General features: G+C 31.9%; 10 protein-coding genes across 14 annotated transcripts; 4 read left to right on the forward strand and 6 right to left on the reverse strand.

Annotated features, from left to right (window-relative positions):
* The first annotated feature begins 625 nt into the window (after nt 1–625).
* LOC114170085 lies at nt 626–1,297 on the forward strand. The gene has a single exon (XM_028055567.1). It carries the CDS (start codon nt 691–693, stop codon nt 1,063–1,065), a length of 375 nt encoding a protein of 124 aa, XP_027911368.1. The 5' UTR covers nt 626–690; the 3' UTR covers nt 1,066–1,297.
* Nucleotides 1,298–11,838: 10,541 nt separating this feature from the next.
* LOC114169953 lies at nt 11,839–15,333 on the reverse strand. The gene is made up of 5 exons (XM_028055364.1): nt 15,021–15,333; nt 14,604–14,695; nt 12,832–12,921; nt 12,320–12,759; nt 11,839–12,153 (listed from the first exon to the last, which is right to left on the reverse strand). Exons 1-4 carry the CDS (start codon nt 15,193–15,195, stop codon nt 12,364–12,366), a joined length of 753 nt encoding a protein of 250 aa, XP_027911165.1. The 5' UTR covers nt 15,196–15,333; the 3' UTR covers nt 11,839–12,153; nt 12,320–12,363.
* A 3,416-nt stretch (nt 15,334–18,749) lies between these two features.
* LOC114170376 lies at nt 18,750–20,343 on the forward strand. Its single transcript, XM_028055855.1, has 5 exons — nt 18,750–19,425; nt 19,510–19,580; nt 19,663–19,727; nt 19,989–20,121; nt 20,320–20,343. The coding sequence occupies exons 1-5, from the start codon at nt 18,750–18,752 to the stop codon at nt 20,341–20,343; spliced, it is 969 nt and encodes a 322-aa protein (XP_027911656.1).
* Nucleotides 20,344–21,553: 1,210 nt separating this feature from the next.
* Nucleotides 21,554–22,094, reverse strand: LOC114170377. The gene is made up of 2 exons (XM_028055856.1): nt 21,894–22,094; nt 21,554–21,817 (listed from the first exon to the last, which is right to left on the reverse strand). Exons 1-2 carry the CDS (start codon nt 22,092–22,094, stop codon nt 21,554–21,556), a joined length of 465 nt encoding a protein of 154 aa, XP_027911657.1.
* A 1,813-nt stretch (nt 22,095–23,907) lies between these two features.
* LOC114169705 (amidophosphoribosyltransferase, chloroplastic-like) lies at nt 23,908–26,019 on the reverse strand. The gene has a single exon (XM_028054971.1). The coding sequence runs from the start codon at nt 25,895–25,897 to the stop codon at nt 24,218–24,220; it is 1,680 nt and encodes a 559-aa protein (XP_027910772.1). The 5' UTR covers nt 25,898–26,019; the 3' UTR covers nt 23,908–24,217.
* An 11,930-nt stretch (nt 26,020–37,949) lies between these two features.
* LOC114168209 lies at nt 37,950–43,754 on the reverse strand. Of its 2 annotated transcripts, none has more exons than XM_028052949.1 (5): nt 43,401–43,754; nt 42,986–43,077; nt 38,926–39,015; nt 38,400–38,839; nt 37,950–38,251 (listed from the first exon to the last, which is right to left on the reverse strand). In XM_028052949.1, exons 1-4 carry the CDS (start codon nt 43,573–43,575, stop codon nt 38,444–38,446), a joined length of 753 nt encoding a protein of 250 aa, XP_027908750.1. In that variant the 5' UTR covers nt 43,576–43,754; the 3' UTR covers nt 37,950–38,251; nt 38,400–38,443. The 2 variants fall into 2 exon arrangements, with proteins under 2 accessions (XP_027908750.1, XP_027908749.1); XM_028052948.1 differs by having other exon boundaries at nt 37,969–38,226.
* Nucleotides 43,755–47,288: 3,534 nt separating this feature from the next.
* LOC114169481 (aconitate hydratase, cytoplasmic-like) lies at nt 47,289–56,878 on the reverse strand. 2 transcript variants are annotated; one of them, XM_028054643.1, is made up of 20 exons: nt 56,403–56,878; nt 55,729–55,833; nt 55,393–55,553; nt 55,194–55,286; nt 54,533–54,718; nt 54,274–54,435; nt 53,949–54,093; nt 53,701–53,843; nt 53,561–53,617; nt 53,373–53,452; nt 53,187–53,262; nt 51,875–52,060; nt 51,628–51,695; nt 51,391–51,509; nt 51,049–51,170; nt 49,870–49,968; nt 48,973–49,452; nt 48,066–48,164; nt 47,709–47,951; nt 47,289–47,619 (listed from the first exon to the last, which is right to left on the reverse strand). In XM_028054643.1, exons 1-20 carry the CDS (start codon nt 56,656–56,658, stop codon nt 47,551–47,553), a joined length of 2,949 nt encoding a protein of 982 aa, XP_027910444.1. In that variant the 5' UTR covers nt 56,659–56,878; the 3' UTR covers nt 47,289–47,550. The 2 variants fall into 2 exon arrangements, with proteins under 2 accessions (XP_027910444.1, XP_027910445.1); XM_028054644.1 differs by lacking the exons at nt 55,729–55,833; nt 56,403–56,878 and adding an exon at nt 55,637–55,655.
* A 17,003-nt stretch (nt 56,879–73,881) lies between these two features.
* On the forward strand, nt 73,882–81,568 carry LOC114169956 (NEDD8-activating enzyme E1 regulatory subunit AXR1-like). 2 transcript variants are annotated; one of them, XM_028055367.1, is made up of 15 exons: nt 73,882–74,178; nt 74,973–75,145; nt 75,223–75,386; nt 75,581–75,691; nt 75,994–76,073; nt 76,446–76,596; nt 76,676–76,769; nt 77,285–77,373; nt 77,634–77,707; nt 78,008–78,170; nt 79,295–79,380; nt 79,487–79,570; nt 79,679–79,859; nt 81,196–81,293; nt 81,366–81,568. In XM_028055367.1, exons 1-14 carry the CDS (start codon nt 74,141–74,143, stop codon nt 81,277–81,279), a joined length of 1,572 nt encoding a protein of 523 aa, XP_027911168.1. In that variant the 5' UTR covers nt 73,882–74,140; the 3' UTR covers nt 81,280–81,293; nt 81,366–81,568. The 2 variants fall into 2 exon arrangements, with proteins under 2 accessions (XP_027911168.1, XP_027911169.1); XM_028055368.1 differs by having other exon boundaries at nt 81,369–81,568.
* Nucleotides 81,569–82,241: 673 nt separating this feature from the next.
* LOC114169719 (protein RRP6-like 3) lies at nt 82,242–89,670 on the reverse strand. Of its 2 annotated transcripts, none has more exons than XM_028054986.1 (12): nt 89,362–89,670; nt 88,712–88,953; nt 88,511–88,609; nt 87,939–88,022; nt 87,695–87,781; nt 86,412–86,532; nt 85,860–86,038; nt 85,734–85,772; nt 84,574–85,079; nt 84,019–84,493; nt 83,115–83,773; nt 82,242–82,568 (listed from the first exon to the last, which is right to left on the reverse strand). In XM_028054986.1, the coding sequence occupies exons 1-12, from the start codon at nt 89,570–89,572 to the stop codon at nt 82,496–82,498; spliced, it is 2,775 nt and encodes a 924-aa protein (XP_027910787.1). In that variant the 5' UTR covers nt 89,573–89,670; the 3' UTR covers nt 82,242–82,495. The 2 variants fall into 2 exon arrangements, with proteins under 2 accessions (XP_027910787.1, XP_027910788.1); XM_028054987.1 differs by having other exon boundaries at nt 82,242–82,597.
* Nucleotides 89,671–109,469: 19,799 nt separating this feature from the next.
* Nucleotides 109,470–114,314, forward strand: LOC114170076 (probable beta-1,3-galactosyltransferase 2). Its single transcript, XM_028055557.1, has 11 exons — nt 109,470–110,062; nt 110,981–111,080; nt 111,177–111,247; nt 111,340–111,551; nt 111,661–111,721; nt 111,931–112,003; nt 112,093–112,213; nt 112,444–112,531; nt 112,629–112,754; nt 113,079–113,188; nt 113,545–114,314. Exons 1-11 carry the CDS (start codon nt 109,953–109,955, stop codon nt 113,691–113,693), a joined length of 1,221 nt encoding a protein of 406 aa, XP_027911358.1. The 5' UTR covers nt 109,470–109,952; the 3' UTR covers nt 113,694–114,314.
* The last annotated feature ends 29,865 nt before the right edge of the window (nt 114,315–144,179 follow it).

Genomic DNA, 144,179 nt, shown 5'->3' on the forward strand with positions numbered 1-144,179 from the left:
AAATTAGGTGAATTTACTCCTTTTAACATAATTTTGTCAAGTGTATTTGATGTTTTAAACGCGTTTTTCAGCTAACATCGAAGAAAAAATGAGTTAAACGATCTAAACAACTTAAATACTATCATGATGTGTTTGAAATGTCAACTAAATTTTAAACAAAACGTGGTTAAAAGAACTAAACACACATATTTTTTAAGTTAGGAGAATAAATTAGTTCAAATTTGAAAGAGGGACTATTTCTAATTTTAACTGAAAGTTAGGGACAAAAAACATATTTAATTCGTAAAAAATATATATATTTAAATTTTTTTATATATTTCAAATTTCAACATGGAAATACCAATTTAATTAACCCACTTAATATGTAACTCAAATGATTTCCAAAGCTTTTATTTTTATTCAAACAAGAGTTATGCTTAATTAATATGATATATAGACGCGTCTCCGCCATTAAAATATTAATCTCTATATCATGAAAGAAATGAAAAAGCATGCACACATAATTCACAGTGATGATGACGAAAAGAAGCAAGAGAATCTCACTTTTTTTTATCTCCATCACACGGCGCAACAAACGGATACCCCATGTGCTTTTCTCTCTATTTATACCTCACTTTTCATACCCTATCTCCCATCTTTTCTTCTTCTCCAACTTCAATTTTTTTTTTCAACACTAAAAACATCATTGACATGGGAAACTGTTTGAGGAAAAGCAAGATATCAGCACAGGTTCATGAGAAGGTAAAGGTAGTTCCAACAATGTCCAAGTTGGAAGCAGCAGAGATGGAAGAAAGGATGAAGAAGAAGGTGAGGTTGATGGTGAAAAATGGTGGAAGTTGTAAAAGTGGGGGTTTGAGGATTAGGGTTGTGATGAGTCAGGAAGAGTTGAAGAAGATGCTGAGTCAGCAGCAGAGTACTTCAATGGAGCAATTGCTGCATGCTGTGAAGTTGAGAGGTGGAAGAATTTCAGAAGTTGGTGATGATTGTTTTGATGATGATGAGAGAATCGGTTCTTGGAAGCCATCTTTAGACAGTATTCCAGAAGATTCATATTCATCGGTTTGAAGTAGTGTTTTTGGTTAGAAATCTCAACAATCTGTAAACAATGACACTTCTTTTGTTATATTTTGATGTATTCAACATCAATGATGTGTAGTTTCAATGTTAGTGTTACTTAGAGATTAGAAATTCAGTTTATAATAGCTTGTGATTTTGATGGCTTTGTTCGTGAAAACGATAACTTTTGTTCATTAAGAAATATGAACTAACTATATTATAAAATTTTCTATTTTTAAGATTTTTTTTTTATTAAACATATTTATAACTATTATAATTTTTTGTTTGGAAATATATATAATTAAAACCTAAAGACTATAGATAAAGATATTCTGGTCATATTAATTACAAGTAAAATTGAGTAGTTGGTAATTTAATAATAATCAACCATAAGTACTCAACAGTAACTATTACAATAAATTTCATATTAAAATTTTGAATTCCAAAAACTATGAGCATATTCATATTTATACATTATTTATATTGGTCTTCCTCTTAGGCTCACTAATAGAAAAGTTATATTAATATTTAGATATTTGTTGAGTGATGATAAATTAAATAAGAATAATTAAAAAATAAACATATGATTAAGATCCCTGCTTTTAATGGTATGTTAATTTTCTAATTATTCTCATAATGGAATCCTTTTATTTACGGTACAATTTTTTAAAGTTGTTTTAATATAATTATATTTTTCACATATAAGTTTAAAGAATTTATTTTTTATAAATCTAGATTATTTTTTAAATTTTTTAAAAATGTTAACCCACATGTTTTTTTCCGCTATAAGGTTGTAATGTTTTTTATAAGATTTTGATGGAAACGAAAATCCTTTTATGATAAGATATTTCCAAAATGTTCAAAATAGCAATAAGTTCAAAATGAGAAAATTACAAAATAATCACTCTTAAATTATATTGGAAATAAATGAAATTCTTAAGCTTGTAAATAGAAATTGATAAAACCAATTTATTAGAAATGACTATTGAATAAACAAAACACCCAAACGTTCTTGAAAATTCATGATATAAGAAAATATAGAAGTTGATGGAAAATGTAAAGTTTAACAATAGAAAAGGACGAATTAAACATAACGACTTACCATTTCCAAAAGATAAAATAATATATATCTCAATTAATGTTTTATTAAGATATTGTAAAATGGAGAAAACTATGATACTAAATTACTATTTATTCTTAAAAATTTAGAATAAAAAAAGTATATTGTTTTGTTTTGTAACTTATTTTATGTAATTGACATTACATGAAAGAACTGAAAAATGCAAAAAAGTTTGTTATAAATTCAAAAAATCATCCACGTATTCAAAAGTAGATTTGATAGAATTATGAAGAAAATTATTAATAAAATAATTACAAGAGCAAATTATTAAAAAAATAAATATTGAAAAAATCCCAATAAATATAATTATAGTTAGTCAAGTATATTTTTAAAAATAGTTTTATTTTTCATGGGGACCGAATGAAAAAATGTATAAAAATTAATGAGATTTCTTTTAGTTTGATCGAAATGTTTGTCAAATTTAATTCGATAAATGCATTAACATGTTAAACCTATAAAGAAAATAATGACATTTGTGCTAATTACTTATACAATTAATGAACATATAGAACTGTTTGTCACCTAAATAAAATAATAATAATAATAATAATAATAATAATAAAAAGTATAAAAGTATAAAATAATTTTTTATTATTACTAATTATACCTTTCATGTAATTCATCCGGAATAAATTGCTGTTATTAAGAGATGTGCTGATACATTGAATTCTTCAAAACAGAGATAAACTTTTTAGAGTTGTGAAGATTCTAAATTAAAAAAGGAAAGTTTTTTGGACTTGAAAATTGTGCACTTTATTAGGAATACATATTTGATATGATATTTTGTTTGTTGTTATTTTATTAATATATTTTATTAGAACCGTTCAAGAATTAAGAAGGCGTGAAACAAATTTAAAAATGAGATTTTTTTATTTAATAAAAAAATAATTTATATTAAAATATATTATAATTTTATTTTAAAATTATGTTTTGAAATTTTTTTTTTATAAAATTATCTATTAAATCAATACTAAAAGAATTTTTTTAGAAATTTCTTTTAGATCTACAAGATTTCTACTGGCTAGGACCTTAAATCAACTTTGATTTATCGTGAAAAAGTATATGTATATAGATATTTTTAATAGACGATTTAAAACAATTATTAGTTATTTAACAAATTATAGGAAAAAATAAATTAACTTTGACTTTGCCTTATTAAAAGAAATATTTGTTGAATTGGAAAGAGATTTACATCTCATGAAAAAAAAATACATTTTGCTGGAACTCACGTCTTGATGAAAATTTTAAGGGTTAAATATATTTTTATCCCTTAACTTTTACGTAGTGTTTTTTTTTGTGATTAGTATAATGCAAGGTTATTTGAGAGAGTAGATTTTGTACTAGAGTGCGTTCCTTTTGAACGATTTACGCAGATGTGAAAGGATTTGGGAATGGATGAATTAATCCATCCCCGCAAAAGTGCGCTGATAGTCTTATTATGTGAGGCACATTACCAAAATAGCCTTGTGTTATAACGTTTCCCATGCAAAAACAATTTTAATATATTTTTTAATTTGTATGAATTAATTATAATTATTTTTATAACATCAAATTACAAAATCATTCTCTTTTTTCATCAAGGGTATTTTGGTAACTTCCTAATTCTATCTATGTTTACAATTAATTTTATCTATCACATCAATCAAATCTCTCACTAACTTTCGTAAAACTTATCTCCAAATTCACTCACTTTACTCTCTAAATCCAGTCAAAAACCACAAAAATCCATTCATCCAAATCTACACAAATTCATCTTCACACTCTCCCCCATATCCACCTTCCAAAGGAACACACCCTTAGTGAAAATTAAAATTAGTCTCTCTTCGAAACTTTGACCCAATTTAGTCTTTCAACTTCAAAATTGTGTGGATTTAGTCCTTTTAACCCAATTTTGTTAAGTTTATTTGACATTTCAAATGAGTTTCACAGTAGTTTCTTAGGTAATATTGAAGCAAAAATGTGTCAAATGGTATAAACATCTCAAATATTATCATAATATGCATTTCAAACTTTAAATAAACTTAACAAAATTTGCTTGAAAGGACTAAATTCACGTCGTTCTAACGTTGGGGGACTAAATTTGGCTAAAGTTTCGAGAAGGGACTAATTACAATTTTTAACCCAAATTATAAGGCTTAAATACCTTTTTGGTCCTCATTTTCGTAGTGTTTGTTGCAGATGGTCCTCATTTTGACAGAATGTTTAAAATGGTCATCATTTTCACAATTCGTGTTTTATTTGGTCCTTTTCTGTAACGTCGTTTAAATCATTAACGGAGCATTGTACAGCTGGCACGGTTTTGTATTAGGGTGTGTTACGTGTACTGTACATATGACTAATTAATGTTAATCTTTCAATTTAGGGGAAATTTTGCAATTTGGAAAATTTCTTCATCTTCATCTTTCTTGAGCTCGGATTTGCAAATGAAGCAGCTAATACTTGTCATTTCATCATTGGATTGTAGTTGCGCTCTTCATTTCAATTTTCTAGTTAATAATCATCAACGAGATAAGTGGGTTTAAGGTTCTCTGGGTTGTGTTTGCTCGTGGGTTAGGGTTTTCATAATTCTATTTTGGGGTTTGTTTGTCTTTCGATTGTTGTGATGTTTTGCATGGTTTCTAAATTACTTCCATGATTTTGTGTAGTTTGTGTCTATAGGTGGGGTTCAGTGGGGTATTATTTTAGTTGGTTTGTTTTGTCGGTTGTCAGTGTTGGTGTAATGGTCCTCATTATTTTATTTGTAATAGATTGTAGCAGTGGTCCCTCATTGCGTTAAAGTAGGCTTAATAATACATCAATGTCAATGTTGAGGACTTCATACCAATCTGCTTCAGGAGATCCACCTACGAAGAAATATATCAATTCATCATCTGTCCAGTCAATGGTGAAGTCTTATGGGAAAGAACTCCCTACCTTGACGCCCATCCACCACATAAGAGGATCTTATTAGGAAGACCCAAAAAAAAAAGGTTGAAAGAGTGGGAGTTGAGAAAATATAACACACAAATCAGGAAAGGAGGTCATAGAAAAAAATGTAGCATATGTCGTCAGATTGGACATAACAGGAACAATTGCCCAAATAAGCCTATGGATGAGCAGACTACAACACCTGTTGAGACTGCACCAGATTCCCAAACTGTTGAGAATGCATCAACTGCCTGAAACTGCTGAGAATGCACCAACTACTGAAACTCAAACAACTCAACCACCAAGGAAAGAAGTGGAGAGTCAAGCAACACCACTACCAACACCAGAAGAACCATCTCAGCAGTTTAGGATGAACTTACATATTAGGAGGAGGTCATGATAGCAGCTACAAACGTCTTAGTTATTTTTTGGAATTTCTGATGTAGAATTCATTATTGATGTACTGCATTTTGACTTTCCTTAAACTTCGTTCAATTTCACTTTTGCCAAACTTTGATGTAGTGCATTTTGATGAGGATGAATTAATGTTATGAATTTAACTTCTTCCAGACTTAGATCAATTTAATTTTTCCCAAGCTTAGACCAATATCACTTACTTCAATACTCAGATTAAGATCTCATTTTGAACATGTTGGGACTAATATCAACATAATCAAACTAATTCATTTCTTCATTTAACAATAGTACAAAACAGATTGGATTTTAAAAGATTACACACAATAACAACAGTATGAATAATACAATAACAACACAAGTGAACCCTATTACTAATTGCAACCTCTTCTCAGCAACCTTCAATGACTTCTTCAATGAAATCCTTTTCATCAACACCACCATTTGAAAAAGTTGCAGCCCACATTATTGGAACCACCACTCTGTAAATCAATAAACCAAAAATTAAAACCAATTTATTATTAACACAAAAATAAGAACAGATTGTACCCAAAATTTTCTACCAATATTCTTTGGAGTTCTTGTCATCCTCAAAGTTGTCATCTCTCCGCAGCTACAAATCGGGGTTAATCCATTTCTCGTTGAACCACTAACAGTACACGAAGTGATACAACACGGTTGCCTCCAACGATTACAACCAGAGGTAAAGGAAGAAGATTGAGATCGTAACATACCTATATAATGGGATTGCAGGAAGAAGATTGCAGCAACACCAATTGGGAATGGAGGAACAAAATTGCCAAAACTCACCAACTGTCCAAACATTCCTTACCAAAATCCTAGCTAACTTATTTATCCTCAAATATCTAATTACCATACTTGTACAGTACACGTAACACACCCTAATACAAACCGTGCCACCTGTACAATGCTCGGTTAATGATTTAAACGGCGTTACAGAAAAGGACCAAATAAAACACGAATTGCGAAAATGAGGATCATTTTAAACATTCGGTAAAAATGAGGACCATTTTAAACATTCTATCAAAATAATGATCATCCGCAACAAACACTATGAAAATGAGGACCAAAAATATATTTAAGCCCAAATTATAATTATGAAATCACACGTAAAGTTTATTTTTTTGCATAATAGATCTATCTATATCTTCCAATATATCAAACTGCTTTTTAATTTTAATTTATAAACATTTAAACTTTTAGAAAAAGATATTTGACAAATCTTGAAAGAAAAAAAATTGGTGAACATTAAAACATTCATGAAAATATTAAAAGATGAAGTTAACACTGCAACAGAAATTTTAAACTACATATAAAAGGATTATATTCGTTTTCAAATACATGTTATGAAATATTATTAACAATACTTATAATGTTTGTTATTCAAAGAATTGAATTGTTTATTTATTGAGAGTAAACTATTATAGTTACTAAATTATAAAATATTAAATAAATTATTTTTCAAATTAAAAAAAAATATCAATATAAAAATAAAAATCAATATTTTGTTAAATATTCCTCTATATTTGTTTTTTAAATTTTAGTATTTACTACTGTACAAAAGTTTTGTCTTAATGAAGATATAACTTTTTACTAAAAAATCTAATCAAATATTAGGATTCGAGATCATTACCCTTCCTACTTTTAATAATGAGAAAATTTATAAACTCTAGACCAATTTTACATATGCTCAGATTTATATAAATTGTCGGTATAATTTCTTATTTTAGGTCATTTATTTGTAATTTTTAGGGTTAATTTTGTATGAATATATGTTACACCTTTTGTAATATTTTATACACACTCAATAATACACAAATTTTTTTTTATATATTTTTTGATATTGTGTAAAACAAAAAAAGAAGAAGTTGATAATGTATTATTGAGTATATATATATATATATATATATATATATATATATATATATATATATATATATATATATATATATATATATATATATATATATAAAACCCTAAAAACTACATGTGTCTTTCCTAACATAAATAATGTCCTAACTACATCTTCCATTCCTATCAACAAACAGGCTTTGAATGATTATGCAAAAATGATAAAAACCAATTTTTTTAGAAGTTTAAAAAAAAGTGATAAACTTCAATTAATGTAGGTTTTAAAATTATGTTGTAATAGGTAGATGCTGGTGTTGAAAAACTCATCTACTAATAAAAAGATCACACCTTAGTTGGTAACATAAGAACACTACTAATAGGAGCAAACAAAAAAGAATGTCATTTTCCACCATATGAGGAAACCATTAACCTAATATCTGTTTTCTGTGTAGTGAAATTGGAAACAGACTTTGGTTACATTTAATAGTGCATTCAGAGTTCACATCAAACTTAATTATGTTCAATAAAACCAAGCATTGATGGAAAAGGTACTATCGTTTCCAGTTATGTCCATAGTTAATAGCATTTATGATTTTCTTTGAGTGAGTTTCTTTGTATAATAACATTTACAAAATAATAAAGGAAAATTTAAATATTTTTTCATCAGTTAAAATTAATTTATAATTTTCTATAAAATTATCTAATTTTTTATTTTGGTTTATACATAAATTAATTTCATTTTTTTTGTAAATTATTATAAAAAGTTCGTCCAAAATATATGGTTAGGAAATGATGGGTCTGAACGAGATGATGGAGAATGTTGGGACAGAGTTATATAGTTTTGGTTGATTTGCTACCACATCCTACTCATATCAACTTGCCAATTCTTATTATTACCTCCCATCTTAAATAATCTACCACCTTTTATTATAATTTTTTTCAAAAATACCCTTCTAAATAAATTTGTTTCCATGTATTATTAACAACCGAAAGACGATTTTAGGCATTGCCCTGCAATGTGCAATGTGGATGATGCTATTCCTAAAACAAATTATGAGAATAAAAAGAACCCAACGATCGAAGCAAGATAGATGTTATGTTGCACTGCTAGTAAATGTAATGTTTATCCACCACAGACCAAAGGCTGATTTGTTTAGTTTTTATCGGGGATAAACACAAATAGTCTGGTTACGCTAAAGGTTTTTTGGACAAAATTATGTATGAATGTGGTTTCTTGTTACGCATCTTAGAATATATTTTTTTTTTGGATTTTTTAGGTTATAAGAATTTTATGTAAAAGGGTGGGTTCTCTATTAATTTTATTTTTTGTTGATAAAAAAATGTATTACATGCGATGTCTATCATAATCACAAGAGATTCTAATTTTGTTTTCTGAATCAATTCAGGATTGATCTTAATTTTTGTATTTGTTGCCTCATGTCGTTACTTTAACTTTGTTTGAAAAAGTCATTTTAAAAGAATAATTTATTTTTTAAAGAATTTAAAATATTTTGCAATGAAATATGTTGTCTAGGTAAGAAATTTTAAAAGAAATTGAAATTTTAAAATTTAATTAGATAAAAAAAAGAATTTTAAATTCTACCTAATAAGTAAGAATTTAAAATTTTGTTATTCTTAAATTCATATTTCAGTCTTTGTAGTCAGGATCGATCTGGGTTAAGTTGATTCGGTTCGACCTACCTGGGTCAATTAGGCTTAACTTGAAGTGGGATTGATCCAACTTTGTGTTGCCATGTTCTTGACCCAATGTCTCAACGCAAACCAACTTGACCAAATATGACCTAATTCTTTTTTACCCGCATGGGCTTAGCCAGATCTAAACCTAATTGAACAAAACTCGACATAGGTCGTGATCCCACCTTGACTTGACTTAACTTGAAAGGGATAGGCTTGGCTAGACCGACCAAGGCCGACTCAACTCGATCAAGTCTGGACCAACTTTGTTCAACATGGACCTAGGCTGACAGGGCTTGACATAGGATGGGGCAGACTTGGCTCAACCTAGTTCAAGGCTGACTCAATTTGACCTAGGCTTAGCTTACCTAGTCTTGATAGAGTTAGGCTTGACCTGGTCTTTATAGTACTAGGACCACCTGAGCCTAAACTAATTTGGCTAAACATGGGCCTACCCTAACTCAAATGAAGGTTGACCCGCCCTAACTCAACTCGACTTGGGTCTAGGCTAGCTCAACTCGACTTAAACTAACTTGACTCAACTTAGCTTGTTTGGACCAACTCAATTTAATCGAGTCTAAACTGACTTGGTTCAACTTAGGTCTAACCAGACTTAGCTAAAACTAGCTTGACATGGTATTGATCGGGCTAGGACCAACCTTGTCTTGATCAATCAAGGATTGACCTGAGCCTAGCCCAATTCGATTGAAAGTGGGTTGATCTCGACTTAGATGAATGTGGACCCACTCCGACTCAACTAAGTGTTGCGTTGTCTTGATTTCGTTGGACCTTAATCAACTTAGTTTGACTTAGACCCTAACTAACTTAGTTTCACTTGAATTCGAGCCAACTCAGCTCGACCAACTTGCCTTAACGTAACATGAAATAACTCTACTTGACCTAGGTGCAATCAATTGAGCTCAATCAAGATTGGGCTTACTTGACTCAAGTTGCATGTAAACTAACTCGACTCGACTTGGCTTAATTTTGACCAAAGACTCGATCTTGGATTAACAAAACCTAGTACTATCTTACATGAGTTTGACCCAACCTAACATTTCATAATCTGAAAAATAATCTTATTTAACAAAAAATGAATTTTTTTTTGCAAAGATAAAAAAAAAAAACTCTTGAAGAATTTTGGAAAAAGATTAATATTGACTATAAAAGATAATTAATATTGATATTTTTAAATTTTGAACAATTGTTTAATATATAAATCATTTTTAAATGTAATGGTAATTAAAATATAATACTTTATCTAAAAGAAATTAAAATTTACTTGTATATATATCCCCAATCCTGCTATCAGTACTCTTTGTTGACACAGTACCATGACTTTTGGGCTTTTATTTTTTGCCGTTCGTCTCTCATAATTAAAATCAAGTGATCTTGGGTTAGTCCAAAATTATACCATTAATTAAGAAATCAATCGTTGATACTGTTATAAAAGTAATATTACCATTACGATACATTTTGTATATTTCGTACAGGTGGTGTTGATGATTTAGGCCACTTTGACAAGTATTTCCAATTTGTAATGCTTGCCACGAATAAATTATACATTCACATTACATTACCCCTTCGCCCACCTTTATTATTATTTTTTTAATTTACACACATCCGACTTTAACTTTTACATCTAGTTTAATTATGTATAGAAGGGTTTAAGGAAAGTTTAATGATATATAAAACGGGTTATAAGAGCTATCCGTCAGTGTAACTCATTCAGTGTGTGACAGAGAATAATTAAAGAATTTAGAAACAAGTCTATTTAGAAGACGGTATTACAAAAGGGAGGTATATATAACAAGTTACTTGATGTTCGAGAAAAAAAAATGGACCCGTAGCGATCCATTAGATTTATTACGAAAAGAGAAAAATGCAAATAGTAAATGGGATTCATTTTGACACGAATAATATAAAGATTTTACTTTAATATTTTTAAATTAAAAAGTTAATTATTTTTAAGTATACAACAATAACAGTTCGTCAATAGTATAAAAATACATATTTGAATAAACTTCATGGAAAAGAATTATTTCATAAATACAATGGTTGTGCAAAAATCCAGATCGTCCAACAGATGTGCCTATGTTACGGATGAACGAGTACATATTGCAAAATGTGCAACCAAATATTGTAGAAAATAATTACCTTTACTAGTTTTATTTCCGACCAACTCAAGTTGTAAATTCATTCTGAGTTTTATGCCGATTTATCTGTCAAACAATTCTTGCGGTTGAAAACCTGTGTCATCTCTCAGTAAAGTTTAGCAAGAATGATTTCAGTTAAACCTTTTTTGCGTTGTTAGTAAGAAAATTAAAGGAAGGGAATTCAATAACCAATAGATGCTAGTCCACCAACAATCTAAACACTGTTTAGTGTTAATGTATTGTGCAAAAACTATTACATAGGCAACCAATAAAAAATGTTACATTTGAGAAAAATACAAGATCATTGATATAATGTAGTTAATAGATCAATAAATAATTGATAAAAAATTATTCCAGGTTGACCAATAATATTGATTTAATTTTTAAGCATACAATTGCCCTAAATTATCAAAAGTGTGTTGCCACCGATAACTTAGCCTCTCTCATTAAGTGGTTTTGTTCCTTAACTAATCGTCATTGTTTTCAACAAGTTTGTTTAACTTTTTATTAGTGGTTTCTGTAAAGGACCTTAGTATTTTTATTTTTATTTTTTGTATAATTCTCTCCTAAATGACAATTGACTAGCAAAAGGCTCCTATTGAGCATGTTGGCGATCTCTTTCACAAATAGAGGGTGATATAATTCTTCGGGGCTACAACCCCTTATTTGCTCACAAATTTCAAGTCACCAGTGTGTCCATAACACGGCAGAGTAAAAAGTTGTGTAAAATAACTTTCATTCCTAAAAGCATTGCCTAACTAGCTACCTCGACTCCTAAGTTGAGAAACTAAGGTAGTAAAAATTGCGATCAATATTGCTACCTATTTTGCGAATCAGATGACGAGCTAGTAATGTTGTGGCCACATGATTTTGTGAGCTCCTTATGACTGACAAATGGAAGAATCCTCCAAGGTCGAATAAACAAAGTTCCACCTAAAAATACAACATGTTATACACTAACTCATGGTAAGAAAAAGAAAAGGAGTCTCCAAATATATATTTTTGAAAATCTAAATGACTAAACCCCGCAAACCCTGATAAGAGCGCCCGCTTGGGTCTTATAACTGAAACCATAAAAACCGAACATGAATCATATTACCTCAGGTTCAAAGGTACAGTTCAGGTGTCAGTTGTTGACTCGAATCATAAGCGTAAGTGACGAATTGCACTATACAGATGGTAGGTCACGGCTAAGGCAGAAATCTCCATGACAAGTAGGTTTAGTTTTGATGAATAAAATATGAACTGGTAGAAAGAGTCATAGGTGAGGCTAACCGAACCGATTTTTATATATATCATATAAAAAAGCAAAATGACACCAGCTAAGAAAGCTCCAGCAATTCTATTAAAAATTGAGAGAGTTGAAGAAAGTTGCGGCTGATAAAGAGGGAGATGAGGAGATAACGGACGAAAACCAGATGTGTTTGTCTCGCTCCTCTTACTTGGGACGTCACTCATGCAACGTTTATGACCAATCATTCCCAACGTGCCAGCTTCCATACTTCTCGCAAAACTTCTAGCAATCACAGTATTGGCTCCCTTATGAATGAAAATGTCATCAGCCAAATAGATTCAACTCAATGATAGATAACTTACAGTGTAGGAACTCACCGATAGTATTCGGTTGTGTGAAGCACAAACTCTGGTGCCATATCTAGCTCCAGACAGCACAGTGGTGTCCAGCCCCGAAGCTTTGTACATCTGACATAAAAGAACAATTCAACAGGAATGAGAAGCTAAATTAATGATTAATTTGCAAATCATATTGTCAGGCAAAATGGTATGCAACTGTTCAGCTTTTTTGTATTTGGGAAAAAACAAAGAAAATTATATTTAGGGCAAGATTAGACTCAGCATTTACATTGGCAAGTACGCCTTCCGCGTTCCTCAAAGTAAGAGGTACTAGTAACATTAAACCTAAAGACAACAAACAGTTCCCGGCTCCATTTGTCCTAGTCAAAGTATCAAGTTTTGCAATGCTAGCAATAGGAAATCATTGTAACTAATCCAAATAAGAAGACCCCGATAGTTGACACGTACATAGAAAAAAGGTTTGGAAATATCACGTATATCATATCACATGGGTTTCAGTCACTTAAATTCAAAGTAGAATGCTTAAGTTTAGATAGTCTAGAATGTCTAGCCCTGTTGAGGGGAAAAAATTTCTCCTTCCTTTTCTAGCTCTTAATTTCCTAAAAAATACAGCTTGATATTTAATGGCAACAATGTAATCTGAATACCACCACCAATAGAACAAAAAAAATACAATTTTTCCATAAAAATCAACATAAAAAGAAATCACAACCAAGTAGGTATCATGTACATGATTTAGCAAAAGATTATTTTGTCAATGACAGCAACAATCATAGTTATCAATCCACATAGCAGGGTATTGAGATAGTGGGTAGCAGGAAACTGCTACAACAAAGTTATCAATAATAGGCATAAAGAATCATATAATCATATTATACGTATAAAAATGCTCAAGAAATTTAAATGCTAAAAAATTTAAGATATAAGAAATTAGTTGAAAAGCAGAAGAGAACATTAACAACTAAAAACAATGAGGAAAGACATGTGAATTCCCACAGTCAAAATCTTGGAAATAGAATAAAGTGTCACTGAGCACTGTCACAAAGAACAACACATTGCTTCAGACGTCAGGGTTGGCAGAAAGCCAGCAAACAGTGTCAGTGGGTTGTTCACTCAGCCAAAGGGCTAATAAGATTCAAAGAGAACTAGGGTTTCACTTTGGACCGGTTGATTCAGTTAGTGGGATCGCTAAATGACACAGCTATGAATGACAAGAGGAGTTTTTCATCCCGTTTACAAGTTGCATCCACTATTAATGCCCTGAAAAGTTGAAAACATTATTTCAGCCATGATAGTAAGAGTCCAGTGATATTTCAGACACAGCAAGTTCGAATTAGTGCAAATTTCAGAAATAAAAAAACTAGTTATAACTACTCTCACAATATTTCAAAATTTGCCAAACCTCCCAAACAGTTTCATTGGTAACCAGGACTAGTTAGTTAACAACTAGCTCTATTCTAACTACAGCATACTACCATTTCACGGCCAGAACCAACTAGTCTTGTAAACAACTTCAGATCGTTTCAGCAACAAAGAACGAAGAAAAAAAGGGGGCAAAATTATCACACTTAATCAGATTAGTCAAATAAAAGTTGCATCAGCAACGACAGCTTCCCTCTTCCCTCGGCCTAGAGGGAGCAAAACCCAGATATACAAAACAAATGTAACTTAACGCAAGCAATGTCAAGTTAAAAGTACACAAAAAAAAAACATAATTCACTCCATCAAGAGTGGTCAGAATTCAAAATCTCAATAACAGTGACGGAAAAAAAACCGAGATATACGCATACCAACGAATTGATCGCATTAGAATCACAGCCAAGCTTATTTGCAAGAACATTGGGAAGACCAGTCAAGTTTCCGCCAGAAGCGTTTTCCTTCGCTGAAACGACATTAGCATCAAAGGAATGAAAAATCAGAAAAAGAAAACTAAACTCAGGCACCAGCGAGTACAAACAAAATTAAGGTCGCAGAGGAACAGGAATCACGAGATTCATCGAAATCAATGAAACGCGAGTTAAGAAAATGAAGCGGTGATGAGCTGCTTTCTATGTTTGCCGTTATTAATAAGAGAATAGACATGTTTGCGTTAATTGAAGGTGCGTGGTGATAGGAGCGGAAACAAAAAGGGAATGTGAAGGATGGATGAAAATAAGAGGCATTGAATAAGGAAATAGAAAGAGGAAAGTGAGAGAGAAGGTAGTTACCGAGAGGCGTGGAGGAGGTGTTGCGGTGGAAGAGATCGGTGAGGGGAGAGAGAGCTCCGATCTGATTGTGAGGGAGGCGATGGACGGCGCCGGAGAGGGAAGGGAAGGTTCTGGAAAGTGAAGAAGCGGAAGAAGAGAGAACCTTAGACTTCGTAGATCGGAGGACCCAAGACATCGTGCTCTGCTGATGAACTCTCGAAGATTGAAGGAACCAGGATTCGAGAGAAGAGAAATTGACTAGTGTGGAGTGGGAATTTGGGGGAGTGTGGAGACACAAAGCGTGAACTAGGGCTATGTGACACGTCACCGTTCTCCAGTACTTTAGATTGAAAATGCCATTGTTTGGTTGTCACTTTTGGTAATAAAGTTAGGGAAATGCTCATGTGACTAATTAAGTATAATTAACATATATAAAATTTGTAATTAGGTGTTATTAAATAAATTTAAACTTTGATAATAATTAAAATGTAGTTTTATTTTATTTAAAGAATTAATAATTAATAATTTATTTAATTTATAAAAGTAAAAATTAAAATAATTAAATGAAAAATAATGGTAATGTTATTGTAATATAATAAAATTATAATTCTGTTTTGGTTTAAAGAAATGTAATATAATAATATTTAAATTAAATTTAGAATTCTATGTAATAACTTTTGTAATAAAATTAAGGGTTAAATATGATTTTGGTCCTTCAATTTTCACAAAAAAATTCGAATTATAAAATTAATAATTAATAAAATTAATTAAAATTAAGGGTTAAAATGTAGTTTTATTTTATTTAAAGAATTAATAATTAATAATTTATTTAATTTATAAAAGTAAAAATTAAAATAATTAAATGAAAAATAATGGTAATGTTATTGTAATATAATAAAATTATAATTCTGTTTTGGTTTAAAGAAATGTAATATAATAATATTTAAATTAAATTTAGAATTCTATGTAATAACTTTTGTAATAAAATTAAGGGTTAAATATGTTTTTGGTCCTTCAATTTTCACAAAAAATTCGAATTAGTACATCTTCGAAACTTTAGTCCAATCTAGTCTCCCAACTTCATAACTGTGTGAATTTAGTCATTTCAAACAAATTTTGTTAAGTTGATTTAACGTTTCAAACGCATCTCATGATAGCATTTGAGATGCTTACACCATGTGACACATTTTTGCTTCAATATTAGCTAAGAAACTATCATAAAACACATTTGAAACGTCAAATAAATTTAACAAAATTTAGGTTCAAAAGACTAAATCCATGCAATTTTGAAGTTGAAGGACTAAATTTGGCCAAAGTTTCAAAGAGAAACTAGTTTCAATTTTCACTAAAAATTGAAGGATAAAAACATATTTAAACCTCAAATTAATTAATACAATATTATATTAAATAATAAAAAATCTTTAAAAAAATTTATTACTTATTTGAAAATAAAATATAGTTAATCTTTGGATGATATTAAATTTTATTATTTAATTATTTTAATGGTACAACTATGTTAAAATTATTTTATTATTTACTTTTTTTTGTTGTATATCAAATAAATTATAAATAAAAGTTGTATAACATTTATAGATATTTTTGTCATTCAAATAAAATAAAACTATGTTAATGATTATTAAAGTTAAAATTATTTTAATGTCACATTTAATTATCAATTTTTGTAAAATTAAATGCATATTAATTATTATTAACGAGTGTTCTAACATGACCCAAAAATTTATGAAGAAAGTAATTTATTTAATTATGGGAATATCAATTAAAAAATAATATTAAACTACCCAAAAGAAGAAAAAAAAATGTTTTGATAATGTAGTAATTGTGATTGATTTCTAAAATGTTATCATCATTAATTAGTATTAGTTTAAAGGTTAAATCATTCAAGAGTTTCTCATATTTGTAACGAATTGTCAAGTAGGTCCCCCTAGTTTCATTTGACTCAATTGGGTCTCCAATTTTGAAAAACAACAACAATTAAGTCATAACCGTTAACGGTCGTCAATGACTATTAAATGAACAGTGATTGGGCATGCTGAGGTGTTGTTTTTCACTGACGTGGCTCGATCAGAATTAATTAATAATTAAGTGTTAAAAATTATATTTGAAAAATGAATAATAGAAAAGGACGAGAATACGAGAGGACTTTGTGTTTTGAAATTGATTTGGGGGAAACCATCGAGCTAGGGTTCTTGCGCGAAGAGAAGCGAAGCGAAGTGAAGAGAATAGAAGGGGAAGAAGTTGTTGGAATGGAATTGCACTGGAGGTTTTCCATCATCTGAATCGCGATTTGCTTTAAATAGAAGGGCAGAAGGTGAGTTTCTCTTTATAGCATTTGGGGATTTGGGAATAAATTTTTCGGTGCATGTTCTGATGTTTGTTGTTTGGGGAACCAGAGTATTGATTGTGGTTTGTCGGTGTTTACATATGCTTTTTTTTGCCCACCATGTGTAAATGGTTTTGTGTTGTGGTCCCCCATGTTTAAAGTGCTATTGTAGTGTCTTTTTCAGTGTATTCTGTATTTAATATATGTTTCATATTTTTTTGTCGGTATATGATTAATATATAGGTTTATGTATCTATTTGTATACGTGTTTACATGATGGACGAGGAATTTGAGGTGATTTTTCACCATGGAGGTAAATTCATAAGTGATGGGAAGTTGCGGTACGAATATGGGGAAAGTACTAGGTTATCGTTTGACCCAGACATGTGGATCTACTTTGTTGTTTTAAGCATGATAAAAGGGCTCGGGTATGTTGGAGAAAATAAATTATGGTTCTCAGTTGGAGGTTCTTCAGTATTGGATGACAGACTACAGCTTCTGTGTGATGACAGTGGTGCGTTACATATGGTTAATATCGCAAGACTGAATGGTGAAGTTCATTTAGAACACTCATTGTCTAAACCCCAAGTCATTGAAATGTTGGAGTATTATCCAGATGAACCTGACACACAAGAGGAGGGTGAACCTCAAGCTGAGAATCAGTGTGTTCCTATTGTAGTAAATGGTATTGAATGTGAAGGTGAATGTGATGTTGAGATAAGGGAAGTGGGAACTAAGGCTGATATTGGTGTTGTTTTATGTGACGGTTTGCAGTGTGAAGCTGAAGGTGAGGGTGAGATTAGGGATGATGAAGTTCAATGTGAAGTTGAAGGTGATGGTGAGATGAGGGAGGATGGAGTTCATTGTGAAGTTGAAGGTGATGGTGAATTAAGGGATGTTGAAGGGAACTATGAAGCTGAAGCTGAGGGTGAGATGAGGGAGGATGGAGTTCAGTGTGAAGTTGAAGCTGAGGGTGAATTAAGGTATGTTGAAGTGAACTGTGAAGGTGAAGTTGGGGGTGAATTAAGGGATGTTGAAGTTACCTGTGAAGTTGAAGAAGATGTGGGGCAGACTGAGATAAAAGAAGATGGTGATGTTCATAGTTGGACTAAGTCTAGACCAAATGATAGCATGGATGAGAGTATTGACAACCTACTAGATGTTAGTGTTGATTGTGATATTGATGATGAACTACGTAATAAGGAGTGGTCTGGTAATGTAGAAGTTGAGGTTGAATCTGATTCCTGTGGACAATCAACTACCTTTGGGCCATAAGTGAACCAAGTCTATGACATTGACGTGGAGGATGATGTGGGGGGGTTGTCGGATAATGAATGGATATCTGATGAATATATGAGTGATGTAGTAGATAGTGATGAAGAGGGGTATGGAATTTTGGGACTTTTACAATGCCCAAGACAATGGTTGATTACAAATGGGATGTGGGGACCTATTTCACTAAAAAGGAGGAACTTTTAGAAGCTATCAAATGCTATGCACTTGAAAATGGGAGAAACATAAAGTTTGTTAAGAATGACAAAAGACGAGTGAGATTAAGATGTATAGGTGGGAAAGGAAAATGCCCATGGACAGCATATTGTGGTTACATGAAAGCTATTAAAATCTGGCAGTTGCAAAAAATTGTAGATAACCACACATGCAGTAGGGAATTCAACCTACGTGTACTTAGTTCAAAGTGGTTGAGTAAGAAACTGGAAAAAATAGTTAGGGAAAACCCAAGAGTAAAAGGAACTGAAATCCGTGAAAAAATTAGTAGAAAATGGAATGTTGGTATCTCAAGGTGTATGGCTTATAGGGCCAAAGCAATTGCAGCAAAAAATGTTGAAGGGTCCTTTAAAGAACAATACAAAAAGATATATGATTACGCGTATGAGCTTCTAGCAAGAAATCCAGGATCAACAGTGAAAGTTAATGTTGAGGAGAATGAAAGGGAACCAATATTCAAGAGGTTTTACGCATGTTTGAAAGCATACAGAGACAATTTCATTTCATGCAGACCTATAATTGGATTGGATGGGGCTTTCTTGAAAGGGAAATACAGAGGAGAGTTGTTAACAACCATTGGTTGAGATGCTAATGACCAAATGTTGCCTATTGCATATGCAGTAGTGGAGGTTGAGAATAAGGATTCCTAGTCCTGGTTTTTAGAGCTACTTATTGAGGACCTTGGTGGACCTGCAGTGTGTGCATCCTATACATCTATATCTGATCGACAAAAGGTACATTCAAATTCAAGCTCTTTTCCCATATTTATTTGATAAGAAAAATTTTAACCTATTTTTTTATTTATGATATTGTCAGGGCCTGCTACCAGCCATACAAGAACTTCTGCCTGGAGTTGATCAACGTTTCTGTGTAAGGCACTTGTATGTCAATTTCAGAAAGAAATTCCCAGCCAAAAGTCTAAGACGTCTTATGTGGAGAGCAGCTGCAGCCACACACCCACAAGCATGAGAAAGGGAGATGAGGAATATAAAAGATGTGAATGAAGATGCATTTAAGCATCTGATTGCAATCCCACCCAGGTAATACAATTTCCATTGCATTGTTTTCAATGGTCAGTAATTTTATTTCCAACCAAATAGGAGTGTATACTATCATAATTCGAATATTTATGTTGTACTTAGATATTGGTCCAGATCAAGATTTACCACAAAGGCTCAATCTGATACCTTGGTAAACAATATGTCTGAGGCCTTCAATAATGTATTGCTGCATACAAAGACTAAGCCTGTGATAAGCATGTTGGAGGATATTCGGGTATACTTGATGAGAAGGTGGGCAAAAAACAGAATGAATATACAATCAATATCAGGATCTATTTGTCCTAGAATTATGAGCATATTTGAGAAGGTGTCAGAATTAACAAAGTATTGGATTCCTAGGTAAGGATTTCATTTTGTTTAATTTGAAAAAATGAAACTTGTTTAATTGTTGGTGTTCTATGTGTCATTGCAGCTGGTCAGCAGAGAAATTATTTGAAGTTAGGCACATCTCGCAATTAGGGGAGAAGTTTGTTGTCAATATAGATGAACAATCGTGCACATGCAAGAAATGGAGTATAAGTGGTATTCCCTACTGCCATTCACTGTTTGCAATGAAGTTTCTAAACCTCAATGGAGAAGACTTCATCCCAGCAGTCTTTAGGAAGTCCACTTATGAAGAGATATACACTTCCATAATATTTCCTATCAATGGTCAGACTTTATGGGAGACAACTCCATACCCTGTTGTCTTACCCCCCCTCGAAGAGAATTTTACCAGGCAGACCGAAGAAACAAAGAAGATTAGAGCAATGGGAGATCAGAAGAGATGAAACAAGACTGAGAAAAGGTGGTTTACGTAAAACATGTCGTATCTGTAAGCAAATTGGGCACAATAGAAGGGCTTGTCCGAAAGCAATTGAAATTCATCTGGCTCAATTAAGGGAAGCCCATCAGCAACATCCAACTGAAGGATCCCAATAGCCAACACCCACTGATGCATCTGAACAGCAAACTCAACCATCTCAGCACCCACCTCCACCCCAACCATCTCAGCACACACCTCCACTCCAACCATCCCACCAGCCAATACCAACTCAACCATCCCACCAGCCACCTCCACCTCTATCATCCCACCAACCACCTCCACCCCAACCATCCCACCAGCCACCTCCACCTCAACCATCCCAACAGCCAACTCCAACTCGACCATCCCACCAGCCATCACGAGGTGCATTAAATGCCAGAGTGAAACTGAATGCTAGAAGGGGTCGAATGCCATGAAGCTGCATGTGTTGGTTTTTTTTTTGTGATCTCATTTTGTAACAGCTGTGAACCTTTAAGGTCACTTTGGAACTTTTTTAATTTCTTTCATTGCATGAAGACATCTTTTAATATTGCTAATGAGTGGCTGGACCATCACTTTTGTTTTGTATTTTAATATTGTTACTCAGTGGCTGGACCACTTTTGTGATGTACTTTTTGTGAATTCAAGACCTTTTGATATGTAATCTATTATGAATTACAAGTCTCATGCTTTTCATTAATTGTATGTAGAATCAGATTTAAAATTAGCATATGTGGATACACTTAAAACTGTAAATGGAAATAACTTCCAAATTCATTGATACTCAAATATAAATACAGTACATGGAAATAAACATTCTAAACAACTAATTATAACCACTAAAGGACACTGCAACAACTAATCATGCATTCTTTATCAGCATTGATAGCACAGTTACATTAACCACACAAACAAAGATAATCATCCCAATCAACACCTTCATCCATTTCTCAAATATGGCAACTGATTTCTCCAAGTTAGTAATCGTTTTCCTATCACCATCACTTTCTTCAGTCTTCACCAAAATTTCACCCCTTCCTTCACAATTCTCACTGTTACCAATCTCTTTAATGGCATCTTCAATCCACCATTTAAAGTAATTGCATCTACCATCTTCACTTCCACTCTGCGACAAAATTACAAAACCGGTTATCCTATATACCATTTAAAAACACAAAAAACATACCTTCAACCTCTCTCACCTTATATTTTGAACAACCCCAAAATTGTTTCCCCCTATTCTTTGTTGTTTTCGCAGTTCTTAAAACTGATTTCTCTCCATAGTAGCAAATGGGTAGTGAACCAAAACTCCTCGATCCTCCAGCACCACGTGAAGATAAACTAGGTTTCTTCTTCCCCCAACCATTACACGTGCAAGAGGAACAAGAATGGCAAAGCGACATTTGAAGATGAAGAAATAAATGTACCAATTGAAAGAAGATCACTACAAGGAAGATGAGTTCAGCGGAGAAGATGTTGAGGAGAAGATGAATCCATTTAGGGTTTCAATCAATTTATTTCACATTTGACATGTAGGCTACAAAGAATTTTTAATACCACTGACACGTATCCGTTTTACTTTTCCACTTCATCATCTGAAAACGCCGTTTACGCAACTTTAACGGTTATGGCTGAATTGTTGCTGTTTTCAAAATTGGAGACTCAATTGAGTAAAATGAAAATTGGGAAACCTACTTGAGAATTCTATGAGGACCTCTGGAATGATTTAACCTAGTTTAAAAGATGTATTGAATAGATGTACATTAAATAAACCATCATCCACAATTACAATAGAAGGCTTACACGATAAAATTATATATATATATATATATATATATATATATATATATATATATATATATATAAGAGATAAGAGAGAATATTAAATTCTTATTGTTAAATAAAATTCCATGTTCCGAGTAATTAAATTACTAACATATATTCTTAAAATTAAAATCTCTAAAAAATTCATATATGAACTTAATGTAAAGATATTTTTTATATACTTAAATTATACTATAGTTCGAGTAAAGTAATGGACAAAACATCACACCACTTTTGTATTACAAGGCCAGGGAAGTCAATTTATTTTTATGTAAAAACTTTAATCACTGCTTTTAGTAGTATACGAAGTTATTATTCGCATTAACAAAGTGTCCAAGAGAGATGATTTTTTTAGTAACAATAATTATATAATTATTAAGTTGTCAACTTGAATTGATTAAATATCATATATAAAACCCCCTCATACTAATGGTCATACTAATGTTCCTCTTCTTACGGCTACAAGACAGTAACAACTAAATAACATTCTTGATTTTGTAAAATGGAAAAAAACAAATCAAAGGAAGAAGTAATTATGTGCAACTCATGTTAATCGTTATCAAAAGAACACTTTTGTACCACCATATACCATTTTTAATTACCATTACATCAATCCAATTCTCATTCTCCTACCATACATCATCCACACTGGATTACACCTTTCATATTTCCTTCGAAGACCTTTCTCATACACCTTTGAGGGTATAAACTTTGCAGATGAAAAGATTTTGTGGAACAAATGTTGCATAGATTATGACATAGACATGCATAAGCACCATCTTGCATCAGCTTATCCATTAAATGATTTTTTGTGGTATTGCTGCCAATTTTGCATTTATGCAGTAAGTAGTTAAAGTACACTAAAAATTACTTTTGCTAAACCTGATCGTGACTACCACGCACCATAAAAACCTGATTGTGGTTGTTAGGAATGCACTATTGTACTTCAGTCGACAACCTTGGACATGAATCCCAAAATGTTGACCACAATGTCTTGTGAAATAAAAGAAATGAAGACAGCAAATAAACTGATTTAATTTTACAGAATTTGCTGTAATCTCTAAATTCCATCACAAATTAGAGTCATTTGCTAATAAGCCTATACAGGAAGATGATACAGTATTTTTTTTTTCAGAAATATATTTAACTTAACATTCATGTAAAAATGAAAACAGAAAACAAAGTTTAACATACTGCCACATGAAAACTTGGCCTTTCGTTTTAATGTTGTTCACAGAACAAAACATTGCCCCACTCTTAACTGAGTTCTACAATTTTAAGTTACCAAGTAAACAGAAAGTTGAGTTTCTTTTAAAATGGTTACTCCTCTGTTTCACGGACTCGAACAAATATATATATATATATATATACAGATAAAAAGAGATGGAAAACTACCATCCAAGAAAATCCAAGGTGCATTTGAAAAGACCCTGTGTTGAAAAATAAAAAAGAAGAGTATCAAAAGTTCTTATACCATGGTTTGTTCTAAATTCTAAATAACAAAAGCAGCTCCATATATCAGATCAGATGAGAAACGCATAATCGGTCTTCAGAATCCAAATGAACTAACGAAGCTCACCAGCATGGTTGAAAGAATGGTTTGACCGATATTATCTCTCACCACATCACATAAGTAGTATCAATTAGGCTTAACACTGTAACAAAACCAGAAACAGGAGATAACTGTGAAAAACTATTACCACTAACTACCAACCTCGATTTGGTTTCGGTTTGCTTGAACCCAACCACCACCAATAGATTCCAAATTCCCATTCAAGCCATCATCAACAAAGTCCCCAACTTTCTTCACCTTGAGCTCTGTAGGCTCAACAGGGTAATTCCCAGAGAAGCAAGCATAGCAGAAATTAGGGCTTTCACTCCCCAGCAACTTCTTCAAGCTATCAAAGGGCAAAAAGGCAAGAGAATCCGACCCAATGAAGTTCCTTATCTCTTCCACACTCATTCTATTGGAAATCAACTCTTCTGTACTGGGAGTATCAACCCCATAATAGCAAGACCCAATAATGGGAGGGCTTGCAATCCTCATGTGAACCTCCTTGGCACCAGCTTCCTTCAACAACCTAACAATCTTGGACGAGGTGGTTCCTCTCACAATGGAATCATCCACAACCACCACACGTTTACCCTCAAGCACAGCACGCACGGGTGAGAGTTTCAGCTTCACACCAAAGTCCCTAATCTTCTGAGAGGGCTCAATGAAAGTCCTCCCAACATAGTGCGACCTGATCAAACCCTGCTGAAAGGGAACCCCAGCTTTTGCAGCATACCCAAGCGCAGCCACAACACCAGAATCAGGAACAGCAATCACAACATCACAATCCACGGGACTCTCAGTGGCTAAAATCTCCCCGAATCTTCTGCGGGACTCGTACACAGACCTCCCGAAAACAACCGAATTCGGAAGCGCGAAGTAGATATGCTCGAAAATGCATTGCTTGGGTTGAGGATGGGACATCAGGCAGAGACTCTGAATACCGTTTTTATCCACCACGAGAACCTCGCCGGGGAAAACCTCTCTCTCGTACGTCGCTTCGATCAAATCAAGCGCGCACGTTTCGGAGGCGAACACGACGGCGCCGTTGCTCCTCCTCCCCATGACGAGGGGGCGAAAACCGAAGGGGTCACGAACGGCCACGAGTTTGTCCTCGGTGACAAAAACGAGGGAGTACGCGCCCTGGAGCTTCTCGCAGGCGTCGACGATGCGGAGGATGAAGGGGCGGTGCTTGGAGGTGGCGATGAGGTGGAGGACGACCTCGGTGTCGGAGGTGGTGTTGAAGATGGAGCCAGAGTCCTCGAGGTCGGACCGGAGAGCGCGGTAGTTGACGAGGTTACCGTTATGCGCGACACCGACGGAGCCGAATCTGTAACCGGCGACGAAGGGCTGGACGTTTTTGAGCATGGACTGTCCGGCGGTGGAGTAGCGGACGTGGCCGATGGCGAGGCTGCCGGGGAGCTGGTCCAGCTTGGACTCGTTGAAGACGTCGGAGACGAGGCCCACGCCGGTGATGGATTGGAGGACGTCGTTGTGAACGGTTACGATTCCGGCGCCTTCCTGGCCGCGGTGCTGGAGCGCGTGGAGGGCGAGGTAGCAGAGGCGGGAGGCCTCCGGGTCGCCGTAGATGCCGACGACGCCGCACTCCTCGCGCGGCTTCTCGTCATCATCCCACGCGCTGTCGTCCGCGGCTGGGGAAGAGATAACATCGGAAAGGGGGTTTTTGGAGGATACGAGGAGGAGAGATTTGACGGCGGAGCGAGGGGGCGTGGGAAGTATTGAGGGCGTTTTGGGAAAAGCGTGGGTGTGATTGAAAGGCAGAGAAGAAGGTTTTGAAAGAGTGAGTGATGCTGCTGTTGTTGCGGCCATCACTTTGACTCTGAGATTGGAGCGAGTGACGAAACTAAGGAACACCAATGCTTCTTCTAGGTTTGGTTTCGTGAGTTAACTTTCCTTTACTTTACTTTTTTTTTCTTCTTCTCCTTTATTTTTTTTTCCTTCTATTATACATACTTATATATGCATGGTGGAAGTCGTTTCCCTTGAAAAGGAAAATGCAAACATTCACGCCTTATCGAACAACCCTTCTCCTGGCCCAAACACCACAATTTTGGGCTTTCTCCTTCGTGCACCCAAAGAAAGTCCCTTTACACCCCCCTTTCCGGAAAGTAACTCTTAAAACGGATTTTTTTTTTAATTTTTTAATTTTAGGACTTTTTCAAATCAGCAAATGTTACCAAACATGTGTATTGGGAATGATTGTTCGCAGATACGAAAATAGGAAATTTTATGTATTTGGAAACGAGTGATATTTTTGTATACTTTTAAGAATGATGGTTCCGAAAACATATAGTGGCCCACATGCATATTTAATTGTGTGAAACGAATATCTATCTACATCTTACAAAAAGTCGTTTTTCTTTTACATTCATTTAATTTGAAAATTATGATTTCTTTTTGTTGTATTTGGATAACACTTGTATATTTTATCATGTAAAACCAATATCTACTTACAAAAAGTCGTTTTTTTTTTTTACGTTCATTTAATTTGAAAAGTATGATTTCTTTTTGTTGTATTCGGGACAAAAGGGAATGAAAAATAATACAAATAAAAGGAAAGAAAAAGAAAAAGAAGGAAAATGATTTTTTTTTATTGCTGTTTGATATAAATAAAAGGTTTTTTTTCTTTATGTTTATTCATTTGGATTCACAGCGAGAAAAATATACACTTTGTATTCGTAAAATGATATTAGTATTTTTAGATAAAATCGAATATACAGTATAATTTAGGATCTCGTTGCAAATCAAAGGAAATCCTTTCCTAATTTTACTCCAAAATAAAGGGGAAAAACCCGCGTAAAGCGATTTTCTTTTTTTTGGAATTATTTTCCAAATGTAAAAACATTTTGAAAATATATGAATCTGACTTTTTTTAAAACTAAATTGAAATAAAACACTCATGAAAATATTATTATTCTTATTAATAATATTAATAAAGTGACTAAATAATATTAACAGAACAAAATATTTGTTGTTGTCGTTTCACTGTCTTAAAGAAATATAAGATCAAATATCTGACAGTTTATTACATGACATATTGACATCATAATATCATTTCATATTATATACTAACAAAATAAATGGTTAATTTGATTAAATAATATATTATTATTATTATTATTATTAGGTAGATTTATCACATATCTAGTAAGTTTTTATAATCTTTTATTTTATAATATATCTTATGGGATCCATAAACCTATAAACATGCATGGTATTCTTTTAGGGAGTACAATCATATTCGTATATAGTATATATTTGCTTAAGTCTGCATATTGATATAGGAAGTTTGACGTGAATTTAAGTATACTCTCTCTCTAACAATTTAATTTATTAAAATATTTTTTATTTATTTATCATATCTATCAAATCATTTACAAACTTTTATAAACTTTATTTTCAAATCTCTTCCCTTTCACTTCTTCATCTCTTAAAACAAATAGTACTACAATTCCTCTTTATCCTCTCAAATCCATTTATTTAGTCTTCATAAAATCCATCATTTGAAGCACAAACACTTAAAGATTATAGTGTTGTTTGTTTTAAGAGATAATGAGGTGAAAATAAAGATATTTAAAAGTAAAATTTGTAAAAAATTATGAATGATTTGATTATATGACAGATAACAAAATTATGTTAATACAAGAAAAAATAAGATTACAATTTTACTCTTATAGTTAAAATTAATATAAAATAAAACGTAATAAATTAAATTAAATTAAATTCAAAATAAAAGATAAATTGTTATTTTTTAAATAAAAATAGTAATTAATGTAGTTAATTTGAAATAAAATGTAATTGGTTGAAAATATTTTTAATTAACTATTAAAGTATAATATAATTAATAATTTTAAATTAATTATTATTGTCATCAATATTTTTATTACTATTTTATTTAGATGTTATATTATCTTTTTCAGTTATTTTTAAATGCTTTTTATTTCATTATTATTAGTATTATTATTTCTATTTTTTTTATTATTATTATCATTGTCATGCAGAAGAAAATTTGAAAAAAAAGGTATTTTGGAAACTATACAATTAAATTAATGAGATGTATTTATCTTGAAATCTACTCCTTTTGAGGATCAATCTTTTTTCCTAACACCCAAATTAATTTTTTCTAATTAATGCAAATACCCTAAAATAAAGTAGGGGTGAGCGAAGTCAGGTTGAATCGGGTTCGGGTTCATTATGCTCAATCCAGCATAACCCAAATTTAATATTTTAAAATCCAATTCGACTATTTTAGTTGTCGAGTTATTTGAATATGGATAATATTGGTTACGGTTAAATACGGTCGGGTTGTTCGAACTTAACTTTAATTTGAATAAATAATAAAAAAATTATTGAATTTAAATAAATATATTCACTAAATTTATAAAATTAATAATTTTTGTAAGTATATCAACCATTGATGGAATAATGAATCTGCAGCTACAAAAGAAAGAACATACATGCTTGGATCTAACCGTACACCTCCTCGCTTGGTTATGGCACATATATACCCTTGCCTATTAACTGAGATGGAAACCACAAAGCTCATATGTGATTCCTCTTCTGATATTTGCAACCACAAATAGTGCCTCCCAATCTGAAAAACATAAATGATAATAAATTATCACATGCATAGTCAATAAGAGAAGATAGAACATACTACTTTAGTGATTCTAATTATGACAGGTACTCTAGATGTGTGATATACTTACTAATACTCTAAAAACATCAAACTTAAATACCAATTCTTAATAGCTTAATTTAATGCACTTTCATAATAGGTTTCCACTTGGTACATTGTAACAGAGAAACATTCAAATACAACTGATAATATTGAAATATATTTTGCGACTTGTTCTATAGAAGGCCAATGGACCTTCATTATCTAAATCGTTTCAATTTTTCTAAGACTAATATTAACATAAAAAAATATGAATAATAAGTCATTCAATTAAAGATAGACATGTTAGTTGTCAAGCTTTTCAAATGCAACTTGAAATTTGATTGCTGCATCTAACATCATATATGTGGAATTCCACCTTGTGGGAACATTAAGACACAACAATTTTTTGCATTCAATTTTTGAAAACTCTATGCACTCTCTAAACTTAGCCAATCTTTGTGGTGAAGACCTTGCAAATCTTACAGCATTCCTAATACTTGTGATTAAATTGTGCAACTCTTTTAAGCCATCACTCACAACTAAGTTTGGTATATGAGCACAACACCTCATATGGAAAAATTGTCCATCCATTACTAATCCACCTATATTCTTCATCTTTTTTTTAAAAATATGTAGCAGCCACATCATTAGATGATGCATTATCAACAGTGAGTGTTGACACATTCCTAATTCCCCATTCCCTTAAAATTTCTTCAAATTTCCTTCCAATGGTTTCCCCTTTATGCTTAGGTAGGACTGAAAAACTAATTATCCTTTTTTTATACCTCTAATCATTGTTTATGAAATGTGCAGTGAGTGTTAGGTAGCCTAAGTTCTGAATTGATGTCCAACAATCGGTAGTGAGTGCTACTCTAACAGAATTTGACTTAAAGAACTCCTTTAACCTAACTTTTTCATCCATATACAATTGAAAACAATCTCTAGCTATGGTGAATCTTGATGGGACAACAAACAAAGGTTGTATTTGTCTGCACAAGATCTTAAAACCCCCACCCTCCACCACCTTGAATGGTTTTTCATCCACAATAACAAACATAGCAATGGCCTTTCGACAAGCTTCAACATTATACTTTTGGGGTGTTGCAAGGAGACTGTTATTGTCACCACTTTTAAAGGTGAGAGTTGTTTGGTTGGGGTCATTAATGGCAGCAAATGGATATTTAGGACACAACCTTTTAAGATGATTAAGAAGGTTAGATGCTCCATGTATCTTTGGATCACATCTAAATTGCTTACCACAATGATTACATGTTGCAATTGAATCTGTGGATTCAAGAGATCTTGTGAAGTGGTCCCAAACAACAAAGGTTGTTTTCTTACCACTAGCATTTGGTTTTCCCTTCCTACAGCTCCTACAAGTTCAGTTGTAGGGTTTGACAGGTCAGATTGTTTTGAACTTGGAGGCAATTCTTGGCTATGTCTCTCCATCACAACTATAAAGAAAAAAATCATAATCAATAACTACCAATCATATATGTGTAATTTATTTTAGGGGACACATATCAATTAGCAAAATAGAAAACACCACAAAAGTAACATGCTCTTTTTATTCAGAAAAAAAAAATTATTCAATTAATCATAAGAAAGATAATAAAAAAATATTTGACACTATAAAGGAAACGAAAAAACCATTTAAAAACAGTAACGCATAATAACATTAAAACTTCTTAAAATACATAATAACATCACATTAATTCTTAAAAATATTATTATTAAATATATCTAAACTTTTTTTTTAAAATTGTATACTTTTCACAATAATATTATCATGCAAGCTATAATTTATTAAATAGAGATTTAAACTTTCTTAAATAAATAACTCTTAACATTATATTATCATTCAAGCTATAATTTATTAAATATATGATCTAAAGTTTCTTAAAACCATAAACTCTTCACGGTGATAGCTATAATTTTTTAAAATTTTACAAAAGATTTTAGCTTTAAAATAGAATTTTAGGATTAAAGTAATAATATAGTTGTTTAAATAGAATTTTAAGATTGAAGTAATAATATAGTTAAAGAAAAGGGTGAGATTGATACCGTGAAAAAGTTGAAATGATGGACACAATTGAGGAACTGGAGAGTACATACTAACAGTTGAGATTAAAACAGACAAAATATGTTTAAGGGCTTAATTAGACCCCTCTACTGTTCTTGATATTTATTTATATAATGAAGGAGATACAAAGAAGTTGAAACATTAAAGGCTGCAACTAGGTGCTAGGTTAGAGGTTATCCAACACTCAACCTCCTAGCTTACACATCATGATTGCCTAGATATATTAATTACTTCTACACTCCCCTTCAAGCTGGAGCATACAAATTGTATGTACCCAGCTTGGAACAAATAAACTCAATTCGAGGTCCCTTTAATGACTTGGTCAACATGTCTGCGAGTTGGTCATTCGATCCCACAAACTCAATACATATTTCCTTTGCCAACAACTTTTTACGAACAAAATGACAGTCTATTTCTATATGTTTTGTTCTCTCGTGAAACACTGGATTTGAAGCAATGTGGAGAGTAGCTTGATTATCGCAATACATCTTCATAGTCTTGATGTCACAAAACTTAAGTTCTTGAAGAAATTGCTTCACCCATATAAGTTCACATGTTAGTGATGCCATGGCTCTATATTCAGCTTCAGCTGTCGATCTAGCTACTACACTATGCTTCTTACTTTTCCATGAAATAATATTACCTCCAAGGAATACACAGTATCCAATAGTAGATTGTCTGTCCATAGGAGATCCTGCCAAATCCGCATTACAATATCCAGAGACATGAAAGCTTCCTCGATCTTCATATAACAACCCTTGCCCGGGAGCCTTTTTTAGGTACCTTAGAATGCGAATGATAGAATTCCAATGGCCAACACATGGAGACTGCATAAACTGACTAACCACTCCAACTGCAAAGGATAGATCTGGCCTTGTAATGGTGAGGTAAATTAGTTTTCCAACCAGCCTCCTGTATCTTTCAGGGTCAAAGAATAATTCACCTTCTTCAATTGTTAACTTTTGATTTGGGTCCATAGGACTCTCTACTGGTTTACAATCAATCATACCAGTTTCTTGTAGGATATCAAGAGCATACTTCCTTTGAGAGATTACAATGCCATGTTTAGACTGTGCCACTTCAATGCCCAAGAAGTATTTGAGGCTTCCCAAATCCTTGGTTTGAAAATGCCTACACAAGTGCTCCTTTAATTGAGATATGCCAACAATATCATTTCCTGTAATGACTATATCATCAACATATACTATTAGGTAGATACATTTCCCAGGAGAAGTATGCGAGTAAAAGACCGAGTAATCTGCCTCACTGCGTCTTAACCCAAAACTTTGAACAATGGAGCTGAATTTTTCAAACCAGGCACGTGGTGATTGTTTGAGGGCGTATAAAGAGCGATGCAATTTGCACACCATACTAGACTCCCCCTAAGCAACAAATCCAGGAGGTTGCTCCATGTAGACTTCTTCCTCAAGATTACCATGAAGGAAAGCATTCTTGATGTCCAATTGATGAAGTGGCCAATGATGAATGGCGGCCATTGCAAAGAAGAGTCGAATAGCAGTCATTTTCGCCACAAGAGAGAAAGTGTCACAATAGTCAAGGCCATAAATTTGAGTGTACCCTTTGGCAACTAATCGGGCTTTGAGCCTATCAACCTGACCGTCAGAGCCAACCTTAACTGCATATACCCATCGACAACCAACCGCCTTCTTGCCCGGTAGGAGGGGCATGAGCTCCCAAGTATGGTTGTGTTCAAGAGCTTGGATTTCTGCAATCATGGCTTGTCGCCATCCAGGATGATCAAGTGCTTCCTTCACATTTTTGGGAATAGGAATAGAAGACACTGAAGATAAAAGAGAACAATAGGAAAGCGACAATTTGTGATAACTAAGAAAATTATAAATGGGATGGGGGTTCCAAGTGGAACGAATACCTTTTCTGAGAGCAATGGGCCAACCAGAATTGCCTTCATCAGGAGGCATGGGAGCAAGAGACGAAGGAGAAGGATCTGAAGTCGAGGATTCACCATATTCTTGGATAATTGGACTATCCGTCAGAGTCATGTGTTGGAGGTCGGGACTCGGGAAGGTATCAGTAGGTGGGGATGGGGGCTCGAGAGGAGGTGGAGTAGGACTCGGATTGACAGAGACATCTGAGATAGGGGACTCAACCACAGGAAGAGGGAGGACTTGTTGTATGACATGAGTGTCTTGAACAGAGGAAGAGAAATAAGGGGTTTGTTCAAAGAATGTGACATTGGTAGACATGTAGTATTTCTTGGTTTCAGGAGAGTAACACCGATACCATTTTTGAAGACGAGAATAGCCCAAGAAGACACATTTGAGAGCATGAGCAGAAAGTTTATCTAAACCTGGAGACAAGTTGTGAACAAAACATACACAACCAAAAACCCGAGAAGGAATGTGAAAAAGAGGGTTTATCTGGAAACAAGATGGAGACAAGGACTTTATGATTGAGAGAGGAGGAGGGCATCTGGTTAATAAGAAAACATGCAGTTAAGAGGGCATCTCCCCAATGATGGACAGGGATATGAGCACCAAGCAAAAGTGTACGAGCAGTTTCAACCAAGTGTCGATTTTTTCATTCTGCTATACTGTTTTGCTATGGTGTGTGTGGACAAGTGGACTGATACAAGATACCATGTGAACTTAAAACTGCAGACAAAGCAGATGAGAAGTACTCTTTGGCATTGTCACTTCTTAAGATTTTGATTACTCGACTGAATTGATTCTTGATTTCGTGTAAAAAAGATGTGAATATGGATAACAATTCAGAACGATCTTTCATAAGATAAACCCAAGTACATCGTGAAAATTCATCAATGAAAGTAACAAAATACCTAAAACCAAAAGACGAAATACGACTAGGTCCCCAAATATCGGAATGAATGATGGAGAAACTAGAATTACATTGTGATAAAGACTTTTTAGGAAAAGCAGATCTAACATGTTTTCCTAGTTAACATGATTCACATTCTAAGGTTTTGAGACCACTAAGTTCAGGACACATTTTTTTTAACTTGGACAGATGAGGGTGACCAAGTCGATCATGTAACACTTTAGGACTAGGAGCTGCAACACATGACACTCGTGGACGATATCCAAAATGATATAAACCGCCGGCTTCATATCCTTCTCCAATCTGTCTCCCCGAACCACGCTCCTGTATAACAAAAGATTTGTGATCAAAGGTTACTGAACAGTTGAACAATTTGGTTAACTGGCTTAAGGAAATTAAATTAAAGGGACAATTAGGGACAAAAAGGACAGATTTTAGAGTTAGGGAGAGAGACATGATGACTCGACCGACTCCCTTTGAGGAAGTTTTAGAGCCATTGGCAAGGGTTATAAAATGAGGTTTATCTTGAAATGAAATGGTTGAGAACAAAGAGGTATTACCAGAGATGTGGTCAGAAGCACCGAAATCAATTACCCATGAATTGTGACTTTCAATGGATTGAGAAATGCAAGTTGTTGAAGTACTCGGGGCTTAAGATGATTGTGTCAGGCTACTGGACTTGAGACGTAGGTACTCTTGATACTCGTCCTCAGTGAACTTGGACTCAGTAGTGTCAGCCTGAGAGACATTGGCAGTCTTAGAAGGAAAGCCATGTAAGGAGTAACAGTTTTCCTGAGTGTGACCCATCCTCTTGCAATACGTGCATTGAGAACGTCCACGGCCTCCATGTCCACCTCCTCTAGGTCCACGTCCTCCTCTTCCTCGAGTTGCGGCCATAACAGATGATTCTACTCGAGCATGAAATTCTTGAATTTCAAGTGTTGGGACTTTCGGGACACGAATCATACGCTGGATCAGGGTGTCCATGGAAGGGACTTCATGAGAGGTCAAAAGTTTATCTCTAATGTGATTGAAGTCTAGATGAATGACGCGAAGAATCATCACCATATAGTATTTGTCCAGCTTCTTCTTCATTTCATCTGAAGCGTCGACTTCGAGAAACATCCGCAGGTCTTCCACGGCTAATTGTGCTTCATTCACGAAGGAGATCATGTCATGATTGATCATTTTCAGAGATGCCAACTTGTCCGCCGAATCATATAGGCGTTGGATATCGTTGGCATAGATATTCTGAGTCCTCTTCCAAAATGAGTGACATGTTTTGAATGCCCTAAGAGACATTAACAGTCTCGGCTCCACGGATTGCCACAACAAGGCACACAATTGAAAATCTGCTTGCTTCCACTGTTTAGCTTTTTCTTGAGGCACATGGCTTCCGTCTTTCTCAAGGTGGTTATGATGTCCTTGACCAAGGAACCACATCTCGACGACAGCGGACCAGGAGAGGTAATTTTGTCCATCTAGCTTCTCAGAAGTAATGGAAGGACTTCCAGAGAATGAAATAACACTTCCAAAGGCCATTTCTGATCAAGGGAACAAAAAATAGAGAGTAGAAACGCAAAAAATAGTGGAGATTTTTAAACGACCGAGGGAGATGTCCGCAAGGGTGACATCTTGACCTCACTGAATCGGAGTTTTGAGGGTTAGAACAACAACAAAAGACTCCGGCGAGAGCTACAGAGGTGGCACTGTGACGTTCCGATCAGCAGAAGGCGACGCGTGGGCTGCACGCGCCTGTTCGCAACGGAAAAGACGCGACGCATGGCGGCGCGTGGACGGGAGGCTGGTTCCGGCACTGGTGGGGGTGACTGTCACTCGGAGCGGTGCTCCAGATTCAGTGGTCCCCGGCGAAAACTGAGGTGGCCAGAGACGACGTGCCTATTCGCAGCGGAGAAGATGGGGCGCGTGGTGGCACGTGGACAGGAGGCTGGTTCTAGCACCGGTGGGGGTGGCTGTCGCTCGGAGAGGCGCTCCAGATTCAGTGGTCGCTGGTGAAAACTTAGGTGGCCGGAGACGGCGGCCGGCGGCGAACAGTGGTGGACGGCGGCGGAACAGTGGCAGATAGTGACGATTTTGTGAACAGTGACAGTGGGTAGCTTTGGATAGTGTTTTATGGCAGTGAACAGCTGCATACAGTGATTAACAGTGACAGATGGCGACGGACAGCTGCGGACGATGGCAACAAGTGTCGATGGACAGACCAGACGGAAACCAGAGCGGGATCGACCCGCTCTGATACCAAGTTGAGATTAAAACAGACAAAATATGTTTGAGGGCTTAATTAGACCCCTCTACTGTTCCTGATATTTATATATATGATGAAGGAGATACAAAGAAGTTGAAACATTAAAGGCTGCAACTAGGTGCTAGGTTAGAGGTTATCCAACACTCAACCTCCTAGCTTACACATCATGATTGTCTAGATATACTAATTACTTCTACACTAACAATATTATAGAATTGAAAAATATGAAAGTGAGGAAATGAATGAAAGCAATGTATAATTTACTAATCTAAAACCCTCAGCTTTTCCAAATGTTGCAATTTTGTAGAGCAAGCCAAAAGTAAAAAATCCACAAAATCAAGCAAACAAACATGGGTTCTTTTTTCACTATGTGAAATAGGGAATAAAAAAGTTACTTTTTTTGTGAAATGGGAACCATGAGTGAAGAAGGGAAGGGTTGTGGTATGTGGTAGGGTGAAGGTTCAATAAAAATGCAACAATAGTGTGCAGTAACACGAGGGTGAAGGTTCAATAAAGATTCAATTTATATATTCATATTCTCTTCCCTTCTTTCTCATGCATTATATTTGATGTATCTAAATCTAAAATTGTTATAAATATGAGATATAATAGAGGGAAATTTATTTTAATTCTTTTGTATTATGCTTAGGTATAATGGTCATAAATACCCTCTATTATAATTACAAATTTTTCCAGAAAATGCTATATTGTTCTATTATAGCGCAATACATAAAGACACTTGAACATAATTACAATCACAAGTAACAATCATAGAGTTGAGGTTTCAAGATTCCATCACGCTGACTCATACAATGTGGATATACGATTATAAATATGTGCTCCATTATAATATCACTGGAAGACACTAACTACAACCAACAATGGAAAAGGAAGGGATCATACCCTTAAACTCAAATAAAACACAGAGGCGGTATGATTTTTTATTTTTTATTTTTGTAAAATAGGAGGTTATAGGTGAAAAACATGTTGCAGAAAGGAAATGCCTTTATATGTTCTCAGAGGATTTTGTTTATTTATAATTTGTTTTGTGGCTTCAACTTTCCATTGTGTATTAGCATTTTTAGTTAGGGACACCTTGCGTTCTAGTTAGGAATTTTATTATTACTAAATTCTTTTGATTATAAAAAAAAATCCAATCAAAAGGATGTCCAGAGGTAGGAATGTGAGTTCTTGTCTGCTTTCATTGCCATTGGGGTAAAATCTTATTTAGTGTTACGAGAAATTTCATTTAAAAAGCTCATACATTATCTTATGACAAATTTTTAAAATATCTAACATAATAAACAATAGAGATTGATAGATGATATATCATATCAATTATCACAGCAATCATGCGTATAACATTATTTGAAAGACCTTACGAATCACGTCAGGTTACAATTTAAAACTAGAGATTAGAAAGTTTTACTTACATTGCCATGCTTTATAAAAAAAAAAAAAAATCGAGTCAAATATTTATTTACTCTAATGATATGTTATGGATAATATTCAATATTTGATAATTTATAATCATAAATTTTACTCGTTGGATTTTATCTGCGTGACTCAGTCTATATGTAAATTGATCAGTATAACAAAATTTGAGTGCAACATAGCAGCTAGGTGTGTACAACTTTTGCATATGAATTGTAATAACGTTTATATTTAATTATAATTTCAATATCCTTTTATAATTCATTATTTTAACAGATTTGGTGTAAGTATAATTATTGTCTTCCTAGGCTTCTTACTAAACATATTTGTCCAGTTAAAGTATAAGTTTCTTTGACTTGATTAATATATATCTATTCATGATAACAAAATTAATTCCATCTATTCCTTTCTATTTCTGCATGCAAAATTTTCAGCCGAATGAGAAGGATAACGTGACAACAATCGCCTTAAAAAATGTCCCCTCTTCTAGTTACCATAATTATTTTAATCAAATCTCTAATGTGCATTTCTCTACCTCTAGTTTACTTTAAATTTCATTCATATATCTTTCAAAATAAAGGATAAGCAATAAATAATGCCCTGAAGCTTGTAAGAGATCATTTATTTCAATTCACCAAAAGATACCATTTATTAGATGCAACAGTTACTTACATGCAAGTTAAGAAGACTGCAAAAAAGCATGACCGAATGTCAGGTGCAAAATCGATGAAGTTATGCTCAGTAGCACTAAACATCGAGAATTGTGATTATTAAGTCGATAAGAAATAACTGCAAAATTCAGATTCACATTTCTTAAGTTCCTTATGACTGACATATGGAAGAATGCCTCCAAGGTCGAATAAGCAAAGTTCCACCACCTGAAAAGACGACATGTTATACACACTAATCCATGGTAAGAAAAAGGGTCTCCAAGTGTATTTTTCAAAAGCTAAAACGACTCAACCCCAAGCAAAACCTGATTACAGAGCTCACTTAGGTCTTATAATTGCAATCATAAAAACTGAACATGAATCAAGGAAAAGCATGTTACCTAAGGTTCAAACGTACAGTTCGGGTGCCAGTTGTTGACTCAAATCATACGCGTAAATGACGAATGGCACTATACAGATGGTAGGTCACGGCTAAAGCAGAAATCTCCATGACAAGTAGGTTTAGTTTTGATGAATAAAATATGAACTGGTAGAAATAGTCATAGGTGAGGCTAACCGAACCCATTTTTATATATATCATATAAAAAAGCAAAATGACAGCGGCTAAGAAAGCTCCAGCAATTCTATTAAAAATTGAGAGAGTTGAAGAGAGTTGAGGCTGATAAAGAGGGAGATGAGGAGATAATGGACGAAGACCAGATGGGTTTGTCTCACTGGTTTTACTTGCGACGTTACTCATGCAACGTTTATGACCAATCATTCCAAACGTGCCAGCTTCCATACTTCTCTCAAAACTTCTAGCCATCACAGTATTGACTCCCTTATGAGTGAAACTGTCATCAGCCAAGTAACAGAAGACAAATGGATTCAACTAAATCATAGATAACTCACAATATAGGAACTCACCATTAGCATTGGACTCTGAGCAGCAGAAACTCTAGTGCCATATCTAGCTCCAGCCAGCACAGTGGTATCCAGTCCAGAAGCTTTATACATCTGGCATAAAAGAACAATTCCACAGGATTAGAAACTAAACAGAGCTAAATTAATGGTGTATCACATTTTCAGGCGTAATGGTGTGCACTAGTTCAATTTTTTTGTCTTAGAGAATGTTGAGAGGATTAATGACAAAATAGGTCACATAGGATGGTACTACTTCAGTACCATGCTGAGAAAAGAGAAACCGAGAAATAATATAATGAATTTCGTGTGTTGTACATACACAAATATTCCTGTTTATAATGAGAAAAGAATACAATATCCCTATCAAATATTTGGTAAGATATGTCCCTATCGAATCATATCATATCTTTCAGTTTAATATAATCAAATCATATCTCTAACACTCCCTCTCAAGTTAGAACATATGTATCATGAGACAAGCTTGTTAAAAATGTCATCAACACAAAACCACATGAGAGACTTGGCAAACATGTCAATTGCCAAAGCTGACCAAGCTATTAGATATTTCCTTGATGTGACTTTCTCTGCTAAAATGACAATCAATCTTCAATATTTGTCCTTTCAAATCATATCTTTAACATTTCCTCTAAAATTAGAATATATATGTATCATGAGTCAAACTTGTTAAAAATTATTAGAGGACACTACGTCTACTAAAAAGCAAAAATGCTCAAAGAACACAACAATTGCCGGAAAGCAAAAATGATCAAAAAGACTCCGCAGCCTGGGATTAGGTTTTGATGACTGTTCGTCTAATGATGACTGGTGGATTATTGAAGATCGCATGAGCAGAATGAGGATTAAGTCTGGATGAAAACTTAGTTCCAATCCAAGTTGAAGAGGATGAAACCACACCTCAGAACGATTTAGACATTAATAATTTGAATGGTGAAGGGGATAGAATTGGAAATGGAGTTGAACATCTCTTGAGCAATTTCGATTTAAACTTGCAAGATTACTTGCATTAAATAGAGCTACTGGATTATTGTTTGTTGTTAGGATGTTCTGTTGTTATCAGCAGAATCTCATGTAAATCCTGGTTTTATGTTGTCTATTGGAGCCTCTCCAAAACCTACGGACTCTGAATGATAATGAATGTAAATTGGTGCAGCTTCCAGATAAAGTTAAGGTGGAAAGGATTTCTGGATTGAATAAACCTACCTTAGAACCTATTGCACGTATAGAAAGAAAAAGAGATACACTTGTTTTATACAAACTGCTTGAGGATGCAGAATTAGACAGGAAATATAATTTAAGAGAATTGGATAGAGAAATTGGCCCTTATTCTGCGGAAGGTTTTAATGAACAGGTTATAAAGCTGTCTCCCCTTGATGTACAATATGCTGATGCTCTAACCTTGGTTTGGCAAAATCAAGCCCTGCCGCGTAACTTTTTAATCCAGCAGTTGCAAGAGGACCAAATCTCAATGCATGAAATTCTCCTGCAGAGTTCCGAGTACTTTTTGCACACAGGCACCAAATTATATTATCCTCCAGAACATGTGATTTTTTTAAAATAAGTTGAAGACTTGAGCAGGTTGCTAGCATCTTTGATCACCAGCTGAAGGAAAGTAGTTTGCATTTGGCACTGGGAGAGAATGCAAGGGGTAGAGCAACGTCGGTTACTGCACAGATATTGATAATTGCGGCTTGTGGTGGACACAAACAATAAACTTTTGTAACCGATACACAAAATAATAACTTGAGTGGAAATTTAATTCCTTCTACAGCCTGGATGCAAATGATTCTATTAGGGTTTTCTTGTCCCTTGCTGGTACTGGACCCTTCACCATTAGATGTAAAGAATGCATGACTAAATGGGGGACTTGGAAGAAGAAATGTTTAAGTCCACCACTAGGCTTTGGTACGGATGGCAAATAAGCTTATCCCCACGAGTATTATCAGAACCCGTCCCGATTCTGATGGAAAATCCCTACATTGAATGGGTATAAATATGGGTAATAACTAATTTTTTAAATTGGGTATGATGAAGATGTACATATTTATCTTGTCCCCACTCTTACACCGTCTCCCCCCTCGTACCTGTCCCCATTTTAAATTACTAAAACACTCATAATTTATTAAGTAACCTAACAAACTTATCTTCCCTAATCTTTCTTGTTCTTTATTTCATTTCATTTGAAAAACCCTTATTTCTTTCTTTTGCCACACAATTTTTCATTCTCTCTCTTAATTGTTGTTCAACTTGTTCAATATTTACAAAGTTCACTCAGGTCCCTAAGGTACTTTCTCTCTTATTACAATCTTAGCTACACATTTTTATTTTCTGATATGCAGTTTTGTTCAAATGATGTATTCCATTTGAGGAAACACAAACCTCAATTTCATTAAATCAAATAGTTTTTAGGAGACACATTTGATTATTTCTGACTATTTCTACTACTTAATATTTTTATTGACTGTTCATTTTGTTTTTAAATGAGAATACCTCAATGTCAAGTTTTCAATCGCATAAACCTTATAATGTGCATCTTTTTGACATTGAATTGTTGATAATGTCATATTTTCTTTTTCGTGATTTTTTTTTTTTGTAAAAAAAGTCATTTAATTAATATTTTAAACAGTAAGGGAGCGGTCACAAAATGTGCATGCAAATATACTTATTACCTGATAGGGATGGAAATGGGACAAAAATTTCATACCCGTTGAATATGGGAATGGGAATGAAATTTTACTTTGGTGATGGGGATGATATAGTCAAACCCACTCCCTCCCTCTTGCCATCCCTAGGCTTTGGTGGGAAATTAAAGTCTAACCAAGTATGCAAGCTCTAACTGTGTGGTTCAAACGCTTTAGAACTACAATGACCATACAATGTTCAATAAACACATGACCAATAACAAAATTGTTGCTTTGATTGTACATGTTGATGACATTTTTATGACAAAGAATGATTGGTGAAATTTAGCATTTTAAGAAGAAATTGGATGTTGCATTTGAAGTTATAGAACTTGGTCCATTGTACTTGAGTTTGCTCACTCAAAGAAAGCAATCTTTATTAATCAAAGGAGATATATACTAAATTTTCTCAAATAAGTTGGCTTATGGGGTGTTAGTTAGTAGTATATCCTAAATTTTATCGGACGAAATTTAGTCAATTGGAGAAGTAAAAACAAAGTGTGGTGGCTAGGTAGGAGTAGTGCAGAAGAAAAATATAGATAAATTGTGGTAATCAGGAGCAATCTCTACAGCACACGACCCAATATTAAACGATAGAACTAAAGGTGTAGAAGTTGATAAACACTTCATTAAGGCTAAAATAGAGGAAGGGCAGATTTCCATTCCTATATTCCAACCACAGATCAGGTGGCAGTCACTCTGACCAAGCGGTTAGCTAAGAAACACTTTGATGACTTGATTGGGAAGCTGTCCATGTACAACATATTCAAAGCAAGCTTGAGGTGGAGTGTTGATCGTCTACGTTAATTATCTTTTATCTCTCCATTGGTAGAAATTGGTAGAAATACATTGTTTTTGTGATTAAGAAAGTAGTTATAACTTTAACATAAAATTCAGGCATAACAAGTTCGAATTAGTGCAATTTTCAAACTTAAAAAACTAGTAATAACTTTCAACAACAACTCTCACACCATATTTCACAATTTTCCGAGCCTCCCCAACACTTTCATTGGTAACAAGGACTAGTTAGTTAACAACTAGCTTTACTTCTAACTCTAGCATACTACTATAGCACGACCAGAACCCACTAGTCTTGTAACAACTTCAGAATGTTTCATAAAAAAAGATCGAAGAAAAAAGGGGTCAAAATTATTAGATTTAATCAGATTAGTCAAATCAAAGTTGCATCAGCAACGACAGTTTCCCTATTCCCTATGTCATCAGTCTAGAGGGAGCAAAAACGAGATATACAAATGTAACTTCACAAAAGCAATATCAAGTTAAAAGTACAGAAAACATATTTCACTCCATCAAGTATGGTTAGAGTTTGAAATCTAATTAACAGTGACGGAAAAGACGCATACCATCGAATTGATCGCATTAGAATCACAGCCAGGCTTATTCGCAGGAACTTTGGGAAGACCAGTCACGTTTTCGCCCGAAGCGTTTTCCTTCGCTGAAACAACATTAGCATCAAAGGAATGAGACAATCAGAAGCAGAAAATTAAACTCGGCACCAGCGAGTACATAAAAATTAAGGTCGTAGAGCAACAGGAATCACGACGAGATTCATCGGAATCAAGGAAACGCGATTAAGAAAATGAAGCGGTGATGAGCTACTTTCTGTGTTTGGCGTTATTAATAGGAGCATAGATGTTTGCGTTAATTGAAGGTGCGTGGTGATAGGAGAGGAAATAAAAGAGAATGCGAAGGATGGATGAAAATAAGCGGCATTGAATAAGGAAATGGAAAGAAGAAAGTGAGAGAGAAGGTAGTTACCGAGAGGCGTGGAGGCTGTGCTGCGGTGGAAGAGATCGGTGAGGGGAGAGAGAGCTCCGATCTGATTGTGAGGGAGGTGATGAGCGGTGCGAGAGAATGAAGGGAAGGTTCTGGAAAGTGAAGAAGAGGAAGAAGAGAGCAACTTAGACTTCGTAGATCGGAGGACCCAAGACATCGTGATCTGGTGATGGATTCTGGGAGATTGAAGGAATGACGATTCGAGAGAAGTGAAAGTGAGAGTGGGGTTTCGCGGGCGTGTGGAGCCAACGCGATGAACGGAGAGGATCTTGTAGGAGGAGCACCTGAGCTGTTGTTCTAGGTTTCGGATCTCTTCCGTGGTATTAGCTAAAAACTTTAATTTGTAACGATGATAACTCCTAATTTATATGTTAAGGATAAATAAATGCATTTATTAAATTATAAGTGTTTTAGGTCAGTAAATATAAAATAGTATTAAGAAAATGTGATTATATAAATTTTATCATATAAATAAATTTTTGTTTACAAAAGAAATGTTATTATATAATTTTAATTTTAAAATTTTAAATAATTTTTTTATTAAAACTTTTAGTTTTTTCATTTTTTTTTAAATTGTGTAATTTTTATGTGAACAAGTCATTTTATATAAATGAGTTGATCAATAACAATTAATTAAATTAATTTCTTTTACTTTTATAAACAATTTGTTTTCAGTTTTTTAAGTTAAATTACTATTATATATTCAATTACTTTTAAAAACAATTTATTTTCGGTTTTTTAAGTTAAATTACTATTATATACTAGCGTAACACAGGCGCTATCACGCATGTGTGTATGCATTTTTTAAATATATGTGATATTATATTAGTATGTGATAATATTATAATGTTATTAAGTTAATATTTATTAAAATAAAGTGAAATATATCAAAATAGATAAAAGAATAATCATTGATAAATAAAGAAGAAAAGAAAAAGCAGAGACATATGATTTTATACAAAATTTGTAAAAGTAACGGTCAATTTTTTAAAATTTAATAAATTATTATATTTAAAGTGTAAAATCGGGATTTTAAAAAGTGGACACAAAAAGGAGAATCCCATTTATATATTGTTATAGATTCAATTTGTTTTTTTCATCAGTTTCATTTTGTATAATTTTAACACAGTCTCGTGTAATGAAACATATGTGTTAATATGTCATGTTAAGTTTTTTTTTATTATTTACATTTATAAAAAATTAAAAGGTAACTCAACAAATATTAAAAAAACCACAATAATTAATCACAGTTGAATATATAAGATCAAAATAGATAATAATAAATTAAATTAAATTAAAGATTATAAAAAATATATTAAGATAAAATGAACAATAATAAAAATAAATAAACAAGATAGCTCTACACGATTTTAAGTAGTCTATTATTTATAATATAGGAGTTTATACAATAAACTCCTTTAATCTATATATTAAAAAATTTATCTTGGTCTTAAATATGGTTTTTTATCCTTCAATTTTTAGTAAAAATTGGAATTAGTCTCTCTTGAAAATTCTGAACCAATTTAGTCTCTCAACTCTATAAATGTGTGAATTTAATCCTTTTAATCAAATTTTATTAAGTTTATTTAACGTTTCAAACCCAATTGTATTTTGGTTTGTTTACACTGTTTGACACTTTAACACATGTTCACTTCAATGTTAGCTGATAAACGACCTTTGAAACGATAAATATACTTAAAAAAATTGAAAATTGGTTTAAATGACTAAATCCACACATTTCTAAATATAAGGGACTAAATTTGTTTAAGGGACTAATTTCAATTTTCACTCAAAGTTTATTAAGTTTATTTGACGTTTCAAACCCAATTGTATTTTAGTTTATTTACACCGTTTGACACTTTAACACATGTTCACTTCAATGTTAGTTGATAAACGACCTTTGAAACGATAAATATACTTAAAAAATTGGAAATTGGTTTAAATGACTAAATCCACACATTTCTAAATATAAGGGACTAAATTTGTTTAAGGGACTAATTTCAATTTTCTCTCAAAGTTGAAAGACAAAAAATATATTTAACCCATTAATTTATAAACTAGTCATTAATTTATTAGTCTTACTAAATATATTTATCTCGAAGTTGATTGTTTTTTTTTTTTTGAAACTAACATTAATTTTAAGTTGCTTTCTTATTTGAATACTCAATAATAAGTTATTTTTCTTAAAATACTATTTGTAAGATTAAACAAGTTATTTATTAAAGTTTTAATCACCCCGAATGTATCATTTTCGTTCAAAAATCTTAATTGGGTCCTCAAGTTTAAAGTTATCCCAATTGGGTCCTATTTTCAAAAATTTGTTTTAATTTAGTCATTTCTATTAGGGTATCATTGACGACGTTAATTCTGTGTCATGTGTTAGCTCGTGGATTTTTAATTTTTAAATCATTATAATATTTATATAAAAATTAAATTTGGTTCAATTTCGAAGGGATGAAATTACTCCTGTTTAAAAAATAATAATGACTAAATTGAGACAAAATAACAAATACGGGAGACCTAATTGATATTTTTCACATAAACAATTGACACATGACATAACCATAATTTGACACATGACAGTTTTATTTAAGAAAAATAAAAAAATCACAAGCTAACACATGACACACAGGTAACGTTATTAATGTGATGTCTTTATCGAAAAAGACTAAATTGAAACAAATTTTAAAGAATAGAACCCAATTGAGACAACTTAAAACTGGAAGACCCAATTGAGATTTTTTAACAAAAACGGAAACTTCCATATGCCTTTATTAAATCTGCATGTAACTACGAGTTATTTATGTATTTCAGAGGTGACAAAAATGAGTTTACAAATTGCAACTTACGTTTTTTATTTAAAATAGTAACTTTTTAAATTTTATATTTATAAAATTTATTTGCATATATACTTATAAAAGAATAGTTAAAACATATTTAATCATATTTAAATATTTTTAAACTTTTAATTGATCAATTACTATTTTAATTTGATAAACTAAAATAATTATTATTTTTACATTTAAATTACTCTATTATAACTAATAATTAGATCTTAATTTATAAGTGTTAATGATTTAAATTACAATAGTATTTTATATTTATATATTTACAAAAATATAATATAAAAATTTAATTTTTTAGTTATTTTTAATTTAAAAATAAAGGATCAACAAACCATGAACAGCCTACGTGGATTAGGCCAAAAAGGGTTGAAAATTTCAACCCACTTTGCCACCTATTATGTATCTTATGTGTAATGGATAAGCATTTTAATGTACACATAAATCCACATATAAAAATTATTCACAAAACAATATTTCCTTGTTTAATGAAAAATCTTTATTGAACATTTCCTACTAGATACTAACATCTAACCAACCTATTTTAATATATCAAAGTATCTAAACATCAACTACATAGATCAAGGTAAGTTTAAAACATCAACAAATTTGGAACTCATAACCTTTGAAATGTATAATGTTCTTGTAAAATCGAGTGTTCCTTTATACTCCTTGATTTCCTATGCTCTTATAGACAAATTGCACTTAGTTACTATTTTCTCAAGCTTTTTGGTCTTCTAAGAGGATACTTATATAAGGGGCTACTATTTATACTATCAATAATAGACTTTTACCTTTTCGTAGGACTAATTGGAACTCAATCACTCAGTAATCATCATTATGTAGATTAACCAGGTTTAGCGACCTAATCAAGGCATTTGTTTTCTCTTCTTCATTATTAAATAACTAAGATGATACCTTAATCTATATAATTAAGAGAATCATTCATATTGACATAATCTATATTCACTTTTGTATGTATTACAATTCACTTTAATTAAAACAAGGAAGATTAAATGATTAAATGAATGCAAGGGTGAAATATAATGTGTTAAATTCTAATTGGCAGGCTCGCACTTCAAGTCGGCTTACACAATTGTCCCCATTTTCAAGGACGGACTTATCCCCAAATTAATATAACTCTTTACAGGCCTCTAGATTAATAAACGTAAAAACGCCAAAATCTCCCTCAAAAAAAAGATCTTTCCTATCTCTCGGAAAATCATATATTTTACACCTAAAAAAGCAAATTAATACATTGACCTTGCAGTTTTCCACCGATAATTGCTTCAATCCTTGATGAGGTTTCTTATGACATATGGAAGTATGCCGCCGTGGTTGAAGTAAGCAAGTTCGACCTGAAAACACAAGTGTTATAACGGAGAAAGTAATAGTATTGCAACCTAAAAAGGTGTTAAAAAATAAATCGATGAAAAGCTTAAATTACCTCGGTGTCAAAGCGCATGGTGCAGGTAAAAGATTTTCCATTATCAGTTGTGACTCTCACATCTTGGCCAGGCCTAATCTCCCTGATTGTACTTGGGAGGTCAATTGTATAACGTTCATGACCAGTTAATCCCAATATGTCTGCATCCTCACCGGATTTGAAGCAAAGAGGAATAATACCCATTCCTACCAAATTACTGCGATGAATTCTCTCAAAACTTTTAGCTATCACAGCCTTGACTCCCTATAGAAATGCAAGTGTCATCAGTGACCATGAATATTGATTAACCTTTCGTTTAACGAAAGAGAAATAGAAAAGTCAATTTAATCCTAAGTCATAATATAGAAAGGAACTCACCAGTAGCATTGGACCCTTGGCAGCCCAATCTCTAGAACTTCCACTGCCATATTCAGCTCCAGCCAGCACAATGGTGTCTTGCCCAGAAGCCATGTATCTCTGCCATGAGACAACAGTTCTAGGAGTTTAGAAAATGAAGGTCTATCACTTTCTTTGGCACAATGGGATTCACTAATTCTTTTTTTCTTAATGTTTTATTTGGATCATAAGATGGAAAGTAAGAAAATAGAAAAAGGAAAAAACAGAAAAGAAAGAGAGCATAAATGACTACGAGGTGAGATTGTTTAAGTTGAATGAAAAAAGAGTGAAAATAAGAGAAAAGTAAAATAAACTTTCTATCATCAAACATTTAGTTTTGCTTATTATTTTAATACATTTGTATTGTATCATAATTAATAATGAAAATATCAATAAAATATTTAGAACATCAATTATTATGTAGCATAATCTATTATATAAAGTAAACATACGTAAATATCATTACTAAATTTACTAAATTAGACGTGAAAAAATTATGTCGTGAATATTGTTAAAATATTTATGACGTAATGTTGAAAAACATAAATGATTATATCAAACTTTCAGTGCATTCCTTCTGGTTTGTGTATGGAAAGACTTGCTTCTTTTCTTCTTGGTTTGCACGCTTTTCGTGTGTGTGTGTATGTGTGTGTGTATATATATATATATATATATATATATATATATATATATATATATATATATATATATATATATATATATATATATATATATATATATATATATATATATATATATATATATATATATATATATATATATATATATATATATATATATATATATATAGAATGCAGTATGTTTTCACATTTGAAAGCTGAAAAAAGCAGTGAATTAAAGCATGCCATATATGAGTAGCATAACTAACCGTTGCTGCCTCAAACACATAGAGCTTCTCCCCAGTTGGAACATGAATTGTCTTTGGGCCAACATCTCCATTCAAGAGCTTGTTAACAAGGCGAATGTTCGCAAAAGTTCCCCTTGCCATCACTTCATCATTGCCTCGACGACTTCCATAAGAATTAAAATCCTTGGGTTCCACCCCGCGCTCAAGAAGGTATTTAGCAGCAGGACTATCCTTGTGAATGCTTCCAGCTGGAGAAATATGATCAGTGGTTATACTGTCACCAAAATTCAGTAGACAATAAGCATCTTTTACACCATGTGGTCCTGGAGGATCCATGGTCATGTTCTTGAAGTATGGAGGTTCATGGATATATGTTGAGTTGGGGTCCCACGAGTAGAGACTGTCAGCAGGAACTTGTAGTTGATTCCACATAGGGTTCCCTTTGGTAACAGCCTCGTATGTGCTTCGGAACATGTCAGGCAACACGCTGGATTGGATAGCCTAGGAACAAACATCCCCCAAAGTTATTCTTACCTTATAAACCACTGCATATTTAGACTCAATTTCATATAATAAAGGAAAACTTGAAGTGCCTCAGTGAGGAGAGTTAGTTATTGAAATGGAAGAGAGAGAAACATGGAAACTTGTTAAGTTAGATGTAGGGGAAAAGAGAGACAATAAAGGATGAATGAGAATTTGGATATGAAATTAAACGAATGTGGCTTGAACTCAATTCAGACAATTGGGAGATATTTTCTTGTAATTTTCTAACTAACTAGTATAGCCTTCTGGTGTCCGAGAGGTGTCCACTGTTTCTGTTGAAATTCCTCGTCTCATAAAATAAGAAAAAAAAAAAAAACAAAACAAAATTCCAGCAGTTGAGTGTGCTTACATCTAACAAAATTAGGCATCAATTACCTCAGCAATTTCTTCAGTAGATGGCCAGATATCCCTCAAGTACACATTCTTTCCATTCTCCCCTGTCCCAATTGGCTCCTTATCAAAATCAATGTCAACCTGGAAATTTGACCCAAATATGAAAAAAAAAGGTCCAATAACATTTGAGGTTTTACTTTTCTCGTGTTAAATTGCATCATCAAATTCATAAAAAAAGCATCATCCAGAAACCAATGAATCTAAATAAACCTTGTGTTCATAGTCGCAAACACATTAGTTCATGATATGACATTAAATAAACTTAATTTAGTTAAAAGATATCTATTATAATAAAAATATAATTATAATATTAATATAAAAGCCAAACTTGGTTTCAATTTGGAAGGGATGAAATTATTCCAGTTTAAAAAGAAATTAGGACTAAATTGAAACAAAATAACAAATACAAAGATCAAATCGAGATTTTTCACATAAACACTTGACACGAGGCAGAACCATAATTTGACAAGTGGAAGTTTTTTTTAATTTAAAAAAAAAATAAAAAATAAAAAACCACAAGTTGACACGTGGCAAAATCCTAATTTAACATGTATCAGATGTTTTTTAAGAAAAAAAAAAGTAAAAAAAATAAAAATAAAATCACAAGCTAACATGTGGTACACAGTTGACGTCATCAATGATGCCCTAACAGCAAGGACCAAATTGGAACACATTTTCAAAAAATAAGACCTAATTGGAACAACTTAGATGTTGAGGACCCAATTGAGATTTTGTAATGAAAACGGAGACCTTTCGTGTGATTAAACCATAAAATAAAACCACCTAACTTGTTATGAGGAAATTGGGAAGAATAGAAAGGATATATACGCATTGGTATTCTATTTGAGTCCAAATCCAGTAATGTACTCAGCAAATATTCAGTGTGATTTACTTTTCTATGTAGAAGAAAATATGCTCAATATGCCCATATTCGGGCATACAAATGAGAATGATGCATATTGTCTAGCTAGCAGTCAATAACAATACTTGTGATCAGCTACCTATAAGTTAATGATTTTCCTATTTTCTTTACATCCAAAGAATGAATCAAATAACAATTACCCTTTATAAAGAAAGATGAAAATCAGCCAATGTTACAGAAAAAACAAAAGAACAAAAAACAAATTATACACATTAGGACTATGAATTAGACATACATACCGTGCCAGCAAGTGCATAAGCAACAACTAGAGGAGGAGAGGCAAGGTAGTTAGCTCTTGTCAATGGATGCACTCGGCCCTCAAAATTACGGTTCCCAGACAACACAGCAGCTGCTACAATGTCTGCATCAGAGCGCACAAAAAATAAAATCAAGAAAGAAAATATAAAGCAGAGTATGTTTAGGAAAATAGAAAGTGTATCTTTAGGTATAAACAGGAAAATATTATCTAATTAGCTACTATAAGGCAGAGCATGACTAGGAGACTGGTAGGAATCTAAAACCGAGAGTAGCAGAGATATGGGCTTCAGTTCAAAAATTTGTATTCTGTTACAAAGTATCACCATTCCCTGAGATGGCAGAAGAAACGGATTCATCCAGCTCTCCTGAATTGCCAATACATGTAGTACACCCAAATCCAACTATATGAAAACCTTGTTCGTTTAGATATTTTTGCAGTCCACTGCCAAAAAGAGAAAAAATGAAAATAAGGAATATATTTTTACTAAATTATACAGAGGGTAAGTGACTGTCATAATAAAAGTTACTGCATGAGCGTTCTAGTAGAAAGAACATAATACCTCTGGTGTAGATATTTTGTGACGACTCCAGAGCCTGGAGCAAGACTTGTTTTAACCCAAGGCTTGACCTGGCAAAATAGTGAAAACAGAAACAGTTAGAATCAGGAAAAGGACCACATAAGATACATACATTTTTTTCTATTTATTATGTGAAGGGAAACAGACAATAGAAGGTAGGAGGACTTCATCCTGAAAAAGAGAACTAGCATTTTTACAGTCTTCTATATAATTATATTAGTTAACTAACCTGCAAACCAAGTTCACTAGCCTTTTTTGCAACAAGACCAGCCCCAAGCATAACACTAGGGTTTGATGTATTTGTACAGCTTGTGATTGCAGCAATCACAACACTGCCATGCTTGAGCTCAGCTGGCTGCCCATGAAAATCAAACTTTGCAACTTTTCCTTGTGCCTCTTTTGGTATAGCAAACCCCTGTTTTTGAAATAATACATTTAGGAAATGCAGTATCTCATTCATGTAGGGTTCTCATCAGACAAGTCAATGAAACATGTATGATTCCACTTCTTCATATTCAAATACAATGAAGAAAAAATGTCATGTAATACGTGATATCCCACGATTCACCAAATTGAACTCAGATTCAAGTCAGGTTGCAGTTTGAAAGAGGAGATTTTTGAATAACTTACATGAGCACTAATAAAGAAACATGCAATGATTTATAGCAATTACTTAAGATAAGTGGCTGGCGTTTGGTTATGAATTAGCAAATGGATGGTAATAAAGTTTATATTTCACAATAACTTCAAAATCATTTTATAGTTCATTCATTATTTTAACAAATTTAGTATAAATATAATTTCTCTTTCTTACTCGGCTTCTTACTGAATATTTTTTCCAATAAAAAATTACATTTCTTTGACTTGATTAATATATATTTACTTAGTTACATAACAATGTAAAATCAAATTTATATAATCCTTTCTATTTCTCCATGCAAGATTAACTTTAGTTACATGCGTGCGTGTAAATTTGTATGAAAGAAAATAGGAAAATTTACAGTTAACTAATTTATTCACTAAATTAATTTATCTCATTATACATCCCCATGCAACGAATGGGTACTACAACTGGTTATGACAGCATAGCATAACTGCTTCAGTCATTGAGTAAGTTTATGAAACATCATAAAAATGGCCATTGTATATTCTACAGATTTTTTAAACGACACCGAATCTGCAAGTTGATGGTCTAAATTTAAACAAATAAAAAAAAACTAAAATAAAGAATTGTTGACGTCTGAATCTGATGGTTCTTGGTTATTTTAAAAAATATTTACTTTTGTGCAAGAAAATCAACTTGTTTTAAACTATGAAAATCCAGGTAAACAACCAATGGTAATCAAACAATGTTATTAATTTGTCCATTGCAGAGGACAAATACTGAATGTGAGATTAAGAACCTAATTAGCATTTTATCACAACCAAAAGAGTAGAAAATAGCGAGTTTTCTAACAACTAACTACCAACAGCTAATTCAACATGTAGACTACAAACTTTTTTCTTATAAAACCAAACTCTGGTATCATAGTATTACTAACCTTAAACCCAACTTTGTTATCAAGACAAGCATGCCAGTCAGCCTTCATTTCTTTCAAAGGCACCCGATCATGAGGTCTGCAAAGAATATCATTTAATATCAAAGAATATTATCGATAATAGGATAAAAAGTGAAATAAAACCTGTAATGCAATACAGCGCAACAAACAAAAGACACAGAATATTACCTCTTTGGTCCTGAAATACAAGGTTCAACGTCGGAAAGGTTTAATTCAAGATGTGATGAATACACTCTGTCTTGTTGAGGCTGAATTCATGGAAAATAAATTAGAGTTCTACACCTCCAACATATATACATGCATCCGTCTTTTTGAAAAAGGACAAGTTTGTAGGGCAATGATGCTACCAACATTACCTCATTATAGTCAACAAACAGTTTGTTTGCCCTGAGATAAGACTCTATCATGGCCACCTGTGTCCAGACAAAAGAAGATCAATAGATCTATAAGCACTTCACATTAGCAAATAATAAATGAACGGATACATCGTACTTACAGTCTCGTCACTCCGTCCAGTTAACTTGAGATATTGCAATGTAACATGATCCACAGGGAAGAAGCCCATGGTGGCACCATATTCAGGAGACATATTAGCAATAGTGGCCCTATCAGCCAAAGATAATTCACCCATACCATCACCTAGATAACGAAACAAATAACTGTTAATCAGTAAGGACAATCAGTGTAAGTTGAAAAAAAAAAAGTAAAAAATTATGAGACAGTAGGACTCGAGAACTTAATTACCATAAAATTCAACAAACTTGCCCACAACACCATGCTTTCGGAGAATTTGAGTCACAGTTAGAACTAAGTCTGTTGCTGTTACACCATTGCGCATTTTTCCATATAACTTGAACCCCACAACACCAGGCAAAACCATGCTCATAGGCTATTAAGAATCATAGCACACAACAATGTAATCAGCATACTTCAAGATAGAGCAAATAAACCAATACAAAGAGAGTTCAATGTGTCATCATAATCCATTAATCAGTAGCGTTTGGAATAGAATTAAGATTTACACGCATTGCATTCCATGTTTATATATCAAGATCACAGGGTAAAGCACCTGACCAAGCATTGCTGCCTCGGCTTCAATACCTCCAACTCCCCATCCAGCAACACCAAGCCCGTCTATCATAGTTGTATGTGAATCAGTCCCAACCACACTGTCAGGATAGAGGAGGCCCTCATTGTTGAATACAACCCTTCCTAGATATTCAAGATTGACCTGGAATTGAAGACATCAAACCAAAAGTCCCCAAAATTAATTAAAAATGACAATTAAATTCAATGAAGTCGTTTAGCATGTATATTTCCAAATTTACCTGATGCACTATACCAGAACCTGGGGGAACAACAAGCATATTACGGAATGCAGTTGACCCCCATTTAAGAAAAGCAAATCTCTCCTTGTTTCTCTGGAATTCAAGCTCCATATTGGCCTGCACTGCATTTTCTGATCTTGTAACATCAACTTGAACTGAATGATCAATGACAAGATCAACAGGAACCTGTCCGTAATTATACCTAGGAAGTCAGAATAACTTCTAACAAACATAAAACATAAGGAAAATATGTCTAATACAGTGCTATTTCTTTCAAATTCTAGAGCATCAGATTTCTTCTTGAAACCAATTGGCATTAAGCTAAATAATTCATATATCTTATATATATAAGCCACGCTAGTTTAAATGCTTTAAAGACAAACTGGTTTAGAACAATTTGCATCACATTTAATTTAAATGAAGTTTTCCCACTAGTCTCCTCAAAAGATACTCTTGAGTTCCTTCCACTAACATACTTTAAACACCCCAACAGCAGATTCCCCAAACATACCGTTAGGTGTAATATTACAAAAGTAATTATGAGTTCAAGGTACACGCACCTCTCCCTGATGTAGAGTTAAATTTTGAAATTTCTTTGGTGACTGTGATCAAGAATTTATACAAAACAAAAACACATGCAAATGATAAGCAAAAAGCGTACCAAAGGATTGATCTTATTTGAATCATTGCCAAGCTTATTCATAGCATCGCGCATGCAAGCCAGGTCAACGACAACCGGCACTCCAGTAAAATCCTGGGGTGAGGAAAGATGTTCAAAAGAATAAAACATACAACTCGCTATCAACCATCCCTAACATAACTATTTCGCCGTATCCAGGCTCCAGAAGTCAACAAGATACCTGCAAGAGAACACGAGCGGGCTTGAAAGGAATCTCAACTTGCTTCGTAGAGTTTATTTCCCAGGCAAGAATCTTCTCTACATCTTCTTTTTTTACTTGAAAATTGTCACAATTACGAATGGCAGATTCAAGTAAAATTCTTATGGAGTATGGTAACCTGTCTGTTATGTAGGCAAAAAGTTTATACCATCAGTATCACGACTGTCACACATTACACAGAAAATACAAACATGAAAGTACTAACATCATGTATTTTAATCAAGACCCCCATCATACTTAACACACAGCATGATTCAAAGCATCAACAAAGTCAGGCAGGCCATGTCAGCAAATTACCAATTCTGGGATCATTGAGAGAAGGAAGACTGTAGAACTTTCCAAACTCCCCACCACCCGGCTTGGGGAGACTCGTCAAGTTTCCCTTAAAAGGATTTTCGTTGCCTGAAATGAACATTTACGGGAACATAAAATCAGCACTCTACATTAGAAACTTTAACTCATCTTATAAATCAACAGAACAACAGCTAGATGAGATGATGCAAATCACGCCACTCCTCAAACCATGATACATTAAATCGTAAATTTTAAAAACAGTTTAATAGTCATGCCCTCTCAAATGAAAAGTTTTACAGTGTCAGTCAATAAAAAAATTATCCACAATTTTTATAATGTCACTCATATCATACATTAGATAAACGTTTATGATTAAAAAATCCTCAATTATAAAAAGGAGTTTAACAGATATACACTCACACGGAAACTTTCTATGATTGCATGACCATTTGTCATTAAATGGCACTGTAAAAAAATTCACACTACTGACATATATTATTTATTCTTTTCAAAAACTGTAAAATAAAAAAATTACTAAAACCGCACGCTCGTGTCTGAAAGCTAAACAGAATGCAATGAAATTAATAACATAACGCAAAATCGGAAATTAAAAAATGAACGGATACGAGATGAATAACATAAATGCTTCAGAAAGCGAGAGAGGAGGGGTGAAGCACCCGTGTTAGCGATTTCGCGGTGGAAGCGTTCGACGGCGGGAGCGACGGCTCTGATTGGAGGACGGAGAGAGAGGGGAGAGACGTGGTGGAGGCGGTGGCTCCACCGCGGGAGGTAGGAGCGGAGGGAATTGCAGGAAGAGTATGGAATGAAAGAAGGAGGAAAAGCGAAGGTTCTAGAAGGTGAGGAAGAGAGGAGTTTGGGTGTGGTTGCTCCGAGGAGCGAAGAGGAAGAGGAAGAGGACGTTGTTATATACATGGTGATGATCACGCTTTCGGAAGCGTGACAAGGGTGGTTGGAGAAAGAAAAGAAAGTGCGTGACCGATATGCTAACGGTTTTGCGGTGCCTTCTGCAGAAGTGTGAAATTGAAATTGACGAGGACGACGATGATTGTGACTATTGATTGGGATGTTAAAGCGGCACCCTCGTTGAGGCCGAGTTCACCAGCTTCTCTATCAACTACTGTGACAAATTAGCACTAGCAGTTGACAACAAGTTTAGAAGGTATCGTTGTTGGTTTTTTTTTTTATTTAATTAAAGTTAAAATTACGGGGAAAATATTATCTTAAATTGAAGTAATTAGGATGAATGGACAACACACGTTTTAACAAATACTTAGTTAAAAATTGTAATTCTCTATGAATTTCAATGAATAAAGAATAAAAATTAATTAAGGTTGATGGTGGAAAACATGGATTCGGTGTTCCAGTTATATGGATGGTTCTATATTTATCTAACCTCTTAAGTTCCTAGTATGTTCCATTTTTTGTTATTTTATGGATGGTTCATGTATATTCGTATATAGTTTCATCATATATCACAATTGTGGTCGGAAAAGATTGATTGTTGTGTAAATGAAAATGAATTGATAAATATTTTTAAGAACGCGTTGAAAAATGAATTATTTTAAAGGTAAAAAGTATGTTTAGAAGGATAAAGTTTACCTTCATAGAAATTTTAACAATTTGATTGTATTTTTGTAAAAATCAAATGGAATTACATTTTTATAAAATATATAAATAAACCTTTATTGTACTGACAAAAACGTGTGTTATTTTTTCGTGTTTACTTTTTTATTACATCAAAAATAAATTTCATCTCTGACGATTTTAATGAAATTTGAGCAAAATTTTGATTACATAAATACAAAACGCGTACACAAACAAATTTCAAAGTTATAATTCACATCCAAATATCTATATAATTAAAAAAAAATCATTACAAAATTTAGTGTTGTCAGATAATACTACAAAATATGAAATTATTATACATTAGACCGACCACTTAATACTTCATCTCTTTCTATTCCCTTTCCAGTCTATCATTATCATCACCTGTCGGTTTATATATTCAACCATGAATAGATCATCGTAAAAGCAAAATAAGTACTCTAGAATCTATAAATAAATTTTAAAATATTGTACGAAAAGTAATATATGACTGCCTACTTATTTGTTTATTATGTCTCTCTTGTCTTTTTATCTGGTTTGACCTATTTTTGTCTTGAAGCGAGTCACCTAGTTTAAGCAATAAAGGTTGGTTTTTTGTAACTTATAATCAAATTCGCGCTCATCCCATTAGATGATAACAAAAAATTGATTAGTAAATTTTAAAAAATTGTACGACAAATAATACACGCAGCTCCCCAATTATTTATTCTTTTTGCCCTACTTATTTTTCTATTTGGTTTGACCTATTTTTTTTTTCAAGCTAGGCACATAGTAAAATGATTTTTGTAACTTATAAATCAAATTCGAGATACATAGGGGTACATTCTATTGGATGATAAGAAATGATTGATTAATAAATTTTAAAAAATTGTACGTAAACTAATATGCATCTCCCTACTTATTTGTTCTTTTAACGTCATTTGCCTATCTGGTTTGGCCTTTCAACCTAGCCACCTAGTGCAAGAATTAAAGGTTTATTTTTTTAACTTATAATCAAATTCAGATACATAAGAGGTACATCCAAATGGACGATAAAAAAAATTGATAAGTAAATTTTAAAAAATTGTACGAAAAGTAATACGTAGCTTTCCACTTATTTATTATTATGCCTCACTTATTTGTTTATCTGGTTTGACCTATTTTTTTCTTCAAGCGTCACCTGGTGCAAGTAATATGGGTTAATTTTTGTAACTTATAATCAAACTTGTGGTACATAAGAAGTGCATCATGATAAAAAATAGATTGATCAGTAAATTTTAAAAATCTTAAGAAAAGTAATACGCAGCTCTCCATTGGTGTATTATGCCACACTTATTTGTCTATCTAGTTTGACCTATTTTTTTAAGGCAGCCACCTAAGGCAAACAATAAGTATTGATTTTTGTAACTTATAATCAAATTCGGAGTATATAAGAGGTATATCCCATTGGATGATAAAAAAAGATTTATTAATAAATTTTAAAAAAATTTACGAAAAGTAATAAACAACTCTCCACTTATTTGTTTATTATGTCAACTTATTTGCTTATCTTGTTTGGCCTTTTTTTTTTCAAGCCAGTCACGCAAGAATTAAGGGTTGATTTTTTTAATTTATAATCAAATTTGGGGTACATAAGAGCTACGTCTCATTGGACGATAAAGAAAGATTGATTAGTAAATTTAAAAAAATGGTAAGAAAAGTAATACGCAGCTTCCCACTTATTTGTTTATTATGCTCCACTTATTTTCTTATCTGGTTTGACCTATTTTTTTCTTCAAGTTAGCCACCTGCAAGTAATAAGGGTTGATTTTTGTAACTTAATAATCAAATTTGTGGTACATAAGAAGTGCACCCCTTTGGATGATAAACACTTTGTGTCCTACTTATTTGCCTATTTGGTTTGGCCTATTTTTTGTTCAAGTCAGTCACATAGTGCAAGAAAAAAAGGTTGATTTTTGTAATTTATAATCAAATTTAAGGTGCATATTCAAGGTGCATAAGAGGTACATCCCATTAGATGTTAAAAAAAATTGATTAGTAAATTTTAAAAAATTGTACGAAAAATAATACGCAGCTCTCCACTTTTTTTTTTTTTGTGCCCACTTATTTGCTATGTGGTTTGACCTATTTTTATTTTTTTCTTCAACCTAGCCATGCAAATAATAAGGGTTTAGTTTTTTAACTTATAATACAATTCGGGGTACATAAGCTTACATCCCATTGCATGATAAAAAAAATATTGATTAGTAAATTTTAAAAAATTGTACGAAAAGTAATACGTAGTTTCTCTGTTTATTATGTCCTACTTATTTGCCTATCTGGTTTGGCCTTTTAAAAAATCTTACGAAAAGTAATACGCAAATATCCACTTATTTGTTTATTATGCCTCACTTATTTGCCTATCTCGTTCGAACAATTTTTTTCTTAAAGTCAGTCACATAGTGCAAATTGATTTTTGTAACTTATAATCAAAATTGACCACGTGTCAAGTCATAGTTGTGTCACATATTAATGTTAGTGTCACGTGTCAGTTTCTGATTGTGTTATTTTTTGTGTTCAATTTAGTCCCAATTTTTGTTAAAATAAAACAATTTTTTCCTTTTAAAATTGACACCAAATTTAATATTTATAAAAATTATACTAATATTTTTTTAAATTGATATTTTTATTAATTATTTTTGAAATTCAATTATAAATTATTATATTTAATTATAAATTGAATATAATTCTTAGATTCAATTGTTAAATAGAATATTTCTAATTGTTATAAAAATTAGTTTACTTTTCTTATTAAATATAAGAATTTTATTCAATTTATAATTAAGCTTAATAATTTATAATTGAATTTCAAAAATAATTAATAAAAATGTCAATTTTAGAAAAAATATTAGTATAATTTTTATAAAAGATATTAAATTTGATGTTAATTTGAAAGGAAAAAAATTATTCATTTTAACCAAAATTGGGACTAAATTGAATAAAAATAACGAATATAGAGACGAAATTGAACAAAAAAAATAACACAGGCACAACTGACACGTGACACAATTATGAGTTGACACGTGAACATTTTTTTTTTAAATTTAAAAAACATAAAATAATTAAAAAAATAAAAAACTGATACACGTGGTATGTACTGTTCAAAAACGTTAATTATTTAAATATTGTTACTAAAAATAACCAAATTGACTAAAATTTAACAAAAATAAAGACCTAATTAAATACAAAATGAAAATAAGAACCAAATGAAATATAATCGATGAGGACCAAATATTGTTACTACATGTGGCATATTCCAAATTTAACTATTTTTCTTTCTTTCTGCACCCATCAAATTTCTTCTTGTACCAATTCTAAAATCATCTTTCCAGAAAACACTCATCTCATTCTGGATCAAAATTTACAAAAATCTATGATGGAGTTCAGAAAGAAATTTAACGAGTGCAGAAATAAACACCCTGAGGCAGATCAACCATAACTAAGTACCAAACTGAATAGTCTAAAGCGCACAACCACAATGTCTATATTCATTGACAGTAGTTTTTCAACTACATTGAGAAACATACACTTATAACAATTTAACATTATTTTGCAAAAGGTACATAGACCATGATCGTTATCTAGACCAATAATTCATGGATTTATCAACAACTTTTACTAAGTTATGAATCATAACATTTTATTAAATTTCTAAACATATGTTTTTGGAGTAACTGAGGAGAAATTTGTTATGAATGGCGCGGGTAATGAGCAGATGAAGGACATGGGACCCATGGGACACATGGCAAAGGGGGAGGAAAACAAAGGCAAACGAAAAAGTGGAAGGAAACGAATAATCAATTCTGCACTGAAGGATTTCGTGTGGAGTACGACGTGATTATAAAAACAGCTTTTGCTATAGGAGAAAGGGAGGATGTGAATTGTCTTTTTCTCTCTCTTGGCCCTTTGGGATATTTCTCTGTCATTTCTGTTATTTTTTTCTTCTGTCATGAACGTTGTACTGTTGTGACAGCTTGCACTTTTCATCATTTTCTGCTGATATGACTTTTTCATACTAGAATTCACACCCATACAGACCATTCTACTTTCACAGTTGCTATATTGTTTTGTTTACTAACCAAACACATTACATTTTGGTGCTTTCATCGACACCACCATGGCCGAAAACACACGTCTCAAGGATCTTGATGCTAACGTGAAGAAAATCCTTGACCTCATGGAGAAGTGTGATCTCAGTTATACAGAACGTTTTGAAAAGCTCGAGCTAGCCATCCATAACGTTTCCAAACAACAAGCCCTTGGTGGTTCGAACTCAACATCCTGCTCATCGTTTCAGGTTCGGAATATTAAGATTGATTTTCCTAAGTTTGATGGTACTAATGTTTTACAATGGATCTTTAAAGCGGAGCAATTTTTTGAGTATTATAATACTCCTGAGCCCCAACGTTTCACTATTGTTGCTATCTATTTGGAGAAAGATGTGGTGCCGTGGTTTCAGATGATGCAAAAGAACAACCCCTTCCAGTCATAGGATGGTTTTACTAAGGCATTAACCCTGGAATTTGGCCCTTCACCCTACGAATGCCCACGATCTGCTTTCTTCAAACTCTCCCAGTTGGGATCTGTCAATGATTATTACGTTGAATTCACGGCCTTGGCTAATCGCATTACGGGCGTTACCGCTGACGCCATCCTCGACTGTTTTTTAAGTGGCCTTAAACTGGAAATTAGACGTGACGTGTTGGCACAATCCCCAAACTCCATTCTCAAAGCTGTATCATTAGCTAAACTTTTTGAAGACAAATATAACCCTAATTCCAAACCTCACTTTTCTTCTAGCTACCCCAAAACGTATTCCACCAAAACCACAACCCATCCACACCCAAACCCAAATACCTTACCACCCTTGTTACCTCCACCAAACATGAAACCATTTAGCCAACCTTTCAAACCATCCACTGTCAAACACATTACCCCGGTAGAAATGCAAATTCGGAGAGAGAAAGGATTATGTTATACTTGTGATGCCAAATTCACCCCAACCCATAACTGCCCTAATAAACAGTACCTATTACTTCAATACGAAGAACCCGAGGACCCTCCCGATCCAACACAACCAACTTCCACCCCTACTCATACCACCACCGACCATAACTTGGATCATCATCCTTCCCTCCATGCCCTTACAGGATCTCACGGAGTGGGTACCATGCGCTTCCAAGGCTCCATTCAGGGTGCCCCTGTTCAGATTTTGTTAGACAGTGGTAGTTCTGATAGTTTTCTCCAACCTCGACTTGCAACTCACTTACAATTACCCGTTGAACCCATTTCCACTTTTAACGTGATGGTGGGAAATGGCAACTCGTTGAAGGTTGAAGGTCTGATAAAGGACCTCACGGTGGCCATACAAGGTCATATCCTTACTCTTCCCGTGTATTTATTACTAGTTGCTGGTGCAGATTTGGTGTTGGGTGCATCGTGATTGGCTACGTTAGGCCCTCATGTTTCAGATTATAGTACATTGACTCTAAAATTTTACTTGAATGGTGAATTTATTACTCTCCGGGATGATAACTCTAAGCTTCCCACTCCAATGCAATTTCATCATATCCGGCGAATGTCTCACACCCGTGCTATTGATGAATGTTATGCATTACAACTTCAACTTCCTACGGAGCCAAAGGATAACTGGGTTGACTGCCATGTTGACTTACACCCAGAGCTAGCTCTTCTCTTACATCAATATCGCTCTGTTTTTGCTGAAGCTTCGTGTTTACCACCAGTTCGGTCTCATAATCACCAGATTCCCTTGCTGCCTGGTACGCAACCGGTGAAAGTTCGACCTTATAGATATCCTCACAGCTATAAGGAGCAGATCGAAACCATGATTGCTGCCATGTTGAAGGAAGGCATTATTTCTCCTAGCAACAGTCCATTCTCTTCACCCATACTCTTAGTCAAGAAAAATGATGGTACATGGCGATTTTGTACTGATTACAGGGCTCTAAACGCCATCACAGTTAAGGATAGCTTCCCCATCCCTACGGTCGATGAATTACTGGATGAACTATGCGACGCTCAATACTTCTCCAAACTAGATCTTCGTTCCGGTTATCATCAAATTTTGATGGAACCAGAGGATCGATTCAAAACGGCCTTCCGCACTCATCAAGGTCATTATGAATGGCTCGTGATGCCCTTTGGGCTTACAAATGCCCCCGCTACTTTCCAAAGCTTGATGAATTTTACATTTCAAGGGTTGTTGCGAAAATCAGTGTTAGTTTTTTTTTATGACATATTGATCTACAGTACTTCTTGGTCCCTTCACTTACACCACTTGGAAGTTGTCCTTCATATTTTACAACAACACCGTCTCTTTGCCAAATTATCCAATTGTCATTTTGGTGTACAAGAAGTGGAATACCTTGGTCATGTTGTCTCGAGTAAGGGTGTTTCGATGGACCACAACAAGGTGACAGCCATATTGAATTGGCCCATTCCAACCACAGTGAAACAATTACCGGGGTTTTTGGGATTAACCGGGTATTATCACCGATTTATTAAAGGGTATGCTTCCATAGCTACTCCCTTAACCAATTTGCTAAAAAAGGATAAGTTCCATTGGGATTCGCATGCCAAGATTGCTTTTGATACCCTCAAGACAGCCATCACCACGACTCCTGTTTTGGCACTGCCAGACTTCTCCAAACCGTTTATTTTGGAAACGGATGCATCAGGGACTGGCATTGGAGCGGTTCTTAGCCAATCACAACATCCCATTGCATTCTTTTCTAAGAAATTGTCACCACAAATGCAAAAATAATCTGCCTATACCAGGGAATTCCATGCAATCACCGAGGCTATTGCGAAATTTTGGCACTACTTACTTGGCCATAAATTCACCATCCGAACTGACCAAAAAAAGTTTAAAATGTCTCATGGAACAAGCTATTCATACTCCGGAGCAACAAGCTTGGCTGCACAAGTTTTTGGGGTATGATTTTACCATCGAGTATAAGCCCGACAAGGAGAACCAGGCTGCAGATGCCCTGTCTCGATCCTATTTCATGGCTTTGTCTCAACCTACCTGGGATCTCATTATACACTTACATGATGCGATTACTGCTGATTCTAAACTCTCAGATATTGTCAAACTCTGCGACGCAGGTACTCCCCCAAGTCCGCATTATACTGTTCAAAACAAGTTGTTGTTCTGGCAGCAACGACTAGTGGTACCGACCCAACACCCCTTGATTCAAACTATTTTGCAGGAGTTGCATAGTTCTCCCATCGGTGGCCACTCCGGTATTGTGCACACTTTAGCAAGAGTTTCATCCCAGTTCTACTGGCCGGGTATGGCCCAAGATGTTAAAGCTTATGTCCAACACTGCTTGATATGCCAACAAGCCAAATCATCCACTATATCACCAGCGGGACTATTACAGCCCCTCCCTATTCCGCAACAAATTTGGGAAGACTTGGCCATGGATTTTATTGTTGGCCTTCCCCCATCATATGGCTTTTCCGTAATTATGGTTGTCATCGATCGTCTCTCAAAGTATGCGCATTTTTGCACCCTTAAGGCAGATTATTCAAGCAAGCACGTGGCTGAGGCGTTCATGCAATCTATTGTGAAGTTACATGGGATGCCCAAATCAATCGTTTCAGATCGTGATCGCGTCTTTACAAGTAATTTTTGGCAACAACTTTGTAAGCTAAGTGGCACTACCTTAGCTATGAGTACCACCTACCACCCACAATCCGATGGTCAGTCGGAAGCTCTTAATCGATGCTTAGAAATGTATTTACGATGCTTCACAGTGGATGAACCGAAAGGCTGGAATAAGATGTTATCCTAGGCTGAATACTGGTATAATACTGCCTTCCAAACCAGTATTGGCATGACACCATTTAAGGCAGTTTATGGGAGAGACCCCCCTACTCTTCCGAAGTATGAACAAAATGCCACCGAGCCCCCTTCTTTACAAGAAATGATGTTGCACCGTGATCAAACCCTTTTATATCTTAAGCAAAATTTGATCAAAACCCAAACTCTGATGAAGAAATATGCAAATTAGAAGCGCGTCCATGTGGAGTTCAAAGTGGGAGAATTAGTGTTTGTAAAACTCCAACCATATAGGCAACATTCGGTGGCTCTTCGCAAAAATCAGAAGCTTGGCCTTCGTTATTTTGGTCCATTTCCGGTGATACAACGCATTGGCCCTGTGGCTTATAAATTATCCTTGCCTCCTACAACGAAGATTCACCCAGTTTTCCATGTGTCTTTATTGAAACCGTGCAAAGGAGAACATCAACAACCATATATGCCTCTGCCTTTGCTCACGCATGAACTTGGCCATGTTATTCAACCGCTCAAGGTGTTACAATACAAAGTCATTTTACGAGCAGACCAACATATTCCTCAAGTACTGGTCCAATGGGAAGCGTTGGATATCTCGGAAGCTACTTGAGAAGACGTGAGTACTATGCAACGGGAGTATCCTCACTTCAACCTTGAGGACAAGGTTGACTTCCATGGGGGAAGAAATGTTATGAATGGCGCGGGTAATGAGCAGATGAAGGACATGGGACCCATGGGACACATGGCAAAGGGGGAGGAAAACAAAGGCAAACGAAAAAGTGGAAGGAAACGAATAATCAATTCTGCACTGAAGGATTTCGTGTGGAGTACGACGTGATTATAAAAACAACTTTTGCTATAGGAGAAAGGGAGGATGTGAATTGTCTTTTTCTCTCTCTTGGCCCTTTGGGATATTTCTCTGTCATTTCTGTTATTTTTTTCTTCTGTCATGAACGTTGTACTGCTGTGATAGCTTGCACTTTTCATCATTTTCTGCTGATATGACTTTTTCATACTAGAATTCACACCCATACAGACCATTCTGCTTTCACAGTTGCTATATTGTTTTGTTTACTGACCAAACACATTACAAAATTCTTCAAGTTTATAATCATACAACATTAAATAGAAGCAAGCATTAATAAGTGTAATCATTTTACTTTTTTAGAAGTTTCGAAAACATTTGTATAAAAAATACTTCTTCGATAAATGTTTGCATTAAATGTTGTATAAAAAATATATTTAATGTGACTCTTAATATTTACAAAGGAAAATTCAACTGAGAATATTTTATATTTGATCTCAAACAAACACAAGTGCTTCATATAATGGTAACTGGCGCTACAACACATTACAATCTTATTTTTATATGATCAGCTCAACAAATAATGTCATTTGCACTTCATATTTCACTTGACTTATAAATGTAGACATTATGTTTTTTCATATAATCTCTCTCCAAGAAATTGTAAAAATTGTTTTTTGTTAATATCTTCATAAAAAGAATAATCTCTTACATTTCCATAGTTGACTTGACTGAAATTTGTAGAGTCATGACTTCTTCACCAGAAGAGTTAAAAAGATATCTTACCAAAACTTGATAAGTTATATTGAATATCAACGTACTTTCGATAAAAGTTTGCATTAAATCTATAATAATATATAAAGAAATCTATAATAATATATAAAGAGATATTATCATATTTTATATTTTTACTTTTACTCTTAATTATTATTTTAAAAATTAATTATTTTATAAATACTTTATTTTTAACTGTTATTTTAAAAAATTCTTCTTAATTGTTATTTTAAAAATCTCTTTTATCTTTAACCGTTATCTTTATCTTTAACCGTTATTTCGTTATTTTATTTTTTAATTAACATCTAACAATTATTTTAAAAATTAATTATATATTTTTTATTGATGTTTATTTAAATCTTTATAAAAATTGAAAAATATGAACACACAGGTGTTGTTGCGTCTGTGTGTTTGTAATGTTGTATAAAAAATATATGGTTTAATTATTCGTAAGGTACTCAGTTTGGATCAAGGGTGTCAATTTGGTACCCGGCGAAAAAAAGGTTTCAATTTGGTACCCAAGTAATTTTAATTGCATCAATCAGGTACATCCCGTTAGATTATCAGAAACGACGTTAAAATCTTGGTGACGTGGCAATGCATAACGGATACGTGTCAATGAAAGAAGAAGACGTGTAAAAAAAATAATTGTACAGTGTGCAGTGGTGATATAATGAAAGGTGAAATATAAATTTGCCCTAACTCTTAATAGTACCACATCATCTTCCTCTCCATTCGGTTGCAGGTTCAGAGTTGAAGAGGTGGCTTCTTTATTTGTGTCTTCTTCTTCCAATCAATTCGTCAATGTCTCATCTTCTTCTTCCTCTCCATTCGGTTGCAGGTTTAGAGCTGAAGAGGTTGCTTCTTGTTGTGTGTCTTCTTCTTCCAATCAATTCTTCAATGTCTCGCAGTGAGGGTTGTGCGTGTTCTTCGTGGGCATCACAAAAAAATAGTGTCTCCTCCCCTACTGTTTCGTATAGGAGTGCGGGTGGAACCCCAATGTGCTATTGTGGGGAGGTTGTAGCGTTGAGAGTTGCTAAAACAATTAAGAATTTTGAAAAATAATTTCTTGGGTGCCCTAACTACAAGGTATTAATTATTGTTTAAATTTTTTGTTTCCATAATGTTTGTTGGTGGTAAGCATTTTTGTGGGTTCATTTCCTATAACCAGCGAAGTGGTGCCAATGAAGAATCTAAAGGATGTAATTATTTCAAGTGGTTCAACGAAGACAATAGGGATGAAAGAGATGCAACCATAGGAAGACAAAGGAGAAAAATATATGCTCTTGAAAAATAAGTTATGGTGTCTGAAAAAATGATTAAGTTTTTAACATGGGTAATATGTTTTCTGGGACTGGTGAACGTAATATTGGTTTGTAAGTTGAGCAAAATTTTTTGATTTTGTTGTAACCTGGATGGAGTGCAGTGGGTGTGGATGCAGTTTCATGGGTTGGAATGTTTGTATTTACGTTATGTTATTGTAATGGATTTTGATTATGGAATGAAAATAACTTTGCAGTAAATTTTCCTATCACTTTATTTGAACTATATTTGAAAAGAGCTTTGCAATCAATGAAAAGAGGTTTGCATTGAATGAAAGCACACAAACTGGAGCATCATATTCATCCAGCAATCATATATAGCCTTGTGATGAAACCACAAAAAACTACACCATGAAAACACACAAACTAGATTACCATATTCATCCAACAATAATAAGGCAACCTGTGCATAATAAGCCAAAAACATTTCCATACAGTAATAAGCCAATGTGTGCATAATAACCCAATATCATATTCATTGAATATTGTTCTGCTAACTCAAAAGATGGTAATTGATGTTCGTACCAAGTGGATGTTCAAAATACATAATGCTTTTCAAAATACAAACCAAAATACACCACAAGATTACAAAAGTTTCTTCCAATTTGATATTCCAAAACACAACAACAAATAAAATTTAAATTGACATAGTATTGGACAATCACGGATTCAGTATTGGGCACCTCCTGAACGACAATTTTTCTCTGTAGGCTGCTGTTGTAGTAGACTGCATTTGATGGACTGCAGTAGTCTAACTTGCTTGTGTTGGAAGAGTGTGATTCTGTGGCTGTGAGACTTCTGTAGTCTGACTTGGTTGAGTAGACTGAGTTGGTGGAATAGGCTGACTTGGTTGAGTATGCTCAGTTTGTGGAGTGCTCTGACTTGGTTGAGTAGGGTTTGCAACTGTGTTTTGTTGTGTTCTAAATGGAACAGTTTCTGCTGGTGCATGAGGAGCATGTGGGCAGCTTGTTCTTTTGTGGCCAATTTCTCTACATAACCCACATTTTTTACGGGTACCACCTTGTCTCAGTTGAGTGTCATCCTTCCTCAATTCCTAAGCCTCCAATCTTCTTTTCTTTTTCGGTCTTCCTGGTAGGACCCTCTTTGTTGGAGGCAAAACATTATTTGTAGCAGTCATCTCCCATAGATGAGGTCCATTGACAGGGTATATGAGTGACAAATATGTCTCTTCATAAGTAGATGCAAGAAACCAATGTGGAAGGAAGTCTCCAGCATTCAGATTTAAAAATCTAATAGCAGTCAGCACATGACAACATGGGATTGCTGTTATGGTCCACTTTCTACAGCTGCATTCTTGTTTGTCAATGTCAACCACAAATGGTTCTCCAATCATTGATCTATGACTCACCTCAAACAATCTTTGTCCTGACCAGCTGTTATGAGTGCAAAAAAATAAAGTGAATTCACATTTGAAAATGAATTGTAACATTATCACAATAATGTATCAGTATTACCTTGGAAGCCAATATTTAGTCTTTTTTGCCTCCTCTTCCCTTCTCTTCTTAATTCGTGGGCAGATTGTACCTTCAAATGTACTAATCTTCTTTCTATTGCTTGTCCATCTCTTAATGAGATAAATCCAAATTTCTTCCATCATACTGATAATTGGTTTGCTCCTTGCGTTCAGAATTGTACTGTTAAACCCCTCAGACATATTATTCACCAGTGTATCACATGCAGGTTAGGCTGTAAATTTGGACCTAGACCAAAACATACTTTGCAACAAAAAAAATTGACTTTAAAAACAGTTCACAATATATAGAATACACTGCATGAATTAGTACAACATACCTTGGGGGGATGGCTAATAAGTGTTTGAATGCGTCTACATTAACTTCTTTAATTTCCCTCATGACTGCCTCCCAAGCTTGAGGATGTGTGCAGTAGGCTGCTTTTCATAACAACAACTTCAGATTTTTTCCAGGAAATTTCTTCCTGAAATTAGAATAGATGTGCCTCACGCAAAACCTTTGGTCCACACCAGGTAACAATTCTTGCAATGCTGGGAGCAGTCCCTGTCAAAGTAATGTAAAATAGTGCAATATTAAAAGAATAGCAGTTGCATAAGAATCTGAAAAGTGACAGAAAAAGGTCAAGAAACTTACTTTTTGTTGATCTGAAATAAATGTATAAGTGCAACAAAGTTCAGGCCCACCAAGGTCTTCAATCAATAAATCTAAAAACCAATTTCATGTCTCCTTATTTTCAACCTCAACTACTACGTATGCCAAAGGGAGCATCTAGTCATTTCCATCTCTTCCTACAGCTATCAACAACTCACCACCATATTTGCCCTTCAAAAAACATCCATCTACACCAATTATGGGCCTACAAGACACAAAGCTGGACCTTAAAAGTTCATTTGCATAATCATAAATGCGTTTATATTGTTCCTTAAATGATCCATCTATGTTTGTATATGCCATTGTCCTTGCCCTGAAGGTCATAGACCTAGAAACACCTATATTCCATTTCCTTCCAATCTTGTTTTTAAAGGTAGTCAATTTCACACCTGGATTGTCTCTTAATGTCTTCTCCAACCGTCCACTCAACCATTTAGAAGTCATTAGCCTCACATTGAATTCACGACTACAAGTGTGCTTGTTTATTATTTTCCTCAATTGCCAAGTGCTTTAGGCAGCCTTGTAAGCACAGTAGGCATACCACTTGCACTTACCCTTCGCACCTAAACACTTAACACAAATTCTTCTTTTGTCATTTCTAAATATTTTCAGCTTCCTCCCACTGTGCACCCCATAAGTTCTAATTACATCAGTGAAGTGTTCCTTTTCAGTGAAGTAAGTCCCAACTTCCCAGTTATAGTCCTCTATATTTTTTGGTTGAGAAAATATACTAAAACTCCCATATCTATCTCTATATTCATCACTTGTATCACTATCTAATGTTTCAGATTTCCATTTTGTATCAGAGAATCCTCTTTGGTCCACATGTTTAAGGTTAAGCTTTTGGGATGATGACCCTCTCACTCCACCAACCTTACCTTCTTTAATTCTGACTTCAAAAAGTTCATCTTCAGATGCATCATCTCCTCCAATAGGTACATCAAACAGACCATCATCTCCTTCAGCAACATATAATTCCTCCTTAGATTCATTCCAACTATGAACATCAAAATCTTCATCACTCTCACTACTGCCCTCAGATGATTCCACATCAACTTCTTCATCAGCTGCAACCTCATTACCACCATACGCCAACAAATGAACTATCTGAGGTTCAGACACCATGTGTACAACAAAAAGATGCACTTGGCCATTGAGTATGGCAATATTCACCATATGGCATGCCCATTTGTCATCACTTAGCAACTCTAACCTTCCTTCCAACACTGAACCTCCGCCCACTGAATACCACATCTCTTTGATGTTCACATACCCCATTTCCTTCAGAATGGACAATATTTCGATGTAGCTCCATCTATCTGGGTCACATGTAAGGGTATTGCTCTCACCCACGTATTTTAGTGACCCATCATTTATAAACTTTCCCCCATGGTGGAAGACAACTTCAAAGTGGTCGTTCATTTGTAATCTATAAAATTGCCCAAACAATAATACCAAATTTACAGTCAATATCACATACACACCGACAAACAATTTAAAATGGGGGACCACAACTATAACACCGTCACTTTCACACAAACGGTGGACCACAAAATTGATTAAACAAATACACACCCAACCACATTACTTAAAAAGCACATTCAACCGACAAACGCGTATAAAAACAACACCCTAAAGCATACCAACACACCAATTTCAAAGCAAACGCATTCGAATAAAAAAAAAAACTAAATCCATGCCCTGAAGAGAACGAAGAACATGGGTCTAAAAAAAACATACCTTTGATCGCCTTTTCCGAACGATTTCACCTTCTCCGTACGATTTCACCTTCTCCGAACGATTTCACCTTCTCCGATCGATTCGCCCTTCGATTTTGCAGAAGCCCCGATCGCTTCTTCCTCCATACCTTCTCACTTCTCACTCACCTTTTCAACTTTCCAAACTTAACACTTTCAAAGACTTAATTTTTTAATTCAAACGCAAATTACTTTATTAGATATTTTGAAAATACCATGTCAGAAATAAGTGTCATACCACGTGTCAAATATTTGTGTCAACAGATCTTGTTCATTCGTCAACGTTAATGACTTTAACGGCTCAATGAAAATGTACCTGATTGATGCACTTAAAATAACTTAGGTACCAAATTGAAACTTTTTTTCGCCGGGTACCAAATTAACACCCCTTGACCCAAACTGGATACCTTACGAGTAATTAAACCAAAATATATTTAATGAGACTCTTAATATTATTTACGAGGGAAAATTGAACCGAGAAATATTTTTTTCTTTCTCCAGATATTTCATATATCGACTCCTTCTTTCACTTATGTATATATAGAAGATTTATTGATTTATTTGTAGAAGAAACAATACACTCAACCAATCCTGCAAATCTAGCTCATTCATAGAACATAATTATGTTATCTAATTATGAACCTTATATAGTATTCATCTTAAAATTATACCTCTTTAATAAAATTATAAAACCATCAAATCATCAAATTATAAAAATCATAAAATTATAAAATTATAGATTAAAAATTTTAAAAATTATAAAATTACAAAAGTTATAAAATGATAAAACTGTAAAAGTATAAAATTATAAGTTATAAAATTATAAAATTATAAAATTATAAATTATAAATTATAAAATTGTAAAATTATAATATTATAAAATTATAAAACTATAAAACTATAAAAATATAAAATTGTAAAATTATTAATTTTAGAATTATAAAATTCTATATTTAGAATTATAACTATGAAATTATAAAGTTGTTAAATTATAAAATTTAGAAATTATAAAACTATAAATTCATAAAATTTTAAAATTATAAATTTGTAAAATTATAGAATTAAAAAATTATAACAAAATTATGAAATTACTAGTCAAAATATACATGTATTCACTTTTTTTATGATTAAAAGTAAAAAAAATATTATTATTCTTATAATTATGAAATTAAATATATATAATTTTTATAATTTTATTATAAATAGTTTCTATTATTTTAGGTGGTTTTGTATAAAAAAAATATTAATTTTTAAAAATATCAAATAAAAAAAAATCAAATATAAAAAAAACAGTAAATTTGATTAAAAAAGTTATTTTCATTTAATATAAAACTTTTATTTAAAAGATAAATTTGAAAAATAAATATAAGCATAAGCATAAAAAAATAATTTATCTATCCAAATACATAGATAAATTATTAAATCATATAAAATTATAAAATATAAAATATGGAAATCATGAACGTGATGAGAGTTAAATAAACTAAGAAATCATAACAACAATCAATCATCAAGTTAGAAATAACAGAAAAGATATACTAATTAATTAAAATTTAAAGCCATTAATATTTAATAAAAAACAAAAAAGTTATCATAAACTTAAATTATAATATTTAAATTAATTAGACTTCAAAATATAAAGGGTTGTAATCCATACTTATATAAAAATCTATAATTCCGTTTTTAAATACTTAATAATTTTTAATTATAAAATTATTTTAAAAAAATATAAAAATTATTTATAATAAATCATAAAAATTATTTATATTTATAATAAAATTAATTTTTTTTACTATCGTAAAAAAAAACTGTTTTAACTAATAATTAATAAATATGATCACTAATAATTAACAAATGTGATTAAATAACTACGGGATTATACATTTCGTAACCTTCTTCTTCTCCTGTCCTTGCATAATAAAAAAAGTGATGCAGAATCCGAATATTGTTTGAAGCTAGAATCGCACGACGTCGTTCGTCTCTTGAACGCGTGGCGTCAAGTTTCCCTTTCTCACTCGACAAACTAAACTGAAACTGATACACTGCGTTCGTAGCAAGCAAAACAAGCTACTACTCTGAAGTACCAAACAAATAGCAACTGAAAAAGTGAGAAAAAAAAGGAGATAAAAAAACGTCTGAATTCAACAATGGCAGAACCTAAGGTTAAGTACGATCGCCAACTCAGGTACTCTCGCTATTTTCTTATTTACCTAATTTTCCACTTCGTTTTAACCTAACATTGTTCGTCTAAAAAACCTAGCCAACTCAATGGCGCGGCGGAGAACTAATTTTTGGTATGAGTATTGGACTTTCTTATTGTGGTACGCTGTCAATTGATTCACGTTTTAATTAGTTGATTCACGCACGTGTTAATTAGTTGAACGAGTGGATTTTTTGTTAAGGCGTGTGAATTCGTGTGAATGTTGTGAAATATTGACTGAAGGTCCATTTGGTGTTTGGGGTTTGGTGATTTGATTAAATGTTGTGAAATATTGATGAACTCGAGTGGAATTTTCTGTGTTTGAATAGATGCATCTTGTAATGGAGATGCTTTTAATACGCAAAAGGCAGAAACTAGTTGTTATTTTGTTTAGTGAAATGTTTTGATTTGTAGTGGCAGGAAGAGTAACTGTTCTCATTCTTGTGCTTCCTTTGTGAATTTTGTCTATGTGCTTGTGTTTTATGTATTTGGATCTGAAATTAGAATCTTAAGGTCGTTTGGTTTGAGAAAAGGTATGATGTTTCATTTTCTATTTTAAGCTTGTATAGGGAAACGGAAATAATAGAAAGTTTTTCACTCTTTCTTGTATATAAAACGGGAAATGCAGAAATGAAGTGAAAATATGGTGTTATTTTAGTAATTGAAGATTTAAACAGAAGATTGTGCTTGTCTTGCCAATTTCTATTAACTTCTTTGGGGACAGTCTTTGAGACATCTCTTGATCTCATCCATATTTCATTATTTATTTGAAAATGCAGAATATGGGGTGATCAAGGACAAGCAGACCTTGAGAAATCTAGTATTTGCTTACTTAACTGTGGTCCAACAGGTTCTGAAACGCTCAAGAATCTTGTTCTTGGTGGGATTGGAAGCATCACTGTAGTTGATGGATCTAAAGTTGAAGAGGGTGACCTTGGAAACAATTTTTTGGGTACAGCAACTTGTTATTCTACCTGGTTATGCGTTTCTGAAACTCTTTTAGGTCTCATTTTATTCTCATAATTGTAGTGGACGAGTCAAGTCTTGGAAAGTCAAAGGCAAAATGTGTTTGCTCATTTCTTCAAGAGCTGAATGACGCAGTTAAAGCTAAGTTTGTAGAAGAGTCTCCTGAAACATTGATTGAGACAAATCCATCATTCTTTTCTCAATTTACTTTGGTTGTTGCCACTCAGGTATGCTACTATGATGCACTCAACTCCTATGAGATAAATAATTCGAGTTTGTATGCAAACATGATTGTTTGCCTCTGTTCATAATTCTGTTTTTTCGTGTTTCTTTGTCATTGAAAGAAAGCTATCAATTCATCAATTGACAATATATCTTTATTATTCAATTAAGGTAACCTTTAACTTTGATAAACTTTCAGCTCGTGGAATATTCAATGATTAAGCTTGACCGAATCTGCAGGGAGGCAAATGTGATTTTGATCTTTGCTCGCTCCTATGGCCTTACAGGGTTTGTTCGAATTAGTGTGAAGGTAATTAAATAAATGGACAATTTTAAATTCATTGTATTTGACGATGTTACATGTTCAAGGAATGATATGATGCCTGAGGAAATGAGCTATTATTTTTTATCACCAATTTAACTTTGATCTAATATTTGACTTGTCAGAGAGTTTAAAAATAATTGAATGTGTCCATTTGGAAAATTGTATTAAAAAGAGAAGGGAAATAGTGGCTGGGATTGCAATACCTTTATTAAAGCATTGGTGTGTTTGTGAGCATCAACATAATTTGCATGCTTTGGTTTAATAGTACTTTTTGTTGTCTTTATTAGGAACATGATGTGATTGAGTCAAAGCCTGAACATTTCTTGGATGATCTACGTTTAAATAACCCTTGGCCTGAACTCAAGAGGTATAGAGTAGTTTTATCTTTCTTTCGGCTAATTTTTTTCTATGCTAAGATAAGGGCAAGCCTTGGCCCTTGGTGCAATGGTAAGGTTACTGCCGTATGACCCGGAGGTCATGAGCTCAAATCATGGAAATAGCCTCTCCAGAGTCTCCAGTAATGGGGTGAAGGCTGTTTACATGTGCCCTTCCTGGACTCCACTAGGTTGGACCCCTTGTGCACTTTGCTGCTCATTTCGTGTGCTTGTATAGTAAGATTTGGTTTTTCCTTCATCTATGTCACTAGTCCTGTCAACCTAAGTAATTCCTGAAAAGCTGAGACCATAGACATGTTCCTTCCCCAGTTTCACTTGAATTTTTATTTCATGGTTATGTACAGATTTGCAGATGACATTGATTTGAATGTTCAAGATCCTGTGGTCCATAAACACGTACCATATGTTGTCATTCTTGTCAAGAAGGCTGATGAGTGGACAAAAAGCCATGGTGGTAGGCTTCCATCGACTAGAGAAGAAAAGAAGGAGTTCAAGGTTGTTGTTAAATCATTTAGTCTTTTTTTTATCTACTGTTATTCTTGTTATATAATTAGCTTTGAATGTGAATATGTAGGAGCTTCTTAAGGCTGGGATGGTTGCACAAGATGAAGATAATTATAAAGAGGCTATTGATTCATCATTCAAAGTATTTGCTCCCCGAGGAATTAGTAAGTAGATAATTTTTTATTGACTTATTTTAACTTTTTTCCTTTGTTAATCTTCATTTCAAGAATCTCTGTGTCCTTTTTGTTTTATTGGATAGGGAGCATGACTATGGATTTTTTTTGGGAGCTTGTAGGTTTAAATTTGACAGGATGCTTGGAGGTGGGACAATAATAATACTAAAGAAAACTGTTTTGTTTTTTTAAATTTCAAGTGTTCTATGTTAGGGTTCCAAAAATCTATTTGTTGAGTTTTGCACTGAAGTTACTATCAACCTGTTTGATGGAGAATTCTTCCTCTGTGAAAAATGACAAATCCATACATTGCTTGCTATGAAGAATGTATCCTTACCAGTTAAGGGTGGTGTTATGTGAATTGCTTTTCTAGTTTTTATTTTTTTCTTCAATAAAAAAAAAGTTATTTTCTTCTAAAACTAGAATACGTAGCTATTGTATAAACATTTACATCTGCAGCCCAATAAAAAATATGATTTATTTTCTAATGTTGTGTACTTTCTTAGGTACGGAGTTGCAACAGATACTAAATGATAGTTCTGTTGAAGTGGATTCTAATTCGTCAGATTTTTGGGTATTGGTGGCAGCTCTGAAGGTTGGTGCTTCATCATCACATTACGGGCTTTGCTTCACTTGATGTGGAAAAAATCATATATATTTAAAATTATAATGTTTTTTTATTGGATGGCAATTAGTTAGAACTTGTGAAATTGAAGGCTGGAGTAGTAACAGAAAGGTGTTACCTGTGAGTTTGTTGTAATTCACTGCTGTGAGACAACTGTTATTTGTGTGAGTGGTCTTGATTGATTGCCTATACTTTGGTGATTTGATGGTACATTTCTCACCCTTTTGCAGGATTTCATTGCAAATGAAGGTGGCGGGGAGGTACCCCTTGAAGGATCTATACCAGATATGACTTCTTCCACTGAGTAATTATCCAAAAATTTACAAATTTTCAGAGCAATTTTTATTTTCTCTAAAAATTAATGATCATTAGTGTTGAAAAATCATGATAGAATATTTACATTTATTTTATAGCGGTCTATAGGCAACAAGATCTCTAATTTAGAGGAAACCATATATCCTCTACTTTTTTCTAATTAACATAATAAGCTCACATAAATCAATTTCTGTGCGGTCTTCATGCATATAGTTTCAGCCAAATATCTCTGGTTCTTTCCTTTTGAATAGTTAGTTTATTTACCTGAGATATATTGATGTTCCTGCAGGCAATATGTGAATTTGCAGAATATCTATCACGCTAAAGCTGAGGCTGATTTTCTTGTAATAGAACATCTAGTGAGAGGTATATTGAAGAAGATTGGTAGAGATTCAAATAGCATTCCAAGGTCAACGATTAAAAGCTTCTGTAAAAATGCAAGAAAACTCAAAGTAAGCTTGTGAACTTTCAATCAGATTCAATTTATATAACTAATAATGATTGTGAATGATCTCCATATTTTTGAATGATTATTTGCTTCAATCTGTCTGGTTACCACATGTCTTTGCTTATCTATACATAATGGACAATTGGCTAGTTTAAATAAACTTCATAACAAGCACTTTCTAGAGAGACAAATAAAATGAATCCAAGAAGTAAAATGACTATATTTCTCATTTCATTTATAAGTTAAAATCAACTAATGTATTTTAACTTTTTCAGAGGCTTCCTTGTCTAACTTCTCTATAAGCACCTATAATTTAAAGAGCTTGGCATTCTTGTCTTTGAAAAGTCTTAACTATTGTGGATTTTACCCGTGTGGTATACCTGACTGTCTTTTAACTTGCGATACTCTACTGTTGTCTTCTGGTATTGCTAACGAGTGCCTTAAGGGCACCAAGGGTGTATTATTAACTTATTTTAGTGAAAACTTTCCACTCCCTTAGTGCTTAACCAATGTTCTGAAGGCATTTGTTAACCTACTTAGCTTGAAATGAAATAAGATGATGTATAACCTACACATGGCTTTTATTGTGCAATTTAGATTAAGTGAATGCTTCTAAGGAATTCTCCAAGGGGCTGCTTATTTGCTTTCATCCGTTTGCTGCAGTAATCTAATTTAGTTAGATTAAAATTTTTTTAGCTGGCTCAAAATAAATCAAGCATTGGTTAGGTTCTATTTAATTCCATCACTGCCCATTCTGATTCCACTCAATGGCACCTTGGTGATTCTATGACCCAATTTTCCTTACGCTCTAAGAATGTGGCTATTTTTTTTTTTTTTCATTTGTAGCTTTGTAGAATGAACATTCAAAAGGATTACACTATTATTTTTTGTTTTGGGATCCAAAAGATCGATTGAAAATTCCACCAAGTTCTTGTTAATGGTAGAGTATTATTTCTATCGTTATTGCTGTTAATGAATCATGGAAGTTGGGTATATTCTGTGTCTATGATTGCAAATGTTTATTTCTCCCTCAGCTTCTTTCCTCCCCCTTTTCTAGTATGTAGGGCAATTGCACGATTGCAGATGCCTGCAAAGTCTTCTGTACTGATCTTAATTTTTATTTTGTAGGTTTGCAGGTACCGTCTAATAGAAGATGAGTTTAATGCTCCAAACTTACCTGATTTACAGAAGTACTTAACTGATGAGGATTCCAGGTTATGTTCATTTTATAAATTGTTTCTTGGATGGTTTTTCATATTACAAATTAATCTGCGGAAATTTGTTTTGCTGAAAAGCTGCTTTTGTGGTTACGGGTTGCAGCATTGCCATGGGAATTTATATTTTGCTTCGTGCGGCTGACCGGTTTGCTGCCAATTACAATAGTTTTCCCGGACAATTTGACAGGTAATGATGCTTCACACTGTTCAGGGTCTGAAATCTCAGTATTTTCCTTTTTTATAATGGCACTTATTTTTGAGATTGGTTTTTGCTTATTCGTTGATTGTTGTGAAGTGCCATGGATGAGGATATACCTCGATTAAAGAGCACAGCAATCAGCTTACTTAATGATTTGGGATGCAATGGTGCCACTTTGGCTGAGGACCTTATCAACGAGATGTGTCGCTTTGGTGCTGCAGAGCTTCATGCTGTTGCTGCTTTGGTTGGAGGAATTGCATCGCAAGAAGTGATCAAGGTTAGCTAGTCTAGCTCATCCTGAATAGTCTCGTTTGCAAGCTTTTCATCGCTTGGGTTGTTTTCTTAGCCTATAGTGAGAAAATTTTGCAACCTCGTCTTGGTCCAGTCACATTTTGTCTTCCATTAACCCAAGCCATGGAAGTTAACACAGGAGACACTAAATACAAATTACAAGCTTAAAAATAAGTCAGATAAACTTGTCCTTTTGTTGTATTTTCCCATCTTTTGAAATGATCCCTGCTTGAGCGAGGGACGTTTTATTAAAAAATTTCCTTGTTCCAACACAATTCATCATAATGCGTCCAATGCCCAATGATCATGGCCCGTCTTGGCCGGGTATTGTGTATCCAGATTCAGATACAAAACCATGTAACAGAAGAAAGCAGTATCCTCATTCCTGCTCAATGTCATATTCACTGGACCCCAATTCATTATTTTATCAATTACCTGTTCCCTGATCTATGAAACCAAAATCTTAGGTTTTTTAAGAAAATAAAATGGAGTCCAAGAGTTCGATTGTGGATTTGGACAATAACATGTGTATATGGCCAACATTTATAGTGTATGAAGTTTCCTGTTGATATTATCAGAGTTTAGGTGCGGAAGGTTGTTAAACAAGTAGTGAGCAGGTTACAATGATAATGGATTCACACGAGGGGATTCATGCCATAGATAGGACTTGGGTTGGGAATGAGGGTATTGCTCACTAACCTCCTATAAATAATGTATGTGAACAGTAGTGGATCTAAGATTGTAAGTCACTGGGAGCAAATAAAGTGGTGTATTTGTACACTTTCAACTACACACATGTCTATCACAGAGTAACGGCCAGTGAGTTCAAATATATAAGATTAGGGAGGAGGTAAAATAAATTTTGTTCAGATACTTAGTAATAATTTTAACACAACCACTGTTTGTGAAGATGAACGCTACTGAAAAACTAAGAAAATGAGGTGTAGTAGTTGGGAACCAATGTAAAAAGGCTTACACCGGAAGCTAGATATAGCTGTAGTATGATTGTATGATATATAGGTAAGTATTCCTCAACACATTCTCATACTCGTATAACTTAAACATTGAACAATAGATATGGATAATCACCTTATTATTATCCATTTTTTAGGAAAATCAGTTTTTCGACTAAGCATCCATCACAATGCATTTGAATCGAGGTTGTTCACAGTATGATAATGGGATTTTGTAGTTTCAGGTAGCCATAGTCTTGCAAAATCGTCTTAAATGCATGTTCTAACAGCGGAAGTTAATTTTGTTTGTCCTATTTAATAATTATATTGTATTTGATTTGGGAATCACGGTATTTATGTTTGTCGCAGCTCATAACAAAGCAATTCGTACCAATGTCCGGAACCTACATATTCAACGGCATTGACCACAAATCACAGCTGTTGTCACTATAACTGCTTGTACCATGGTAATAGTTACTGTTTTGTACTATGGTTCAATTTCGTATTCTCAACATAACTTTTAATGGTTCTGCCATCAGAAGAAGATTCAGGGTTGATGGAGCAGACAATCGTTTATCCTTTAATCTTGCGCGCACTACCGAGGGCTTTTTGGCTCGTTAGGATTCTTCTTTTATACACAAATTTTGTAACCGAATATGGATGAGACTAACGTCAATATTGGAAGATATTTATTTGCAAAATCTAAGTGCTCTTCTTCCTAATGAAATGAATTATTTGCCTACATGTTATCTAGAGTGTCTTTTTAGCTGCAGCGATAAGTATAATTGCCTGGTTGTCGAATTTTCATGGACAATACTGACTAAAATTTTGTATTGATCCTCTACACTGAGGCCTTTTTATTCATTCCTGCCAAAATAAATATAAATGTATAAACAAGAATTAGATAAGAAAAAGGGTCTATTGGAACACAAGAGCATGCCCATTTCTATAATACTAAACAAAATGGCAGATGTAATAATCCACCCGTGATCTAATTTAATATCTTTCATGTCACATTTAATTTTAAATTTTAATCATGTTTTTCATTTTTGCACACGAAGTTTTACTGTGACATTTCTTTAGCTTGGATTCAGAACGTAATTGTGTAATCATAAATTTTTTATTTATTTTTTAATTAAAAAATTTAGTATCTTTGATGTCGCGTTCATCGTTCGCTACTATCTTTTATTTCGTATAGGTTTTCCTCATATATAAAGAAAATCGTTTGATAAGGAAAAAAAAAATTGAAAATTAACGTTACATTCAATCAACATACTTCCTACCCTAATTTTAAAGTTTGTAAAGCAGAAAATGGGATTATTTTTTCAAATAAAAAGGGGAACACCTTCTATTGCTTTAGCCGCTGATGGCTTGGAATGGCTACGATGGTTCTTTGCCTTAGAATTTGCTTCTGGTTTGGTAAACATGCCACAACGCTGTTGCTTTTGTAAACTCGTGTTCGAATAATTATAGCATGGGCAAAAATGTCCTTAGATGTCATTTGTGCTATTGTTACAATACAAAAAGGGCGAAACTCGGAATTATGAAATAGTAAAATCAACAACAAAATATGAAACTAGCGAGTCTATGTAGTTTCTATGCGAGGGGAAGCTGAGTATGGAACAGATTTTGACGGCATTGAAGTACAAAAACATTCAGGTTACTGTAATTAATCTGCAGTTGCTGAAGCTTCTCTCTTGTCAGGTTTGTACACACTGAACTCCCCGAAGTCCCTTCTTCCACTGGCAAAAATAGTGTCCAAAATCAAAGCCTCGAGGAAAGGAATGATAAACTCAGTTTCTATACACATCAGTATTACAAGTCTATTCTGCAAATAACTACCTAATAGACAGCAAAAATAACATATAAAGATTTTGGGATATTAACAAGATATATTGAGGACGATTTTAAGCATCATCAATTACCTTGGAAACTGAACGAAGTTCAAAGTAAATAAATAAATTAGATGGCTGGCCAAATAATGTGATGCCGAATTTTGAATATAAGTATATTCGCAATGTTATGATGTATGAAAACTAAAACTAGTCTCCTTTTCCGAATCGTGAATAATTAGTCCTTTTTGCTCCAACTAGAAAATGATTTGTTTATATTCTCAGTTTTTTTAGGACGAGAGTATTATTTATGTTCTTGTAACCCACAGATTCAACGGCAATAGCCTCAAAAGGTATATTGAATATATGAAATAAATGCTCATTGAGCATAAATTAACAGCATAAGGATAATAACTTGTGATTAGAAAGACAAAAGAACAGATAATGATAGCATACCTGTGTTTTACATCCCAACCACCAGGAAGAAAACGTGGTTTTACAGCGTCCACAAATACTTGTCTCCATCTCTGACAAAACTCTCGAATGCCATCTTCGCCATACTCCCTCAGTAAATGTTCTACAACTTGTTTCCCATGAGGTCCATGTCCCAAGAGAGAGAGTTTTGAATTATGTTCGGTATGCATAGATTTTTCATCATTGGGGGAACAAGACAAGTCATCAAGTCCATTTGTTTGTGTTCTGTTCAGACAGCTGTTATCAACATCTACAGCAGCAGAGTCACCGCCTTCATTGCAATCTGCAGTTGCAACTGTAATCGCATTTTCATTCAAAGTTGCAGAGTCAGGTCCGTTAACTGTAACATCAGAAGCTGAAGTGGAGTTTCTAAAATCATCTTTTCTTATTAAAAGCTCCGTATCTACTTCATTTGCATATGAGCCTTCATGGGTATCGGCTTTTAAGTCATCCACATCAGCTTTTAATTCGGCATCAAAATTCTGTTCTGGTACTGTGGCAGTACTCCCTGTAGAATATTTAAAAGAAAACCCTCTCTTCTTCTCAAATCGTCTTCTCTCATGAGGCGTCATGCCAACTTGCAAAGCTCTTTCTAGATCTTCGTCAGATATGTCCCTTCCTCCATAATATCTCTTTATAATCTGCATGTAAATTAACAAATAACTAACAATGATAATCACTACAGAAGTATAATGTAGAACCCATATTTTATAGGTATAATGCATCTAATCTATCTGCAAAGAATTCCTTAAACAGATCAATTTAACTTCGCTATCTCTAACAACGTTTAGTTGAAACTATTGAATAGAATTTCATCATGTGGGCAGCTTCAATAGTCAATAACTGTGTCAAAGCAACCAAAATAATAATACAAATACAAGCAAACCTCCGTCAGTTCTTCTCGACGATTGAGAGGCATTCTTGGTCCATGGCGTAAAAGAGCCATAGCAGCTGTTCGTAACTGTAATGGAGATACACCACTCTCTTCAATTTGTTTTTCAGTCTTTTGACCTGGATGAACTACCCTCCGAAGGTAGAGAGGAATCCCAAATTCAACAGCTATTTTTCTCTTGTACTTTTCTGCGGCAGCATGTGCGACCTCATGGCAATCCACACAAAGTAGGACAATATCATGAGAACGATGGCTTTTCAAATGCTCAGGGAAATGTATTCTGTAACATGATGGGATTATTCGATACCGTAAATAGTGATTTCCTTCACCACATCCAACACATATATTTTTCTTGCTCTGGATATAGAAGTCATTGTCTTCGTCCTCTGGGCGGCCTTTGGGTTCAAAAAGAAGCATTATAGCTGGGGGATCCTCATCAACAAGTTTTGCAAGATCCCGACTAAGATACCTGGAAATCTAAATATTAATCTAAGAGAAACCAACAGAAACTTTTAGTCTAAACTAGAAAAAAAAATGAAGTGCACAAACCATTTAAGCTTCTTCTCGTCACAATAACAAAGTAGCCTCCCATCATTAGCAAATATCCGGCAATTGTGATAAACAGGAGATTTACAAGAGAACTTTTGAACAAACAAATCTCGAGAAGCCTTCCGAGAATATTGTTTAGAATTTTTTGGGCCCAGTTGTTTATGGGCTAAATTAGGTCTTAGATTATTGTTTATCAACAAAGCATAATTGAATATAGAAAGCGGACAATTCCCATTTTGACCTATACACTTCTGAAGAATCACTGAATAAATATCATCATCATCATTAACCAACTTGTTTGCAAGCATATGATAGATATCAGTGAGGTGACTGCAAACAACAGGAGATGGGGAAATGATGAAAGAGTTCACACCCATTTCCATATTGATGTCAGCCTGGGCTATGATCTTGTGTATTTCAGAGTGACTAGCTGAAGGCTGACTTGCCAAAGCAACAATTGCCTGGTCTGAGAGTACATATTTTAAGCTCTCATCATGAATACGAGCCTGAAGTATGGACATGCCACAGAATAATCAACTCATGTTACTAACATACAATTTTCTGGCCCCAAATAGAATATTTTCAGCACTACATTAAAATTTGTACAGCAAGCTACACAGAATCTTCATTTATAAATTTATTTCATTTTAACTAAGCACATGCTTGGAAACCGTTTTTTCTGAGAAAATAATAGTTTTTTTCCCCCAAAAAATTAAAGTTAGCAAAAGAAGTGATTATTTCTCCAAAATAAGTTAAATCCATCACAGAATTAGTTTTGTAAATTTTTTCTTTGGATATATTATGGCAGAAATGAACTTAAATAGACTTGAAAAATTATCCCACCAATAAATAACTGAATATGTCAAGTATTTTCAACATACCAGAAACCAATTGTCAATGTATTCTTTAAGTCCATTATTAAAATAAGTTTTATTTTGCCAGACCACATAAAAAATGTTGCCATATTTTGAAAAAAAAATTACGATATCTCTCAAATGACTGGGAACACAGAATGAATTTATGCTCCATCTCATAATGTGCAAAGTAAAGCAGTATTTAAACTAAAGGAAGTTAAGAAAGACTGATAGTCACTGTAATATTTATAAAACTAATCTATAATGGTATCTAAATTTAAGGAGCCTTTATATATTATAACTCACCATCAGATCTCTCCATGCGCATAGTTGCCTCACAATATTCTAAAGCCATAATCAGAAGATCACATTAGAACAGTGTATCAATTTGACCACTCACAATACTTCAAATCTGAACTGGAAGCAGCAAACCTGGGTTTCATTTGATATAGACGTAGAACCATGACTGCTCACTTGACGCGAAAATAATGATAATGCAGAATATTCCCCAGGATATGCTTCAATCTCCTTTGTGAAAAGTTGTAAACATATCGTGTTTGAACGCCGACAAGCCTCAAGAACAAAATGGAATTTGTCACTGGAAGAGTTTTCTGACATAATAAATTCAGAATTTAGACCCAACAACATTAACATAGAGTCCTAAGAAATTGTTGAGATGAGAAGTGACAACTATCAAACTTATTTCTTCAGTTAATTCATCAATGTTATCTGGTCAAAATGACACGATGCTAAGGCCATAACATAATCATTTGTTGCAGATCTTGCACGTTTCAGGTATAAATTAATATGTTTTCCTTCAAACTCATATTTTTCAAGGTATGTGAAAAATGTAAAAGGAGGACAAGGGCTTGATGAGGTAGATTTTCAAAGTTTCTGGGTACTAAATAAAATGGTTAGCATTTATCAGAACTTTTCTCGTTTCTATCTTTTCTCACTTTCCTCACATAAGACAAGAATGAATACCGTTGTCCAGTTGTTTGAGTTCATTGATCAGACAATTCGCAATATACAACAGAAAGTGTGCATCCGTTCGGGCATAATGTACCATTTCTGCCGAGAGAGGGCGCTGTCTCCAATCTTCACGCTACAATTAAGCATATAACATAAATCAATTCTGAACACTAACTAAAAACATCCCAAACACAGAATAATAGCCTTGTATCTTTCTTTTAATATTTTAATACAAGAAATAAGAAAAGGTTTGCTAGATAGCTCAATCAGTAGTTAAGTACATTAGGTTAGTAGGATAAGATAGTTCAATGGGGCATGTCACCTATATATAAGAGGTGAGGTGGAAAAAGTGATCATCTTGTAATGTTTTGTGAGAGAATTGGGGCCTCTTGGCATTGAGAGGCACCAACACTCAGTTTTGCAGTGTCCTCATAATTGGGACTTATTAACCCCATTTCTAAATAAGAAACCATGTTCAATTCTTTGATATACCTCATTAAATATCCTGTTTCCTGCATCGTTAATAACCAATGTAACAAGATTATAAACGATTGCAGGCACAATATAATTCATTGTTCAGATGGCTACTAATTAAAAGTAGAAAAGGGAGCTATTTCAAATGTATGATTCAGAAATCTCTTCTAACTTGCTGGAGCAATCTAAATTTCAATTTACATGATGACAAGTAAAAAGTCAGGATAGATGCGTTACTACATCTGCCCTCATGATTGTGAAAATGAATTCACCACTAAAGTTTCGTGATACAATAAAACTATTGTACTTTTAGCGTGCATCTCTATATTTTTCTCTGTTTTTGTTCAATAAGGTCTAGTATAAATTCACCATTCAACCAATACTCAATTATTACTTTATTCCAACACATTTGTAACGGTTTGCCATTTCAGTACAATAAATGTTAGTCTTAATCTCAACTGCTAGGGGTCAAACTCCTTCTATTGTTTCACTTGTAATCCTGTGTACAAAAGAAATTTACAATTGATGTTTATCCAACAAACAAGTGAAAGAATAATTACAAAGAGTGTTATGAAATCTTTACAAAAGAGAAATAGTTCCCTGAATGGAAGAGAAATTCTCCCATTCTAGATAAGACTCAAAAAGTCTACCCTTCATTGCGAAAAGCTAATAAAATGGCATAACTTTATAATTTCTTTTATAATAATGCTCAAACTAATATGAGCAAATGAAAAGTTTAGGTATTGCATTTTACTAAGTATTAGTTATCCCGGCTAATTAATAAAGTCATTCAGTGAAGGATTAAGTACGATGTGTCAAACCTGTAATAATTTATTTGTTGTCACACCACAGTAAGTTTCAAGCAAATAAGCAAGTGATTTCTGTGGTTTTGACAGCAGCTCGCATGCCTACAGCACATGAACAACATACCGTATTTAAAATAAGAAGTTAACGCCAATCAATTGTAAAATGCAAACTTCTCCATTTCTGATATGCATGAGGAGATGATTATGTATGGTCCATGGTCCAGCAACATGATAATGGCAACATGTAAAGGCAGCTCACCTTTGAAGTATCAAAGAGGTTAACAACGTATATGTGGAAGTCCCTCTGTAGCCAGACTATATCATTGTCAGCCCCATGGAACACCTATCCACAAATTTTCAATTGAGAGGGAAAGAAACCGTAGTAAATTGACTTGGATGGAAAAAATACAGACAAAAAACTCAACTAAAATAATCTTTGATAGACAGTATGTTTTCAATGCAATGTCTACCTATCTATCTACGTACTTCTAGTTCCCAAATATCAAAATTGTACGATTTTAGTCTCCCAAAATTCCAATTGCGCAAATTAGGTCCACTAGGTATTGCAATGCAAATCAGCAATTTTGGTCCCTTTATATGTTCTACATTAGAGACTGAATAGGTTTTTCCGATGTAACACTAGATGATAACATGACAAATAAGAGACCAAAATCCCACATTACAATACCTGAAAGATCAAAAGTATAATTAAACCGGGAAAAATCTGTATTATTCCGATTATATTTTACATTTTAAAAACTAAGTAAACCCCCTCTTCCCAAAATTTATAAATCGTATTTAAACAATTTTAAAATATGATCAGTTGCATACTTTACATATTGAAGGATTGGCGAAAACATGGCGAAGAATGCCCATAAAATCATGCAGGGCAATTGTGTCAACCAAATAATCTTTCTCCAGTGTAGAAATCTGCTCCATGAGATAAAAAGACAAATACATCAACAAATTTATCAAACAGATTACTGAGATAAGCAATCAGAGACTAGTTGTTAAACAAATACTCAAAATTACCTGAACTAATGCTGTAAAGCCTTGAAAAGATCGTAAGCTATGTTGCTCTGTATCCACAGCAAAAAACCTCTCCTCGCTCAACACATCAACTAATTCCTTTAACTGCGTCTCGGTGTGAACCCAAACATATGAATCTTTCATTTCCAAGTCTACGATCTCAGTTCCAAATTCAATTTCAGACGGAGGAGTTTTCAACAATGCTGTAATCTCCGCCTCAAACGGATGCGAATGGGAAGCATCCTCTGCAAGAAAACAACTAAACTCAGTTTCATATTCACAACCTTCATACACAACTAAATGAAGAATCCAAACACAAATTAAAACAACGAATTTCTAGCTCTATGCATTCCGTATAAAAAAACAATCTTGATTATGAAATTGCGATGACTCGTCACTTCAGATTCAACATTCCTCAAACTCAATCCATTTCACAGCTCAAAATCTCCGGAAAATATCGCAAACTCCATTAAGCTCTTCAGTTTTTAAAACTCAAGCTAAAAATCGTACGAACAAAAACAGAAAAGTCTTCGAATGGTATATTTCCTATAGTTACTACTATAAGCATCACGATCGAGTGCTTGAACTTTCACGTGTTCCTTCCCTGAAATGCAACCAAACACCGAAAAGAGTGTGCAGAGTGTGAAATGTACCGTCGTTGCTGAGATGCTTGAACGGAGTGTAAGAATTGTCCGATAATACGCGTTTGAATGCACTCTGTGGTTTCTGTTCGGAATGCAAATAGCACGAACTAGAAGAGGAGTCGTGCTTCCTGCGCCTTCGCGCGGCCAAGAAAATGGATATGATGGCAGCTGCGACGGCTACCGTGGCCACGGTAAATGTCACGCGCATCCTGTTGCTCATTCTCTTCTTCGGGGAGATTCAGTTCGGGTTTTGTGCTGAGCACGGTGGAGGCGGCGACCGCTCATGCTGGCAGCAGCGGTGTTTGATTTAAGAAGAAGTATTTTTGTTGCATGTTCAGATGTTGAAATTTTTTGGATGATATAATTGGGCTTAGACGTAAAAGCCCAATTTGGATTATGTTTTTGTTAGGAATTTTTTTTTTCACCTTATATTTTCCTTACATCATTATGAAAACCTTCATTTTTTTTTTCTTTTAAATTCCAAGTTATATAATTTAGAATTATTTTTTTAAAATAAAATAAAAACTTTAGATATCAAAATCTAAAAGTTTACTTCCTTCTATAATTTTTAATTTTTTTTTATATTGTGTATTATGAAAGTTTTTCTAATACACAAAGTTAAAAATTTAATAGTGGTTTGTTCCTAAAAAAGGAGATTTATTTTTAGCTAGTGGTCACGTCCAGAGATAATTACTATTGGAACATATAGATTTATGTTCATTTCAATCGTTTGACTGCAAGCAAAAATTTGCAGACATGCACAAAATTCAATACACATAGGCAGGGATGACAGATAAACAATACAATCATTCATCATTAATATGTGGTGGAGTGATTTGTGTGTGAAAGGTGCATGCTGTGAATATTGGCAAGTGCATGTGATGAAATAATGGTAGTGAAATGGATTTCAAGTTAATTAAAATTATCCATTTAACCAATATCAGTGTTTTTTTATATTAATTGTGTCTTTTCATTTTCTTTAATTACAAAAATAATGGTTTATATTTTATTTTTAATCTATCCATTCTTTATTTTATATTACTTCTAATCTTGTAGATTTAAAGTTTAGGGTTATCCCTCTCCATCTTTAAAAAATATTTCAATTTACTCTCTATCTCTCCACTCCACATTCTTCCAAATTCATCTTGATCTTGATGTAAACAAAGATAAGTCCTGATTATGCAAGGATTAACAAAATTACCTATAAATACTTATGGATTTTAGCCCTGTCTTTTATGTTAAGGATTTCCAATATCCAAAACAAATTCAATATATTTGGGAAAGTTAATGTCATATGAAATAAAGGAGCAATATCAACAATATCAATTTTGTTAATATTTCTCCTTTATTTTTAAATAAAAGTTTGTCTACTTTAAATTAAGATCAAACTTTTATCCATTAACAGATGGAACTTCCATCGAAGTTAGATTTAGAGAGAAATTATGAGTATTACGTTTAGAGTTGACAAATAAACCCGCTTTCGTGGGTATTGTCTGAACCATTTCCCGTTTTGATGGGAAATCTCCGCATTGATTAGGTATGGGTATAAGTATGGGTATGGGAAATCCCCAACTTTTTCAATTGGGTATGGGAATGTACATATTCCCGCCGTAATACTTATCCCCGTCATATCTCCACCCTCATTTAAATTATTTAAATATTCACAATTAATTAAGTAATTATATATATATATATATATATATATATACTTTCTATTTTTTATTTATTCCAATTATTTGGTTTGTCATGAAACTCATTCGCATCTCCAATATATTTTTCATCTTATATGTATTATGTTAAAATGATGTATGTTAATTAAATTTTTTTTATGTCTCACATTTGAATATTTCTATTATTTTTTAATATTTTTATTTATTATCTATTTTCCTTTCACATGAGAACATTTAATACTACCAATTTAATTGTTTAATAGCATAAATCTTTCATTTAATATGTAATATTAAAAAAAATATTATGTACTTATTATTATTATTATTATTCATTTTTGTTTCATTTGAAGAACTATTTTGTTTCGCTAAAACAATTTTCATTATTTCTTAATCATTGAGTATATATGTTGATATTTGAAAAGTTTGTTTAGATCTGTAAGGTATTTTTCATCTTATCATACCCTTAATTATACATTTGTTTTTCTTTGTGCGATTTCTTTCACTAGTGTCTCAAATTGTTTCTAAAACACACATTTGTTAATTTTTTTAATATTTTTATTTGTTGTTTATTTTCATCATGTAAAATATTATTTCAATATATTTTATCTAATTTTTTTTATTTTTCTAACTCATTATCAATCATAATGTATTTTTTTCACTATAATTGTATAAATAACTTTTATTTACTACAATATAAAAATTTAATGTAATTGTCATGAATATTTTTTTATCACATCCAACATATATTGGAGTTCAAAAGATATAAAATCTATGTCAACAAATTTATTATTATGTTTATTATTTATTCTTTGCGTCATTTTGATAAAATGATGTATTATAACTTTTATTAGTTTATAAAAAAGATATTCATTACAATTTAAAAAATTGAAGTAAATAAACATTTAAAATATATTTTAATTTGAATATTTGTTTTCCTTTTATATTTTTTTAAATTGTATCAACTAGGTTTCATTAATGTTTGCAAATTTAATAAATGTTTTGGTTCTCATAAGATTTTATTTGGTATTCTAATCTAAAATGTAAACAATTATAATTTATTTAAAGTATTGGATATAGAAGAAACAATTATCCTCTTAATATTGAATATTTGATAATATTATATTTACTTTAGCATAATTTTTTATTATTTTATAAAAAATAATTAAAATTAATATTGAAGTAGTAAGAAAACAGGTACGGGTATGAGTATGAGATTATACTCGTTACCCGATAAAAATGGAAATTCAACAAAAGTTTGATACCATTAGATTTAGGTATAGGAATGAGAACGAATTTTTTCTACAAAAATAAATATGGGATAGCAAAACGTGTCCCGTCCTGTTCCATTGTCATCCCTAATTACGTTACTTTCGTATCAAAGCTAGTTCACTCAATAATACTATTTGTTACAAAAAGTTACGTGTTAGTTTGTAAATGAATTGCATAGGAGGTTAATAATTTAAAATAATTAGGTAAGTTAAATATAATTTTCTTATTAATTTTTTTTAATTAAACAACTTATTTGAAAAAAAAATCAAATACAAAATTACAAACATAATAAAAAATTATTTTATTTATCTTAGTTCTACGGTTAAGGTCAAAGAAGGGGTAGTTTATGAATAATAATATAAATTTATACTCTAATATTTCATAAAATGTTTTGTTTTTCTTTTTATCAAAATAATTTCCTTTCAAAATTATCTATCTAGACATATTTTAAAAATAGTATGGGAGTAGGTGGATTTGTGTTTAAAGGACAAAATTTCAAATAATAAAATCGTATCCTAAAGATGAAGTTCATACTTTTATACAAAAGTTATTTACTTTTATTTTAACTATAATATTTCCCATTATGTATATTTTTATTTGTAGCATACATTTTTTTTTTAATTTATTCTTTATTACTTCTATATCTTTTGAAGTTTGTAGTTTATATTTCTTAAAATTTATGTGAATATATTTTTTAATTTTATACTGTTTGTTAATAATATAGCTAATGATTTTTAAATTTTTTTATCTTTTCTTAAATTTTTATACAATTATATATTATTTATATATTCTTAATTTTTATATGTTTATTATTAATTTAATTAATGAACTAAAAATAATGTTTTTGGTTTCTTATATAAAATATTTTTCATTTTGAATTGTTTAGATAATTTTATTATTAAAAATTATTTATTTAAATACATAAATATATATATATATATATATATATTATTTTATTTTATTTATCAAATTATTAAGAAAATTTTATTATATAATTTTAATAATATATAAAATTATTTATCAAATTATTAAAAAATCTTAAATTAAACTTTATATTTTTAAATTATATAATAATAATTTTTTATTTAATTTTATTAAGAAATTAACACTAAAAATACATATACTTATTTGTTTAAAAAATTGTAAATATTTAAAAACAAAATTATTTAACAATTTAAAAATAATTAATATTTTCACGTTTCTGTTATTTGAACATAACTATTTATTTCGATAATGTTTTTAAAATCTGCCTAAATAAATAATTTTAGGAAAAAATTATTGGTAAAAAAACCACATCTTTCGTATCGATAGAATTGGACTAAACATGAATGGATTTATAATTGTTGGTTTAAAAAGTTTTCACGCATTTTAAATTATCATGCATTTTAAATTGTGGACATGAAATCTGTGTTTTTTTTAAATAATCGTATGTTTTCATTTTTCTCAGACTAAACTATTATAAAAAGTTAAATTTTATTTTTAAATTGAATTATAATTATTTGGTTCTTATGTCTTATATGGTAAAACATTCTTTGTAATAAAGACATGAGAAAATTATCCTATAACTCATTATAGAATCTCCTTTGTCACGTATAAATCATTTTACAGCTCGTTGAAAAATATATTTTACATGCGATGGTGGAATTTGAAAAAAAAAATTAAGGTGTCAAATTATATTATATTTGTTACATATAATTTTTTTTAATTTTTTTTAGTTAGAAAAAAAAACTCTTTATTTTTTCTTTTCATTTTTTCTAAAACACGCACATATAATAGTAGATTTCAAACAAATATGACTATTATTTGCTATTATATTATGCTATTATATCATGATACCAAACCATAAATGCCATTTTAGATAAGTTTTTCGTACCTCATCAATTTGATTTGGTAGATATTGTCAGATGTGAGGAAGTTTTTTCCCGGACGTTCTAACTAATTTTTAAATTCATTATATATAACTCTAAAAACTTTAAATATTTGTTTTTCATTATCTTGAATTCTGGTTCTTACGAAATTTTTTATGAAAAGTTTAGTTAATATATATGCATTTTTTTTTCATTTTATCACAAACCTTCTTTTTTAAAAAAAAATCAATTTTTTTACTCTTTATCATAATCTTTCTAATATAAACTTATCACCTCTCACCTATTTAGAGAAAGATAAAATTTATATTCACAATTATCGCAATGCAAAACATAACAAAATTCATACCACTTTAATTAAATAAGCAATACTAACTTAAAAAAAATGACCATAGACAGCAGAAAACACAAAATCTCTAAATTTCATGATTAAGGGTTATAATAATTTGAGAAAAAGTATGATTAGGGTTCATACCAATCTTATAAAAGAATCTCTAAAATTACAATTAGGGTTTATACTAATTTGAGATAAACTTAATTTGGGACAAACATCCTAAAGAAATCATAAACCTAATATATATAAATCATAATAAGATATTAAACTTTTTGATCGGTGAGAGATCATGTGAATGTATACTTTAATATCAATATATGTGTTCTCCAAGCTCTGCTTTCCAATCTATCTTTTTTTGTATTTATTTTCTTCATACACTTTCATGATAATTTATATGATGAAAAAATTCTATAGCAAAAAAAAAAGCCAAATGTCTTTTATAAATCAATGTCTCCATTAATTTTTTTATTTTATCTTTCATTATAATTTCCATAATATAAACTTAATATAAATAATATATAAATATAATTTTTAAAAATATAAATATATATAATAATAATAAACTCCAAAAACAAAATTGGCTCTCCTCATTACATAGTTCCGCCATTATTTATATGATTCTCATAAAATGTAAGATTAAATACTTTGTTACTTAATTTACATATTTTGTATACTAAGTTAAAATTGAAAACATAATACTTTAACATTTTTAAGATTCCGAACTTATTAATAAGAGATATAAAAACTTTATTTTTCTTTTACTCCCGTTGTAATTCCATTAAAAGTATGTGTGGAAATGATTGTTTAGATAATGTTAGGCTGAAATATGAGTGCCAAGGTGATGAAAGCAACAAGAATGGTGGATTGGATTTGGTGATGTCCGTGTGTGAACCCCAGTGGGAGAAAAAGTGTTTTTCTGGGATGAACTAAAGATGGAGTTGTTAGATATATAGTGATGTTTGGATATGGAGGAATCATGGCTCTTTTTGGACTGAAAAAAAATAAAATTGTAGAAGATTGGTCAATGAAGAAGAACTTTTACTGTGTGCTTGTCGGCACATGGCTGCTGCTGCAAGATGAGACGTAAAGGAAAGTTAAAGCATTGATTGAACAGTGAAAAATAGCAAGAACCAGACACATCTCATGGTGAAGGTGAAGTCACCGTTTGACCTAATGCATAAAAGAATGATGTCAAAGAGGAATATCAAACTTTAGAATAATATTTGTTGTTTATTTATTTTCTATACTAGTGCAATTGTTTAGTAATAGACCCTGAGTTCATATATAATTTTTTTTTTAAGGGAATACAAAATATTATTACTGACATGTATGACTGTGTTAGAGAAGTTCGAAATGGAATGAGTTGAATTAAAAGGTGGAAAGTGAACTAGTTATATTTAATGGTTGAATATGAAAACTCTTTTCACCTAATCAAGCAGTAAAGCACATTATATTTATAAATTAATTATATTTTAAATCTACCATAATTTCTTTTTAATTGAGTTTCTTTATTGATTTTGTTGTATAGTAAGTATTTAATGTTTTTTTTTATATTTTTTCTATTTAGTTATATTAATGTAATATAAAGTAATTTGAATTTCCAAAATATTATACATCTTGTAATATTTAATATTTTACTTTAAATCTTTATTAATTTTTTTAAATTGAAAATTTATCAAATAACTAATTAATTTTTTATTTGATATATTCAATTTGCATGGTTAATTTGAACTAAATTAATCATACTATAATGTTTTTAAAAAATTTTAATTATTAATTTGATCCTTATATTTTATAAGTTTATGACTTATGGATGTTTTTATTTATTTTAATTTAATTGAGTTCTATTTTTTAAAAATATACAGTTAATGTGATTTTCTTCGTTTAAAAGCTAACATAATTTGGAAGATGTCAAATGTTAGAAGATGTGTTATCTTTTATTTTTAGTCCCGTGTCTTCTTCTGTTTCATTCTTTTTTTGTTATTTTTTTCTTTCCTACCAATTTTTTAATCATCACACTATAACAATATTTAAGTATAATAGTTTGATAAATATAATAATTATCGAATTATAAATTATTGTACTATTTAGAAACATATAAAAATATGTTATTTAAATTCTATAAAATACTATTTCATCTAGTGAATTAGATATATGTTTAAATTCCCTCATGCAAAGGTCTAATTACTCAACAAATTTTTAGTCGCTCAGCGAACAAAATAATTGAATTTTCACTAAATTGAATTTTATTCAAAAAAAGAAAAATGTCCAGCGACTTTGTGCAAAAATTAGCCATGTAAAAATGCATAGATTGTGTTAAATTAGTTCAACAACGCTTTAGTTCATTTTTTCATACACATAATTGAATCATTACTATCCAGAACCTTAACTATTACAAACATAACTATCACACACACACACAACACACATATAAATATGTCATAAAATACTAATACCAACACTTTAAACAAATATGTCATAAAATACTCATACCAACACTTTAAACATACCATTGGACTCTTTGTTCCAAAAAAATTGCATGCAAAACCTTTACCCTAAGCATGCAACCCTTCTAATAAAACTAATTAAAAAAAATAAAGAAAAAAATTATTAAAAACAACATCTAATTGAAAATAAAGTGTTCTACTTTCAATCAAGATTTTTAATGTGGACTCAAATTTATAAAAAGATAAACAACTATTTTAAAACATATAGAAAGAAAATAGAAGAAAAATGTTTTAAAAATAATGATTTTGAAAGATGAAATTTACATAGTTAACTTTTTTTTTAATTTATAAAATTTTAAAGTTAAATAATAAATTATTCATATTTCATCTCTTTTGTTTGAATCATTTCTAATAAGATAAGTTAGTTCAGTCCTTAATTTTAAAATTAAATATATTATCATATTAATTTAATAGTATTTTTTTAAAAAATAAAGAAAAGATTTAAGACAATCAATTTTCAAATAAAATTTTTAAAATTAGAACAAAGTCATATTTCAATACTTCTTTCTCTATCAAATTTTTATTTTATCAATATTTACAAAAAAGTTATAAAACCTATTTTAATATATATGGTAAATATTAATTAAGTCTGCCTTTTAATTTTAAGAGTTTGATTTAATCTTAATTGATACGTAATCTTATGAAATTTTAAGAATTTTATTATAATTTTTAATCAAGTCTTTATTTGTTTATAGTTGTTTACTGTAAACAAAAGCAAACGTCATTTATATTTGTTTCCATTAATTTGAAGTGATTTGCAAATTTGAGAAAACGGGAGAGGGTAGATTTAGACTCGTGGAATATATGAAGATAGACAGGGAGAAAGACAAACCATATATGAAATTACTATCCTACCCTTGTTTTTAATTATATAGCATGCAGCATGTCGGTGACTTTGAGAAAGAAGGAGCCTAATAATATTATAATATATAATAATATACAAATAGATACTCAATTTCTATGTTCTTATTGTTTTTTTAATTTTATCTTTAATTAATTTTAAATATCGATTATTTTATAAATAATTTATCTGTTATATTAACTTTTTTTATGTTTATTAATTATTTAAAAAACTTTTTTATATATTATATTTTTTAATTTTATATTTAACAACTCTTTTAAAAATTAATTATATAATCTTTTATTAATTCTAACTCAAACTTTTATAAAAATTAAAATATATAAATATAAAATCGCGAACTCAGTTGTGTTTTTGCTAGTATTGATAATATTAATACTAATAACTATCTACAATTTCTACCAATTTCATTTTACTTATAACTAATCATCCACAATTTATTCAACTTATTCTCTATCGATATATTTTATTTAAACTAATTTATCTACTTTTTTATTTAAAATGATAACTCTCATTAAGATTTAACATACTTTATATTATTTATATTTTATTTTAAATTACTTTTATGATTAATAATAAAATAATAATCATCCAATTTTATCAATTAAAACATTTTTTATTTATCAAATTCATCACATCATTTATTTATTTTCATAAACTTTCATCTCATTTTCCTTTATTTCTCGTAATTTTTTTCTTAATCTAAATAACTTCATTTCACTTTTTATTTTTCCTCTCAACTACATTTTCAAAGCCTAATTGTTAGATTAGGTTTAGTTGCCCATTTAAAGTATAAAGATGCAAATCATGTGTTTATCAAGTTTCTTTACAGGAAATTTGAAATAGTGGTGGAATAAATAACAATAATATACTTAAGTAAAAAAGTAATATTTAATTATTAAGTAGTTTTAAAGTTAATGAATACTAACAAAATTCTTTTAATAGAGAAAGATTAATTAAATTTAACTTCCGTTAACTTTTAGATCTAAAAATGGAAGTTGTAACAACTTTAATATTTTAAATATTTTCCATGGACTCAATAAAATTTTTATACTAATACTAAAAATACTCTTTTATAAAAAATAATTACTAAATCAATTTTCATCTGGTATTCTAGTATTAAATAAAATATATTTTTAAATGGATTCACTGCGAACAAAAGAAAATGTAACTCTTTCCTTTAGAAAAAATGGCATGTTGGAAGAGGCGTAGTTTCTGACTGAAAATTACTCAGTACTTTCATGGCAGTGATAGATAATGACATTGCTTTTTACTTACTTCATTTTCTCATCTAAATTTCACAAAGCAAATGTCCTTATTGCCCCACACTTTAGGAACATGCAGAATCTTAACTACGACTCTGGGCCTTTGAATCAAATTCAGTGTCCCCTCCCCCAAGTGACCTCATCCTCTACTAGTTATTTTGATATATGTATTAATTTTTTTTAATATATATTTAAAATTATTGAAAAATTTAGATTGTAAAAAAAATGTATCTTTTTAAATAAAAAATTAAAATTTAATTAATAATTTTGTCTTTATATTTAATATTCTCGTTCAATTGTTTTTTAAAATTTATTTTCATTCAACGGAAAGACTAAAGTGACATTTTCTTATGGTTTTTTCTTTTATTTTCCTACCTCTACATCCGCCATCAATTTTTCCTCTTTTTTTTTATCTATATCAAGCACCATTTTTTCCTTTTTCTCTTTCTCCCTCTCATAGGATTTCTATGATTCATGGGTTGTTTAAACTTGGGTTGAAGTTGATATGTTTCTTGACTGGTTGGTTATTAACTACTTAAAATTTGAGTTTATGGGAGATGCGCATAAGGTGTTCAAGGAGATTTTTGGTAGTACAAAGAAGGATAAAGCGAGATGGAATGTGGTGGTGGACGCGGGGAGAAAGGTAAAGGAAAAAAAGCAAAAAAAAATGGAGGACTTGAGAGATAAAAGTTAATCGAGATTCTAACTTGTTATACATTTAATGGCGTTAATGTTTTTTTGACGAAAAAGTTGTATTTTTTAAAAATAGAAACTTAGAATTGTAAAACCCATTGCTTGTTTTAGTTCTAAATCGAGTTTTAAAATGCTAGATTGGTGTTTGTGTTGTATGGTAATGAACTCTGTGTTATTTGGTTTGGATTTTTTGCTTTTCATGCGTGAGTAGGTGGGGATCTGATGTTCTCGTCAAGGCAAAAAACTTATAGCTTAAGCGATAATAGCAGAAAACTCAATTTTGTTTTTGCTCAAGTTGTCACTTAAGTGAACAATCTTGCCTAAGCGAGAAAGTATAACTTAAGCAAGGACTCGCAAATGTTCACTATGCCTTCTATTTGAGTTCTCACTCAGGAAAAAAGATTCTAGCTTGAAAAAGAGAACCCTATCATTTGAGCGAGACTTTCTAGCCTAAGCGAGAATGTGACAAATTTGTTTTCATCCTCTAATTGAATTTGTGGTTGGTTGAATTACTTTTAAAAGCATGAAGTATGTTACTATGCATGTATTATGGGATATTTTGAATTGTATTTGATGTGTATAGCCTAGGATGATAATTATTTTGAGGTAACATGTGGAGTATGTGAGGATTTCATAGAGAAATTCCTTTGGTGATGTAAGTTGTGTATATAATGTCTTATGGATTCAAGTAAGGTTATATCCTAACACTCTAATGGACCAGTCAGACTCACATAGAGTATACTGGTTCAAGTGATAAGAGTAGTAGAAGGTGTTGGTCTCTAGTAGGATAATGACCTTAGATGATCATAGACTAACCTTGTCTGTGATAGGGTGAAACCCATTGGCAATAACTCTACAGAGTAGTAGAGGTCACCACAAGTGCAAGTTTTCAGTGAATCTGATTTCATTACATTTATCCGGATAATCGAGTTATGTTTATGGTGTTGTTCTGCGCCCATTATCCTTATGATTATCTAGTATATTTTGGATTATTGTAATGGTTGATTCTAATATACTTCCCATCTTTTGCTCTATTATAACATATCATGTGATGTTTTATTTATTAGAAATTGTCTATTAAATGAGATGTCACAGAAATAAACATGAAAAAAAAAATAGATATAAAAAATAAATATGGGAACTAAATTATTAATTAAGTCAAAATATATTTTTAATTTTTAAATTTGACGTGAAATTAAAATTTGATCTTGTCCCAAACTTTGATACAATATATTTTTCAAATTTTAAAAATAAATAAATATAGTTCTTATAATCCAAATGAGTTAAATTTTGTTTACGTGTCAAACATCATTTCAAATTTTTATTTAAGTTGTTTACTCGTTTAACATATTTCAACCCAAATATCGATTTAGAAAATCATTTAACATGTAAAAAATTAACATTATTAAATTAAAAAAACTATATTCATTTATTTCCAAAATTTTGATACTTAAAATATCTTAGAGTTTGAAAAAATAACAAATTTTAAATTTACATCAAATTTAAGTAATTCAAACATATTCAACTCACCAAAAATTAATCCTAACCAACGAAACATTAAAATAGATTAAAGGAACTGTGGCCACTCTCACGAGTGGCATTTCAAATACGCCATTTCACATAATAAAAAACCCCAATTATATAAGGAACTGTGGGTCACACTGACCTTCACATGTCCTTCACATGTCCATGATAACAAGAAAGTTACAAATGGTCTCATTTAATACCCAAAGATTGATGTCTGCCCTTGTTTGTTTATACGAACATATATCAAGAAAATCACATTGTCAATTAAAAAAACTTAAATTTATCGATTTTTTTTTCTTTGAACTTGTGAGTAAGACAATTCTGTTTTGGGAGATCAATCATTGGCGGAAGAGGGGGGTAAGAAACAATTGCCATGTAAGTATTCAATATTGGTGGGTTGGTTTATTTTAGTTGAACCACTCATAAAAGCAAAAGAACTATCCAGATGACTATAACCTTTTGGGGTGTTTGGACCATGAATTTGAACATGGTAAAGCAGCGGAATTTAGGTTTCTTTGTCTTTAGAATGATCAACAAAATCTTTAAAAAGTTTGGTGGTAAGTATTTTTTGTGGGTCCTAGAGAGCCTCTTGAGCACACTTTCAAATTTGTTTATGGCACTTCTTTACGAAAATTGAATCAGGGCTAATTCAGTCTCACGCCACCAAGATGCAAAATCCAAAAAGTGAATTTGATTAGAAGAGTAGGGGACAATCATGCTCTTATCATAAACCTTCTTTGCCAAAAATATTGTCATTATTACCATACAGTGGAATGGTAGCCCCAAAGTTTCAAAATGCCAACTTTCTTTGCTCCTTCACCTTTCATTTATGATATATTTTAGATTATTAATGGTACTGTTTTTATCGTTTTTTCGATATGATTTTGTCTTTTAAAAGATGTTTCAATGAATTGAAAAAAAAAATATTTAAACTGTTTTTGACATCGATTCTTAAACATGTTTTTATTGTATTTTTCATTTTGATTTTGTCTTTAAAAGGTGTTTTAATAAATTGGAAAAAGAATAAATATTTAAATTGTCTTTGACATCGATTTTTAAACAGGGTGAGACCGTTGGATATAGTGTTTTTATCAGATTTTCCGTCACAATTTTATCTTTAAAAAATATTTGAAAGAATTGAAAAAAATAAAGAAGTATTTAAACCGATTTTGACATTGACTTTTAAGTAAAATGAGATTGTTGGACATGATGTTTTTTATCGTGTCCTCCATCAAGGTATTTTGAAAAATTGGAGAAAGAAAAAAATATTTAAACCATCTTTTAATATCTACTCTTAAACCATTGTGAGACCGTTGAACAGGGTAAAAACAACAATCATATATTTTCATATTAGTTTATAAACTATTTGAAAATAAAAGGAATCATTTTTTATATTAATTAGAAAGAGTAAAAAAAAAAATCATGTGTGAGAAAGCATGTAGTGCAAGTCACCAAAGTATAGTTGTTCTAAGAGTCTGTTGCAATGGCAGCTTTGTGTTGCTTGAAGAAAGAACGAAAAAGGAGTACCAACAGTGGTCTAAAAGTGACACTAGAATCCTATTACAAGCAACTATTGTTTACCATTTCCACAATACATGGCTACCTTTGATTTCATCTTTTTTAGTCTTCAACCTCACTGCTTCATTTAATAACACTTTTTTTATATGAAAATAATTTAAATATAAAATTATGAGATTAAATAAGTAAATAAATAATATATAAAAGAAATTACAAACTCGTTACATTAAAGTTTGGATTGAAATTGACTTCAAATATTTTATATCGGATCTCTTTTATATGTCTACATACTAGAAAAATTCAACCCTATATCTATTTAAATCTTCATGTTCACACATTCGTTCACTAACCTTAAGTACATAAATTAAAAAAAAAAAAGTTTGATACAAACAAATTATATAAAATTTTTAAGAAAGTATCTATATTACGTAAAAATATAAAAATTTACATGTTACGTTGATTACAAGAATAATCATATGTCAAGTAATTCATCGTCTGCAAAAAGAAATTCTTTAATTTAAATTATGCAAAGTTTATTATTTAATTTTTTATATTAATTAAGTTAGTTATTTAAAAATTTTAAGAAATAATCATGTTATTTTTATTTTGAACGTTTCAATTATAGTTTTGATTGAAATATTTAGAAGTTTGTAATGATCTTGAATATGAATATGATATGGTCTCTTTAGACAAGGCAATTTAAGAGGGTGGTGATTCATTTATTTGGAAAATTTTCATATGGATTGGACGGGCCCGACGACCTAGACGGATCTGACCGACCTGACAACCCGATCGGTCCAATGAACCAGACGAGCCCAACCGGCCCGACAACCTAGACGGGTCCAATTGGCCCGACGACCTAGATGTGCCCGATCGACCCAACGATCTAGCTGATTTGGATCAATCGAACAACACAAACTGGTCGAACAGATCAATGATACAAATGGCCCAAGGACCCAGATGGGTCAAGTGGGCTTAATGACCTAGTGGGGCTTTTTTTTTTTTTTTAAAAGACTTAAATACATTTTTCATCCTCATTTTGGTAGTGTTTGTTGCGAATAGTCATCATTTTGACAGAATGTTTAAAATGATCATCATTTTTACCGAATGTTTAAAATGATCCTCATTTTCGCAATTTGTGTTTTATTTAGTCATTTTTTGTGACGCCTTTTAAATCAGTAACAAAGCACTGTACAAGTGACATTGTTTGTATTACGTTGCATTGGAGTGTTTAGAAACTATGCAAAATATCACAACAATCCAAGCACAAACAAACCCCAAAATAGAATTACGAAAACCCTAACCCACGAGCAAACACAACCTAGAAGCCTGTACAGTACACGTAACATACCAGTGCCACTTGTACAGTGCTCAATTATTGATTTAAACGACATCACATAAAAGAACCAAATAAAACACGAATTGCAAAAATGAGGATCATTTTAAACATTTGGTAAAAATGAGAACTATTTAAACATTCGATCCAAATGAGGACCATCCACAACAAACACTACGAAAATAAGGACGAAAAAGGCATTTAAGCCTTTTTTAAACGACTTCTGCAATTTCACATGTGACCTTTTAAAAGTAAATTTTAAAGAAAATATGGTTTTGTAACATTTATTATTCTATTTAATGAAAAGAATAACAAAGGGGATACCATAAGTTCGGAAGTTTCTTTTTTCTTTTGTAATATGCATATATATATATGAAGGTGAAGAATGAAAATATAAATTAATTACAATTTTTAATATACATATTTTTTGTTTGTCTGTGTACTTGAACATGAATTTTAATATATATTTTTATTTATAATTTTTTCATTTGAATTCTAAGACTCTTGATATTTTTTGATCTTAGTACACCATTGATAGACACATAACATGTGAAAGTAGAAGAAAACCTAGCTGGAATGCGTGAACACACGTGCCTGTAAGTGCTGTCATGTTTCATACCATTTCATAATTTTCGTGTGTCGGTGTACTTAACACTAGGATTAACAAAACTGTACAGTATCTTGATGAGAAAAAAAATATTGTAATGGTGAAAAAATAATGTAAATATAATTAGAAAATTTTTTCTTAAATATAATTGTAATTTACTGATTAAAATATAAATGCAAAAATAAATTATTTAAAACGACTTCTAACATAATGCAGTTATTTAACTTATTTTTGTAATTAAATTTTTTGAAATATATATATATTTTCTCGTGGACTGGTTGAAGGATGGATACGGTTATATAATCATTTTAATCCGGACCACAAAATATGAATCTAATACTATTCTTTTTATAGATGAAACACAGGGTTATTTTATCGTAAAATTAAAGGAATACATTTTCCAAACTTGGGAACAGTCTTATTTTAATTTCGTTGACCATTGATATTTTGACACGTGTAACCATTCCTCAGAAACAATACTACATGGAAAGAATATATGAGCCAAGCAATGCACTGTGGCCTAATATAGTCATTGCCCTACCCCCCAACTTTTTCTATTATTTTCTAATTAGGAAAAATCAATACACTGTAGTGTAAATAATGAGTTTAATAATGACTAAATTTTTAAATAATTAGAAAATTATTTAAAATTCAAGAAAGTGATTGTATATAACTATTTGTAATGGATAATTTTATATAATAAATTTTATATGGTAACTATATTCTTTTCTACAAAATAGAAAGTATTTTTTATTCAACAATATTACTAATTCTACCATTAGACATATAATAACTAAATGAGTTAAATTATATACATTATAATGACCTTAATATTTTTACTTTAGAACATAAACAAGCATTTATATAACTACACATGTATTTAATATTTACATACTTAAACAATCATAATTACTCATATATATATATATATATATATATATATATATATATATATATATATAATTTCACAATTGAATTATCCCACAATTTCAATTTCAGCTAATAAATTACACATCATAATATAATTCTTTATATATTCACCTAGTTCTTGGTGAATCATCACCACACAATTAAATATAGATTTTCGCTCCTTTTTTTAGTCTGGATCTTTTATTGGGTTCTTTTTTACTAATTTTTTCTGAACATTAAAAATATATATTGTGTTAATATTTTTTTAATATATTTTAAAACGTTTTTAACTGTAATCGATGTATTATAGAGATATGATAAAAAAGTAACATTAAAAAATTCAGCAGACAATAAACTTTTTTTTGACATTATGTATACAAACAAAGATATCACTTCTTTCAATGTTAAAGATAAAACACCACATTATTAAAAGAAGAATATATTTGATCATCAAATATTATATTTTATTTTACTCTAAAAAATTAAATGCATTTCACTAGAAGAAAAATATATTAATTAAAAGTAAGAGGAGAGTGTCATAAATATATAATGTTATCTTTTCTATATTCTTGCATAAGATTGTGATGTAATAACTTAGTAGGTTCTCCTTACTCCTTTGTAAATTTTTTATTAGCTAATTAAACTTTGGTGAAGTAATATTTTGGATTGAAAATTCAAAACTGCTATAGTAAAAGTATAAATAAAAAAGAGGAAATTGTAAATTTATAGCTATCTAAAAGGAACCTTTCTAACTGTGTCACTGTCCATCTTTTCTTCTTTGTTCTTTATTCTTTGAGCACATCGCAAAGAAGCTTTGTACCTAAAATTCTCAAAACAACATTATTGAATATATCATTGTCAAGGATAATAAAGCCGATTTATGCTATTTACCCAAAAAGAAAAAAACAAACAAAATAAAAAGAACAACAAACTTTTAAGTTGTTTGTTTGATTGTGTGAAAATTCACCATCGTTGGTTTCTACGTCAACGTTACATGTGAAACGTAATTTAACATTTTTCAAATTGAATTTTTATATATATTTTTTTAAATAACACAGCACTAGTATAAATAGTTAATTAATTAACTATATGCGGATGCAGGAAAATCTTTAGAGCATACGATATGATTCTCTATCATAGAGATAAGATTATGAAAATTATTTTAAATATTTGAAAATTTTATGACTTCTTTTTTCCTTTCTTTTTTAAGTTGATGTACTAACAGATGTTTTAATGAAATTCTCACTTGACAATAAAAAAATAATAATTACAAAAAACTTCTATTCAAACTATCCACTAAAATAAGTACCTTAAAGGTTAATTAATTTTAAGAAATTGTTTGATAACCATATTTTTTGGAATATAAAACATATTATGCTATGATGGTAGCAGCTCCATTACCAATTACGGTTTTCGATAGGGTTTTTGTTGATTAATTACATTGTGAAGTTAAATAATTTCTTTTTAAACTAAGGGGATAATATATTTAAAAAAAAATGAAGAGAGTGAAATTTAAACCATATTTAATTTTACAAAATTAATTTAATAAATGAGATCTACATCACTTATCATCACGTTTGGTGTTAAATAATTTAAACATGAGATTAAGAGAACTCAATATATAAATTTGATTAAGATAAATCAAATAAACTACACCAAATAACTTAGTTAAAATATATTTTGAATTATTATAATATCTAAATAAATTCATATTAGGCATCACTATCAATTCTGATATTTCAACTAGGTTAACACCTTAAAATACATTAATCATTTATCATCACATAAAAAATTATTAAAAAAAGAAATAAAAGAATACAAAGCATTGGGAACCATATCAAACCCATGATAAAAATTACACCTCATAAAACATAATGAAATATAGACAAATTATACCTATTATGAAAAAAATATAAATAAATACATGATGGTAAAACATTAAACCACTTATACTATTCTCTATAAATCAAAGCTAAATTAGCTAACTAATCGACACAGTGATTTTCTTCACAAAAAACATGAGAAACTTTAAATTAAATATATGTTTACAAAAATGCAAGTATTGACGTCATCTCCTTTGACTCAAAGATATCACTTGCTGATCGAAAAAACCATGATAGATTAAGAAGAATCATCCTCCAACCAAAGCCTATGAAAACTCAAGTCTCATTAAGCATGCTTCAAAGTATAAATGGTCGATAAACTTAACATAAATAGAAGTCTAGACCCCTAAAAAAAATTATAAAACTACTCACATATTCACCCTAACTTCGTCTAAAAATATCAGCATATGAAGCTAAACCATAACAACTCTTAACTGCACCATTAGTATTCACCTTGAGTTAATTAACAAATAAAAAAGAAAATCATATTACATGTATAAATGAAACAACTCCACTCTTTGAATATCGAAGAGTTTCACCACAAAAAAATCATATGCATATTATTGTAATATAATTTTAAGAAAGTTAAATCTAAATTTAATTCAATATTATAAATTAACTTAATAAAATAAAATTTACACCCACTTAAATAATATAGTTTAACGATATTTTTAATTATCGTGAAATTTATATAAGAAATCGATGAAATTACAAATTATATTTAGAAACCTTAATATAAGAGACATTTTGTTTTAAGGTAAAGCAATGAAATTATTGAAGCTGAAGGTAAGGTACGCAAAAGCTAACAAAACTACCGATTAGTCAACAATAAAATATCCGTCTTTATATATAAATATAGAGTTATCAAATTGGATAAAACATATATATACCTACAATGTTATATTACATGTATTCTTTTGTGTTATTATACAATCATAGTTTTACTTTTAAAATGTGTAACGTATTTAATAAGATGTAAATGATCAAAAGTAAAATTCTAAATTTGATCGAAAATAAACACCAACAATACTTACAACAGTATATAAATTTGTCTCGATCAAAACGATGTCGTGTTACTAACGATCCTAACATGTGTCAATCAAGGTAAAAAATTGTAAATAAGAAAAAAAAAATTCACTTATGCATGTGCAATTTAGGCCATAAATCTTATATTTTAGTAATTTAACCTATTTGTAATTAATTAAGTTAATGTATCGGGTGAATCAATGCACTTATGCATGTTATTTTACTTTACGGATAACTTCATCTTCTTGTATTTAAGTTTCAAGAAGTTATCTCATGCATGGATTATGTCGTTGTTTAGTGCTAGATTAAGTGTTTCAACAACAACAGCATCAAAGATTCTAAATTTGATTAATGGTATAATACAGAAACCAATATTAATCTTGAAAAAGCATGACGATGTCAAGCACCATATTAGGATTAGAAAAATTACATAATGATCCAAATGCATAATTTGATAAATGTTCTCGTTGAAAGTTTTACATCAACTAAAAATAAAACTAATTCATAATATATAAGTAAGGTGTAAACCTCACATCACAATTCGGTTTTGTGAGGTTGAGTTAGACTTAAAGTCTACTTCTAACATGGTATCAGAATCAAATTAAAGTTTATCCTAACGAACTTTCTTAAATATTCTGTTTCACCCGATATGGGACCGCTAATGAACCACACAAACAAATAATAAGTTACTCCAGTTAAATATTTAGATAGCTAAAAGGAATGTTTTAGGGTTGAAATAGAAAAGGGAATCGAAGAGAAAGAGTGGATGGTGTTTGGAGTTGTTTATTTATTACTTGTGGCACTAGTTTGCACATGTTACACAGTGGAGAATGGTTGGTTTGGTTGAGAAGGTGTGGTTAGAAAATGTGTGTGGAGAAAGAGAGGGACATTAATGTGATGACAAGAACATGTAATGTTACTAGAGAGTTTCCATTAAAGAGATGAAGGGTAGGAGAAGGATAGTTTGGGTATTATGGTAAATGTAAAACTGGTCGGTTAGGAAGTCCCTTCACCACCCTTCAACGTCCCTTACCACACCTCAAAGACACACAGAAAAGAAATCACACCAAAACCAACCTCAACACCTTCACACATACCAAAAAGCAAAACCAACAACACACAAATCACAACCTCAAAAACACACACACCATCTCTCTGTTCTTCTCCTCTGTTCTTCTGTCTGTTCTGATTTTATCCATCTTTCTCTTTCTCTCTCTTTCCGACCCTCTTGTATTTTTCTTCTTCAGAAGGGTCACTTCACTTTCAGAAACCCAGTTTTTCATCTGGGTTTTTGCCTGTTGAAGTGCCAAGTTTGAAAAGAACATAAAAATTATGACTTGGAAGAGTAGAGGAGAATTGCCTTCTAGAAGCGTTATTTCGCAGAGATGGGCACTGTTTTTGTGCTTGGGGAGCTTCTGTGCTGGAATGCTCTTTACTACCAGGTTCTCCAGTTTTTTTTTTTTTTTTTTTTCCAATTCCCATTTCTCCATTTCCCACTTTTTTTTTTTTTTAATTCATAAATGATGATTTCTTCTCGGTTTTTAAGTTGTGGTTCGTTCTGTTTTTTAATCGAGTTCGTGTATTGAGTTGTTTGTTTAGTCTTGTAATCAGTGTTCTCAGATCTTTGTGTGTTTGTGTGATTAATTATTGGTTTTCTTTTTGTTTAATTCGTTGACTTGCTTGTGTGTTACTTTTCTCGTGTATCTTGAGTTCATTGAAGCTCGTGGAAGAATGGATTTAGATCTGGATTCGATTGCCATGAATGATTCTAATCATGGTCACCTTCGGTTTAAGATTTCATCTTTACACTGTATGATTGATTGGCTCTTATTGCTAAGTCAACTATGGTGTCTGGTCTCAGTTCCTTGTTCAGTTGTCATTGCTTATGTTTTATGAATCTATCTGAAAATTAAACCGCTATCTTTAGCGTAGAAAGGGATTGAGTCTAGCAAAAGGGACCAGTCTCGTATAATCGAATCAAAATCCGAATCTCCATTGAGAGAAGCGTCTATAGTTAATGTCCAGTTGCATTTCATTCAAGATTGTCTTCAAGAGGATACTAAAAAAAGGAAAAAAGTATAAAAAGGAAAAGAAAATACTGTGTACGTTACTTGGCACTCTTGTATTTTTTTTTTCCAATGGTAGTTGTGTAATAAGTATACCTGCTAACTTTGAACCTGAAAAGAGGTTTGGTTAATTTTTGGATCTGGGTTGTTAATATTTCAGACAACTTATTTGTCGGTGCGTTAGATTTTAATAAATGCAGCTTCATTGCATAAGGGTATTGCCTTGGCAACCGGTAAAGTGGTTATTACATTATGGTACTTTTTTCTGATGTGAAATGTTGATGTTCATAACAGGATATGGACTATTCCTGAAAACAACAAAGGACTAGCCCGACCAACGGCTGCAGAAACTGATAAATTAAATGTTGTTTCAGAAGGTTGCAATTCCAGAATTGTAAGCACCGACAGTCACGTGGTTGCTGAAAATTTTCTACTTTTGAAATCTGAAATTCATTGTTTTCTTAATTATCTCTCTTGGTGAACCCTTTAGATGCAAGAATTGGAAATGAAGCGCGATAAAGACATCTATGGTGAAGTTTACAAGAGTCATAATTCCATTCAGTAAGTTATATGTAGAGCCATGATGATACTGTTACAAGTGTTAGTATTATTGTGATTTTGCATGTCAAACTTAAGGGAGAGTGTTAATGTAGAACGTTGGACAAGACTATTTCAAACTTAGAGATGGAACTGGCTGCTGCAAGGGCAACTCAGGAGTCTCTACGAAGTGGTGCTCCTGTTTCAGATGATATAAGGATGAGTGAATCATCTGGTAAGAGAAAGTACCTTATGGTCATTGGTATTAATACTGCATTTAGCAGCAGGAAAAGAAGGGACTCGGTTCGCGCCACTTGGATGCCACAAGGTTTATAATTCAACTCCATTTCTTAGTATTTTCAAGTTTTTTGTGCCATTTTAGTTGATTTTCTGGTTAAGTTTGTGATGGTTGGTTCTTTTGTTAACGTGGAAAATAGGTGAGAAAAGAAAGAAGCTAGAGGAGAAGGGTATCATCATCCGCTTTGTAATTGGACACAGGTAGATATGCCATCTCTATTTAAAATGATTTTGTTACATAATTAGCTACATTATCATGCTTTTGTCTCAATCCAAAATCAACATGCTTCATGTATTCAATCTATATTTTAGTGTATCAGATACACATGACATATCCAGCAATTTATCAATCATAAAAAATGACTATATTTGACGAATTATAATTTGATATATTTTTCTTCTTTGTCTAGTGCTACATCAGGGGGTATTCTTGACAGAGCTATTGAAGCTGAGGACAGAAAGCATGGAGATTTCTTGAGGCTGGTAATTTGACACATGTGTTCCTTTTTGCTTCATTGCTACTACCTTCACTTGCATGTTCCTTTCCACTTATTTATACTTTGTTTATGCAGAATCATGTGGAAGGATACCTTGAATTGTCAGCAAAAACAAAAACCTATTTTGCCACTGCTGTGAATTTGTGGGATGCTGATTTCTACGTCAAAGTTGATGATGATGTTCATGTAAATATAGGTATCACTAGTTCAAAAAATCTGAAAATCTCCAACTGTTTGTACAAAATTAGCATGAGGGGTACTTTTTTGTTATTAACCAACATTCTTCTTGGGCGTAGAATGTGTTCACTTATTAACAATGTAATAAAATAACAGTCCCACCAAGTCTTAGCATGAGTTTTATGTTTCCATGATAAGTATTGTTTTAACAAGAACTTTCTATTGAGTCTCTTGTTCTTTCTGCTTCAGCAACACTGGGGGAAACTCTGGTTAGACACCGATCGAAACCACGCATATACATTGGATGCATGAAATCTGGGCCAGTCCTATCTCAAAAGTAAGAACTGCTTGTCCTTTTATCTTTGGTTTTTCATTGAGTTGAATCGTTAAAGCTCTTTGACTTAAGCTTGTTACCTGCTTTCCTTGTTGTACAGAGGAGTAAGATACCATGAACCTGAGTACTGGAAATTTGGAGAGGCCGGAAACAAGTATTTCCGACATGCCACAGGGCAGTTGTATGCCATTTCAAACGATTTGGCTACATACATATCAATTAACCAGTAAGTTCTACTTCATCTCATTTATGAAGGAAAAAAAAGGATTAATTGTAAATTGGCCAAACTACTATTACACCCTTTAATTACACCCAATGTCTTTCTCTTCTATGTCAATACATCAACCTTCTTCAATTTATGAAACATCATAAGAAATCAAGGACTTTTGTATTCATAGATGTTCTATTATTATAGAAAACTGAGGGTGGCCGGTGTAGGGTAAAAGGAAAAAAAATAGGGACATTGGCTGTAATAGCATAAAAATCCTGTAGTATGAGTGTAGTTACATCTATAAATTGAATCAAGTCAATGGTATATGTTTTGTCTCAGGGATGTTCTTCACAAGTATGCCAACGAGGATGTCTCACTAGGATCTTGGTTTATTGGACTTGATGCGGAGCATATAGATGATAGAAGACTTTGCTGTGGCACTCCTCCAGGTGACTATTTTTCCTCACTATATAAATCAAATTATTGTTGGGAATCCTCACTATATAAATCAAATTATTGTTGGGAATGCAAGTGTGAATCTAAGTCACGCGTTGAGTAAAAGTGAGGAAGTTGAGCACCATATAAAGATGAAAATCTATAAACTCATTTTTTTAATGTTTTGGATTGAAGGTAGTATCAATCTCTTATATGTGGATTAAGTTTATGTGTTATTAATGTTGTATCTCTTCAGTAATCCTCTCTTGAAAGACTCATCATTATGATCATCCCATCACCTATTTGGCTTGCTTTCAAAGTATAATAAAAAAGTCAACACTTTCAAACTTTTGAGTTGGTGACTTTGCAGATTGTGAGTGGAAGGCCCAAGCAGGCAACATTTGTGTTGCATCGTTTGATTGGAGCTGCAGTGGAATTTGCAGGTCTGCAGAGAGGATTAAAGAGGTACATAGGAGGTGTGGAGAGGGTGAGAATGCTTTGTGGAGTGCCTCTTTCTAGGAGGTGACACAAGAGTTCTTCCTAACTCAGGAAGATCATATTACTAAGGCAACAAGAATGAAATGAAGCCTGCAACATTTTTTTTTCTCTCTTTTTCTATAGTTCTGTGCAGTGTAGTGAAATGTCATTTTACACAAGAAAGCAGTTGTGAGAGAGTGTGTGAGAGAAAATATGATGCTTGCCCCCATGGACCTTCTACATTTTAAGAGGAGATTGGCCATGGCAGCACAGCTAGTAAGAAGAGGGTGCACCAGATGCGTAGTCCAACATCATATCCATTCTTTGAAGCTTGAAGGGCCACTCAGTTTGTTCATAGTTCCATGGCTATCAAGCTCCTAATAAATAGAGATATAATATAATCGGTGGCTGTTGCTGCCTTTGCTTTTCTGCCTCATGTTCTCTTTTTCTGTTTTGGTTGAAATGAAATTATTCAAAGATATCTACTTGTTCTGCATCTACATTTGCCACATCCAACAACCAGGGTTGAGCTTCAACCTTCAAATAAAGATGGTGATTGGTAAAAGTTTCTTAAAAGTACCCCTACATCTGTCCCTATAATTGTATTTTCTCTAGATTGTTCTTATTCAAACTTATTCACATGAATAGATGCTTTAATATGCATATCTTTAATGAATTTCTAGATGCAGTACTGTATTTTAGTTGACTTCAGCATGGTAAATCATAAAGTACTTGTTTGACAAGATAGTTGAACATTAATTTTACTAGGTAAAATTATTGATTTGGTCCTCTAATTTTTTGGTTTAGTTTAATTTAGTCTTCATATTTTTTGTTGGTTCAATTTAGTACTTCAATTATTCAAAAGGGTTCAATTTGATCTTTTTCGTTAAGTTGAAATGAAATTAACACTGTGTTTGTACAAGATACATGTCATGTCAAACTGTAGAATTTTTTATTTATTTTATTTATTTTTTATTTTTTTTTCTAAAAATTTATAATCTGTGTCAGGTTACTGTCGTGCCACATAGCAATTTACAGTTATAACATGTGGTAGTGGTAAAACTTGTTTTCAATTTAGTCTTCCATTTTAAATTTTTGGTTTAGTTTAGTATCTTATTCTTTAAAGGTTAAAATACCTTTTTGGTTCCAGTTTTTGTTAAGTTTTTTCAAATAAATTCTAATTTTGGTTTTGTGTTCAAATAAGTCTAAAATTTTCGTCAATTTTGTTCAATTGATTCTTTTTTGCTAACACTGTTTAAATAATTAAAAATCATGAATAATGACTGTCACGTGTCATTTTTTGTTTTTTTGATTTTTTTTTTAATTTTTTTAATTGTTTTTTAATTTTTTGAAATGTACATGTGTCAATCAAGTAGCGTGTCACGTGTCATTTCGTGTTTTTTTAATTTGTTTCTTTTTTAATTTTTTTTAAATGTTCATGTGTCAAAGTCAATGTTCTATATTCAATTTGGTCCCTATATTTGTTATTTTTGTTTAATTTAGTTCAAATTTTTGTTAACATTAATTAATTTGGTCTTTCTCCAAATTGAAACCAAATTTAATTTTTATATTAAAATTCACATTTTTTATTAAATATTTTTATATAATATATTAAAATTCACATTATTATAACTTTAATACAAAAATTAAATTTGATCACATCTTTGATAGGGACCAAATTGGTTAATGTTAACAAAAATTGGGACTAAATTGAACAAAAATAACAAATATAGGGACTAAATTGAATATAGAACATTGACTTTCACACGTGGCATTGGGTTGACACGTGTACATTTAAATGTTTTTAAAAAATAATAAAAAAAAATTCAAAAAAATCACGAAGTGACACGTGACAAGCTACTGGGTTGACACGTGTACATTTAAAAAAAATTAAAAAGATTTTAAAAAATAAAAAGTAAATAAAAAAAATTCAAAAAAACCACAAAGTGACACGTGACAGTTACTGTTCATGGCTGTTAATGATTTAAACGGTGTTAGCTAAAAAGGATCCAATTGAACAAAATTGACGAAAATTAGAACCTATTTGAACACAAAACCAAAATTAGCACTTATTTGAAAAAACTTGAGGAAAATTGGGACAAAAAAAGTATTTTAACCTTTTTTAAAAGATCTAATTTTTTCATTTTCAATTTGAGACAAAATTAGTAAATAAACTTAATTACAACTTATATATACATATTACAATATTTTTTTAATATATACATCAAATCACTTCAACTAACTACAAGTTTTACCACTGTCACGTGTCATGACTGTAAATTGTCACGTGACACGATAATAACATGACACATGATAGATTATAAATTTTAGAAAAAAGATTAAAAATAAAAAAATAAATTAAAGAAATTAAAAATTAACACGTGTCCTATACGGACAAAGTGTTAACTCCAACTTAACGGAGATGACCAAATTAAACCATTTTAAATACTTGGAATATTAAATTGAACCAACAAAAAAAATATGGAGACCAAATTGAACTAAATCAAAAAATTAAAAAACCAAATCAGTAATTATACCATTTTATTATTATGCTTATTAAGTGTGAAAAGTGAACAAGAGCATTTTCTAATATATATATATATATATATATGTATATATATATATATATAATGATTAAATAACGTTTTAATATATAATATTTAATTTAACAAACATATTTTAAAAATTTTGAACTTTGATGATAAAATATGATAAATATATTATGCAAGTTTGAATAAAGTAAGATACTACTCTATTTATATCATAAATAATTTTTTAACAAGGAGGGCCTGAGGTCCAATAATTAATCATATTTGAATAGACTTTGACGAAAGAGAACTAATTGGATCTTATTTTTATTGAAGAGAAAAAAATGATTTTGTTATTAAAGTATATTAAAATGAGTTAAAGTATTTGGTTATATATTTACTTGTTCAATATAATAACTAAAATATAAAAAAAAATTATAACCACAAAAATACCTTTGAAAAAAATTGAATATATGGTCTAGTTGGAATGATGTTATTATTTAATGGATAAATTGTGTATGTGCTATTATATATTTTTATAAAATTTACAAATTAAAAATATAATTAGAGGTAGAAATGATATTGTGTATAATGTGTATTGAGTGAAAGTATGATAGTGAAAGAAGTTAACTTTAACAATTTGATTAAATAATCATGCATGAATATGTACCCAAAAAAGATGCAACTAGTCTCTTTAACAATTTATTTGGATAATTCTATGACAATATTTTTAATAGATATTTAAATAAATTTAAGAATCTAAAAAGATAATTATGATTTAATAATTACATCGTAAAAAATGCAGTCTTCGTGAATTTGCCCTCACAAACACGTGATATGGTTATTTATTTTTTTATTACTGTAATTATATGTCACCTTAAATATAAAGTTTAGAAACACCATTACTATAAAAAAGAAAAATATAAGGTTGAAAGGGATGGTAAAAGAAATTATGTGCTCAATTTTTTCGCTACAAGAGGTATAATATTTGAAAAACAAAAACTACAAAATAAAAAGAAATATCTTAAAAAATTATATGAAAGATTTGTAATTTGTTAAAAGAATTGTGTCATAGAATTTACAGTTTTTACTAGCAAAATACATATTAAATAATAATACTTTTATATTAAATAAAAAGAAAGAAAGTAATGATAGAGATTTAAACAAAAATCCTTATTCTATAACTTTTAACCCTAGGACAAAAATATAAGGACGAAGGACATGTAGCTCTCCTAAAAATAAAGTATATCTGAAAATATTTTTTACAATATTCTAACAAACATAAGCATAACTATGTCCACTTTCATTTTTCTTAAAAATGAAAAAAGAAAAAATATCAGTAAAACACATATTAAAAGACAAAATGCCACGTTTCTGAGAGTTGTTTGTTTTATCATACATAGTTTTTTATTGAAAAAGGCAAAGTTACGTTAACTCAAGTCAATTAAATCTGCTCCGTGATTGGATTATATATATATAGTTGAAAATTGCAACTAATTACTGTGGTTCCTTAAATTAAGGAACTTGTTCAGGAATTTAAATTGTATTTGAAAACAAAAAATCTCTATAAGATGAAACTTACATGAAAGATTATGAAACCATTTCCAGCACAAAATTTCAACATATTGTTTATTTTTCTTATATGTTATCTATTTTGTTCCTTTTTATTTAGTACGAGACTAACAACTTATATTTAATTGTACAAAATTATTTTAATCATTTGATACAAAAGTAACGTAATGGGAGAAAATGTTGGAAATTAGTAGTATCATTTTCTAGAAGGCTTAGTGAAGAGTGAAACAGAGAGTAGCAAGAAGTCACAGAAAAGGAAATGGGTAAATTTGTGCTCCATTGATTGTTCTTTGTACAAATTCATTGCAGAAAGGAGCAGAAAACATGTGCAGAGACCAAAATTAAATAAGACAAAATTTCATAGCTGTAATATTCTTTCTTGCTTGTTGCCATTAATATGTAAAGTTTTAACTTTAACTCCATTTTTGTAATTTAGTTCATAAGTTGCACATAGATTATTACTTTTTGTATTAGTCTATGTTATTTATTTTAATTTGTTTTTAAAGGAGAATAATATTTTAACTTATTTTTTTACTCATTTTTAATTTTTTATTCTTATTTTTTTAAAATTATCTACTTTTTATTTTTTAATGATATAATATAATAATATAAAAATGATTAAAATGATAAATTAAAAATAAGACAAAAAGACACTACAAGAAAATGCTTTATTAATAACCAATTTTAGTGACAAAAAATTATTAGTTACTATAATTACTAATCTAGATACAAGTTTACAAATTTAAAAAATCTTTGGTTACTAAAATAGTTACTATTATGAATAAAAAATTACAATTGGTCATTAAATTGATTTTTAAAATTAGTTATCATAGTTTTGGCTACCAAAGAAAACTGGTCACTAAAAATTAGCTACCTAAATTTTTAAAATTAGTGACCAATTATAATTTTTTATTTATATTAATGACTATTTTATTAACCAATAAATTTTAATTTTGTAAATTAATATCTAAATTGGTCACTATAATGACTAACAACTTTTAGTCACTAAAATTGGTTACTAATAAGTCATTTTCTTGTAATGAGAATAAATTAAAATATCTTTATCGTCTTTAAAATGCCATGTATTAAGATTAGTAATATGATATTCATCTCGCATGAATCGATTGATGTGACCTAAATGTGAATTTTTCATTAAAATTCAGTTGGGTAAAAAATTTATCTAAATAAAATACTGCGTCAAATATTTATATTTAGATAGAAAACACATTTTTTTCAAGTTAGAATATCAGTTCTCGAATATTGAATTCTTCTTTGTATTTCTTTTTCAAAAATCTATTTTTTTTATTTAATTAAAAAATAAAAAAAATCAATTCAAAATTTGAATTTTAACTTATTTTTCAAATAATTTCTTCTCAATTACATTTTAGAATTTAGTTTTCGAGAACTAAATTTTGATCTGAAAAAAATGTACTATCTATGTATATAACAGTGTATTATCTAGATAAATTTTCAATTCTTATATGCTAATTAGATGAAAAATTCTAAAAATTATTCACATCAGAAATTACTTTTGTAGTTTACAGTAAAATCCTGACTTTGAACTAAATCAAAATGATTTCAATCACTCTAGTCTTTTCTTAAATTTTTGTTGCATGTTAATCAATATTACTAAAATAATAACATCACACAACATATTCAAATTTGTAGTATCTATGAAACACTAAACATTTTTTTTATAGTTCTAGTGTGTAAAGAATGTTTTTAACAACGATCACGTGTGTTTTCATTATTATTATAAAGTTCACTTTCTATTTTTAAAGTTTTAAGTTTTGAGCCAAACTTTAGTACAAAGGGACCAAAAGAGCTACTTGTTTCCTTTTATAAAACCCTATTAATTTTTCTCTCTTAACTTTTCACTCATTTTTATGTCATTCATACAAAATAGTTCACTCACTTTAGCTCTCCTTGAAACATAATCTGAGTTAGGGCTTAAATAAGATTTTCCTCCGAGCTAACCGAACGCTCTTCCTTCATGTAAATTGAATTTCAAACTTCCGTTTTTTCTCCTTTTCTAACTCTATTGTGTTTATATTTTTCAGTTTAGTATGTTTTGGAGTTAGTTGCAGTGTTCCTCTCCACCTAGGGCTTACTCCTTATTAAGAGTAGTAGCAGTTTCGAGATAAGGAAAGTTAGAGTTTTAAAGTATTCGAAGTATCTTGCTTGTTTTTGGTTCTGATTCATGTTTGAAATGCTTGTTTGATGTTTGTGGTTGTATGGAAAAAAAAACATGTGGTTTGAGTTGGGATTCTGGTTGTGCAAGCGTGAGCAAGTGAGAAACCTGTTATTCTCGTCCAAGCGAACAACTCTCACCTAAGCTAGTGTAGCAAAAACTCACCTCTACCTCTGCTTGAGTTGTCGCTCAGGCTATGAGCTTTAGTTTGAGCAAAGAGCAATCTTGTTAGCACTTTGTTAGACAACAACTCTATAATCTTGTGAAAAAACTTTATTCACCTCTTGTGTTGTTGTTTTTGTTCTTACAATACATTATATTTATAGACCCACATTTCCTCACCATTGTACTCTTAACGGCTATAAACGGCTAACTCATTAACTACCTAGACTCCAACGGCTAGTGCATTACCCACTCACAACGGCTAGTTTCTTACAACGACTAGTTACCTATAGTGGTTAATACATTTAAGTTTATTAAAAACCCAACAAAAATCTCCCGTAAAGTTAAATGCTTCTTTTATTCTCAATCTCCATTCCTTTATTCTTCATCACGGCTTCCAACGTGCAATAACTCTTCTCACATTGTGCTTGTCCCTTTCATGAATAGTTAAGTTGTTCGCTTTCTTCATGACTTGAGTGCTTGAAAAAAGAGAGCTAAGTGTTTGAGAAAAAAGAGAGTGAGATGGCCAGTCTTACAAACAATATTTCCCTGCCCAAGTTGACAAAGGCTATAAACTATGACAATTGGAGTCTCAAAATGAAGGCCCTTCTTGGATCCCAAGAAAATTGGGAGGTGGTTGAAGATGGTTTCGATGAACCAGCCAACACTACAGGTTGGTCAAATGCCCAGTTGAAAGTGCTGAAAGACACACGTGTGAAGGACAAGGCAGCTTTGTACATCCTATACCAAGTTGTGGACAAGTCTGGCTTTGAGAAGATTTTTGTTTTTGTTCTTACAATATATTATATTTATAGACCCACATTTCCTCACCATTGTACTCTCAACGGCTATAAACGACTAACTCATTAACTACCTAGACTCCAACGGCTAGTGCATTAACCACTCACAACGGCTAGTTTCTTACAACGGCTAGTTACCTATAGTGGTTAATACATTTAAGTTTATTAAAAACCCAACAAAACTCCCCTATAAACTTAAATGCTTCTTTTATTCTCAATCTCCATTCCTTTATTCTTCATCACGGCTTCCAACGTGCAATAACTCTTCTCACATTGTGTTTGTCCCTTTCATGAATAGTTAAGTTCTTCACTTTCTTCATGACTGACTTCCCTTTTACTTTATCTATGGTCGACCTGTACTTCGCTTCTCTTGTGGCTAACTTGTTCTCTGCTCTCTCAGTTTTTGCATTCTTACTAGCAAACTTGCTCTTCTCTTTGACCGACTTGTTACTCATTGGGTTCTTTGTCTTTGTGGCCGATTTGTCGTTAACTGAGTTCTTATCAATAGGCCAACTTCCTTTTGAAAGATTAGACCACATCCACGTATTGTTGTGCTCAATGTACTCAATCTCCTCATCCATTTCAAGTCGCCACTTCTCATCTTGCACTTCCAGTGCAGCTCTCAGATCCTTCTCAACTTGTAACTGTTCTTGCAAACTTGAAACATCTTCTTCAAATTCCAAGTGCCGCTTTTGCAAAGCCTGTTTCCTTCTCTCTATGCTTTCTTGTAGAATTAAATTGTCTCTAACCTCCTTTTCAATACTCTGTTGCAAGTCTCCTTTTGTAATCTCTAACCTTTGGATTATAAGCTTTTCTTCTTCAAATTCTGAGCTATTCAAGCTTTTCACGCGCTCCATCGAGCTATTTGAGTAATCTACGCAACTCCACTGTCTTGTCGAGTTATCAACTATACTCAGTCTTCTTGCTGAATTCTCCATGCTATTCGATTTTCTTGCTGAGTTCTCCACTTGCTTATGCTCGGCCCCTGAGCTACGCACCATCATCAACAATGTCGCTTCTTCTTTTCCTTCTTCTGTGAGGTTAATCGTCTCTTCATTTCTACTTTCAGATCTACAATCTTTGGCAAAATGTCCAGACTTACCACAACTGAAATACTTGCCCGCGTAGCACTCCTTTGCATAGTGACCATACTTGCCACACTTGAAGCACTCAACATTTGAGTTGCTTGATTGACCTCCTCTCCATGGACCTCGTCCTCTTCCGTGCCAATTTTGTTGACCGGATTGTTCTTTCTCTTGTCCTCGGCTTCTACCACCAGGACCACTTCTTATACCTCCTCGATATCGTCCTCTACCTTGAGTGTTCTGAGCTTTCTCATCTTTAATTGACATCTTCGTTTGGAGTAATTGATCAAGTGGCTCCCACTTCTTCTTCTTTCGTTGTTCGTGTGCTTCAAGAGATCCTACAAGCTCTTCAACCGCGAGCTTTGATAGGTCCTTAGACTCCTCAATCGCGCACACCACATTCTCGAAGTCGTTTGTCAATGACCTCGAGATCTTCTCCATAACTCGGCTAGCGGGTAACGTCTCTCCGTTTCTAGTAAGTTAGTTTGCCACGGTTTCAACTCGAGTAATGTACTCGACTACTCCTTCGATCTCTTTCATCCTCATGCTCTCTAACTCGCCCCTGAGTGTTTGAAGTCGTACCTGCTTCACTCGGTCATCTCCCTTATATCCCTTCTCCAAAATATCCCACGCTTCTTTTGAAGATTTGGCACTTGCAATCTTCTCAAAGCCAAACTCGTCCACAGCTTGGTATAGGATGTACAAAGCTGCCTTGTCCTTCACACATGCGTCTTTCAGCACTTTCAACTGGGCATTTGACCAACCTCTAGTGTTGGCTGGTTCATCGAAACCATCTTCAACCACCTCCCAATTTTCTTGGGATCCAAGAAGGGCCTTCACTTTGAGACTCCAATTGTCATATTTGACAGCCTTTGTCAACTTGGACAGGGAAACATTGTTTGTAAGACTGGCCATCTCACTCTCTTTTTTCTCAAACACTGAGCTCTCTTTTTTCAAGCACTCAAGCTCTCTCTCTTTTCCACTCAGACACTCAAGCTAACTAGCTCTTGATACTGCTTTGTTAGCACTTTGTTAGACAACAACTCTATAATCTTGTGAAAAAACTTTATTCACCTCTTGTGTTGTGGTTTTTGTTCTTACAATACATTATACTTATAGACCCACATTTCCTCACCATTGTACTCTCAACGGCTATAAACGGCTATAAACGGCTATAAACGGTTAACTCATTAACTACCTAGACTCCAATGGCTAGTGCATTAACCACTCACAACGGCTAGTTTCTTACAACGACTAGTTACCTATAGTGGTTAATACATTTAAGTTTATTAAAAACCCAACAAATCTCGCTTAAGCGAGAACTCGCAGAAACATCGTGATCCCACTATTTGAACCCTCGCCCAGGCGAGATGGGTTCGCTTGACCGAAAGAATTGAGCGAGGAATTCTAACTTGAGTGGAATTCGTGTAGGAAAAAGTGTAATTGCTTGGTTTGCACTATGATTTATTGATTTACTCCTTAAAGCATAAAGTATGATGCCATGCATATTTTATGTGATTGTAATGAGACTGAAATTGTTGTGCTTGGTATGAAATGATAATGGATGCATGAGAATATATATATATATATATATATATATATATATATATATATATATATATATATATATATATATATATATATATATATATATATATATATATATACATGGACTAACCTTGTATGTGGTAGGGTGAAATCCAATGATAATGGCTCTGCAGAGTAATAGAGGTCACCACCAATGTTGTCAAGATCGCGATCTAGATCGCAAACTCGTACGATCTTGCGAGTTTTTGTCCTCTAAACGAGCTGACGCGGTCCTAGATCGGAGCGATCTTCCGAGTTTGGTCGTCGGATCGGAGGACCGGAGGCGCGTCGATCTTGGATCGATCTTCCATGGACGACATTTTAGTGTTCTGTTGTTGTGAGAGTTGTAAATTGGGGCAACTAGGTTAAGTTTGATGGTTTTCCCTAACATTAAAAGGGCTGCTCCATGACTTATTAAAATGACCCGGCCCAATTTAAAACCCAACAACACTTTTCCCCCTTTTAGATAGGTTACTTTTACACCTCGTGAGAAGACTTACGAAGACCCAACAATTGACCAACGAACCTCACTCACATTCGCACCTACTGCCTCACTCACGTTCGTGCACCTACTGCACTGTCTCGTCACTGATGCCGTCGTCGCCCTTCCCCGACGTTGTCGCCGCCCTTCCCCGACGTTGTCGTCGCCCTTCCTGACGTTGTCTGTCTTCTCCACTCACGTCACTATTTTTTCTCCCTCTCGCACATCACTAGTTTTTCTCCCTCTTGCACGTCACTGGTTTTTCTCCCTCACGCAGGCTCTATTTTTTCTCCCTCACGCAGGTTCTGTTTTTTCTCCCTCACGCAGCCTCTGTTTTTTCTCCCTCACGCAAGCTCTGTTTTTTCTCCCTGTTTTATCTTTCCTTCATTATTCTACGTAGACTCTACACGGCACCTGTTTTTATTTTCTGTTTGAAGAAAAAAAATGGCATCAAGTGGAAGAAGGAGTGGAGTTGGGCTGAAGACAGATCCTGCATGGAGTCACTACATTTCTATTGATGGGAAAACAAGAAATCTAAAATGTAAATATTGTGAAAAGGTATTGACGGGTGGAATTTATCGACTCAAACATCATTTAGCAGAAACTTCAAAGGATGTTGGAGCATGTATTGCAGTTCCAGAAGATGTTAAAAAATCAATGTTGGTTGTGGTTTCTTTGTTGCAGCAAAATTTGGTTAAAAATCAATATTCAGAGAATTTGAAGGGGGTGGTGGGATGGCTGAATCAGAATCTGCTACAAAAAGACCAAGTGAAGAACATACTGATGAGTCATCAAATATTTTTAAGAGAAGGAATACTCATACTACTATCAATTCAATCCTTAAGAAAACTGAGAGGGAGGATGCTTGTCAAGAAATTGCTTTATTTTTCTACAACAATGCAATTTCATTTAATGTGGCAAACAATGATGAATTTAGGAGGATGCTTGAGTTGGTTGCAAAACATGGGGTTGGATTTAAGCCACCATCCTACCATGAGATTAGGGTGAAATATTTAAAGCAACAGGTTGAAAAGACCAATATGATTTTGGAGGAGCATAAACTATTTTGGAAGAAAAATGGATGCACAATAATGACAGATGGATGGACTGATAGGAGGAGAAGGACGATACTTAACTTTTTGGTTAATAGCCCAAGGGGGACTGTCTTTTTGAAGTCTATTGATGCATCTGACATTTGCAAGACAGCTGACAAAATTTATAAGATTATGGATGATGTTGTTGAGGAGATTGGGGAAGATAATGTGATCCAAATTGTCATTTATATTTTTTTAAATGATGCACCTATTATGAATTATATTTTTTTATCTACTTGTAACTCTTACGAGTCGAGTTACGATCCTCAAGTTATGAGTTTTCATTCTCCTTCCCGGTCCTTTTACAATGTTCGAGTTTAACAACATTGGTCACCACAAGTGCAACCAACCAGTGAATCCAATCTCATTACATGTATCTGGATAATTGAGTTAGAGGGTCTTTGAATTGTTTGCTATCACATGTTGCTCGTGTGTAAAATCTGTTTATTTATATGTTAAAATTATTATTTTTCTCTAAATTACCCTTTTTTTGTTTGTATTATGTTCTCTTGTGATGTTTTCCTTTTTGCAATGATCACTAATGTTGGTGTGAGCAGATGGGAAGACTCCTGGTGATCGTGCAGTTGGTGGAGATGCAGCTGTTTAGACTAGACTTATTATTTATGGTTCTTTTAAGCACCTTTTGAAACTGTTTTTTTTTTTAATTTCTTGCTCTGTGAGAAATCCTTGACTAAATTATTTTACATTATTAAACACGTTTGTGGCATTGTTCTGTGCCATTGATCTCTCATTCTAGTTTAGTATATTTTGGATAACTATAATGGTTGATCCTTATAATACTTTATTATATTATATTATGTGATGTTTTGTTTATCGGAATTTATCTATTAAATAGTACGTCACAATTATAAAATATTTATTTTTTATTTACATAATTTTACCATTTTCCACTTAGCTTTTAGCGTGGATTAATTCGTTATAAAGGTAAAATAAATTTGATCACAACACAATCGGTGCAGCCACAACATAATCAGTGCAGCCGTTGACAAGGAATCAAGTCTTTGAGTTTTCAAGATGATTTCTTTTTATTTTTAATGTAAGATTGTTATTTATATGAAAAACTAGTTTTCAATTAACATTAAAATATAGTAAAGTTAAAACAAATATAGTTTCTTTTATATAATTATTAGCCACTAACAATTTATTAAGCGTATGCCATAAGAAAATAAGAACAGCAAAACGGGAAAGAATTTTTTATTCAAGGAATTAAGTTGCAAAAAGATATGAGAGAGTAAAAGATTGAGTTTGATGAAAATTGTTCCAAGAAATTCATTTTTGAAAACATTTCATATGTTCCGGAAAAATAGTGACAGTTTTTTTTTTGTTTGAAAATTATATTCTTAAAAACATCTTATATGTAGGGAAAGATTGTCCTAAAATGTTCATTTTTGAAAATTAATTTCAGAAAGTATTTAAAGTATTTTGGAAAACTTATTCCAAACAGTTTGTTTTCAAAAGCTTATTTAAAAAGGAATGTCGTAAGCTTGGGAAAGTTTGTTCTGTAAGACTTCCAGAATAGCGGAACAGATAATTTAAAAGTTAATATTGAAATTTACATGAAATATAGGATCGTTTGTTAAAAATTATGGGAGTGCAGATAGTAAGCATGGGAATGTAAAAAACAAAAGCCTTCTTTTTAATGGACTTGAGATTCAATCCAACAAGCTTTTCACCTTGACCAAAAAGTATATTGGGTAGCCCAAACTTTTTTTACAACATAATCAAAGTAAGGCTTGCGGCCTTATGGTTTCTTTCTACACCTATGCAGAATTGTATGAAATTTTCAAATTATGATTACTTATTAACCTATTTTTCTTCCTTTACTTACATCTTTATTATGAACCAAGCCGCTCTGATACATTATTATGAGAATTTTTCATTGTTTGTTATTCCAACCTATTATCTTCCTAGTTTAGTGCTAATAGTTGTGTGTCCTATGAACTTTTTACTTTTTAAGGTTAGTTGTTTGTCCTCATTTTTTTTTGAGAGATTTTGGATTTGTTGATGAGTAACGTGTCCAAATTATTCAATACAATGTAACATACAATTGAGAATCTAACAAACAAGTTTTTAATAAAATAATATATATGTAAAACTTGAGTTTTAATTTTTGGTCCACAAAAAAGTAAATAAGCTAACGTGTCAAATAAACATATTTTTTAATCAACAAAAATTAAATAAAAAATCCAATTTTAAAACTTAAAATAAAACTTGAAAGACTCATTCAGCATTACTCACTTTCTCACTCCTTTCCTCTCACAAATTCAATATCTTCTCATTCTCTTCCTTTCTCTCCTCTCTCTCACGCAACACTCACATTATTTTCTCTTGACACAATCTCTTCTTCATTCCAACGTTTAGTTTATTCTCTACAATATTGTCTTTTCTCGAAGCTTTTCTTCTTCTACAAGAGTATGTAATTTTTTTTTTATGATTTCTTTCTCATATGAAAGTTTCGATGTTTATTGATGAACACATTCGTCTCCTTCTTTTATTATTTTTGTTTGGGTAAAATTTGTTTTGATGTTAACTTTCTTTTGTTTCAGATCAATAAACTCTTGGACAAGATCAAAGATTTAAAAGCTTTTGAAGGTCACAGACAAGTCTCTCAAGCACAAAAGCATGAAACATGATCTCGTCTTTTCTGTTCAAAAATCACAATGGTATATATTTTTCCTTTTTTTTCTGTTTTCTTATCAAAGTTTTAATTTTTGCTCAACTTTTGATTGTTTCTTCCTTCTCAACAAACTGGTTCATGTTTTTTTGTTAACTTCACTTTTGTCTGGAAAATTGTTAACTTTGCGAATACGGACATTGGACAATGCAAGCAAAACTTAGGGCATGTAAAGTGGAAATTCATACTTTATTATTCATTCATGTGTTAAATGCATTATAATTTAGTAAACTTGTGCAATGAATCATTGAAAATTATAATTTTAATGTCAATATCTTTAAATTAAAAGTAATGTCCAGTAAACTTTCAATCTTTAAATTTAGAAAACTTAGTGAACAAATTAATGCCTAAAGTATCTTTGTAGGCTTTCGATCTACAAAGAAGTAATGTCCATTAGTCTTCTTTCCACTTTAGGTTTACTCCATTATAGTATATTTCACTTTCTTTTATATTAAACATGAATGAGTTTTTTCTTTTATATTCAAAATTTATTTTTTTGTTGTGTTTTAATATGTATAGAATGTCTAATCAAGATACATTCCCCCCTATGGATGATGGCCAACAAGGACAATTTGTAGAACCAAATGCAAATGTAGGAGATTCAAATCAAAATGATGTTCCTATAGATTCAATTCCAGGAGAAACCGAAAGTTCAACTCCAACTGTTAACTCAAGAAGATTACTGTTAGATGTTTGGAATCACTTTAAGAGATAAAAAGGTATATGGAAAATGGAAAGTGATATGCAATTATTGCGCCAAAAGTCTTTTGGGTGAGGCAAGGCAAGGTACATCACATTTGAGAAGTCATTTCAAGAGTTGCAAGCTTCGAACAACAAGGGACATCAAACAATCTTTTTTCAAAACTCATAAAGAAGGTGGTGAAACCGTAGCTGTTGACAATTATGTGTTCAATCAACAAACATCTAGAGATGCACTATGTAAGATGATAATTCTACACGAGTATCCAATGTCAATGGTTGAGCATATAGGCTTTAAAGAAATTTGTGATGTTGGACAACCTCTATTCAAGGTGGTTTCTCAAAACACCTTAAAAAATGATATTATGAAGGATTACAATGCCGAAAAAGAGAAAATGAAATTAATGTTGTCAAAGATTCAAAGCCGAGTTATAATTACAACTGATATGTGAACTGTTACTAATCAAAATAAAGGCTACATGACTATAACAAGTCATTTTATTGATAATTTATGGAGGCTATAAAGTCAACTTGTGAGGTAATAACATTATACTCTATTTTAATTGTAATTTTTATATTAACTTTGTTCTTCATGACTAGATTAATGAAATTTATCTTTCAAATTTAGGTTTATGTATGTGTCTGCTCGTCATACTAGTCAAGTTCTTGCTGAATTGTTGGTTGAATGTTTAATGGATTGGAATCTAGATAGAAAAGTTTCTAATTTGAGAGTTGATAATTGAACTACAAAAGATGTATGATTGATTGCATTTTAGATAAGATTTCAAGTAGGCATCTTATTTTGGGTGACCAACTGTTTCACACACGATGTTGTGCACATATATTAAATTTGATTGTGAAGGATGGTTTGTCCATAATTGCTAATATCATTGAAAAGGTTGGAGAAAGTGCTAATTTTAGGACAACTACACCTAGAAGAGAAGAGAAGTTTATAGAGACATGTGCTCAATTGAATATTCCATTCAGAAGAAAATTAGTTGTTGATTGCAAAGCTATGCGAGATTCTACATTTTTAATGCTTCAAGTAGCCATACAATAAAAAGATGTATTTGATCGTTTATCACAACGAGAGAGTCAATATAAAATTTTTCCCAACGCAAATGATTGGCAAATGACAAATGAAATTTGTCAAAAGTTGAAAATATTTTATGATGTGACACTCTTGTTTTCTAGTACTTCTTGTCCAACTACCAACATTTTATTTCCAAAGGTACGTCAAATTAAGTTGTCTTTGATGGAATGGCTTAACTTTCCCAATTCTATTATTCATCAAATGACTGTATCTATTGTTTTAAAGTTTGATAAGTATTAGGGTGTGATAAGTGGAGTGATGACTATAGGTATTGTGTTAGACCCCATGTATAAAATTGATTTGTTGGATTATTTTTTTCCTCAGATATATGGGGAACTATCTATTTGTGAAATTGGAAAGGTGAAGATTCTTTTTAAGGACTTGGTAAGAGAGTATGAAATGAACATGAAAGGTAAGAAGTTAGTTTCTTCATGTCAAAATCCAAACATAAATGTATGTTAAAGTGTTGATGGAAGAAAAGATGCTCGGAGGAGAGATTTTGCATAACATCAAATTGTAAAAAAAAGTGAACCATCAAATTATAAATTAGAACTTGACTATTACTTGGAAGAATCGACACTATCTGATTCAGATGAGCGGATAGACACTATCCCTGACCGACCCAACCTATTATCATCCCTAGTTACTACCGGTAATAATATCACATTTAATATCAATTAAAATTTCTTTACTACCAAACATAAAACGTCACAAATTCTACATTAATTATATTTTACAACCAGGTAAAAAAAAATGACATTGTATTAATTGTTAATGATAAAATCCTCACCTTTGCTACATTAATAACATTTATATCGATTAATTGATTGATATAGAATGTTCAAAACAATTAATATAGAGAATTCATATTGAAGTAGCACAGAAATTGTTATAGGAAAAAACTTGTGCTTTCATGGATAATGAAAGAAAAATGTTTTTTCATACTAATTGTACCAATTGATAATATACTTTTAGGAGTATTTTAATTATTAAAAATTTATTTTTTATTTTTATAAAATTAAGAGAGAGATTAAAAAATAAAATATAAAATATAAAATATGTGTAAAGTTTATTAGGTGTGAAAATAATAATTCCCATAATAAAATCTTTAATTCAAGGTGCTTAATAGAGTTTACAGTGGCTTTTATGTGCCACGAACACGCAGGTTGGATAAGGCTTTGAGTAATTATTTATTTATTTTCATAAATACAATAGAATTACATTTTTTATTTCTTAATTTCTGATGGGAGCTTTGTGACTTCATATTTATATCTTAAAAATACTTTTTTAAAAGAAAAGTAAGTAATTGTCATGAATTTGAAATTGTACCCTGTTTTAGATTTCTTTTTTTTTTCGTGGACTAACCACTTCGATTGAAAAGCACTTTTCTTATTCTAATTCTTTATATATCATTTCGTTTCCACTATGATTTTGTATTCTTAAAATCATCTCAGAATATTTGACCTAATTAACAGCTGTTCTCACTGAGTCATTTTTTCTATATTTATTTGTTAATTTTAAAAAGTCTGACTTTATTTCAGTAATTCAAGCAAAGTTAATGTTTATTCTACGGATTTGAAAATACTAAAAAAAAGAATAACAATTTGTTTTCTTCAGACTATCTCGTTAGTTTGAATAACTTTTTATAAGATAATTTGTTTCACGGTACAATTTTATTTTCTTAGAAATCATATCTCATGAAATACTATACCCAGAAATGTCATTCTCACTGTCATATTTGATTGCTATTCAGTAATTTAAGTAAAGTTAAATAAATAAATAAAAACATAATAAAAATAGGTATTTAACGTACTATATACAACATGAGAGTGTGAATAAAATAAACCTCCTACCAGATATGAAAATAGATTTAAAGTATATATATACACTCATCTTCATATTTTAAAGATCACGTGAAATAAACAGTCATTAATAAATGTAACATTTTTATATGCAAGTGCATGCAATTAAATATGCAACTATATTGTGGTAAATATATTAGCCATGCTCATGAAGAAAAACGAAGAATAATTGATAATAGAGAGAAGCATGGTCTCACAAAATGCCTCAACAACATAACTCTGCATCACAATTATTCCATATGCATCCATGCCTAAGTTACTTCTTCATCTGTAAAATTAACTATTCAAAGAATAATATAATGAAAATAAGGGTCTGCAAATTAAATACATGTCATAAGACATTAATATATATATATATATATATATATATATATATATATATATATATATATATATATATATATATATATATATTTCCGTTTTCAATTTCAAATCTTTGGGTGTTTTAATTTTTATATTATTGTTTCAAAAACCTAATATTAAACTGTGTAATTTTTACCGTTGTACTTTTTGGATAGTTGAGTAATGAAGCTGAATTTAGTTAAAAAAGTAGTTGACGTTATGTACTAGTAGAAAATATTATAGAATATTGTTTCAAAAAGGTGTAAATGAAGTAGTTGAAAATGACAAAGAAAATTACAAATCAATAAAAAAGGGTAAATGTAGTCTAAATATCCTTAAATTAATAAGATAGAAGATTAATTGATTCCGAGAGTACACACGAAGAAATTGTAAATTACAGAAAATCACGAGGCAATAAATAAGAATAATTACATCATATATAAATCAAATATTTATTAAATTATGTAAGAAAAAAAAACAACTTGAACACAAAACATTAACGAATGTGAAGAGTAAAAATATATTTATAGTTTAGAAAACACGAACTGCAAATTTCAATATTTAATAATAAATTTCAATGTGCCAAAAGTGTTTCACCCTAAAAGAATCATTGCATAAACAAGCTCTAATTTTCATAAACTGTTTGGATATGAGATAAACCTCTAAAACACTTGCTCAAGCACTGTTAAAAGAAGCATAATATCAGAAATGGTAAAGTCTTAGAAACCATGTTAGGAATAAGAAACAAAAGTAAGAGAAAAAGGGTTAAAGAAGGAAGAGTACAGAACCTGCATATTTTACATGTCTCTGAAATGAAAGATGCAATTGAAGAGTGGAAAGAGAAGAAGCAGTGGCTCGTGATATTGGCACGGCTCAATGAAAAAACAGGACCCGAAAACGGTTTGAGCATTGCTTTCTTATTGAACCGGACCAATATCCCGTTGAACCGGTCCCCTCTACCCCTCATTGCCACGATGTTGTTGAAGCATATCTGCAGAAAAAGTAAGCAGAAAGAAGAAGTAAGAAGAAGAAGAAGAAGAATGAAAGATAAGATAGTGGTGATATAAAGGTTTAAATGAGTAGAAGAGAAGCAGGAAGGGACTGACAGTGATCTATGAATGGAGAAGAAGTAAAGAGCATATAAAGGGTGGACATGTTGTTGTTTATGAAGAAAAGAAAGAGAAAGAGAAAGAGAAAAGAGAAGGCATTGAAGGAGTTGCATTAAATTCTCAACCACCATGGCACTGAGGAAGTTGGAATATTAATTTAAGGAGGTACAGGAATCGTGAAAAGGGTGAGAGGAGACAAATCTGAGGCTTTAAATGAGGGCATTTATGGATTGTGGTGTGGAAGGAGAGGGATGTTGGTTCAGTTCAATCAGCATTTATGAATCAAACAGTGAAAAAGAAGGTTTTGCTTTTGTGGGTTTAGGGTTGTGGTACTCATAGCCATCATCATATACTAAGCCTCTCATGTGAGGCACTTCGTAGGTTCAGTGATGAATGATTCCTCTACAACCATGCAATTCATGATCATCATCATCAGAAACAGAAGCAGATGATGCAGTTGCAGAAGCAACAGCATCATCATCTTCTTCTTCTTCTCTTTCTCTATGTATGGTGCTACAAATGAGGAGAAAATGATGATTAAGAAGTGGGCATGGAAGTAGGTGTGCCAAAACTAGCTAAGCAAAACATGGTCTTTTAGGTTTTAAGTTTTCCTTTGCTAACGTCCTGTTACTTTTAAATTGGGAAATATTCATCACCTAACCAAATCATCTCTGCCACATAACATATCCAACAAAATATTATTCATCCACACTTTCATTTAATATACATAAAGAGAGAAAGAGAAACACCAAAACCAAATATAAATGCTGTAAGTAATATATATATATATATATATATATATATATATATATATACATACCATGTAACCACAAAATACAAGAATTTGAATTCAAATGCTACCATCCATGGGAGTATTTAATTCTGGATAGATAATAAGTTCTTTTTTTAATATATATGTATGTATGTATTGTCTAAGATTTTACGTATCACGTTTGAAATTAGAAAAGCTTACCATTATGGTGAAATTATTGCATAAGAATGAGTAAAGTGTAAAAGATTAATACAAAATTAAATAAGTTTTATTTGAAAAATATATGTCTTCATGTTTAAGAAGTGATGTTTGTGAAAATAGCTTTTGTTTTTGTTTTTAGTACTTTAGAAAATTATATTTAATGTACATGATTTCGTTTCATACATTAAAGTTATATTTGATACTATGTTTTTTTCATTGAAATCGTACTTATTCAATACTATTTTTTTTTTATTTTTTTATTTCATGTACAAAAAATCATATGAATAAAGTCACGTATATCAAATATAACTGTGTGCTGTAAAACATAAAAAAGTTAAAACTGTATTTATCTTTTTTTAAGATGAAATTGTGTTTTTTCAAATACGACTTACCTAATTATATATATATATATATATATATATATATTATAATTGATCTATTTTAAATTTTTTTTTCAAAAAATTACACCAAAATGGTAAATTTCCTTGACATTACATATATACAGAAGAATCCATAAAATATCTATATTTGGTGAGTAATTGGCCATATAGAAAATGAAAATTTTATGTAAGTCTTTTAAAAAAAGAATGCATTTATTATTATTATTAGAAAATGGCTTAAAGTAAAGATGCCCTAAAGAACCAAAAATAAAGGAAGAATGTTCCAAATAAACATGAGATTATGTAAAAGTGTAAACATGGAAATTGGATATACATAAATGGCTGAACTTGTGTAGTTAGACGACAAAGAACTGCACATGTTATTTATTTCATAATTGCCATAATCCTTTTGAGAATACGAAAAACAGCACAGGTTGTTGCAGAAGACTCAATGAGGAATCTTAGAATGAAATTTAGCCAATGATTGATTAATTTTAGTAATATCAATATCCTAAGCAAAAATAAACCTTGTCCAATTTTCATTTTTTATTTTGCTAACTAATAATGCTTATTAAATGAGCGGGCTTAGGGAAATGAATTGGACTTATATTTTATCTACCTAATCTATAAAAGTGTTGTTACAAATCTCTAAAAATTTATAAACAAAATTGAATAAAACTAAATTTCAACATTAAAGGTTATATTTATTATTTGACATGTATGTTGACCACATCATACAGAGGAGTGACAAACAAATATCACATTCTTAATATGTCATGGGTTTTTTTTTTAAACAAATATGAAACTTGAGTTCAAATTAGATAAAATATTGATCAAATTTTTATTATAAATATTAAGTCTATATATATATATATATATATATATATATATATATTACTTAATATTCTTATTTCTACTTTAGATAAAATTTATATTTATATTTAGGTTCTAATAATATTAGATGAAAAATGTTCACATAGATGAATATGAATAATACTTAATTTTTAAATTTGGATACGATGATAAATATGAATATATTTGATATTTCTTTCTTCCACATATCCATCTTATCTTATTCATCATGTTTTAAATTATTAAAATATGTTTAGTTTATTATCTAACCTAAAAACAACTGTGTTAATTTTTTCTTTAGTCTTTAGGTTTGTGACTTATTTTTTTAATATTTTTTATAAATATTAATTAAATATTAAAACAAAAATGAAAATCAAAACCTGTATAATCTTCTTGTCTCTTATCATCCCTAACATCAGTGTAGAAAAATATGTAGTGACATTGTTTGTTGATAAAGGTAATAAATGAATAAAATATTATAATGTTTAGGAGGTAAGAAATACGTAATATATTAAAATAGATATTAAGAAATTATATTATTGAGGAGAGGGGTCATGTAACCTAGTAGTAGTTCTATCCCTACTCCACATGCATCATCCCATACAGTTATGGTGATTTTTCCTCTTTTATGTCATTAGATCACTTTATTAACATGTATTACAGCAATAAAAACAAAGAGTGAAACAATTTTTTATAATAATTTAAGAAAAATATATATTTAATCAAAAAAAATTTTGATGAAATAAGTGTTGGGAATTCAAGTGTGAGTCTAAGTCTCACATTGAGTAAAAATGAGAAAGTTGAGCATCATATAAGGATCAAGGCCTATAAACTCATAATTTTGGGTTGAAAGTAGTGTCAATACCTTATGTAGTTGAGCTTATGTCTTATTGGTGTTTGTTCTCCTCGGTGAAACCCCCTCTATAAACCTAACAAGTGGTATCACAGTCAGGTTCGTGTGGTGACCAGCTCAGACAAGTCCCGTTAAGAAGAACGACGGTACAGACAAAGAGATAATGAATAGTTAGCTCAAGAGTGAAGTACCAATGTGAAGGAACTCATACTATAAACCTAACAATAAGTAAGCTAAGAAAAAAAATTGAAAAGTAAAATTGATGAGATGAGGTAATGAAGGGGAAGAGTTTGTGTGTGGAAAGTGTTGGATAATTATGGTAAGTGAAGAGCAGGAAGAAGGACAATAGAGAGCATAGGCTTAAAACTTTGGATCCATATTAGACATAATGTTAGTAGGTAGACACAAACATGTGAGAATGACTACACTGCACAATTAAATTTTGTGGTGAGAGGAATGGGAGCACGTGAATGAGAGGGGAATAAAATTTACCAAATTTAAATCTGCCATCACCAAGTACACTAGTGTGACAAGGCAATAAGCATCTTTTCTGTAATTAAAAACCCTACCTCTATCCTCTTTTCACATTGCCAACCCTGGTAAATAATTCTCTCACACAAAATTTACCACTTTGCTTTAAAAGTTTCTGCATTTTTAATGCATTTTTTTTTTTTTTTTTGCTGAAGTAGTGGTGTAGTTATACCTTTTGTAATTAGATTCCCAATGCACAAGACGTGAAGAGGGAGAATAAAGGTTTTTGAGCTGTCAATCATCCTTATTTGAGAAAAGGAGTTCATTCTTATTTAAGAAAAATATTACACGTTTGATTATTGGTTTAATTAATATTTTGGTAAGATAAACATTTAAGTACTTTTTATTCAAGTCTCAATTTTATTTAAAATCATCAAATGTTTTCTTCATCAAAATGATACAGATGTTGTTCGGTAGATACTACATACTAGTGTAAACCAAATCTTTAATGTTACCGTTTAAAAAATATTAGTGACATTTTTATAATTAAAATATAAAGTTAACATCGAAATCTCTTACTACAAGCAACGAAGGACGTTGGATCTATTCCAACAGACATCAAATAACGTTTGATCCTCATCGTTAGACGTCGAATCCCTACCAGTAACATTAAATCTCCATCATCAAACGTAGAAGAATCTCGTATTTACCACTTATAATAACAAGTCTGAAAATAAATCATCACTAAAACTAAATATAAAAATAATTACTTTTTAAAACTATTGACATTATGAACAACGATTATTAAATAGCTTTTTGTATAAGTGACTTTAATTAAAAATATTATTTCATTATTTTATAATAATTATCACCTAAATATGTGGTACTAATATGCTTAAATTAAAATAATTCTTACATTTATTTGTTTTTTTTTTATAAATAGTCATATGGATTTGAGTTTAGCTTAACGAGCACTAAAAGTAAAATTATCATAAAAGATTAATTTTTTGTTTATTATTTTCCTGATTACGACATTCATCTTCATTTTTCATACTAGCAAAGCAAGAGATGCAAAAGTTTGACGGGTCAATAATGAAGGATTGACCACAAGAAAAATGAAATGAAGTAAAAGAACCACCAATTGGTCAATTGAAGTCGCACAATAGCTCTTAATGTTTAATGTTTTTTTAATGTAATTTTGTACTTTTTTAAATGATTTTTATTAACTAATAAATACATTGCTACAAAATATGTTAGAAATTATATTAGGTAAATAATCAATTTTATCTGCGAAAGTATAAAATGTTGTTGGTCTAATTGCTGAAAGGAGGAAAGTAATAAAGGTGTTTCAAAGTGAAAAAAAAAAAGTTTTTCTATTTAACCCTATTGTCAAATTTGATGCTTACAGTTAACATTTATGCCTAAACGATATATTGTCTGTCTTATAAAAATCTAGCCAATTTGACCAAAGTGAAAACAAATATACTTTTTCTTTTTTACATATTCAAGACTTGTAATCTCATATTGTTTTTTATTTAGTCTTTGAATTTAATTATTTACCGTCAAAATAACAATAAATAGTTAAACTCAAGTATTAAATTGAAAATGAAGCATTGGTAATCTAAGAAGTCTTAATAATATTAGAAAACAAAATCAACTTTTACTTTATTTTAAATAGAGCCATTCACATTAATATAGATCAGAACACATTTTTTAATATTATACTTCTATAAACATTTTCTTTTTCAGAACATTAAATTAATGATGTATCACACTTGTAAGGATAAAATTGATTGTTTATTTAGATATATTATACTATAGGATGTAAAAGTGAATTTCGGACCTAACTTAAAGTTAGAAAGGCTTCAAAAGGTACAAAGGAAGGGATTCAAAACTTTTTTTTTTATGAGGATCATCTATTCCTGTTTTAAGTTTGATGGTTGTACAAACATGTTAATCTCTTTTAAAGTATTTTTTACTACCTAGAATAATCTTTACTATGTTTTTTGTTTTGTCTTTCCTTTATCTGTTGGTTTCTTTGGTTTTTTTTATAATAGTTTCTGGTTTAGTGTCTTTATTTTGACACTATAAATAGTAGAATAGGATTTTCCAGGACTTAAATTTTTTGGTTTATATATGGATTGAAATATCCCAGGTTCTTCTTATATTTTAATTCTTTTCCATTGATAAAAGAAAAAAATTACCCTGCCAACCAATTAAAGAAAATGGGAATCAAATTACATATTTTAACCCTTGACTCTAATGTGACTTATTCCATTTAATTCTTTAACTTATCATTAAATGACTGGGTAGTCCAACCTATATTTAAAAAAAGTTTAAAATTTTTTTATTTATTCTTTTAAATTTTATTTTTAGTTATAAAAATTTAAAATATATTTTGTTATTATTGTTAGGATTTAGTATATTGGCCTGATTGTTCAAATCAGACCCAATTGTTCAATTGATTTGATTTATTTTTGGCCATTTCTTTTTATAATTATCTTTTTTTCTTGCACCCTTATGCATATCATCCTCATTTTAGGGTCGTTGCACCTTTATTCTTCTGTCACTCTCATCATATTTCTCGTTCATCACCAATTTCATCTTCACAAAACCATCAAAATAATGTTTTCAAATGAGTGTGCTTTCCAGATTATACAACCCGAACTACATTTTCAAATTTGGAAATGCATTACAGATTGCACAATTTAGAACTCACGTATCATTTCTAGATTATCCAATTCCCGAGAATGTATTTTGGATTGGTCGATCCAAAAATCATAACTAAGTTTCGCATTAAACAAATCAGAAGTCATTCTCGGATCCAATGTTGCATTTCAGATTAACCATTTCGAGAGTGCATGATGTTGTTGAAAATCTCCATGCAAACTGGGACGAGACTAGGGTTGGCTTCACTTCTTTATTTCGTGCATGGGGTACTCGAAGATGAGGGCCACACGAAAGAACTATTGTTCATATGTACTTTAACTGTAGAAATAATCTTGAGGATACATGTCGCGTTTTTCTTGACTTGTTGATGAAAGATCTTGTTGCATGAAATGTTATGAATTTTGGGTTTGATCATGCTGGTGACTTTAGCATGGTTAATAGGTTGTTTTCTAATATGTGGGAGGTCCAAGGATTGAAACTCATATTTTTGTTAGCTTACTTAAGTGTTTTTTCTTATTTAGAACAAGTAAAGCAAAAACATACTTTTTACCGATCTGGGTCAATTAACTTTCAAAATTACGGATCAGGGTTCGCATTTAAAAAAATTACATGCCGGGACAAGTCGTGCCTACGTGGCACAACTTCGTTGTGAAGAAGTCATCACCACATTGGATGACTTTTGACCTATGGAAGTGAAGTTGTGCAACCACAAAATGACTTATGTGTTAATGTGGAAGTCATGAGGGTCAACAACGACTTTAATTTGCATTAATTACACTTAATCAAAGTCATGCAAGTAGTATATAACTTCAGCACAAATGTGATAAAGCTAAAGTCATGGGGGGCATGAGGTGACTTCTTTCAAAATTTAGAAACGTTGAAGTAGTGTAGGGGGTGACCAATTTAGTGTGATTTTTGTAGAATTGAAGTCGTGCTTATGTTTGACGACTTTATTTTAGTGTATATATATAAACACACAAAAAAATCTATGTATGCAATTGAGCAGGATTCTTATGAAGTTCTAAACTTGTTATAACCTTTGCAGCTTTGTAGAGCAATTACACCTTTGGGCAAAGTTCTTTCCATATGATAGGGTAAATTCTTATATTATTTGTAGGACACAATGCATCATGTACTATCTCCCAAGACTAAGGAACCTTCTTCAATTCTTACCACTTAAAGAGTTTGAGTGTTTAGTAAAGTTAGGATGATCTCACATTGGAATCCGTACTCAAATACATACATTAACATTATGCTATGACAAATCCCCTTAAAATGATCATATTCATACATATCATTCACACACAAGTAGTATAATTATAAACCTAATATATTTAGCATAAATGACCTTGGGTTTTCTAAACCACAATTAAATCTCATTTTGTTTCTAAAAAACTCTTATTTTTGCCCAACCATCACATAATTCGCCCAACGACTTTGAGTTTGTTCTTCATTCAAACTCAAACTCGCTCAACGAATTATTTTCTCGCTCAACAAGACTTTGAAGTATGCTCGCCCAATTAGACCTTGATTTGTCCAACGACTCACACTCATCCACCCATTGGTTTGTATTTTAAATATTTGTCCAATGAAAGGTAGATTCGTCAATCAAATCAAGTATTGAAAATATATTCCATAAATTTTTCTAGTGAGGCTTAGGCTCACCCAACGACCAAGTCATCCCTGGCTTACTAGAATTTTCAAAAATCATTTTGGTCCAACGAGGTGTTCACTTGACCAACGACTAAAATCGTTGGGAATTGGTTTTAGCAAACTCGCCTAACGAGTCCTATCTCACCTAACAAGTGAAGCCATCTAAGCTCACTAGTTTTGGAAATTTTGATTCCACTCAACAAGTGACTTGGTTGCTTAACGAGTTTGCATAAACCATAAGCTCAACAAATATATCATATCAACCATTTGATTCATTTAATCACTCTTACATATTTCTTAATTCAAAATAGTATACATGACAGTTTAAAGTGCCTTGGATAAACAAAATTGACCAAAACGATACATCCTATGTAGTTCAAAAATTAAAGTTTCACATGCTCATCATATATCTCAAGCTAATTCATCCTATATCACAAACAATTCAATCATACAAATTCTTCAACACTTAACATGCCAACTCATATAATCAAAATACAGTTATGCATCAAAATACTACTAGCTTCCCTTTTAGAAAACTCTTGACTCAATTGTTACTCATGACAACTCTAACTCTCACATGTTGCTCTATCTACACAAACAAAACTCAAATAAAATATTTGAACATACCTCCACGGCCACAAACAAATAGAGATCCTTTTTTACCTAATTTTTTAGTCAAATACATGGACCAAAGGATTACATGCAACTCAAAATGTAAAATTGACTCAATATAGAACAAAAAGTAAATTTGCTCTATTTTAAACTCTGTTGGATGTGAAGAGTTGTTAACAAAAATTTCTCTTAGGGTCTATGATATTCAAAATAGAAAAAAGATCAAGTCAGAAAAAACATAAAAAAAAAATCTAAGAATTTCATAAAAATCATAACTTTATCAAATAAAACTCGATTAATAAATTGTTCATTTCTAATCTGACTTTTTAAACAACAAAATAATCGAATATCATATTTTAAAATCACCACTACTCTTATTAGTTTACATATTTCAGTTTTAAATGTTTTTTTCTTTACATTCTTTGACTTTTCATATTACAAACACTAATTTGAAAATATTCAAACTTTCATGAATTTAATGATGTTTAATGAAACTAGTAGAAAATATTTTATAAATTTATTGTTTTTGTTAACTAAAAATGTTTAGATCTTTGTAAGAAAAATCGAAATCGGAATTTGGTACCATATGGTGTAAACCCCTTTTTACAGTTATAATTCTTTGGGCCTGGCCTTTTCGTAGGCCCAAGGCCAGCCCAACTGTAGGACCCCCCATACCCCTTTCAGTTCATTCAGTATGCTCTTGTCTCCTTTTTCAGAAAACAGTTTCCTCTCCTCTCTTGTCTTCTGCTAGGAGCTCTGCTAGGGCACGATCTTCATCCACTTTTGAGCTAACGAAACCCATCTAGTGCCTTCTGGTAAGTTGAACTTCAGAGTCCTTTGGTCTATTCCCTCATCTTTTCGTTGTTTGAGTGTGTTGGTTGGGTAGGGTTCCAAGTAATTACCTCGTATTGTCCTGGTTTTCACAGTTCACTATTCGAGTTCTTGGAGTTGTAGTACCTCTTAGTTCAGATCGATTTGCTTTTGGTGCTCAATATAGAGGTAAGGGAAGCTAGACTCATCGGTCCTAAGTTACTCTTGGCTGTTTTTGGTCGATTTTATGTTTATATGCGTGCATAGTATGTTTTTATTGGATGAAATGGAGTTGCATGTGTATTTGGGCGTTGATCTGAGTTGTTTCCGCCACTGCATGTGGGCTGACAGTGGTGAGATCTGTTAGTCTCGCCCAAGCGAGCTCGTCTCGCCTAGGCGACAGTATCAAAATGCTCACTCTGGTTCTGCCACGAGCACTCGCCTAGGCGGCCAGTTTCCGTTTTGAGCGACGCATAGTCTCGCTCAGGCGAGAAGGTCTCGCCTGAGCGAGAATTCGGGAAGCCTCCACTGTCGCGCGTCTCGCCTGGGCGAGAATCCGCTGTTTCAGTAAGGCCAGCTTCTTGCCTGAGCGAGTTTGCGAATGTGTGCTATGTTTTCTTGACTGTTTGGATGATTTGTTGCATGTATTGTTTAGATTATTCCTCCTAAATATGATGTACGTGAATATGCTTGGGTGTTTGGATTTTATGAACGAAATTGGCATGCTTGGTATGAGATTGATCATGGATTTGTGGCTTCGTGATGTTTTAACATGAAAATTGGATGAATGACCAAAAAGAGGTGGGAATTGTATGAGAAACATGATTCTGATTGTGAGTTAGGCGTAATTTCATAAGTCTCGTGGGGAGACTTCATGGTGGCGTGTAGTGTATATATTAAGATAAGGATTCAAGTAAGGACCGCATCCCGAAACTCTAAAGAGTCAGTGAGTCTCAAGTAGAGCAAACTGACCCAAGTGGTGAGAGTAGCGGGAGGCCCTAGTCTATGGTAGGATAATGGCCCTAGACGTTTAAAGGCTAACCTTGTGCGTGGTAGGGTGAAACCCATTGGCAATGGCTCTGCAGAGCAGTAGAGGCCACCACAAGTGCAAACGTCCAATGAATCCGATCTTAGTATATTTATCCGGATAATTGAGTCATAGTGTCTTGCTTGTTTGCTATAACATGATGTTCTGTGCCTGTTGTGTTGCATGTTAAGGAATATTTAAGTACTTGTCCATGGTATCATGATAAGATTAAATTATACTAGCTTACCCTTGCATTTCTGTTTGTGTTCTTGTTGTGTTCTTGTTGTGTTTTCTCTTTTGCGATGATCACCCTTGGTGGGAGGAGATGGAGGAAATTCTGGGAGTAGGCCCGGTGGTAGCAGTGGTGCAGCTTAGGGGATCTGTCTGTGTGACTCTCAGGATCGGTCTATGGCCCTAAGTGCCTTTTTGTAATCTCATGCTCTAGAGGAGCAACGCCTTTTGTAAAACTATTAACTTTCTCTTAGGTTGTTTATGGCATGGTGGTATGCCTAATTTTGTTTTCACCATACACTTCTGGATGACTGTAACAGTTACCTTTTCTATGTTTATGTTCATCTGAGTGCTTCTCGTTACTATAATTTTGTGATGCTTTATTTAATAGTTTAATCTATTGAGAATGGGATGTCACATTTATGGTATCAGAGCCTTCCTTCCTAAGTGTCTGTGGGCTATGTGTTTGCTTAGCTTTCGTTGTGTCTTTCTTGTCGTGTTTAGATGAGTTTCCGATCTAACCGAGTTCTGATGGTTCTTTCTGTGTGTCCAGTGTTATGGCACCCCCGCGTATCGCTCCTCCTCCACTCCCTCAGGGCGTTGGGCAAGATCTGGCTAGGGCGATAGAGGCAATGGCTGCTGCTTTGACCCAGCAAAGCAATGCCATGTTGCAGCAGCACGAGGCGACGATGCAGC

Source organism: Vigna unguiculata, chromosome 11, assembly GCF_004118075.2.
Source record: "Vigna unguiculata cultivar IT97K-499-35 chromosome 11, ASM411807v1, whole genome shotgun sequence".
Taxonomy (NCBI): Eukaryota; Viridiplantae; Streptophyta; class Magnoliopsida; order Fabales; family Fabaceae; genus Vigna; species Vigna unguiculata.

Bases quoted from the DNA above. Each gene is read 5' to 3' on its own strand.
- LOC114168209 (XM_028052949.1), bottom strand. From the start codon at position 43,575: ATGTCTTGGGTCCTCCGATCTACGAAGTCTAAGTTGCTCTCTTCTTCC. The intron at 43,078-43,400 runs GTAACTACCTTC...ATGTTGTTTCAG, and splicing joins CACAGCCTCCACGCCTCTCG to CGAAGGAAAACGCTTCGGGC. The intron at 39,016-42,985 runs GTATGCGTCTTT...CTTTTATGCCAG, and splicing joins CTAATGCGATCAATTCGATG to ATGTATAAAGCTTCTGGACT.
- LOC114169953 (XM_028055364.1), bottom strand. From the start codon at position 15,195: ATGTCTTGGGTCCTCCGATCTACGAAGTCTAAGGTTCTCTCTTCTTCC. The intron at 14,696-15,020 runs GTAACTACCTTC...ATGTCGTTTCAG, and splicing joins CACCTCCTCCACGCCTCTCG to CGAAGGAAAACGCTTCTGGC. The intron at 12,922-14,603 runs GTATGCGTATAT...CTTTTATGTCAG, and splicing joins CTAATGCGATCAATTCGTTG to ATGTACAAAGCTTCGGGGCT.
- LOC114169719 (XM_028054986.1), bottom strand. From the start codon at position 89,572: ATGAGCAACAGGATGCGCGTGACATTTACCGTGGCCACGGTAGCCGTC. The intron at 87,782-87,938 runs GTGAGCTGCCTT...CATGTGCTGTAG, and splicing joins ACCTCTTTGATACTTCAAAG to GCATGCGAGCTGCTGTCAAA. The intron at 82,569-83,114 runs GTATGCTATCAT...TATTTTTGCCAG, and splicing joins GGTTGGGATGTAAAACACAG to TGGAAGAAGGGACTTCGGGG.
- LOC114170085 (XM_028055567.1), top strand. From the start codon at position 691: ATGGGAAACTGTTTGAGGAAAAGCAAGATATCAGCACAGGTTCATGAG.
- LOC114170076 (XM_028055557.1), top strand. From the start codon at position 109,953: ATGACTTGGAAGAGTAGAGGAGAATTGCCTTCTAGAAGCGTTATTTCG. The intron at 111,081-111,176 runs GTAAGCACCGAC...TGAACCCTTTAG, and splicing joins AAGGTTGCAATTCCAGAATT to ATGCAAGAATTGGAAATGAA. The intron at 111,552-111,660 runs GTTTATAATTCA...CGTGGAAAATAG, and splicing joins CGCCACTTGGATGCCACAAG to GTGAGAAAAGAAAGAAGCTA.
- LOC114169481 (XM_028054643.1), bottom strand. From the start codon at position 56,658: ATGTATATAACAACGTCCTCTTCCTCTTCCTCTTCGCTCCTCGGAGCA. The intron at 51,696-51,874 runs GTTAGTTAACTA...CTATTTTGCCAG, and splicing joins CTAGTGAACTTGGTTTGCAG to GTCAAGCCTTGGGTTAAAAC. The intron at 51,510-51,627 runs GTATTATGTTCT...TCTTTTTGGCAG, and splicing joins ACAAAATATCTACACCAGAG to TGGACTGCAAAAATATCTAA.
- LOC114170376 (XM_028055855.1), top strand. From the start codon at position 18,750: ATGCCCAAGACAATGGTTGATTACAAATGGGATGTGGGGACCTATTTC. The intron at 19,426-19,509 runs GTTGAGATGCTA...CCTGGTTTTTAG, and splicing joins AGAGTTGTTAACAACCATTG to AGCTACTTATTGAGGACCTT. The intron at 20,122-20,319 runs GTATACTTGATG...GTGTCATTGCAG, and splicing joins GCATGTTGGAGGATATTCGG to CTGGTCAGCAGAGAAATTAT.
- LOC114170377 (XM_028055856.1), bottom strand. From the start codon at position 22,094: ATGTCGCTTTGCCATTCTTGTTCCTCTTGCACGTGTAATGGTTGGGGG. The intron at 21,818-21,893 runs GTGAGAGAGGTT...ATTTTGTCGCAG, and splicing joins GGGGTTGTTCAAAATATAAG to AGTGGAAGTGAAGATGGTAG.
- LOC114169956 (XM_028055367.1), top strand. From the start codon at position 74,141: ATGGCAGAACCTAAGGTTAAGTACGATCGCCAACTCAG. The intron at 76,074-76,445 runs GTATAGAGTAGT...GGTTATGTACAG, and splicing joins CCTTGGCCTGAACTCAAGAG to ATTTGCAGATGACATTGATT. The intron at 77,374-77,633 runs GTTGGTGCTTCA...ACCCTTTTGCAG, and splicing joins TATTGGTGGCAGCTCTGAAG to GATTTCATTGCAAATGAAGG.
- LOC114169705 (XM_028054971.1), bottom strand. From the start codon at position 25,897: ATGGCCGCAACAACAGCAGCATCACTCACTCTTTCAAAACCTTCTTCT.